This window comes from Aquarana catesbeiana, linkage group LG04 (genome assembly GCF_042186555.1).
Source record: "Aquarana catesbeiana isolate 2022-GZ linkage group LG04, ASM4218655v1, whole genome shotgun sequence".
Classification (NCBI taxonomy): domain Eukaryota; kingdom Metazoa; phylum Chordata; class Amphibia; order Anura; family Ranidae; genus Aquarana; species Aquarana catesbeiana.
The window spans coordinates 197,457,569-197,601,747 of NC_133327.1; the positions used below are offsets into that span (position 1 = coordinate 197,457,569).

Consider the following 144,179-nt stretch of genomic DNA (forward strand, 5'->3'; position numbering starts at 1 on the left):
TAAAGATTTTAGTAGCTCATGGTACTTTGTACCATATGGAATTTTAATGTCTCTGGTAGAAGGGCTTCTTCTGTCTTCTAAGTTTAAGGTGGCAATGTATCCAATCACATTCTGTCAGTGATTCAAAGTGATTGTAAACCCTGTTACACCACTTTTACCTACAGGTACGCCTATAGTAAGGCTTACCTGTAGGTACCGTGGATATATCCTAAACTTGCACAGTTTAGGAGATATTCGCTGTATCCGCATGTGCCGATCATGGGGAGGGATTACTTTGAGGCAGTTGGCCAACTTGGTCACACCCCTTTAGCACCTGATGCGTTATGTGTAAAGCTATTTGGATTTGAGCACAGATATACAGTATCTTACTGCTTCCATGGGTTGGATGCAAATTCCTCATTTTAATTTAGTTGTCCCAGCAAATTTCTATGTACATTTGTCTGGAAGACCAATGCATTGCATGGCCTTTGAACTATGGCCAGAAGACTTACTAGGGCCAATAAACGGGCTTTTGGATAAGCCACAACCCTTACAGGGCAGCCATAGTTTGAGTGTATTGAAAGTAGCAATAGAAAAAGGATAGGGAAAGCTAGATTACTGCATAGGGAGAGACGTACAGTAGGTCAGTTAGGAAACTGTACTTTAATTGTGATTGCAGGCTTTTTGGACAATCAACTTTTTTGTTTGTTGCCTTTTTAATCATTAGGGTATTTTTGTCTTTAATTTCATTATTTTTTTTTAATTATTATCATTCAGGATTTATATAGCACCAAGAGTTTATGCAGCACTTTAAAAAAATGGAGACATTGCAGTCCAATTGATTGCAAGATCAGAGGGATCAGAAGGCCCTGCCCATGAGAATTTACAATCTAAGGTCAGCAACCTGTAGATCATGATCTACCTGTAGATAGCGGCCAGGTGACTGGTAGATCGCAGTCTGGGCTTGGTGACCCTCCATCCCAGAGCATCAAACCAAATGCAATGCAGAGGGACTACTTGTAAAGTTGAAGATGTAGTGGGGAGCAAGAGCTGCATACGCTGATGCCTCCTCTGTGGCTCCTGTCCCATGCAGAGTGATACCAACTGCAGTCCACCTCTCATCCTAACTAGCAGTCTCCAGAGTGGTGCCAGCAGCAGGAAAGAAGAAATATTCAGGTCAGTGTGAAGCAATACACTGGGAATAATAGTAAAGGGCTGCTTTCACAGTGATGAGCTGCAGTTTACCCACACTGTGTTTCCTGTGGGTTTTTTGCATTGAGCCATAGCCCGGTGATCTTTGACTACTCCCATGTTGTTCAGGTAGATCGCCACTTCTTTAAGGTTGCCTACCCCTGATCTAAGGGATGGTCAAGTTATAACAAAGGTAGTAAATGTGAGGTATGAGCTGTAGGAGAACGTAAAAATACAGTTTATTAGGTGAAGTCAGGATAGACCTCCCTGAAGAGATGAGTTTTCAGGGATTACCTATAGATGGACAGAGTAAGAGATAGCTGGACATATTAAGGTAAAAATTTCCAGTGGCTAGGAGAGACTCTGGAGAAATCCTAGAGACAAGCATGGGGGGGGGGGTAGAGGACTTGGCAAGAGCAAAGAGAGTAGCCTGAATGATACTTTGAGATGAGGTTGGTGATGTAGCTCAGAGTAAAGCTGTTGATAACTTTGTTGTTAAAATTTTTAATTGTATTAATTGGGTGAGTGGAGGCCAATGGAGGGATTGGTATAGATGGATAGCTGACACTGAGTGGTTGGTAAAGTGAATGATTCTGGCAACAGTATTCATGACAGAGATAACCAGCGAGTGAATAAGTAGCTTTATGGTGTTGGTTAAGAAGGGGCATTTTGTGGAGATGATACTGAGGTTAAGGTGGCTAAATATGGAGATTGGATGTGGGGCCGAAAGGAGAGGTCAGAGTCCAAACACTCTGGTATGAAGACTGATAATTGTTGCTTTGATCAGGTCAGGGGTGGGGGTACTGGCAAGAGGAAATATTATCAGCTCAGGTTTGGAGAGACTGAGTTTGATGAAGTGGTGTGACTTCCATATTGATATGTTAGTTAGTAAATTAGTTATGCAAGAGAAAACTGAAGGAGTGAGTTGAGGAATAGAGAGTAAGATTTAGAGTCGTCGGTATAGAAATGGTATTGAAAGCCATGGGATGCTGACCCTAGGAGGAGGGGTAGATAGATAATAGAAGAGGTCCGAAGATGAAACCTTGGGGGACCCCTGTGGAAAGAGGTAGAAGAGAGGAGAAAATAAAGTTTTAAGTGATACTCAAGGTGCAGTGAGATAAGTAAGAGCCCTTGCACACTGGGGCGGGGGGCGGCGTCGGCGGTAAAACGCCGCTATTATTAGCGGCGTTTTACCGTCGGTATGCGGCCGCTAGCGGGGCGGTTTTACCCCCCGCTAGCGGCCGAGAAAGGGTTAAATACCACCGCAAAGCGCCTCTGCAGAGACGCTTTGCCGGCGGTATAGCCGCGCCGTCCCATTGATTTCAATGGGCAGGAGCGGTAAAGGAGCGGTATACACACCGCTCCTTCACCGCTCCGAAGATGCTGCTAGCAGGACTTTTTTTACCGTCCTGCCAGCGCATCGCTCCAGTGTGCAAGCCCTCGGGGCTTGCACACTGGAATGAAAGTAGCGGCACTTTCGGGGCGGTTTGCAGGCGCTATTATTAGCGCAATAGCGCCTGCAAACCGCCCCAGTGTGCAAGGGCTCTAAGAAGAGAACCCGCAAAAAAAATAGTCATGGAGGCCAAGGGAGTGGAGTTTTTTGAGAGATGGGCGGTCAACTGTATAAAAAAGCAATAGAGAGTTCTAAGAGTAAAGCCTAGTACACACAAGGAGAAAATCGGACGAAAAATACAGCTTTCGGAGCGATTTTTTTATAATCGGATCGTTAGTACACAGCTTTCGAGAAACAATTACAACAGTTAATGCAAAAATATCCAAAGGGACAAGCACGAACATTTTTCTCTTACGATAACAGAACGTCCGATTTTCGTATAGTCAGTATTCGTCTGTACAAATCGGAAGACCAAGACCACGCATGCTTGGACATGAAAGAATACATAACAATACAATAGAATACATTACATTACTTCTGAAGTTGAATTCTTTCATATGGGAATTTTTGTAACTTTAGTAACCTATTGGTTTTCAAAATGAGACTAGCATGCACGATTCTTATCGTGTGTATGAGGCTTAATAGTATGGAGTACTGAACATTGGTTTTAGCAGATAGTAAATCGCTAGTGAGTTTTAGGAAGGCAGTCTCTGTGGAGTGTTGCAGGTAAAATCCAGACTGAAAGAGGTCAAGAAGGTTGAGATGGTAGCTTGGGCTGTGAGGATGGAATTTAGAGCAGTGGTTCTCAACCACAGTCCTCAAGTACCCCCAACAGGCCATGTTTTGGGAATTTCTCTTAGATAAAATATCTGTCCAAAATACTCAGCCATCGACTATGATTTAAAGCACCTGATAAAGGAAAGATAAAGGAAAACCTGCAAACATGGCCTGTTGAGGGTACTTGAAGATTGAGGTTAAGAACCACTGATTTAGAGCATGTAGAATAGAGGGTGACTATAGTAGTTGGGAACAGAGTCCAGAGGGCAGGTTTTAAAGTGGGTGTTAGAAAAGAGTTTAGTAACCCACTCTATGGAAACAGAGTTAAAAGAGGGATGTACTGAACATGGAGGTGGGCATAGCATGTTCAGTGGGGGAGATAGCTAGACAGCAGAGATCTCTTATTGAATTTCTTCAACCGCTTGCCGACCAGCTGGCGTCATTATACTGCGGCAGGTCGGCACGTTCCCGCAAGCTGTCATAGCTGTACATCAGCCCTTTAAGCAGGGATAGCAGGCACGCGCGATCGAGAGCCAGAGCAGGAACGTATGTGTGTAAATACACAAATCCCTGTTCTGTGAGGAGAAGAGACACAGATCATGTGTTCCTACTAGCTAGGAACAACAATCTGTCTCCTCCTCTAGTAAGTTCCTTCCCCCTACAATTAGAACACACACTGAGGGAACACAGTTAACCCCTTGATCGCACCCCCTAGTGTTAACCCCTTCCCTGCCAGTGACATTTACACAGTAATCAGTGCATTTTTATAGCAGTGATCGCTGTATAAATGTCAATGGTCCCAAAAATGTGTCAAAAGTGTCCGATCTGTCTGCCATCATGTCGCAGTCTTGATAAAAATCGCAGATCACCGCCATTACTAGTAAAAAAACAAGGAAAAAAATGCCATAAAAATGCCATAAATCTTTCCGATAGTTTGTAGACACTATAACTTTTGCGCAAACCAATCAATATACTTAAAAAATATGTAGAAGAATAAATATTGGCCAAAGCTGATGAAGAAATTTGATTTTTAAAAACATTTTTGGGGATATTTATTTTAGCAAAAAGTAAAAAATATTGTTTTTTTGTTTACAGCGCAAATAATAAAAACTGCAGAGGTGATCAAATACCCCCAAAAGAAAGCTCTAGTTGTGGGAAAAAAAGGATGTCACTTTTGTTTGGGTACAGGGTCGCATGACCACGCAATGGTCAGTTTAAGCGTCGCGGTGCCGTATTGCAAAAAAATGGCCTGGTCATTAAGCAGGCAAATCTTCCGGTCTGTAAGTGGTTAATCTTGTTTTTGAAATGATTGGCAACCTTCTGGGCAGTGAGTGAGTCAGTGGGTGGAGGTAGTAAAAGATGGAGTAGGTGTATATAGCATGGATGGAGGTCAGTATTTGTGTATGTTTTTATTAAATACAAAGAAGCTGCTGCAGCACTTCCTGTACATTGCAGAGATGTGCCCTTTACAGGCAGGATTAGGGTACCCCCGGGCATGTTATTTCAAGGAATTGGGCATTTTTAATGTTCTCCTTTGAGCATTTAAAAAAATCACCGCTCCTGGCTGAATACATTTTTATATATTTGCATTGGTACATGTTCCCCAGGGCAATGCCCACCCCATGCTATTTTTTTACACTTTGTTGCCTATTAGCCCAGAAACAGGACATTTTCAATTGGACAGACTTGACTACCATTGATTTCACTAGGGTTTGAGTTTGACTTCTCTGAAGCCTGCTCGAACTGAACCCAGGGCAGTTCACCTGATCACTATACATGAGATTCATAATAAAAATGTATAGTCTACTTATTTAGCCCACATGCCAAATATCTAGCTACAAGGTCGTTTTCAACAAATAATTTGCTATGGGTTACATTAAGCTGGTAAATCTACAATCAAAGGAGATAACTGATTTGCCTGCCGACATTGTGATTGCTATGTTACTAAACCAGACATTTTTTGGTATGTCTCACATGATGTTTACTTGCTGCACACCTATTCCCTATTCTTTCTGAGTTTCTCTTTTTTCTGATCATCCAAATTCAATGCGCTGGCATCTTTGTTCTTATGTTCCCATTGACACCTTTGCTGAAGTATTATATTAAATAGAAGGATTAATGGTTTTGTGACCAACTTTTAAACTGGCACCAGTTATTTGATGGAATTTGTTAGGTGATTTGCAAGGCCATATTTACATAACTGAAACGTGCAGCTGAAAAGCTGCATTATGAATTAATTTAAATGTTATCCAGGTTGCAGACCTTCTTTGGCAGACAACCTCTTCTTGCTTTGCTAAGCTTTCTGAACTGCAAAATATTTTGCTGTCATAGCCATTTGAACTTTTTTCTCTTTTTGATAAGGTGTAAAAATTTTTAAGTGGAACTTCAACTAAAAAGGAAAGTTCCACTTTTCCTCTTCCTACTCCCCTGCCCCCCTCCTCTGCCTCTATTGGAGGTTTTTTTTTTCAGGGAGTGGGTACCTAGTTTTACCTGCTCCCACTTCCACTTGGATCGCCTACGCAATCCAAGTGGAAGTTCGGCCCCCCTCCCTGCCTGCAACCTCCTGGGACACGTCAAAGGCTTTGGGCCCATTAAGAAAGCACAGCTACTTGAGCATGTGCAGAGGGAAGCCGGCTGTGAAGCCACAGGGAGTCACAGCTGATCTCCCACATCCAAAATGGCGATGCCGGGGACCCAAAGACAGGCGAAGAACAGGCTCGGGTGAGGACAGCGCTGGATCCCTGGACTGGTAAGTACATGTTTATTAACCGCTTGCCGACCAGCCACCGTCATTTTACTGCAGCAGGTCGGCACGATCCCGCGAACCGTCATAGCTATACGTTGGCTCGCGGGATCGGGATAGCAGGCACGCACCCACTGCACTGCACGACGGTCGCGATGACCGCCAGCCACGAGCGATCGTGAGCACGAGGGTCAGAACACGGAAGTGTGTGTGTAAACACACAAATCCCTGTTCTGTTCTGAGAGGAGTGACAGATCGTGTGTTCCTATTAGCTAGGAACTACAATCCGTCACTTCCTCTAGTCAGTCCCCTCCCCCTCCAGTTACAATCACCTCCCAGGGAACACAGTTAACCCCGTGATCGCCCCCTAGTGTTAACCCCTTCCTTGCCAGTGACATTTTTACAGTAATCAGTGCATTTTTATAGCACTGATCTCTGTATAAATGCCAGTGGTCCCAAAATGGTGTCAAAAGTGTCCGATGTATCCGCAATAATGTCGCAGTACCAATAAAAATCAAAGATCGCTGCCATTACTAGTAAAAAAAAAAAATAATAATAAAAATGCTATAAATCTATCCCCTATTTTGTAGACGCTATAACTTTTGCGCAAAGCAATCAATATACGCTTATTGCGATTTTTTTTTTTTTTTTTTTTTTACCAAAAATATGTAGAAGAATACATATCGGCCTAAAATGAGAAAAAAATTGCTTTTTTTAAAAAAATGGGGATATTTATTATAGCAAAAAGTACAAACTATTGTGTTTTTTTCAAAATTTTCGCTTTTTTTGTTTATAGCGCAAAAATAAAAACCGCAGAGGCAATCAAATACCACCAAAAGAAAGCTCTATTTGTGGAAAAAAAAAGGATGCCAATTTTGGGTACAACGTCGCACAACTGTGCAATTGTCAGTTAAAGCGACGCAGTGCCAAATCGCAAAAAATGGCCCGGTCATTCAGCAGCCAAATTTACCAGGGCTGAAGTGGTTAAAAGCCAGCAGCTACAGTATTAGTAGATGTTGACTTTTATTTATTTTTTTTTTACAGTGAAGTTTCTCTTTAAAGTGTAACAGAACCCAAAAACAAAAATGTAACATATTGCAACTTCTTTTTTCTGGCTTTGTCTCTTTTTCACTTGGTAATCCTGAGATTAACACACTTTCAAGCCTGGCTGGCTACGCTAACTCCTCCACTGTATCTATGGCGGAAGACAAGGTTCCCACCCAGGCTGGAGTTCAAATGTCCACATTCTTTCATTTCTGTGACACGTGGACTAATAGGATTCGTATTATAGACAAAGAGATAACATTGATTTTGCTTCCAGTTCATCTAACAGAAAGTGAGAAAAACACTACATTTCTGACAAAACCAACAGATGTTTTTTTGTACTTGATAAAACTGTTCTTAACCTGAAAAATGAAAAATAAGATGACCTCTAAGGTCATTGCTGTATGTGTAATCAGAAATGTAGATTCTATTGTCACCACAGTTGAGAGGAAGAGTTGCAGCTTGATTGACACGAGGGAACAATCATATGCAAAAGTACGGGAAGAGAATGCAGGGGAATGATGTGATGTGATGTGATGCAACATTCCCATATTCATTTACGGTCTCTGGGAAGCAGAGCTTTCTAGCAGGTGACAATGCTGGAGGAATATTTGCAGAGCCTGCTTTGGGGTTGTCACCAGACTGCAGGAAGTTGATTAACCCTGGGTTTGCTGGCAGGATCAACAGGGCAACATTGAAATATAACAGAATGCGCACAATTAAAATGACAGAATTACATTACATTTGTATGTGGAAACATGTCATCTTTTTATTTTTGATAATAGATACAGTTTAATGTGAATTGTGCAGGAAAAAGTGCTTAAGAAAATAGTGACCAATGCAATAGTGGAATGCATAACATACTGCTCTTAAAGTTCACACAATTAGCTAAAGAATTCACCTTTGCCAGATATGAAAACTGTCTTTATAATTTGTGTATGTAGTGTGTATTCGGTTTAATGTTTTTAGTCTCATTATATGTTTCTATTGCTCTAGCATAAATTCATACCTCCCATGTTTAAAATATTAAGAATATCCTTACAGCTGCCTTGTGGAGCCATGTCTGAAGCTGACTCATTCCATTTTGTTTTAACACAGGGATCAGCTCCCCATTCCTTCAGCGTTTTAACCACAGCAGTATGGCCTCTCTCTACAGCCAGGTGCAATGCAGTCTTTCCCAGCCAGTCTTTGGCATGTAGGTTGGCTCCATGTTGAAGAAGATACACACATACCACATTGTGACCATGGTAGGCTGCATGGTGTAAAGGTGTTAGGTTCAACAAGTCAGCACTGTTCACTTCAGCTCTTTCTATCAGCAGCAGTTTCACTGTGTCAGTGTGGCCTCGACCTGCAGCCCGATGTAATGGGGTGAGATGGTTTTCATCCAGCGTCTGCAAGGTGGCACCTTTTCTCAGAAGGAACTCTGCTATCTGGAACAAGAGTGGGAAAAGCATTACAACCTATAATATACAATCTCTGCTTAAGACATTCTTAAATCGCCACATCAGCCTGACAAGTATATGTCACACCACATTTCTTAGGAAGTGATGATTATTTAGGAAACATGTTATTTGGTATCTAACAAAATCAACCTGTCAGAACTTGTTTACATTGGCGTTGCCCTGTTCAGAGGATGATGCAGTGGATCACTTTTCAGAGGGTGTTTGACAGGAGGTGGGGAGGCCCTATGTCACTTCCTCAATGCCTATTTTAGCCCCTAAAAACCCGCACCAGATGCAGTAGGTGGCAACGTGACGGGGGTGCAGGAGTGGGCAAACTATGGCCAAAATATCGTGACTATGGCATATGAACATCCCTGTCTGCTATCTTTGCAGCTTAAAGGGGTGTGGTTGGCAGAGGTAAAAGTGCATCTAATTGGAGTGCTTTTACTTCTCCCCAACCACAAGTGTAAACAAGGCCTTAATAAAGTCAAAGCCCCCTTGGAATTGATGATTTCTTTGTCTTACTATTACACAATTGCTTTACCATTCTGAAGTTCCGCAAAGTAGAAATGGAATTTAGTCACTCCTGAGTGTAAACACGACCTGCATGCAGACACGTTTGTTGAGCAAACCACCCTAGTAGTCCAGCAAAACTTCACTAGATGTGAGTAAATCTACTACCATTACTTCTCTTCATTTCTTTCCCTCACACTCATTATATATCACAATATTACACCAGAAGGGCTCTCTCTCTCGCTCTCCTTTTTTCTCTGCAAGCCTCTCATTTGCCTCACATTGAGAGATAGACAGATCTAAGCTGATCAAAATAAAAATTTTTGGTTTCCAGTCTATGCATAATTATTATTATTATTATACAGGATTTATACAGCGCCAACAATTTGCGCAGAGCTTTACAACATGGGGGTAGACAGTACAGTTACAATACAATTCAATACAGAAGGGATCAGAGGGCCCTGCTCATTAGAGCTTACAATCTAGGAATATTTGTCATTTTATGGAGTCAAACAAATAGAAAATAATCTGCGTTCCGAATCACTTTGCGCATGTAGCAGCTCATGCTTGCGTACAGCCGCCTACAGCCATACATATTTATGGGGAACTGTACACAACACCAGGGGCTCCTGAGCACCAAATACACAGTGGGTTTACACTGTAAGGAAGAATGCCCCCATGTGCATGAACCCTTGTATATAATGGGATACAGGGAATGCATTGCCTTTTCAGTATTCTTAGATCTATATATAAAAGAGATCAGTTTGATGTAACTTCTTAGTATTTTTTAAAAATCTTGTTTTTCTGTATAGTTTATAAATGTGTATGTAGCTGGGCACCTGGCAGGACTGGGAGGTGCAGTTGTGGATACACTAATTTCCCCCACCCGCCACTGTCTGGGCTGCCACAGAGCAGTCTTTGTGTTCCCCAGCCTGTTTTTCTTCCCCTCCACTGCTGCTGCACTGAGATCAGAGACAAATGCATGTTCATGACAAAGCTCACTGGATACCAGGACTCATGAGCAGTTGTAGCTATACGTACTACACCACTGTTAGCAGTTCAGTACAACAGGAGACAGCCCATTTGCGTAACAAATTCCAATGCAGATTAAAAGGGAAGATAAAGTGCACCACCATACAGTTTGGGCCCCACTGTTAGCCAGCTGAAGTCTGAAAACAAGGCACCAAACACTATACAATTAGCTACCATTGGTACCCCTTTTAGGAACTATACATACACCTACATTCAGGGGGATATACACAGAGTGCACTCTGGGACTTTTTTCTTATGCTTCGTACACGCGATTGGACATTCCGACAACAAAATCCAAGTTTTTTTTTCTAACAGAAGTTGGCTCAAACTTGTCTTGCATACACACGGTCACACAAAGTTGATCGGAAATTCCGAACGTCAAGAATGCGGTGACAGACAACACGTATGACGAGCTGAGAAAAATGAAGTTCAATAGCCAGTGCTGCTCTTCTGCTTGATTCCGAGCATTGCATGGCACTTTGTGCGTTGGAATTGTGTACACACAATCAGAACTTACGTAAACGGATTTTGTCGGAAAGTTTGAGAACCAGATCTCAAATTTTGTGCGACGGAAATTCTGATGGAAACTGTCCAATGGAGCCTACACACGGTCGGAATTTCCGACAAAAGGCTCCTATCAGACATTTTACGTAGGAAAATCCAACCGTGTGTACAGGCCATAACTGTTTATGCTGTTCATTGTTTAAATGGTTCAATGTTTATGCTGCCCTTTACCAGTGCTGCCGATATTAGGTGAGTTTTCTTAGTACCACAGTGATCTCGCTAAGCTGCCAGATTATAGTTTAGTGTTCTGGTCAGCTAGTTTATTGCATTTAAAAGGCCTCCTTTACTTGTTCTTTGGCTTCTGAGTATCATCATTAACTTTGCATGGTGAGAATATACTTATCTTATTTACTACTACATAGCTTGGTGTTTATTTCCTACATTCTGGCACAGTTGTGGGTAGTATTACTGATAACTGAGTTAATAGGTGTTTTCAGCATCTTAATACATAACCCGGTGTATCAGAGGGGCCAAAGCAATTCTCAGAGTCCTGGCAAAGAACAGAGAACCCACGTTAACAAGTGGCTCCTCTGGGGGTAAGCGCTACATGTACTGTATGTTGAAGCAGTCATAGTTGCTTATTATGTGCTGATTTCTAAGTCAATTGCCTGAAACAAGTAAGAAAATCAGGAGATATTTTTTCACTTGCTGGTCCGTAACTCAGAAACAAGACGGAGGACAGAATAACAGCCGGGCAACTAGTATTTTCAGAAAGAGGTAATTAATGAAAGCCCCCATCTCACAGGTTTCCTTGGAAGCTGATTACAGAAAAATACAGAGTTCCTTTAGGGCCTGTGGATCAAATGGCAGGTTAATGCACATTTAGTGGGATTGTCCTAGAATTTGTGGATATTGGACTCAAGTTTACCAATTAGTCCAAACCACATCAGCAAAGGACATATGTAAAATTCCTTATGAAGCCCTTCTCAGTCTGCATCAAAAAACACCTCCTAACTAACTCCTAAAATTAATTTATACAGTACAAAGGATGGCAAATCTTGGCGGTTTGGCACTTCTACAAACTAACAGTTCAAGCAGAAGATGACTTGGTATATGATAAATAAGAAACTCACAGCTTTCCCTCACAACAGTGTCTAAATTCAAAAAGACCAAGACCTCATGGGCTCTACATTATCTTCATAAAGACTTGAATGATCCTTTATGGACCAAACTGTATAACTGTCACGTACCTGGTAGGTTGTGAGCCTGGAGTGCAGGAAAAGACCTCCCTTACAGCTCCCACTCCCGTTCCCCTGAAATGGAGACAGAGGGCCAGGAGTGAAGAGTGGTATGGGTGCCTGGCAGGATCAACAATTGCTGAAAGTCCAGTAGTGGTGGCACCCTCTGGAGTCAGTAGTCTGGGGTGTAGACTGAGGATAGAGACTGGAATGCAGGACTGGAACCAGGAACAACAGCAGGTAATAGCAGACTGGAGGCTGGACTGGAACCAGGAACAACAGCAGGTAATAGCAGACTGGAAGCTGGACTGGAACCAGGAACAACAGCAGGTAATAGCAGACTGGAAGCTGAACTGGAACCAGGAACAACAGCAGGTAATAGCCTGGACGCTGGACTGGAACAACAGCAGAAGATAGCCTGGAACACTGGACTGGAACCAGGAACAACAGCAGGTAATAGCCTGGAACGCTGGACTGGAATACAGCAGAAGGTAGCCTGGAACGCTGGACTGGAACCAGGAACAACAGCAGGTAATAGCCTGGAACGCTGGACTGGAACCAGGAACAACAGCAGGTAATAGCCTGGAACGCTGGACTGGAACACAGCAGAAGATAGCCTGGAACGCTGGGCTGGAACACAGCAGAAGGTAGCCTGGAACGCTGGACTGGAACCAGGAAAAACAGCAGGTAATAACAGACTGGAAGCTGATGAACACAGCGGAGGGTCAACAAGCCGGTGGTCAGTAACGTTCGGACAGCAGAGGTACCAGGGGTAATGCAGAGGGATGGTCAGGCAAGCCAAGAGGGTCTGGTGCAGGCAGATAGCAGGATCGTCAAACAGGAAGCCGGGTCAGATAACAGGAAACACAGATCAGATCAGGTAACACTCACAGAACGCTGTAGAGCAGACAGCGGAGATGGTGTGTGATAGACCGGTTTAAATAGCCCGCCTGATAGCGGGAGTGCGAGCGCGCGTGCCCGTGCATGACCGCACCCGTGAACGCGCGCGCATGCGCAGTGGAACCCGTGGCCGTGTTCCCGGACGCCTGGATCGCCGGTTACTGGCAGGATCTTCATGACAATAACACTTGTGTGAATCTCTGGGAGGTCTAGCTCCAGGAGTGTTGTTGGTCTACAAACGATCGGGGCTAGAGCCCATAGTAGTGAAGTAAAGAAAGTCATACACTTGGACGGGCATACATATGTATATAATATACGTGTGTGTGTATAGTATATACAGTATATATAAAATATCGTTACAAATCTGAGTGCGGATCCCATGTTTTTTTATTATTGATTGGGTCCCCAGAGCCCTCCTTGTTACATTAGGATCCCTAGAGAGCCCCCCTCATTACATCAGGGTCCCCAGAAAGCCCCCCCCTTACATTAGGGTCGCTAGAGAACCTCCCTACTTACATATGGGTCCCCAAAGAGCCCTTCCTTACATAAGGGTCCCCAGAGAACCTCCCATTACATCAGGGTCCCCTAAGAGCCTCCCCTTACATCAGGGTCCCCAAAGAGCCCCCCTTACTTCAGAGTCCCCAGAGAGCCAACCCCCCTTACATCAGGGTCCCCAGAGTGGCTCCTCCTCTAACATTAAATATAAGACTCTTAAAGGACATGTGGAATGGCTGTGGACATGGTACAGGAGATGACATAGGCTGTGGACATGGTACAGGAGATCATGGGCTGTGAACATGGTACAGGAGATCATGGGCTGCGGACATGGTACTGAGCTGCGGACATGGTACGGGAGATCATGGGCTTTGGACATGGTATTGGAGATCATGGGCTTTGGACATGGTATTGGAGATCATGGGCTTTGGACATGGTACTGGAGATCATGGGCTTTGGACATGGTACTGGAGATCATGGGCTTTGGACATGGTATTCAAAATGTCCATAGCAGGTACGAAAAGCGGTAGTAGCAGGTAATAGCCTGGACGCTGGACTGGAACAACAGCAGAAGATAGCCTGGAACACTGGACTGGAACCAGGAACAACAGCAGGTAATAGCCTGGAACGGTGGACTGGAATACAGCAGAAGGTAGCCTGGAACGCTGGACTGGAACCAGGAACAACAGCAGGTAATAGCCTGGAACGCTGGACTGGAACACAGCAGAAGATAGCCTGGAACGCTGGGCTGGAACACAGCAGAAGGTAGCCTGGAACGCTGGACTGGAACCAGGAACAACAGCAGGTAATAGCAGACTGGAAGCTGATGAACACAGCGGAGGGTCAACAAGCCGGTGGTCAGAAACGTTCAGACAGCAGAGGTACCAGGGGTAATGCAGAGGGATGGTCAGGCAAGCCAAAAGGGTCTGGTGCAGGCAGATAGCAGGATCGTCAAACAGGAAGCCGGGTCAGATAACAGGAAACACAGATCAGATCAGGTAACACTCACAGAACGCTGTAGAGCAGACAGCGGAGATGGTGTGTGATAGACCGGTTTAAATAGCCCGCCTGATAGCGGGAGTGCGAGCGCGCGTGCCCGTGCGTGACCGCACCCGTGAACGCGCGCGCATGCGCAGTGGAACCCATGGCCGTGTTCCCGGACGCCTGGATCGCATGGGCTTTGGACATGGTATTGGAGATCATGGGCTTTGGACATGGTACTGGAGATCATGGGCTTTGGACATGGTACTGGAGATCATGGGCTTTGGACATGGTACTGGAGATCTGGTCTTTGGACATGGTACTGGAGATCATGGGCTTTGGACACGGTACTGGAGATCATGGGCTGTGGATACGGTATTGGAGATCATGGGCTGTGGACATGGTACAGGAGATCATGGGCTGTGGAGAGAGAGTGAGAAGCATGCCTCGTTTCTTTTACTAGCTAGCAGGTGCCTACTTACTGCAGCTGGTGAAGCACAGTGTGTCTGTGTAAGGCTCAGCAGTGGCTGCAGGCAGGGATTAGTTCACTTCTTCAGCCCTCAGTTCGCCCGCGCTAGATAGCCCCACCCTCTGAGTCCGGGCACGGCACTCCAAAGCATATCACTCCACCAGGCACCAGTTCTAATGGAGTGAGCGGTGCCGCCGCTCTTGTGAAAAAAAAAAGAAAATCCCAGAGCGCACCTCTGTACCCAGTAAGAGACTCGGGGCTATGGACCCCAGATTCGGGTTTATAGCTCCATAACCCTTCCTTTCCTTCCCCTCCTATTTCTCTTTTCTGCAATCCTCCATCTATTCCCCCCCCCCAAATTCCAGTCATTCTTCTCTCCATTTCTTCCCCCCTTCTGTTTTATCAGCTGGCAGACCTGGAGGAGGTAATATTCCAACAGGATACCCCCTTGCCTGGTCCAAACAACACTAGGGGGAGCCTTCTCATTTGACCCTTCCACTGCTATCTCCTATGTCCCATTTCTTGTTAACAACATATATTTTTTCAGAGGGCATTTGACAGGTGGTAAGGAGGAATTATGTCGCCTTCTCACTGCCTGTTTTAACTCCTAAAAACCCACACATTGTGCTTCAACCACATGCAATATGCTGTGGATGTGATGAGGGTTTTTTTTTTTGTTGCACCATGGCCATGGCATGTGTCCTCACCCTTCCGTGTCCTTAGCAGCTTAAGGGGGGGGGGGGGAGTTTTGGGATTTTGAAAACTCAGCTCGACTACATATTTTTACTGCCCTCTAACTGCAAGTGTAAAAACAGCCTCTCACTATTATCAATCCTATTTAATACATTTTATTTCCATTATTACAGTGTATTATTAAGTCCCACGGGAGCCTCCAATTACTGGGATTAACTTAAACCAAACTTTACTTTTTATACATCTTTATTTCAATAAGCAGGTAGATAATTTGTACTACATATATGTCAATGCCTTATATATTGCAATATGCGACGACTCCTTTGTTTTTTTCCTGCTTATTTTTGCTACTTTTAAAATTCCTTCAATAGAAATTGTTGAAACAAGAATACAGAGCTCCCAATCATTTGTGGACCTGACTGTAGCTTGTTTTGGGCCAGCTTGGCCAAATTAAAATATTTAAAGCCAAATTAAACATTGAATTTCATTTTAAGCCTAGGTTTAACTAGTGCTGCTGCAAAATTATGCATTTTTTTGGTGCATTTTTGTAGCAGGTTTTTTGAAAATGTTTATATGCTTGTTTGATGCATTTTCAAGCTTCATGCATTTTTTTGTGGAGGAGTCAAACCCCAAACCCTGCCAAAAACACAGCAAAAATGTATGTACATGCGTTTTCCATGGGCAACGATTGAAGAATATTGGGCCAAAAACACATTATGCTGCACCAAAAGAGGCACCTGCACCTTTGCATTGCACAATGTCGCATTGATGTGAACAGGCACCATAGAAAATAATGTGATTTACATTGTCATGCATTGCAGCGTGATGGCAGACAGAGAAAAAATCATTAAAAAAAAAAAAACTTGCATGTTTTCACCACAAAACTGCTACATTCTAAATAACCTACCCAATACTACTATTTGTAGCAGATAAGCCACCAAAGAGGTCCCTGGATTTCCCCCTGCCTCACCACTGTGTATAGAAATGCAGACAGAGAAATATTACTGTATGTAGCTAATGCTACAGAGTTTAAAATCTGTCTGCTCTGGAAAGAGGTTGTGGATCCACTGCCTGTGCTGCTTTTTTTATTGCTGCTGTAAAGAGTACCCGTAAAAAAACTTTGTTGTATGTGTACAATGACAATAAAGTATATCTATTACCAAACTGGGACATCTGTAAGAATACCACTCTTCTTACCGGAAAACTCTTTATAGATACATAAATAACATTCCAGATATGTTTTAGTATGATTTATATATATATTTTGGTTTGTCGGATTATTGTGTTAGTTATCAATGTATTATACTTGATGTATTACCACTTCTAACCACAAGATGGTGCTGCTTTCCCGGTTTATTCGCCTTATTATAGCAACAGTTTTTTAAACTAATATTGTCCCACATGCTCTTCATGCACACCTTGTTCGTTTCATTTCAAATCCATTGTGGTGGTTTATAGAGCCAAAAAGACTAGAATTGTGTCGATGTCCCAATATTTATGGACCTGACTGTAAATAAATGGCCATTGTGAGTGCTACAATATGCTGTAGTAGCATTAGTTACATACAGTAGGTGTATCTTCTGGCAGCAGTATAGGTGACCTTCCATCCGCTGCTGGAGTGAAATAGACTCCGGCTGAATACTTCCCTGCCATTCAGGAGAAGCAATGTATTTTTTATCAATGAATACAAGGCTTCCGTGGAAGCACTGTGGAAATTGTGACCTCATCTGCCAGTCTCTCCACCTCAGCCAATTAGAGGAAGCCTTGTATTGGTTGATAAATATACAAGGCTTCTCCTGAATGGCATTGAAGTACTTACTTTGAAATGATCTAAAAAAAGTGAAGATTTCCTGTTTTAGGAAACTTTCAGAAATGTTAATTGAGCCGAAGCATTAGCCTGAAAAAATGTTCCATTTCTCCTGAAGAATAGCAGTTGATTTCCTGACATAAGACTGTGCCTAGGCACTCCTGTTCTGTATTCTGGATAGCTGGTTATGTGCAGTGTAAAGGCATCTAAGGCACGGCTGCCTCTGACTGACAGTCTCACAAGATACGGAGTGAGATCTACAAATGCCATTACTGTGTGCTCACTGTTTTGGAGAGAAATGTTGGTATCTGTTTGTAGCCTTCCAATGCCGCTTACTGCGATAGCCAGCTATAAATGAGGGTGGTGGCAAGTTTTTTGAGATCATGTTGGTGTGTGTATTGGTCCAGCAAGGCACCAACACCTTTGCTGCCATTGTGCTACCTGCTGGGTGTTTGGTGTGCTCCTGTACCTTTAAGAAGGGGTGGCTCCCCTTCAGTCCACCTGCCCTCATTTATCCATCACAATGCATGTGCCTCCACTGTGGGGACACTCATATTTTAGTGTTAGGGCCACAGATACCAGGGTGCCGTGATGAGGCTCTGTGGCTTATGCATGCGTTTGCAAATGCGTGTGGACTAAACCCCTGTTTTTAACGCGTACTGTTAGACAGGTTAATTGGTTGTCTGCGAGCTGGTGATAAGTAGGCTTGGATTTTTTCCTAGGCATTCCCCAGGCTTTATTGGTATCTGTTATGGAGAGAAAGCTGTATCTTAGGACCTGCATTGCAAGAATCTCCCTTCTTTTTAATGGTCATTAATTAAAACAGCCCATAAGCAAAAAACAATTGTTTTTTCAACACCACTTTTCCTTTATACTGGGCTTTCAAAATGCAGTTATTTAGAGGTTGCTTATAAAAAAAATTTAGTCATTCAGTGTAGTTTAACACTTTTAGTAATTAAATTATATGTTTTTTTTATATATTTTTTGATACATCAGACCAAAACAATTGACAAAAGAGGGACAGAGGCATTTGGTTCCAAAATGAAGACAATCTCTTCAGTTAGAGCTATGACCACTATGCAGTGGCACAGTGTGTAGCAAGGAAAGGTAAGTCAGTAATGGGGAAATGATGAGCTGCAAAAGGTACAGAGGTAATATTGGCAACTAGCCCTTTGCCTGCCGCTTGTCAATTTTTAGCACACATTTTTTTACAGTCTTTATTGATATACAGTATATCACATAGTTTAATAGAAAATTAGATTTAGGATACATGACTGAAAAATGTATAAAAAAGTGTTTAATGGGTGCTTATTTTACTGTAATTTGTAAAATATCAACAGGACTTATTTCCTTATTTACATTTTTAATGTCTTGTCCTATTATGGGCTTTCACAAGCTAACTCATATGTCTTTCCTTGTTTTCATGTTTACATAAACCTATTTCCTCCTCCATTCCATCAACTATATGAAAGTATTTTTTTTTAAACAACAAAAAAGATTTTTATTGATGAAAAAGTAAGGCACTACAAGGTATAATTGCACAGGTATACAATCAATGCACAGCAGTGTTTGGTATATACTAAGCAATCTATAGTAATTTGAAAATGCATATCCCTCTTGTGACTACCATATCATAGAAGTCATTGTATGATACCCAGCGCTCTCTCAGCACCTGTAACCGAAGGGGGTGCAACAACCAAAAAGAACGGTGAAAAGAATAAAGAGAAACAGAACATAATATAAAATAAAATAACTCTCTCGAATCTCACTGGTAATGTGTGTGTCAATACTAACATGAAGTTACTAGTAGACCTCCTTCAATAGGCCACCTGATCTGCCTTTTATTTCCCAGGAGTTCCTGCGTCAAAGCTGCTATCCCATTAGCAGTCTGTCTAATGCCAGTTGTGGTGGTGCTACATCTGGTGAGTTCAACCAACTCTGCCATATACCATAGAATTTTTTTGGTGAATTCCTATGATGATACGTATTTTTTTCTTGAATAAGAGTGGTATTAACCTGTTGGATCCATTGTGTTATTTTAGGTGCATTTGCCGAAAGCCAAAGACGGGCAATCAGTTTTCTGGCTATATGTAGGAGTCTCGTGAGTCTCGTGAGTGCAATGTACACCAAGGGGGTGTACAGTTCCTCATTAAGGCTCCCCAATAGGCATGTCAGTGGGTCCATTTCCAGTGCTATTGATCTTGGCTACAATGGAGCTCCAGTACCTCACCATTTTAGGACATCTCCAAAGCATATGGATAAGATCTCCTGATTAGGCTTGGCACTTCGGACAGATAGGGGTGTCCCTTCTGCCCCATTTGTGCAACTGCACCGGCGTGCGATACACACGATGCAATATGAACAGATGGGATAGTCTCTGTGCTGCGGACACTGATACCAACAGTCCCACCTCCAAAATCTACTCCCATCGTTCTTCATCAATAGGGCCGACGTCTCTCTCCCACTTCTCCCTGCATGGTAAAAGGTCAGGGGCTTGTATATGTGATAATAAATGGGTATAGATTCTTGAGATATTGAAAGTGGTGGCCTCTGAGCACAGGGAATTCCTCTAGCAATTGAGGATATGGCTTTAGTATGGAGCCATTCTATCTATCTGTCTGTCTGTCTGTCTGTCTGTCTGTCTGTCTATCTATCTATATTTTTTTTCTGTTTTGCCATTAGAAGAATTCTAGTTTAGATTGTTACCTTTACGTAAGAATAAGAACTACATTCATGTTTATGGTAGTATGCTGCCACCTGGTGGCCCTTTTGTTAGTTACCTAGATATCTCCATAATGAATTTATCATTTATGTTGACAGGCACTATTTGACTAGGACAATGCAATATAACTTAGTGACGGGACACTATGTGCATGATAATAACATATTGTGCACTTTTCATCTGCAGGTACATTACCAAATGTTCCCAGTCCGTAAGCATTTGTCAACTGACGCTGAGATGTTTCTGATGTTCAAGTCTACAAATAGAAGGATTGATAGCTTTTCTGACACACTGTTAGTTTAACCATATAAATATTCTGTAATGCTAAACATAAGCTGGAAAACTAAAAGTTGAGAAGGCAATATACTGTGTAATAAAGGTATAGCTTATAGATTGTAAGCTCTAAGGAGCTAAATATGTCTATTAGGTTTAGTTATTTTTCTACTTTTAGGAGTAGAGTACCACCACCAAGTTTGTTGTGGTGAGGAGTGTGGATCTATATCACTTGTCAAAAACACTTTTGTATTTTTTTTCTTTAAAAATTTCTTAGGAGGTATCCTTTGGGAAATGTTTCCTCTATCCCTCCTTTCTGCTAGACAACTAGTGTTTGGTTTCAAGTAAAGCTTTTTTAGTGTTTTTTTTCCTAACAGCTCAGACACCTATAAAGTTCTATCGTTCTATACCAGCTAGATTGTTCTATTGAAAGTAGGAATGAGGGTCTGGACATTCTATTGGCCCAGATTTCATGCATGCTTTGTGTTATTCTGCCATATACCTGTATATCTAGTTTACTTTTTCTTTCAATGGGGATTTTTTTTTTGTAATATAGTTAGGCTATTGCCCCTGGTGGTCATTTTGTAAACCGGTCATTAGATATCCATGCGGTCCTTCTGTGTGCTCATTGGCTGTCCTTGTCAATGTCCTGGGGCCCCTGAATTTAAGGAAATGGTATTCATTTTAGAACAAAAGAAGGAGAGTTTCCCCACATTGGGGTTTTTAGGCAGCACAATAACAGATATAGTCAAAGTTGAAAAAAGTATAACAATTTTATTGAATAATAATAAACCATCAAAGTTAAAAACAATGAGCTTCAGTGGGAATTATTTAAAAGAATAATAAGCTGAACATACATATACAGACATTTGTTCATAACAGTACTTTATACCATGAACATTAAAGCTGACGCGTTTCAACCCCTATACTTGGGGTCTTCTTCAGAGGATCAGTCTGCTAGGGAGAACACGAAAGTAGAGTTGATATACATATACATGTTCCATTCATATAGATATAGTATAAACTACATTGATTATATAATACATCAATACAGTATAGTTACCAAGTAAAGGTATGTCCAACAAAAAACACAGATTCCCACATGGAGATCCCTTTAAAAGATATATTGCTTTGTCCCCTTCTCCAGTGGAGGATTCCAACCTCCTCTACCGCCGCCACAACCCAGACCAGGATGGTGAGAAGCAACGTGGCTTACGAGAGGTCACACTTTTGAGCGCCGCCCGCCAATGTAGACGACCGGCCGGGAAGCACCAAATCACCTACGATGAAGATTTGCAAGGAATAATAAATGAAAGCCCATATTGGGATAGTCAGATTTAATCTGTGGGCTAAGAAAGCCACTAAAGGATCAAGGGCATTGTAAATATGATATATATGGCCCAAACCAAAGGGGGTTCTGAACCATATTCATCTGGTGTATATTTAAAAAGAAATACCATATACGGAGCAAAACTGCAAAGATATTAATACATATTCTGTCTGTGCTAAAGAGAAGTGGTGGTGACGGAGTGAAAAGAAGTGAAAGAGAAGAAGTGAGGGGGTGAGAAGAAGCATGCAATCTAGATGTGATGGAATGTAAAAGAACATGAGGAGTGCAAGTGAGTGCCAGTGAGGGGGGGGGGAGGGGGGAAGGGAATAGGGGGAGGGGGAGGGGGAGGGGGAAAAAAGGGGGGAAAAAGAAAAGGGGAAAAAGGGAAAGGGGGACCGTTGGGGAGTGATAGTGTGAAAAAACAAGATATTATTATTACCTTAGAGTGTGCTAAATAGCGCATGTGGATGCATCAGGTTGTCCCATATAACTAGACTGTTGCTTGTTAGCCAACCCGGGATTGGTCATAAGCTGTATAAGACTCAGGTGGTGGTATCCAAAACTGAGTCAGCCAGTCTAAGAATAAACAAAGTATATAATTGTAAAGTATGTGACCACATATATTATCAGTGGTCAAAAAGCATATTAGCAATCATAGGGGTCAGTAAACCCCGACTGTTTGGGGCAAAACGATGCTATAACAACACATGGCTTAGAGAGTGTACTTACTATGTAATGGCCAAAAATCACAGCAGGAGTGATGACAGACAGCAGGATGTGTTTGCAGTTCACCAGATAGGAGGAGATTGAGAACATACATCAAGTATAGGTTTTTATACCCATAATTAAGGAGGTGTGTATACCTTGCATTTATCCATCAGGTGTGCGCAATCCGCCGATGATCCCACGATGGGCGGCAAGGCGCCCATCGTGGCAGCCAAGTGTGGTCTCCCCGGCGTTCCGGAAGAGCGAGGCTCCAAAATCTCGTCATCCTCGCCGAAATCTCGCGATGTCTATGACGTCACGTCGCTCGCGCGGGGCCCCGCGCAAGCGCAGTGACGGAGGGCATCCGAGGATGTTCCGGAATGCCGCCGGCAAGGAGGGGAAGATCCCCAACGCGGCGCCCGGTGGCCAACCGAGCGCCCAATGGGGAAACATGGGGGGGGAGGAGCCGCCAAACACGGGCAGGTCCGTCCCCCCCCCCACCTTGCCGGGAAGACACGTCACAGGTCGCTCCCGCCCCGGGGATGACAGCAGAGAGAGTGCTAGAGCTCCCCCAGTGGGGGGGGAAAAAAAAAAGCAAATTCAAAAAGGGGGAAAAAAAAAAAAAAAACAAACAAATACAGATTGTGAGGATGACATTTCCTCACAATTCAAAGTTAACACCATTGTTGCATATCTTAAATATATCTAACCATGTAAAGAGCTTCAGTAAAAAATAAGAAAAAATCAGTCACATGCATGGATATCTTCACACCATCAATTTTAAGAATAGAAAGGAACAGCAATATCAAAAACGATAGAATATGGTAGAAGGTGCAATTGGATCAGCACGGGGGGGGGGAGAGGAGAGAGGGGAGGGATTGAAAGAAAAGGGGGGGGGGACGGGACATGGTCAATAGTGCCAATTGTTTTTATTATTTTGGACTGTATTGTATTATAGTCAATCCAACGAGGGACAAGACTATTGTGTTTTGCCAGAGACAAAGCCTTTTAAGAATGGAGCAAACTTCCTGGATGTGCAGTTGAGACGTACCCCTGAGGATCTCATCTCTAGCACCTTATTTCGGAAAAATACCGCAGGAAATACCATCCTCCATGCGGATAGTTTTCATCCTACATTTTTGAAGAGATCTATCCCATATGGACAGTACCTGCGTTTACGCAGGAACTGCTCTGATGAGGTTCTCTTCAAACAGGAAGCACAGAAATTACAAACCAGATTACTAGCACGGGGTTACAGTCGCTCAACTCTACGCAAAGCATACAATCGCGCAGCTGCACAATCCAGACACACGTTGTTGTTTGGGGAAAGGGCCAAGGGCAACCCTGGCATGGATCCCACCAGGGTGATCCTGCGCTTCTCCAGACAACATAACGAGATCAGAAACATTATCCGTAAGCACTGGCCCATACTTCGAGATGACCCAAAAGTTAGTAGGTTCATTGCTGATACCCCCTCAATCAACTTTAGACGAGCAACCTCACTAAAGGATAAATTAGTTCAGAGTGAGTTCAAAACTGCACAAAAACGACATAGGCATTGTTCTATCCTGGGATCCTTCCCTTGTGGACACTGCTCCTGCTGCCCATATATAAGACGTGAAAAGATTTTTACCCTCCCCAATGGGACAACCTTTAAACCGTCACATTTTACCAACTGTCAAACACGTGGCGTAGTGTACCTCATGTCATGCGAATGTGGAGCACACTACGTCGGAAAGACCAAACAAGAGTTTCACCAGCGCATATCTAAACATATTTACCATATGCAAATTGGTAACCCATATGTGCCACTTGGGCGACATGTGATGGAAATTCACAACTATAGAATGCCCACAGTATCCTTCGTCGCACTCGATCGAATTCATATACCAGTGCGAGGCGGAGACTGGAACAAAATTCTATTGCAGCATGAGCAGAGGTGGATATTCAAATTAAATTCCACCTTGTTCCCAGGATTAAACGAGGCCATTTCGTTTGCTCCATTCTTAAAAGGCTTTGTCTCTGACAAAACACAATAGTCTTGTCCCTCGTTGGATTGACTATAATACAATACAGTCCAAAATAATAAAAACAATTGGCACTATTGACCATGTCCCGTCCCCCCCCCCTTTTCTTTCAATCCCTCCCCTCTCTCCTCTCCCCCGCCTGTGCTGATCCAATTGCACCTTCTACCATATTCTATCGTTTTTGATATTGCTGTTCCTTTCTATTCTTAAAATTGATGGTGTGAAGATATCCATGCATGTGACTGATTTTTTCTTATTTTTTACTGAAGCTCTTTACATGGTTAGATATATTTAAGATATGCAACAATGATGTTAACTTTGAATTGTGAGGAAATGTCATCCTCACAATCTGTATTTGTTTGTTTTTTTTTTTTTTTTCCCTTTTTGAATTTGCTTTTTTTTTTTTTTCCCCCACTGGGGGAGCTCTAGCACTCTCTCTGCTGTCATCCCCGGGGCGGGAGCGACCTGTGACGTGTCTTCCCGGCAAGGTGGGGGGGGGACGGACCTGCCCGTGTTTGGCGGCTCCCCCCCCCCCATGTTTCCCCATGGGGCGCTCGGTTGGCCACCGGGCGCCGCGTTGGGGATCTTCCCCTCCTTGCCGGCGGCATTCCGGAACATCCTCGGATGCCTTCCGTCACTGCGCTTGCGCGGTGCCCCACGCGAGCGACGTGACGTCATAGACATCACGAGATTTCGGCGAGGATGACGAGATTTCGGAGCCTCGCTCTTCCGGAACGCCGGGGAGACCACACTTGGCTGCCATGATGGCCGCCTTGCCGCCCATCGTAGGATCATCGGCGGATTGCGCACACCTGATGGATAAATGCAAGGTATACACACCTCCTTAATTATGGGTATAAAAACCTATACTTGATGTATGTTCTCAATCTTCTCCTATCTGGTGAACTGCAAACACATCCTGCTGTCTGTCATCACTCCTGCTGTGACTTTTGGCCATTACATAGTAAGTACACTCTCTAAGCCATGTGTTGTTATAGCATCGTTTTGCCCCAAACAGTCGGGGTTTACTGACCCCTATGATTGCTAATATGCTTTTTGACCACTGATAATATATGTGGTCACATACTTTACAATTATATACTTTGTTTATTCTTAGACTGGCTGACTCAGTTTTGGATACCACCACCTGAGTCTTATACAGCTTATGACCAATCCCGGGTTGGCTAACAAGCAACAGTCTAGTTATATGGGACAACCTGATGCATCCACATGCGCTATTTAGCACACTCTGAGGTAATAATAATATCTTGTTTTTTCACACTATCCCTACCCAACGGTCCCCTTTTCCCTTTTTCCCCTTTTCTTTTTCCCCCCTCCCCCTCCCCCTATTCCCCCCCCCCCCCCCCCCCTCACTGGCACTCACTTGCACTCATCATGTTCTTTTACATTCCATCACATCTAGATTGCATGCTTCTTCTCACCCCCTCACTTCTTCTCTTTCACTTCTTTTCACTCCGTCACCATCACTTCTCTTTAGCACAGACAGAATATGTATTAATATCTTTGCAGTTTTGCTCCGTATATGGTATTTCTTTTTAAATATACACCAGATGAATATGGTTCAGAACCCCCTTTGGTTTGGGCCATATATATCATATTTACAATGCCCTTGATCCTTTAGTGGCTTTCTTAGCCCACAGATTAAATCTGACTATCCCAATATGGGCTTTTATTTATTATTCCTTGCAAATCTTCATCGTAGGTGATTTGGTGCTTCCCGGCCGGTCGTCTACATTGGCGGGCGGCGCTCAAAAGTGTGACCTCTCGTAAGCCACGTTGCTTCTCACCATCCTGGTCTGGGTTGTGGTGGCGGTAGAGGAGGTTGGAATCCTCCACTGGAGAAGGGGACAAAGCAATATATCTTTTAAAGGGATCTCCATGTGGGAATCTGTGTTTTTTGTTGGACATACCTTTACTTGGTAACTATACTGTATTGATGTATTATATAATCAATGTAGTTTATACTATATCTATATGAATGGAACATGTATATGTATATCAACTCTACTTTCGTGTTCTCCCTAGCAGACTGATCCTCTGAAGAAGACCCCAAGTATAGGGGTTGAAACGCGTCAGGTTTAATGTTCATGGTATAAAGTACTGTTATGAACAAATATCTGTATATGTATGTTCAGCTTATTATTCTTTTAAATAATTCCCACTGAAGCTCATTGTTTTTAACTTTGATGGTTTATTATTATTCAATAAAATTGTTATACTTTTTTCAACTTTGACTATATCTGTTATTGTGCTGCCTAAAAACCCCAATGTGGGGAAACTTTCCTTCTTTTGTTCTAATTTTTAAGGGGTGAGCAGCAATCCTCTTTTCTTCTCCTTAGTGTCCCCTCCATTTTTATGGTATTCATTTTAAAATGTTCTGACCCATGTTTTATGGTGACATAAGAAGATGAAGATGTAAGTGTACCGTATATGGGTTGTTATTATCATTATACGCGTTATGAGGGCATATGTATAAATAATCTTGATATCGTTTTTCATGTTATGTTATACACTTCCTCCATAGATAAAAAAAACGCCCTTCCTATGAAGAAAATTTGTATGGAGTAAATTGAAATGTGTTGGGTTCCCTGGTGAAGGGCACTTGATTAAAAAATTATGTTGGTTGATATTGTATATGGTTTACCCTGCCAGTGGTTACTGTATATGAGTATTGTGATAATTCAGTGTCACTTTTGTTGGAAGGATGTATCATGATGTCAGAACAGTTGTCTTTTTATGTAAAGATTTTTCTTTTTTAGTCTTTGTATAAATAAAACATATACTGTTTTATAAAACACGTAAATATCACAAAGTGTAGCACAGCTCATAAAAATACCTAAATCATTGATGCACAAATCTCTCCACTGTCTAAATGTCCAATCACTATGGTGACGCGTGTAATTAAGTGTTCTTGCATAGCAAGACCACTTACTGTTATCTCACATATATATTATTATTCTTATTATAGCAAAATTTACCACCCTAACTACTCCCACAATTTTTACACTACATAGACAAGAAATATACCGAAACGTGCGGATGGTTCCAGAATGGTGTGCTATTACTTTGTGGAATGTTTCGCCAAATGGTTCACGAAATATCGTCGTTTTTGCGGCAAAATTAGTCCCATAGGAATGAATGGCGAAATGTTCAATGTCATTTAATTGGTGTGCTATTACCTTGTGGAAATTTGTGAAAAGCTGAAAAATACCAGTGTGAATCCGGAATCAATGTCATTTAATTGGTGTGCTATTACTTTGTGGAACGTTTCACCGAATGGTTCACAAAATATCGTCGTTTTTGCGGCGAAATTGGTCCCATAGGAATGAATGGCGAAATGTTCAAAACTAGAGTGGGAGGTGACAAAAGCTGACAACCCCACGATCAGCCAAAACATTATGACCACCCCATGATCAGCCAAAACATTATGACCGCCCCATGAAAAAAAAATTTATTTTTGAAAAAAAAAAAAAATAATTTTTGAAAAAAAAAATAATAATTTTTGAAAAAAAAAAATCATTTTTGAAAAAAAAAAAAAAAATCATTTTTGGAAAAAAAAATCATTTTTGAAAAAAAAATTCATTTAAAAAAAAAAAAATCATTTTTGAAAAAAGAAAAATCATTTTTGAAAAAAGAAAAATCATTTTTGAAAAAAAAATCATTTTTGAAAAAAAAAAATCATTTTTGAAAAAAAAAAAATCATTTTTGAAAACAAAAACAAAATCATTTTTGAAAAAAATGTTCAGCTCTTTCAGCTAATGATGGGACTTCAACTGTTTTACTACTATTTATACTTTTTAAAATATTAAGCTTTTTAACACTTTTCACAGTTACTCCAGCCACTCCACCCCACCCAGTTACTCCGCCCACTCCATTTGTAGAGGCAAGAACACTTTTCACAATTTCCCCAGAAATTGTAGCTTTTCTAGTATCTTTCTGCTCTTCTATCCACAGTGAAAAACGTGTCATCCACTACAAGGATTAATAAATGTTCATCTCTGTATTTGATCTCAAATGAAAACTCAAGGTTAAATAGTGCTTTATATTTCCCCTTTTCCTTGGACTACTACAGGGACAGGGAACTGTACTCTTCCTCTGGATTCCCCCACTCTTTAGGACCTCTGAACCAGCTCAAGTAAATATGGTTATGCACAAAAGATAAAGAGGTCTCTGTATAACTTCAATCATCCACACAATGGATTAAAAACACTCAAACATATAAAAACCCCTACACGTGCTAAAACAGCATTTCACAATCTCTAATGGCAATGTCAGCATGTACCAATCTCACCATCCAGCTATTTAAGATGGCCACAGAAGCGACATCATCAACAAGGCTTCACCCACCCATAAGCGTTACGTCCAGGGCTGGACTTCGTCAATCCTTCCTCCTATGTGGTATAAATAGATTGTAATTTCCACTTTCACTGCTGGAGGATTCTGCTACCAGGGCTGAAATGGGGACAATTATAAACAGTTTTGCAACTTTCTTTCCAGTAGCATTATGAAAAATGATGCCAAATAAACGTAATTTTTTTATTACTTTTGCAACTTTTTTCTTTGAATGCTGTGTCAGTTCACCATTTGCAGCCAACTGGTAATTCATTATGATTAGATGCATTGTTTTTGTAAACTTCCCCCATGCTGCAACAGACTATTGGGAACAAAAATGAAACACAGAGATGCTGCTCAAGCAAAAGTTTTCCTGAGTGCTTCTTTATAAAGGTACATAGACAATGCACCTTTCTGCTGCTGATCATTCAATATTGCTCCTCTCCTTTTCATCACCTCCCCCTTTGCATCTATTATGCTCAATGGTAGTGCACCAAAAATGTACCATGTGTTTTTTTAACAAATTTTTTTGACCATTGTCCATTCTTTCCAGGTGACCAGGGAGGAAAATGCACGCAAAACACATATTAAACTCATTATGCGTGTAGGCAGGTAGTGGTTAATGCTGCCCCAGCCAGGAAGGTTAGGGTTAATTGTGTTTCCCGGTTCTTGTCTTGGCTGGCTTGTCTTGGTCTGACCCACTGGTTCTGTGCCTTTATAAAAGGGACAGTGGTCAGTACCGAAGGGGGCAGAAGGGGCTCAGAGCTAGAGAGATGTATTGCTTGTCACCATGGCCGGAGTCTGGATCAACACTGCCATGCTGAAATCAGAGTTCCTGCTATTAGGGGAAATTTCTGGAGTTGCAGTCCTCCCTGAAGTAACCTTCTATGGACTCTACCAAGTATGGACTTTCATGCTAAGCAGGTATTCTGTGGCAGCCACAAGCCTGAAGTTAGGGACTAGGGATGTTAGGAAAAGACTGTACTTTATGTTGGACTGTTGTCTGTGTATTCCATTATGCTATCAATTTATTTAGGTAAAACTTGGAAACCTTGTCCTTGCCTGGTCTGAAGTCACTAAAAGGGTTTAATGCAAGTAACTGGCACATATAGTCTGCAGTTTGGGTCAACTAAATCACATAGAGGTATAAAGGTACAAGAATTAATACAGTGTGAAGATGCAAGTGGTTACCAAGGGTAACAAAGGTTTCTCTAGCTTCTAGCAGGAGGAGTTCTCGTCAGCACTCTCCCTGTGAGCAGGTCCATCTCCCATAGCAATGGGAGCAGATCACCACTGCAAAGGTCCCTAGCCTATACACAGGTAGGGAAGAGAAAGAGTTAAAGCGGAGTTCCGCTTAAAAAAAAAAATTAAAATTCAGCAGCTACAAATACTGCAGCTGCTGACTTTTAATAATCAGACACTTACCTGTCCCAGGGTCCAGCGATGCGGGGGATCGAAGCCCTGCTTGTCTCCCCCTCTGCTCTGCGGCGCCGGCATTGTAACTGTGGGCGCCCGGCTGTGGCTTCACAGCCGGGCACCCAGTGCGCATGCGCGAGCCGCGCCGCACGCCGTGGCCGGCCGCGCAATCATCTGGGACCTGTGACATGTCCCAGATGATTTTTATGACTGTCATCAGCACTGAGGCCAGGTAGGAGGTGAGACAGCCTCTGTGACGGCCGCAAGGCTTCACTTCCAGATTCCCTTACCGAAGATGGTGGTGCCTCCACCTGAGAGCCGAGGGACAGATCGGTTTCGGGTGCTGACATCATGGGCGCCCTGGACAGGTAAGTGTCCATATTTTAAAAGTCAGCAGCTGCAGTATTTGTAGCTGCTGACTTTAAAAAAAAAAAACAAATTCGGTGGAACTCCACTTTAAAGTTATCATTAGGAGACCAATAAAGCTTCAAGCACATTGGGCGTCTAAAATACTGCTTTTAAGGGTGCTTGATGTTTTTTTTTGTTTTCCTTATTTTTTTCTGCCTCTAAATGCCCCTCCATGTTAGCGTATGATTCCAAGCACCCATATGTGTTTACAGGCGTTTAAAGGTAGAAAAAAATCCCCATCACTTGCGTATTCAAGGACGAGCATTTCAGCAGAAAATAATGTGTGATGCGCCTAAACTCAAGGCGCAATTCATTTAGCACTTGAATGATCATGGACAGAATAAATTAATATTCTGAGCAATGGAATGAATGAATGCCCAAATGTTTGACACCTTTAAAAGCTTTTACAAAATGCGGCTTTAGGTGTGTTTTTTTACTCTGTTCTTCTCCTGCCAGTAGAAAAGGTGTTCAAGGTGTTCTAAAGTAGTTTTCAGGTTTTTAAAAGCATATATCCACTATTCAGCCTGTGTGCGATTAGTGTTTTTCCATAGTACATATCCCCTTACCTCACAGTAACCGTTTTCTGCAGCTAGATGTAGAGCTGTTGTTCCTTTTGCATCTTTTACATTTACATCATGTTTTTTTTTTAGTATGTAGTTGGTAATTTGTATGTTTCTGGCCAATACAGACAGATGGAGCATGTCCATGCCTTTGTTACTTTCATTTTCAAGGGAAAGTCCAAGAGAGACCAGGTAATCCAGCACATCTATGTGATCATTGACTGAGCACCACTGCAGTGCAGTCCACTTATTGTTGTCTCTGATGGTGGGAGAAGCTTTATATTTTAGCAGGGTTTGAACACATTGTAGGTTTCCATTTGCTGCAGCCAAATGAAATGGTGATTCTCCTGAAGAGGTCTGCATATCAGGCAAGGCCCCGCACTGTAAGAGCAGTTCTGCTATTTGTGTATGTCCGTTCCATGCAGCACGATGAAGTGGGGTGTAGTTCCACAAATCCTTGATGTTTACAGATGCACCTTTTTGTAGAAGGTAGTTCACTAGATCAAGATGTCCACAGCATGAAGCTATGTGTAGTGGGGACCATCCACTGCGATTTCTGTCAAATACAAAGATATACAGATATAAAACATAACAAAATAGATGCAATTGCAAGCATAGACAGACGTCTATACATAAATTCTCTTTTAAAATAATTAACCAAACCTATAAACACATATAATAATTTACTGTTCATGATATTACAAATGTGATGCCTGTATAGTGTCAGTGTTTTGAGTAATTCTGTAACTAAAATCCACCCTTTAACTACTTAAAGCGGAGTTCCACCCATAATTTCACCTTTATATAACAACATTCGGGCAAAATTATTTTTTTCCTTATTGTATCTGTTTTGTTGCCATGGGGTTGCTTGTAATCTGCCATTTCCAGGCAGCGGCAATGTACGTCATATCCTGAGGCGCCTGTTCTCCTGGGAAATGTGTGTCATCGCTTCCTAGGAGTCAGTGGGCATCGCTGAAGGATTGCATTGCGTTAATGCGTGTAGAATGCGCATGCATGAGATTGGGATCCTGGAAGAGAGTCCTAGTGGGCTTCACATGCCCACAATCAAGATGGAAGCGCTCAGGAAGACAAAAACGAAGGTAAGTAAATTCTAAAAAAGATGTACTCGAAACGGGATTGAATTATAGACATGATTTAATGTATAATATGTATACAAGGGGATGCTGAAAAAAAAAATATGTTTATGCCGATATCAGGCACAAATTTATGCCTGATTCGTTCCTGAAATGGGGAACAGGGACGCACCGGACCCCTGTTGTGAGCCACATCCGAAGACGATGTGAACCCAGCCTTAAGCGGTATTAAAGCCCGCTTTGTGATTTTTACCTACAGGTAAGGCTATAATAAAGCTTACCTGTAGGTAAAATTAATATCTCCTAAACGTGCACCGTTTAGGGAATATTCACCCTGCATGCAGCCAGTGACTCCACCAGTGCTTGTGCTCTGAAGGTCTGGCATACCATGCAGGATCTTCAGAGCTTTGTGCCAGACATGACAGCTCCTGCGCACATGCGTGGGAGTGACGTCATTGCGGCTCTGGCCACTCACAGCGCCGGAAGAAAATGTCTGCCCACTCAGCCGTAACAGCGTGTCGCTGGAGGGCTTCGTTCTAAGGTAAGTATTTCATAATATGCTAGTATGTAATTCATACTAGCACATTATGCCATTGTCTTACAGGTGTTTTTTTTTTTTTTTTAACTCTGCTTCAGTTTACTACCGCTTTAGGACCAGGCCTTTTTCTGCCACTTCTCATACATGTAAAAATCTGTATTCTTTGCTATACAATTACTTAGAACCCTCAAACATTATATATATTTTTCTAAAGCAGAGGCCCTAGAGAATAAAATGGTGAGTGTTGCAATTTTTTATGTCATGTGGTATTTGCGCACATTAAAATTGCATACGGCTGTGGAACGCGACAAACTATTATGAAGTACATACATTAGGTTTTCTATAGGCGACAGTTCAAAAGCCTTCAAAAGACAGGTTACCACTTTAGATTTACACAGGAGATCTAAACTAGAATTATTGCTCTTGATCTGATGTTCATGGTGATAACTCACATGTGTGGTGCAATCACTGTTTACGTAATAACGCGTGACCAATCGTGCGTTTGCCTTTGCGCATGAGCACAGGGGGACTGGGGCGCTTTAAATTTTAGTTCATTTTATTATTTATTTTTATTTTTTTATCACTTTTACTGTTATCACAAGGAAAGTAAACATCCCTTGTGATCATTATAGGCAGTGACAGGTACTCTTTACTGAGACATATGGGGCTTACGCACCATGTTTCCTCCTGGCATAGCTGGGGCTCACCAGTATACCATGTAGCTTTATACTGGAAATCTGGAATGTGACAATTACATTTGCAGGTTACATTGATTCAACTATTACATTCTGCCTCACCCTGCACACAGATGTTCTGATTCCTGGAGAGGTTGTTACATAAATAACACACCCAGCCAAAAAAATCCGAGGGGGGATGCCAACTATCCTAAGTATATCCAGACTGTATACGGTGCCTTGAAAAAGTATTCATAACCCTTGATATTATTCCATATTTTGTCATGTTACAACCAAAAACGTAAATGTATTTTATTGGGATTTTATGTGATAGACCAACACAAAGTGGCACATAATTGTGAAGTGAAAGGAAAATGATAAATGGTTTTCAATTTTTTTTTTGTAAATAAATATCTGAAAAGTGTGACGTGCATTTCTATTCACCCCCTTTACTCTGATACTCCTAACTAAAATCTGACCAAATTGCCTTCAGAAGTCACCTAATTAGTAAATAGTCCACCTGTGTGTAATTTAATCTCAGTATAAATACAGCTGTTCTGTGAAGCCCGTGGAGGTTTGTTAGAGAACCTAAGGAAAACAAACAGAATCACAAAAGCCAAAAAACACACTAGACGGGTCAGGGATAAAGTAGGGGAGAAGTTTAAAGCAGGGTTAGGTTATCAATCCATCATCCAAAAATGGAAAAAGTATGGCACAATTGCAAACCTACCCAGACATGGCCATCTACCTAAACTGACAGCCCGGGCAAGGATAGCATTAATCAGAGAAGCAGCCATGAGGTCCATGGTAACTCTGGAGGAGCTGCAGAGATCCACAGCTCAGATGGGAGAATCTGTCCACAGGACAACCATTAGTCGTTCATGCCACAAATCTGGTCTTTATGGAAGAGTGGCAAGAAGAAAGCCATTGTTAAAAAGTCATAAAAAGTCCAGTTTGCGAGAAGCCATGTGGGGGACAAAGCAAACATGTTGAAGAAGAAGAAGAAGAAGAAGAAGGTGTTCTGCTCAGATGAGACCAAAATGTACTTTTTAGCCTAAAAGCGAAAAGCAACCATGTGACTGAAATCTAACACTGCACAACACCCTGAACACCACACTCCCCACAAACATGGTGGTGGCAGCATCATGTTATGGGGATGCTTTTCTTCAGCAGGGACAGGGAAGCTGGTCAGAGTTGACGGCAAGATGGATGGAGCCAAATACAGGGCAATCTTATGCCGCATACACATGGCTGGACTTCCCAACAGAAAAAGTCCGATGGGAGCTTTCGGTCAGACATTCCAACCGTGTGCATGCCCCATCGGACTTTGTCGGCATTTCCGACAGACTCACATATACAACATGTTCTAAATCTTTCCGTCGGAAATGCCGACGGAGTTTAGCCCGTTGGCAAGTCTGGCCGTGTGTATGCGGCATTAGAAGAAAACCTTTTAGAGTCTGAAAAAGACTTGAGACTGGGGTGGAGGTTCACCTTTTAGCAGGACAACAACCCTATACATTCAGCCAGAGCTACAATGGAATGGTTTAGATCAAAGCATATTCATGTGTTAAAATGGTCCAGTCAAAGTCCAGACCTAAATCCAATTGAGAATCTGTGGCAAGACTTTAAAATTGCTGTTCACATACGCTCTCCATCCAATCTGACAGAGCATCAGCTATTTTGCAAAGAAGCATGGGCAAAAATCTCACTCTCTAGATGTGCAAAGCTGGTAGAGACATACCCAAAAAGACAGTTGTAATGGCTGAAAAAGGTGGTTCTTTAAAGTATTGACTCTGGGGGCTGAATACAAACGCACTCCACATTTTTCATATATTTGTAAAAAAAATTAAAAACCATTTATCATTTTCCTTCTACTTCACAATTATGCGCCACTTTGTGTTGGTCTATCACATAAAATCCCAATAAATTACATTTACGTTTTTTGTTGTAACAAGACAAAATGTGGAAAATTTCAGGGAGTATGAATACTTTTTGAAGGCACTGTATGTATGTGACAAGGTTTCACAATGCTACAACCACCATATTATTAATTACAATTCTATAGAAAACAAATATGGTTTAGATGTTATGTATGTCTCTCTTAGGTAGTTTAATGTGTTTCATCAGCCTCGTGGACCTTTTCATATTTTCTTGTTTGGTGACCACCTGATTGTTATCTTTCTACATATTCCTGGAACCACTTGTTATGAAGTTAACCCCAGTTACAGCAAAAGTTATGGGTCATGAACTGGAAATGAGAGCTTGAGATGTATGGAAGTTCAGTTTTAGTTCAAGAACTAGACTCGCAGATGTGTATTGCTGATTAGACAATTTACAGGAGGTCACTTACCACATGCCTCATTATTAGTGTTCTTCAGATCCTCATAGCAGAGGTTTTATGACATCTCTGCATCCATTCTTATATGGCCTGTGTTATATCAAATGTGTCTTAGGCTAGACTGTTTTCTTTTGTCAAATGTTTCATCTTAGAAGAATGCCTAAGACCATAAGTGTGAGCAGCCTATTGCATTATGGTGTGGATCCAAAGCTCAAACACGCGTGTGTGTGTATATATATATATATATATATATATATATATATAGAGAGAGAGAGAGAGAGAGAGAGAGATCTATATATATATATATATATAGATATATATCTCAAGGTCCCAGGCCTCCTTCGGTCTAATGAGAACCTCCAGGGCCAGAGATAGCTGACATCCTTCTGTATATGGTGGGTTGTGAGGCATGGTGGGTGCAAGGTAATTAAAGTTATTGGGCGCCTGGTACTTCTTGAATGCAAAAGAGAGTTTATTTCTCTTAAACTTTTTGGTGGAGAGAGGGTTAGGGCCAGGACACCCTTAGGTAGTTGCAAGTTCAATTGGCAGACTTTGAGACTTCAACAGGAGGACAGCCATGCAAGGAAAAGGCATCCAGCAAAATACCATATCTGCATGTGCAGGAATGCTATCTCCTATGGCAACAGTCTTTAACAGTTCCTAACACAAAGGGCAACAGTTCTTTCACTTCCACTACAATTATTTCTTGTAGTTCTTCAGCCCACTGAGCTCCCAGTCTCTCATTAGACCCGCTGATTCACTGCCACTGAATCTCCTGAGCTCCTCCAATCTTCACAGTGGTATCTTCCTCAAATGTCACCCCCGCCTCTCTGCTGGGTCCCTAGCTTGGAACTCAAGATATCTCACAAGCTTTGCCCCACTGGCCTGCTCGGTCCCATCAACTGTGTGTACTCTTTTTAAATCATAATGGCAACAGAAACTACAAAATGACCCTGATCAAAAGTTTACATACCCTGGTGATTTTGGCCTAATAACATGCACACAAGTTGACACAAAGGGGTTTGAATGGCTATTAAAGGTTACCATCCTCACCTGTGATCTGTGTGCTTGTAATTAGTGTGACTGTATAAAAGGTCAATAAGTTTCTGGACTCCTGACAGACCCTTGCATCCTTTATCCAGTGCTGTACTGACGTTTCTGGATTCTGAGTCATGGGGAAAGCAAAAGAATTGTCAAAGGATCTGTGGGAAAAGGTAATTGAACTGTGTAAAACAGGAACGGGATATAAAAAGATATCCAAGGAATTGAGAATGCCAATCAGCAGTGTTCAAACTCTAATCAAGAAGTGGAAAATGAGGGGTTCTGTGGAAACCAAATCACGGTCGGGTAGACCAACTAAATTTTCAGCCACAGCTGCCAATAAAATTGTTTGGAATGCAAAAAAAAACACAAATAATTTCAGGTGAAATACAGGACTCTCTGAAAACATGTGGTGTGGCTGTTTCAAGATGCACAATAAGGAGGCACTTGAAGAAAGATGGGCTGCATGGTCGAGTCGCCAAAAGAAAGCCATTACTACGCAAATGCCACAAAGTATCCCACTTACACTATACCAAACAGCACAGAGACAGGCCTTAAACCTTCTGGCACAAAGGCATTTGGAATGATGAGACCAAAATTAAGCTTTTTGGCCACAACCACATTTGGAGAGGAGTCAAGAAGGCCTATGATGAAAGGTACGGAGGTGGATCGCTGATGTTTTGGGGATGTATGAGCTACAAAGGCATAGGAAATTTGGTCAAAATTGATGGCAAGATGAATGCAGTATGTTATCAAAAAATACTGGCAAAACAATTGCATTCATCAGCCAGGAAGCTACGTTTGGGACGTACTTGGACATTACAACATGACAATGATCTAAAACACAAGGCCAAGTCGACCTGTCATTAGCTACAACAGAATAAAGTGAAGGCCATCTCAGTCTCCTGACCTCAATATCATTGAGCCACTCTGGGGAGATCTCAAACGTGCAGTTCATGCAAGACAGCCAAAGAATTTACAGGAACTGGAGGCTTTTGCCAAGAGGAATGAGCAGCTTTACCATCTGAAAAGATGAAGAGCCTCATCCACAAATACCACAAAAGACTTCAGGCTGTCATTGATGTTAAAGGGGGTAATACACGGTATTAAGAACTGGGGTATGTAAACTTTTGATCAGGGTCATTTGGGTAGTTTCTGTTGCCACTATGATTTAAAAAGAGTAAACACAGTTGATTGATAATAAATGGCTTCAACCAAACACTAACCACGAGTGAAAGAAAAGTTTTGGTGTTATCATTCATATTTTCTGAAAAATGGCCAAGAAATCATAAATTCTGCCAGGGTATGTAAACTTATGAGCACAACTGTAAGTCCGAGGAGCACATGGGCTTGGAGTACCAGTTCAGCCCACCTCTGATGAGAGAGGTTCAGGTGGGGAGGAGGCTCTCCCCAGCGTGGAAGGCCATGCGACCTCAGATTGCAGATCTGAGGGCCTGAAACCTGCAAGCTACAACCCAGGGTTCCTGTGCAAGCTGACTGAGGGAAAAAGTCTATGGATCTGGTTCTAGTGTTTTTCTCTGGTATAGAGTGTCACTTGGAAGTTGGAAGGAGACTACCAGCTGTCCCTGGACATTTTGTTAGTACAGACCCTGAAGGGATCATTGAGACTGTGTGTGTTGCTAAAATCTCCCTCTGGTTCTAGAAGTCAGCATACTGGGTGTGTTAGCTAAAGGAGACACTGGCTAGTGTCTTGAAGACTTGAGTCTAATGACAAAGTACACTGAGTCTTTTCTGCTATAGAGAGACTTATTCTTCCATACAGACCCTGTATGGTTCAGCAGATCATCTGCTTCCACAGTTCTACAGAGAGAGCTGTCCTCACCTGTGAATAGTTAATTTGGAGTATCCTACTAATTCCCTTCTCCTATCCAAGTTCTCCAAATAAAACATAAAGACAAATCCCCTAGACTGGTCATTGGAGACAATGAACGGAAGAGCATGTGCACCTGGCTGTGTGTAACTGGCTGCAGGAAAATCAGTGGGAAGCCCAGGGGATAAGTATTCCAGCAGTTCCTTTGGAAGCAGTGCTACATTTGGGTACAGTGTTGTAAGACTTAGAATTGTCATTCAAATTGTGACACCACTAAAAATGGCTTGGGCAGGAAGAGGGTGAAAGTATCCAGGAATTGAGGTGGTTAAATTGCTGGCAAATGACAGCTTTGGCTGATTTACTTCTGTTTTTAAACAAACCACTGGGCATTCCTTTCATCTATACCTGACCCATATACTAGATGAGGGTCTAGTATAGATGTTAATTGGAATATTGAACCCCCTTTAACAATAAGTAAGCCCCCAGGTACTGCCCCTCCATGTGAATAAGTAAGAGGTAATAAAAGAAAAACCCATCACGCAGATTGTTTAGTGATGCAGATCCAAATTAATCACAATGAACGAGACCCACTGACCTGTCAAACAAAAAAAAACTCTCAACTGCCAATAAATCTGATCCAATTGCTACACTTGGTCCAAATAACATCTCCCTGTGATCTCTCTGAAGTGAGGGAACATATGTTGACAGTCAGAAGGTTTTTTCTTTTGCTGGGTTGTCATTCATCATGATTGACGTGGACCTGCATTGATGGATGATGTAATTGACAGTGGAATTACATTGTGGGACTTTTTTTTTAATTAAAGGACTTTTCATTTTTTTTTTGTGAATGTGTACTTGTACTATGTATTAACAGGGGTTTACGGCAGTATTTATGAAAAGACTTGTCAGAAATTGTGTGTGCGTGTTTATTTGCTTTTCAGCATTTTTTTGTGAATGCGTAGGAGTACTATATATTCTTATGGTTGCATACGGTTCTCCCTTAAATCCATTCCAGACCTAAATGCTAATGTATCATTTTATAGATTTATACATGCAATCAATTTCTTTGTGTTCTAGAAGGAAGCTACGTTATCACATATGCCTGCACATACTTTGTGTGCTCTTTGCTGCATATCTCTTTAGTGGGGATTACCTTATATGACTTCTTATATCAGCCTACATTTTTTTAAGTCATCAAGATCTTAATTAATCTTTCCATGATCCATCAGGAAACATTCCTCTATAAAAAGAAACACTTTAATAACGGCTCTGAAATTACTACCAGATGGCTGAAGGTACAGATCTTATAAATTTACCCCAAGTTGGGGACATGTTTCGGTCAGCACACTGATTCACATTTATAGTCTAATAGTGTCAGCAGAATGCTACAAAAGCTTTTCTTGTTTAATGCAGCATATATTATAACCAAAATGTACTTCATATCTCCTTGCTGCTGGATAATCGCACAATACATTTCTATATTGAAACTGAAGCCACATTTGTAAAGTGAATGCCACTTTAGATGATAATCTATGACACCTCTTGGCACTAATAGAATTGGCAATGTTCAGTCATTTTTATCTAATATTCTTTTTTTAACAAGCAGCTTTGAACCTCTCATAATAGTGACACTCCTAATGGGCCATGCGGAAATAGTGCAATCACAGATTTTAGCCATCACTTCCTGTACTATGAAAAAAAAACCATATACCATAGTTCACTCGTGTATCATCTTGTAGCCACTAGTCTACCTGAAGATTCACTGAGGCACGTCGCTGACGTCATTTTTGCTATTGTCCCCACGCCACTTCTAGGATTTAGAGCGTACCCTGGCTTGGTGGTTACGAGCAGCGCATGCCTGGGTACTAAGTGAGAGTGGTTTGTTGAGGTGCCTCTTAGGCGCCCTGAAAATTTAAGTGCAATACATCTGTTTAAAGATTTGGTCCATTTTAATAAAAACTTGCTGCACTATGGGGATTGTTTTTTCTTTGGATTCTTTGTGTTGGGTAAAATTGAGAGTGGATTAGCATTGGACAAATTAGGTACTGAGTTCATCATATCCATCCCATCAGGGGCGGCCCATCCATTAGTAGCGCAGGGGCGCCACCACCCTATCCATGCGTACAGCCCCCTGATCCACATTCGGGGCACCGGATGCATGGATTCCAATGGGGGGTATTTTTTTTCTACGCCTGTGGTTAGAGCCAGAGGCTCTAATAGGCTTAAAAAAAGGGTGGGCTCTGAGCTCACCCAATTGTGTGATAATAGCGAATTAATATTCGCTATCGTCACACTGAATCTCCTCCTCCTCATCAGTGTAGCCTCATTAGTGCCCATCAGTGCAGCCTTTTCAGTGCCCATCAGTGCAGTCTCATTAGCGCACATTAGTGTGCAACTGTCATTCAAAGTGGGACAGCACTGACAGCTGAAAATTGGCTGGGAGGGGGTAAAAGTGGCCAGTATTGAAGTGGTTATTGGAGTGATGCAAAGGCATAGCTTGAAGCTTGTCGATCCCAATGCAAAATTTCACCTGGGGCCCCCCACTACCACCCGCTGTTTCCACCACGTACCAAGATACTCCAAGTGGCTAAAGAGTTATTTTAGATCTTTATTTACATATTGAGAGGATTCACATTTTCAGATACTTCTCTAATTCTTTTGAATACCTATACACAGAGTTTGCAGAGGTAAGAAACCTTAAGGAGGTGGAGATCTACCTGAACAACATGGGAGAAGTCAAAGATCACTGGTAGTGTCAATCGTTCTGCCCAATATGATGCCTGATTTATACCTCTATTTGCTGTACTACTGCGCCTCAATCTCCTGTTCAAGTAAATGGGGCCATTCTGCAAGCACCCAGCAACTATGGGCTCCAAGGGGTTAAAGCAGGTGGTGAGGAGGCGATACAATGCCTACTCACTGCTTGCTTTAACATCTTGGTCACTGTACTGTACAAAGTTGCAGGGCGCTTGCAGAGTTGAATTCACTTGAATGGGACATGCTTAGCAGGCGCTACACCCGCCAAGCATGACAATGCATATAAATTCTACTGCGGCCGCAACATGTGTACACCCCTGCCCACTGCAGTTAAAGGGGGGTGCAGTAAAAACACGGCTCAACTATGGGGCTTTACTACTACTATGCCCAGTTCAGTATTGCTTGTGTAAGGCACACTGACCTGAAGAACTTATTACAGGAGAGAAGAATCCACTTTCAGTGCAATACAGAGCTTTTCTTCTTGTCTTGCAGCTGCTGCTGGCACCGTTCCAGATCCTACTAGCAGGGATAAGATACGGAGTGCAGTTAATATCACTGGGACTGCAGCTGGCACTACAGAGGAGGTATTGGCCTATGTGGCTGCTCTCTGCTCCCTCTGCAGCCGGCGCTGGCTCAACCGCAATACAGATATGGTCCCACTGCTTATATAGCACTGAGCACTGACTGCACTGTGTTAGATATTCTGCAGACGAGGGGTCGACCAACTGAGGGCGTGATCTACCATTTAACTGGTAGATCACTCCTATTGATTGGTAGATCAAGATCAATCGGTTGCCAACCCCCGACCTAATGTGACAGGGAGGTGCATGAGCCCCATGAAGCATTTGCAGGCTCACATTATGGAGCGTTGGCTGTAGCTTTAAACAAGCTTTTAGTACAACTTCAGATTGTGCTGACTCAGGTTGACTTTTTCAGAGTTTTTTTTTTTTTCTTTTAGCGCTTTGGGTATAAATAGTTTATGATGATCATTTACCTCTTGTGCTTGGCAAAGTGCATGATGACTATTAAAATTTTGCAAAATTCACAGGTTATTTCTGTGCAACATTATATCCTTTTATAAATAAACAGATTTTACCAGTGCTCATTGATGACTTGTAAGTATATTTTATTTTCTTGGTATCAAATTTCCCCCAAAAAAGTTGAATACTTTGGTTGCCTAGTAAACTGTTCCATGCGGATGAACTCCCACTCTTGTCTCTTAGGGATATGTATTTGCTTTGAGTTAAATGATCTATTCTTATCCAGCTGAAGAAAAGATATGTGATGCTGTTTTACTTGCGTTCTTCCTGCTCTTCTTGGTGTTATCAGATTGCACACGGTTCCCTAAAGTAATTAAGTGGATGTATCTGTCGTGTTCCCCTTTGTAATTAACTCTGTGCCTGAGGGTTCACAGTGGTACTCACTGTCTGATGCTCAGTAAACTTCCAATTAGTGATATAAAAATATACATAAAAATAAAATGAAAAAAAGGTTAACAAATAAAGGTTAGTTACATCAAATAAGGGTTTTATAGGTTGTTTAGCAAACATTAGTAAAAGCAGATGTTTTTTATTTGTTTTGGACTAAGAAAGTATTAAAAGGTCTACCTTAATGTAACATCTGAGCAGTGTGTCAGGCATCACAGACATAGAGAACCCGGGTGGTTTACATCATGCCACAGGCCACAATTTAAAGAACCCTCATTATTAAATGATATCAATAGTCTCTGTATCTCTGTGTCTCACAAAATGTATGTTTTCATCAAGTGTAAACATAATGGTGGGAGAAGTCCTTTATTAAAAACTGCCTTATACTACACATATAACGATACTTCTCGCATAAAATATAGAAAATAGTAATTAGTAAGCTCTTATCCTCTTTATAAACTCTTACAGTATAAAGTTTAGTGGCAGGTATGTAGGCAGGTGCAGCTAGCTAGTCTGCTACTAGGTGGTGTCTGGTTACAAAATGGTGTCCTGTTACAGCAGACAGTGTCATCAGGTGCTAGGCCCCTTTTAGTTAGAACCCTCCTGCAGTGATGTCATGGGTGAGTCAGTGCCCACATATAAGCAGGTTGGGAGGAACCCTAGTGCAGTTGGGGAATTTGAGCCAAACACCCCACACCAGTACAGATAGATGTAACCAGCACTTGGAGGTCCTGGACAAGGCTAGAGGCTGGGGAGGAGTAGACCTGCACCCAGGAGAGCCAGTTGTAGATTTCCTAACCCCTACAGAGGTGGGGACTAGGGCATTTGCGAAAGACCTTTTAGGCCAGGCCAAGAGTTCCCTGAGTAAGGCTATTCAACAGAAGGGTCCTGGGAGAAGTGTACCAATGGGGGAGGAGTCCACAGAGATCCCAGTTCTGTAAGTAATAGTGACCCCAGGTGGAAGGAGAGACTGTTAGAGGGAGATGGCTGCTTAAAGTGCTGCATAAGCTTTCACAAGTGACTACTGCAGAGAATGATTATGATTATGACATATGATTGACTATATCATGTCAAGTGACTTCAAAATGTATGTCGATGTGATGTGAATATTGTGCCATTTCCTGAGTACCATCAGTAAAAGTGCGGTGATTCTATTCATGTGTGTGGACATTTCTTCTTTGGGATATAAAGGTCAATGGCCAGGAATGTTGAGTAAAGGTCTATGGCATGGAGTGGGACACAATATGGCGGAGGGTTTGGCTTCAGCAGGAGGAGCAGTGTTCTAGCAGGGCAGGAGCAGAAGCAGAAACTTGTGCTCATGGCGCCATTACTAGCAAATTGCAAAGCCCCTCTTACAGATAAGTTACAGTCCACATACACCAGCATGGAGTTTCCAGAGCCAGGGCCTTGGCGAGGCCACCTTATGCCTAACACTATTAAACTGCAGCAGAGTTTAGTGTCAACCCAATCTTAAAGAGGTCTCACCGTCTTAAGACCCAAACCTTTCCCTTTATGAATAATTGATGGGCCACAAGGTCCATTGCAATTACATTACAATGTACCTCACTGCAGGCTGATAGGTCTTCCCTTACTTCTCCTTCTTAGACCCATATATCCATCAACAAAAAAAAGGAGAAACAAAGATGCTTGCACAGAGCACAGCAATTATTATTTTATTAATTACTATATATCCTGCTCCACCTGTAATTTAATCCACTGCTCTCTCCGATTGCCAAATGTTTAATCCTCTTGTTGAATTATTAAAAAGTAGTCTGGAGTATACTTCCTAATCAGGTGCTATCCCAATAAGAAAGTATCGTGCTTACTCAGTGATGTCGTACAGAGGATATACATTGCCTTAAAAAGTATTTATACCCTTTAAAATTTTCCAGATTTTGTCATGTTACAATCAAAACATAAATGCATTTTATTGGGATTTTATGTGCCAGACAAACACAAAGTGGGACATAATTGTGAAGTGGAAGAAAAATGATAAATGTTTTTCATTTTTTTTTTTTACAAATAAATATCTGAAAAGTGTGGCGTGTATTTGTATTCAGCCCCCTTTACTCTGATACCCCTAACTAAAATCTAGTGGAACCAATTGCCTTCAGAAGTCACCTAATTAGTAAATAGAGTCCACCTGTGTGTAATTTAATCTCAATATAAATACAGCTGTTCTGTGAAGCCCTCAGAGGTTTGTTAGAAAGCCTTAGTGAACAAACAGCATCATGAAGGCCAAGGAACACACCAGACAGGTCAGTGATAAGGTTTTAGAGAAGTTTAAAGCAGGGTTAGATTATAAAAAAAATATTAATCAGAGAAGCAGCCAAGAGGCCCATGGTAACTAGAGGACCTGCAGAAATCCACAGCTCAGGTGGGAGAATCTGTTCACAGGATAACTATTAGTCATGCACTCCACAAATCTGGGCTTTATGGAAGAGTGGCAAGAAGAAAGCCATTGTTGAAAGAAAGCCATAAGAAGTCCCATTTGCAGTTTGCGAGAAGCCATGTGGGGGACACAGCAAACATGTGTAAGAAGGTGCTCTGGTCAGATGAGACCAAAATGTAACTTTTTGACCTAAAAGCAAAACACTATGTGTGGGGGAAAACTAACACTGAACATCACCCTGAACACACCATCCCCATGGTGAAACATGGTGGTGGCAGCATCATGTTGTGGGGATTCTTTTCTTCAGCAGGGACAGGGAAGTTGGTCAGAGTTGATTGGAAGATGGATGGAGCCAAATACAGGGCAATCTTAGAAGAAAACCTGTTAGAGTCTGCAAAAGACTTGAGACTGGGGTGGAGGTTCAACTTCCAGAATGAAAATGACTCTAAACATACAGCCAGAGCTACAATGGAATGTGTTAGATCAAAGCATATTCATGTGTTAGAATGGCCCAGTCAAAGTTTAGACCTAAATCCAATTTAGAATCTGTGGCAAGACTAGAAAATTGCTGTTCAGAGACGCTCTCAACCCAATCTGACAGAGCTTGAGCTATTTTGCAAAAAAGAATGGGCAAAAATTTTGAATAACGAATAAGCTAAGAAGCCGCTCGGCTGTTATCCCAAGCAGCAGGAGGGGACGTCTCCGCCTTCCGCCACCTTCTGCGGCTCGCCAGGACTCTCCCGTCTCACCAGGAGGCCCGAGCGACCAGCCACCACGTTTGCTGGCTAGCCAGAGACCCAAAACAAAGCCATAATTGGCTTTGATCGGGTCTCGGATCTAGTAACCCGGAAGCCATGTCATGACATCACTTCCGGTTTACAGAATACTTAACCAGTTGCCGACCGCCGCACGACTATATACGTCGACAGAGCGGCACGGGCAGGCAAAAGGACGTATATGTACGTCCTTGCCTGCCCGCGGGTGGGGGGTCCGATCGGACCCCCCCCCGGTGCCTGCGGCGGTCGGCAAATCTCCCCCGGCGATCGGAGGTGAGGGGGAGGCCATCCATTCGTGGCCCCCCCCTCGCGATCGCTCTCAGCCAATGGGATCATTTCCCTGCCTCTGTATTGTACACAGAGGCAGAGGAAATGATGTCATCTCTCCTCGGCTCGGTATTTTCCGTTCCGGGCCGAGGAGAGAAGACTGCAATGTAAGTGCACCAACACACTACACACAGTAGAACATGCCAGGCACACTAAACACCCCGATCCCCCCCCCGATCGCCCCCCGATCCCCCCCCAATCACCCCCCCGTCACAAACTGACACCAAGCAGGTTTTTTTTTTTTTTTTTTTTCTGATTACTGTATTGGTGTCAGTTTGTGACAGTTACAGTGTCAGGGCAGTGAGTGTTAGGCCCCCTGTAGGTCTAGGGTACCCCCCTAACCCCCCCTAATAAAGTTTTAACCCCTTGATCACCCCCTGTCACCAGTGTCGCTAAGCGATCATTTTTCTGATCGCTGTATTAGTGTCGCTGGTGACGCTAGTTAGGGACGTAAATATTTAGGTTCGCCGTCAGCGTTTTATAGCGACAGGGACCCCCATATACTACCTAATAAATGTTTTAACCCCTTGATTGCCCCCTAGTTAACCCTTTCACCACTGATCACTGTATAACCGTTACGGGTGACGCTGGTTAGTTTGTTTATTTTTTATAGTGTCAGGGCACCCGCCGTTTATTACCGAATAAAGATTTAGCCCCCTGATCACCCGACGGTGATATGCGTCGCCCCAGGCAGCGTCAGATTAGCGCCAGTACCGCTAACACCCACGCACGCAGCATACGCCTCCCTTAGTGGTATAGTATCTGTACAGATCAATATCTGATCCGATCAGATCTATACTAGCGTCTCCAGCAGTTTAGGGTTCCCAAAAACACAGTGTTAGCGGGATCAGCCCAGATACCTGCTAGCACCTGCATTTTGCCCCTCCGCCCAGCTCGGCCCAGCCCACCCAAGTGCAGTATCGATCGATCACTGTCACTTACAAAACACTAAACGCATAACTGCAGCGTTCGCAGAGTCAGGCCTGATCCCTGCAATCGCTAACAGTTTTTTTGGTAGCATTTTGGTGAAATGGCAAGCACCAGCCCCAGGCAGCGTCAGGTTAGTCCCAGTACCGCTAACACCCACGCACCGTACACCTCCCTTAGTGGTATAGTATCTGAACGCATCAATATCTGATCCGATCAGATCTATACTAGCGTCCCCAGCAGTTTAGGGTTCCCAAAAACGCAGTGTTAGCGGGATCAACCCAGATACCTGCTAGCAACTGCGTTTTACCCCTCCGCCCGGCCCAGCCCAGCCCACCCAAGTGCAGTATCGATCGATCACTGTCACTTACAAAACACTAAACGCATAACTGCAGCGTTCGCAGAGTCAGGCCTGATCCCTGCGATCGCTAACAGTTTTTTTTGTAGCGTTTTGGTGAACTGGCAAGCACCAGCCCCAGGCAGCGTCAGGTTAGTGCCAGTAGCGCTAACACCCACGCACGCACCGTACACCTCCCTTAGTGGTATAGTATCTGAACTGATCAATATCTGATCCGATCAGATCTATACTGGCGTCCACAGCAGTTTAGGGTTCCCAAAAACGCAGTGTTAGCGGGATCAGCCCAGATACCTGCTAGCACCTGCGTTTTGCCCCTCCGCCCAGCCCAGCCCACCCAAGTGCAGTATCGATCGATCACTGTCACTTACAAAACACTAAATGCATAACTGCAGCGTTCGCAGAGTCAGGCCTGATCCCTGCGATCGTTAACAGTTTTTTTGGTAGCGTTTTGGTGAAGTGGCAAGCGCCAGCGGCCTAGTACACCCCGGTCGTAGTCAAACCAGCACTGCAGTAACACTTGGTGACGTGGCGAGTCCCATAAGTGCAGTTCAAGCTGGTGAGGTGGCAAGCACAAATAGTGTCCCGCTGCCACCAAGAAGACAAACACAGGCCCGTCATGCCCATAGTGCCCTTCCTGCTGCATTCGCCAATCCTAATTGGGAACCCACCACTTCTGCAGCGCCCGTACTTCCCCCATTCACATCCCCAACCAAATGCAGTCGGCTGCATGAGAGGCATTTTTATGTCCTCCCGAGTACCCCTACCCAACGAACCCCCCCCAAAAAAGATGTTGTGTCTGCAGCAAGCGCGGATATAGGCGTGACACCCGCTATTATTGTCCCTCCTGTCCTGACAATCCTGGTCTTTGCATTGGTGAATGTTTTGAACGCTACCATTCACTAGTTGAGTATTAGCGTAGGGTACAGCATTGCACAGACTAGGACACACTTTCACAGGGTCTCCCAAGATGCCATCGCATTTTGAGAGACCCGAACCTGGAACCGGTTACAGTTATAAAAGTTACAGTTACAAAAAAAGTGTAAAAAAAAAAAAAAAAAAAACACAAACAAAAATATAAAATAAAAAATAATAGTTGTCGTTTTATTGTTCTCTCTCTATTCTCTCTCTCTCTATTCTCTCTATTGTTCTGCTCTTTTTTTACTGTATTCTATTCTGCAATGTTTTATTGTTATTATGTTTTATCATGTTTGCTTTTCAGGTCTGCAATTTTTTATACTTTACCGTTTACTGTGCTTTATTGTTAACCATATTTTTGTCTTCAGGTACAGCATTCACGACTTTGAGTGGTTATACCAGAATGATGCTTGCAGGTTTAGGTATCATCTTGGTATCATTCTTTTCAGCCAGCGGTCGGCTTTCATGTAAAAGCAATCCTAGCTGCTAATTAGCCTCTAGACTGCTTTTACAAGCAGTGGGAGAGAATGCCCCCCCCCCCACCGTCTTCCGTGTTTTTCTCTGGCTCTCCTGTCTCAACAGGGAACCTGAGAATGCAGCCGGTGATTCAGCCAGCTGACCATAGAGCTGATCAGAGACCAGAGTGGCTCCAAACATCTCTATGGCCTAAGAAACCGGAAGCTACGAGCATTTTATGACTTAGATTTCGCCGGATGTAAATAGCGCCATTGGGAAATTGGGAAAGCATTTTATCATACCGATCTTGGTGTGGTCAGATGCTTTGAGGGCAGAGGAGAAATCTAGGGTCTAATAGACCCCAATTTTTTCAAAAAAGAGTACCTGTCACTACCTATTGCTATCATAGGGGATATTTACATTCCCTGAGATAACAATAAAAATGATTAAAAAAAAAAAAAAAAATGAAAGGAACAGTTTTAAAATAAGATAAAAAAAAAAAAAAATAATAAAGAAAAAAAAAAAAAAAAAAAAAAAAAAAAAAGCACCCCTGTCCCCCCTGCTCTCGCGCTAAGGCGAACGCAAGCGTCGGTCTGGCGTCAAATGTAAACAGCAATTGCACCATGCATGTGAGGTATCACCGCGACGGTCAGATCGAGGGCAGTAATTTTAGCAGTAGACCTCCTCTGTAAATCTAAAGTGGTAACCTGTAAAGGCTTTTAAAGGCTTTTAAAAATGTATTTATTTTGTTGTCACTGCACGTTTGTGCGCAATTGTAAAGCATGTCATGTTTGGTATCCATGTACTCGGCCTAAGATCATCTTTTTTATTTCATCAAACATTTGGGCAATATAGTGTGTTTTAGTGCATTAAAATGTAAAAAAGTGTGTTTTTTCCCCAAAAAATGCGTTTGAAAAATCGCTGCGCAAATACTGTGTGAAAAAAAAAATTAAACACCCACCATTTTAATCTGTAGGGCATTTGCTTTAAAAAAATATAAAATGTGTGGGGGTTCAAAGTAATTTTCTTGCAAAAAAAAATAATTTTTTCATGTAATCAAAAAGTGTCAGAAAGGGCTTTGTCTTCAAGTGGTTAGAAGAGTGGGTGATGTGTGACATAAGCTTCTAAATGTTGTGCATAAAATGCCAGGACAGTTCAAACCCCTCCAAATGACCCCATTTTGGAAAGTAGACACCCCAAGCTATTTGCTGAGAGGCATGTCGAGTCCATGGAATATTTTATATTGTGACACAAGTTGCGGGAAAGAGACAAATTATTATTATTATTTTTTTTTTTTGCACAAAGTTGTCACTAAATGATATATTGCTCAAACATGCCATGGGAATATGTGAAATTACACCCCAAAATACATTCTGTTGCTTCTCCTGAGTACGGGGATACCACATGTGTGAGACTTTTTGGGAGCCTAGCCACGTATGGGACCCCGAAAACCAAGCACCGCCTTCAGGCTTTCTAAGGGCGTAAATTTTTGATTTCACTCTTCACTGCCTATCACAGTCTCGGAGGCCATGGAATGCCCAGGTGGCACAAACCCCCCCCAAATGACCCCATTTTGGAAAGTAGACACCCCAAGCTATTTGCTGAGAGGTATAGTGAGTATTTTGCAGACCTCACTTTTTGTCACAAAGTTTTGAAAATTAAAAAAAGAAAAAAAAAATTTTTTTTTTTGTCTTTCTTCATTTTCAAAAACAAATGAGAGCTGCAAAATACTCACCATGCCTCCCAGCAAATAGCTTGGGGTGTCTACTTTCCAAAATGGGGTCATTTGGGGGGGGGTTTGTGCCACCTGGGCATTCCATGGCCTCCGAAACTGTGATAGGCAGTGAAGAGTGAAATCAAAAATGTACACCCTTAGAAATCCTGAAGGCGGTGATTGGTTTTCGGGGTCCCGTACGCGGCTAGGCTCCTAAAAAGTCCCACACATGTGGTATCCCCGTACTCAAGAGAAGCAGCAGAATGTATTTTGGGGTGCAATTCCACATATGCCCATGACCTGTGTGAGCAATATATCATTTAGTGACAACTTTGTGCAAAAAAAAAAAAATAAATAAATAAATTGTCACTTTCCCGCAACTTGTGTCAAAATATAAAATATTCCATGGACTCAACATGCCTCTCAGCAAATAGCTTGGGGTGTCTACTTTCCAAAATGGGGTCATTTGGGGGGGGGTTGTGCCATCTGGGCATTTTATGGCCTTCAAAACTGTGATAGGTAGTGAGGAGTAAAATCAAAAATGTACGCCCTTAGAAATCCTGAAGGCAGTGATTGGTTTTCGGGGCCCCGTATGCGGCTAGGCTCCCAAAAAGTCCCACACATGTGGTATCCCCATACTCAGGAGAAGCAGCTAAATGTATTTTGGGGTGCAATTCCACATATGCCCATGGCCTGTGTGAGCAATATATAATTTAGTGACAACTTTTTGTAATTTTTTTTTTTTTTTTTTTTTTTCATTATTCAATCACTTGGGACAAAAAAAATGAATATTCAATGGGCTCAACATGCCTCTCAGCAATTTCCTTGGGGTGTCTACTTTCCAAAATGGGGTCATTTGTGGGGGTTTTGTACTGCCCTGTCATTTTAGCACCTCAAGAAATGACATAGGCAGTCATAAATTAAAGACTGTGTAAATTCCAGAAAATGTACCCTAGTTTGTAGGCGCTATAACTTTTGCGCAAACCAATAAATATACACTTATTGACATTTTTTTTACCAAAGACATGTGGCCAAATACATTTTGGCCTAAATGTATGACTAAAATTGAGTTTATTGGATTTTTTTTAGAACAAAAAGTAGAAAATATCATTTTTTTTCAAAATTTTCGGTCTTTTTCCGTGTATAGCGCAAAAAATAAAAACGGCAGAGGTGATCAAATACCATCAAAAGAAAGCTCTATTTGTGGGAAGAAAAGGACGCAAATTTCGTTTGGTTACAGCATTGCATGACCGCGCAATTAGCAGTTAAAGCGACGCAGTGCCAAATTGTAAAAAGTGCTCTGGTCAGGAAGGGGGTAAATCCTTCCGGGGCTGAAGTGGTTAAAGGCATTACATTTTAAAAAATTTCAGTATTCAAAACAGCCAAAGATCGCGGAGGAGCAGGCTTGCCAGATTTTGAGGCTACTATAAAGCAGTGATATTTTCTCATGTTTTGGACTGGTTTCATCATTCCGTTGATAAACAATGGGTACAATTAGAAATAGGTTCTTCTCTATTGAATCCTAAAGCTGCTCTATGGCTTTGTTTTAAGGATATAGGTTCACGTTCCTCTTGGCCTTTACTTACCTATATGGATTTGGAGTGTTGGCATCATTATTTAAAAATATTTCCTCTGTCTTCCATCCCAGCTCCACTTACTCCTTTAATAGATAATCCCTCTCTTCCTATTGGTATGTATTCAAATGCTATCTTAAGCTGGGACAAATCTTACTGGCCCCAGATTAGACATACGATTTTGGAGGGTATCCTTATGCCTTTCGTAAATTTTCAAACTTTACATGATCAGAGGAAAGGTATATGGTTTGTTTACTTGCAACTGAGAAGCTTTTACTCCTCTTTGACCCCGAAACACTCTATCCATCGACCGCTTACAGATTTTAAGCAGTTATGTTTATCTTTAGATCCACCAACACACACTATATCTAAGATATATACGCTACTATCTACTCTCAAGTCACCGGGTTTACCACCATATGCGATCAAATGGGAGCTGAAATTGAGCCGGTCAATACAAGAGGAAGAATGGGATCAAATTTTTAAAAATACTCATAAATTTTCAATAGCTTGTGATACCGAAGAGCACAATTTTAAATTGCTTTCTAGATGGTATCGCACTCCGGTCAATTTAAACCGAATGTTCCCAGCGCAATCAGATCGATGTTGGCGTTGTAATGTCGCTATAGGTAATTTGTCCCATTTATGGTGGGCCTGCCCTCCTATTTATAAACTATGGGATCAAATAATTAATCTATATAATACCATTGTGGGTGAATTGATTAATAATTCTGATGAATTGACTCTTTTTTCTTTTCTACCTCAACTGTTACCTAAAGCCAAAAAATCCCTTCTTTGTTTTTTCTTATCAGCAGTTAGACAATTAATACCAAGATATTGGAAATCCCCTATAGTTCCTACAATCCCAGAGTGGCTTAATAGTTAATAGACTCTTAATAGTTTTATGCATATGGAGAAACTGGTAGCTGAAAATAAGGATACTATACAGAAGTTTGATGGGGTGTGGCAGACCTGGATAACATTTAAAAACTCATTTGGAAATTTATCAATTTCAAAAATTTAGCGCTGTTGGAGTATACATACTCTACTTGATTAAAACAACTTCAAAGTTTGAAAAGAGATACTATGATTTCATATGAGACACCACTTATTATGTTTTTTGTTTATATATATTTATTTTTTTCTTTATGTTTATGATTTAGTAACTATAACTTTAATAAATATCAAGGTCAAATATGTACTCTGAATGACTTTATTTAATTTGTGTATGTATATGTGTTTTGTTGTTTGTGTAAAGTATACTAAAATGAATAAAAATATGTTGGACACAAAACAACCAAACTTGGCATTTTGAATGCTTTTAAGGATTTGGGGTCCCAGATCCCTCCATGAAGAGTACCTGTCATTGCCTATTACTGCCACAAGGGATGTTAAAATTCCTTCTGACAGCAATAAAAGTGATCAGAATTTTTTCCCCCAAAGGGACAGTGTAAAAAAATAAATAAATAAATAAAATAAATGAGAAAAATAAAATAAACATTTAAAGCACCCCATCCCTCTCGGAAGGGGGGGGGACTGTGTAATATGCGGGGGGTGGGGGGGCTGTGTAATGTAAAGAGGGCCATAGGTGCGGGGACTGTGTAATGTTATCTTCATTTATTAGCAGGTGAATACGGCCCTCCATGCATTCACATACATTGAATCCAGACCTTAAGTGGAAAAAGGTTGCTGACCCCTGCTTTACAGTGTGACTAAGCCCACAATAGTAAAATCAGTTTGTATATGCAGTAAAGCATGCTTGTTATTCTCACTATGGAACCTAAGGGTTTAATCCTCTGCAGGGTGTAAAAAGGCCATTTGATGCTGTATGCACAGAACCCCCCCTTCTTGCATTGCTCCTCAAAACATGTCCGGGTAAGACAGAGTTAGTGGAGTCAGTCTGCACATGCTCAGTTTGGTGTGTATTGCTAGAGAGTTTTTTTTTTTCCTTGAGAGAGTGCATGTGATCAGCTCAGGGCCAATCAGCACTGTCCAGACAGAGGATCAGGGGTCCTGCATCCTGATAGGACAGCCAATGCAGTATAACTGGAGTACAGTATATAACTACTCCAACAAGCTTTATCACGCACTGATAGATGTCACAAGACTGCTATATACTGCTGATGAGAAAATCTATTTAGCAGTTTATATTTAATAAAATAATTGCATGTCCATGTTATGTATACTGTGGGAGACCAGATATAGTGAATGCAGGGTCCTGTGTTTAGTAACACTTTAAGGTTGTCATTTGTCTCCATTTGCCAAGGTCCAGGGACAGTCCCTGTTTTAAGAAGTCTGTCCCCATCAAAAAAGCATCCCCAGTGGGTGGCCTGAGTCTCCATGCTGTGACTACCCATGTTTTTTTTCTTAAATGTGAATTATGGTGTGCTGTCCTGTAGTCTGATCGCTACTTCTCCATCTGCCAACAGCTGGTCACGAGGAATGCCACAGTGCCATTAATTATTGCTGGATCACGCATGCTACTAAATGTGACTGGGACTGAAATTGTGACTACCTTTATACATGATTACATTTATTAGTAACAGCAAGATCTTTTACTTGGTAGGAATTATTGATCAGATATCATCAGTGGGGGACAAAGAGGATTTGTTATCTCTGTGCAATGAATGGATTTTCAGTTTCCTTAACTGCTGTGGTGTGTTTTTATGGAAATTGAAGACATGAGGCAATTGGGGGTAACACTAATGCAGGCCATACATGGGTCGAATTCCAAACTAATTTTCTTTAGAAAATCAGAAATTTCCTATGTTTTGTGATTGGATGGTGCCACCATTGATTTCGAAATTCAACCAACCAAGCCTTCAATTTCACCTCATGTTGCTACAGAAAAGAAATTTCATGGCTGAGAATCTTTTCTTTCCAGGTCACAGCTCATGTGCATTTCTTTTTCCATTATATTTCTCGCATAATTCTCTCATCATTGATTAGAAATTCGCCTGTTTTTCAAAAAATAGCCCAGTCATTTAAATTCTATGGTCACACAAAAATCGGCCATTGATGCAGCCCACTAATGATGTGAAATTTGAAGGAAAATTCTTAGTTACGATTTTCGAAAGGAAATTTTGGAATTCGACCAGTGGCACCAGTCTACAGGGGGCGCAGCCCCCTCAGCTCGCACGATCTGTGTGGCCGTGCACTGTGCGGGGTGCTGGACCAATAGGTCTCTACCTGGTTTGTCACCCCCTCACAAACACATGACCACAGCCTGAGGCCCAATTGGCCAGTTTTATGTTGTCCTTGGGGCGCAGAGCGCTGCGCCCCGAGTCCTCCCACCCTGCGATACCAGCCAATCAGCATCGGCTTCTGGCTTCCTGCCCCGGCCAAACAGGACAGGAGGCTGAAGACCATGTCAACGCAGAAGCCGCGGCGCCGGGCACCAGGGGAGCCGTGACTGCTGGAGGGCTCCACACATAGGATGAGTGTAGAGTCCGGGTGATCCAGTTCTAACCCAGCCTGCTGCTCGCCATTGTTGGAGCAATTTGTGGGCAGAAACAGGACCCACTCCCAGTCTCTCCCCTGCTGGCTGCAGGACTATGTCACAGGAGACACGAAATCCAAGATGGCTGTCGCACAAGACACACACACAGGTACTGCAGCTGTCCTACTTCTGCCGCGCCCCCCAAAAATCCCCCAGCACCAGCCGCCACTGAATTCGACCCATGTATGGCCAGCTAAAGACCATCTGTGAGGGATCTACCATTTCTTGAGGGAATAGTCATTAGATGATTGATGGCATAGGGTAATGTGTGAGTGAAGTCTGGACGAGAGGGGAGTGTTTTTGATGACATGGTTGCCATTTTTATGGGTGAAGGATATGCAGATGCTGTTATATTAATTTGTTGTTTTTATCATTTTTTTTTTTTAAACAATGTATAATAAAGAAAACTTTTTGAACCACACTTGGCCCTAAGTTTACCATTTTGTAGTCATCTTGCTTGGTGGTATTAATATGGATAAGTTTTATTCAACCATAGCCCTTTAAACCCTTTTCAATGGTAGCGTGTGTGCAGGACGGAGGTGACAGGATGGAGGTGTGTGTGTGTTTGACAGCCATCCCCACGATATATAGACCCCAAATGGTTGCTGCTCACTCCCCCTCCAAACAAAAAACACAGAGAGAGAACCCAGCCATCATAATCTTTCCCCCTAGAGATGTAGATGCAGAGGGAGCCCACACTGCAGCACTAAACATACCTCTGGTCTGGTTCACTCCTGCCCCACACGTGTTGTAGTTCAAGGCTCAAGGCAGGCTGGCATATTCATGATCATCCCTTTAAGGCTGGCCACACCATTTCCCTGAGTCCCACCCAATCACTGAGAGGCAAGCTCCACCTGACCTCCTCACCTCAGTGAGTGAGAGTCCTGAATACTGGAGCCACCTGAGCAGCTCAGCTGCTGCTGGGGAAGGAGGTAGGTTCGGGGGAAGGTGTCCCCAGCAGTGTGTGCTACATTATCTGATGTTAGTTCTGAGTGCAGCCAGCCCCTTTAAATGCACAGTTCACAGCTGCATAGTTGCCAACATTGTAAAAAAACTTATAGGAACACTTTTTTTGTCTGTAGGGGGGTCTTATTAGAATTCGGGGGCAGGGCATTCTTTTGTAGGTGTGACGCAGCGGGGGAAAATAAAAAGCATGCCGTGGCGAAAAATGGGCGTAACTTAAGTTAAATATTGGGCGTGGCTTAAAGGGGGCGTGACTCAAAGGGGGTGTAGTTAGAGTCTGAGATGAACGAGGAGGGATGGAGGGGGAAACAAAGGGAGAAAGAGAGAGGAATAGAGAGAGAGAGAAGGAAGAAAAGAAAGGAGGGACAGCAGGCCCAGATCCTACACCACAATAGAAATATGTGTATTTCAGAAAGTTTAACAATCAGCAGATAAACATGCTCCAAACACCTGGTGTTAGCGCTTCAATCATCACGGCACCATGGTTGTTATGGTTATAGCACATTATTACTATTATTACATTGTAATACAAAATGAAATAGTTCAACTCACCATAATGCAGAATCATTGGGAGTCCTGAGTGTGTCATTTGCCACATCGCCTGCCACCAGATGCCATCAGGTGTCCCCAGCAGAGTCCCTCCTTACACCAAGCGCTCCCAGCAGAGTCTGTCCTTACACCAGGCATTCCCAGCGGAGTCCCTCCTTACACCAGGTGTCCCCAGCGGAGTCCCTCTTTACATCAGGCATTCCCAGTAGAGTCCCCCTTACATCAGGTATCCCCGCAGCGGTGTGCCCCTTACATCAGGTATCACCGCAGAGGTTTCCCCCTTACATCAGGTATCCCCGCAGCGGTGTCCCCTTTACATCAGGTGTCCCCACAGCGGTGTCCCCCTTACATCAGGTATCCCCCCAGCGGTGTCCCCCTTACATCAGGTATTCCCCCAGCGGTGTCCTCCTTACATCAGGTATCCCCCCAGCGGTGTCCCCCTTACATCAGGTATCCCCCCTACATCAGGTATCCCCGTAGCAGTGTCCCCCTTACATCAGGTGTCCCCCTTATATCAGGTATCCTCCCTACATCAGGTATCCCTGCAGCAGTGTCCCCCTTACATCAGGTGTCCTTGCAGCAGTGTCCCCCTTACATCAGGTATCCCCCTTACATCAGGTGTCCCCCCCAGCGGTGTCTCCGCAACCATTACAGAATTGCAGAAGTAACAGAGGCCGAGGGGGAACAAAATAGAGGTGGCGCCGGCTGGGTGGCTACAATAGAAATTGAGCTGCGGCGCCACCAACCCCCCCTTTCCACAACAGGTCGAAGACAGACTGGCAGTGGGGCGGGGGGGGGGGAAAGTCTCCATCAGCCATGGACCTCTAGCGGTGGGAGGCAGCAAAAAATTGGGAAAAAAATTATTTCCCAGGAAACGCTAAAATCGGGAAAAAGGTCTAAATCCCGGGAAAGTATGCAGCTGTCTATGGCAGATGGTGGTTTTCTGGGATTCAGCCCAGGACAAGGAAATCTTGCAACAGCTGTTAAGAATTTGTGAGTGTCCCGGGCGATTTGGGACTGTTGGCAACTATGCACTCTCATGTCTACTGACTCCTCCTGTGGTGATGTAATGGGTGAGTCAGTGAGCACTTATAAGCCAGGTTGGGAGGAGCTTTAGTGCAATTGGGCCATGGGAACCAGATCTTCAGGCAGATGTAGTCAGCTAGTAGACAGTGAGAGGTACACCTGCACCCAGAAGAGCTGGCTGTAGACACCCTGGCTCTTAAGATTGAGGAGATTAGAGAGGGTTGTAAAAGGCCTTTTGGGCCAGACTAAGTGTTTCCTGAAGTGAGGCTATCCCCTTAGGAGGACCTGGGAGAAATGTACCCAAGTCAGAGGTTACTGCGGTGATCCTGTCTCAGAAAAACTACCTGCAAGTGAGCTGGATACAGGCAGCTTAAGGGAAACCAGGGTCCTCTGAGCGAGTGCTGATGACTCCGGGAGGAGAGATACAGTAGGGAAGAAGGCTTACTAAAATGTACTTTGTGCTGCTTTCACATGTGACTGCTGCGGTGTGTCTACTATATGTTTTTGACAAAATGCTGTCAAGTGACCATGACTAGTATGTTTATGCGATGTGACTATAATGTCATCTTAAAGTAACATCAGTAAAGTGCAGCAATCCTAACTTTTTGCGTGGACATTCCTTCCTTGGGATATAAAGGTCAATGGCTGGGAATGTCATGAGAAGGCCTCTGATAAGGAGATGGGCAAAGATGGAGGAGGGTTAACACCTCCAACAGGTGGATTGGTGTTCTGGTAGGAGAGGAAGAGGGGCAGGGACTTGTGCTCTTGTTGTCATTACTAGCCATTCACAAAGCCACTTACACCTATATGGCTATGACCATACCTTTTAATGATTTTGTTGCCAATTATACAAAGATCAGTATCCACCATTTGAGTGCCAAAAGATTAACTGTCCCCACTGTCAAATCATCCACGCTCTTCTTCTGCACGTAATTCCTGCTGTCATATCTTCCACAACTCTCTCTTGCACATACTGCAGCCTGTCAAACCTCCAGACTCAGTGGCGACCCATGCATTGTAGGCGCATGGGGGTCGCCCCCCCTAACACCTCCTCCACCCTCCCTATCCATGTGCCAGGGACCTTTCAGGACGCCGGACACATAAATTACTATGGTGAGGATAGGCGGGGGGTGTATTTTGAAGCACGTGATTAGAGCCAGAGGCTCTAATAGGCTTCAAAATAGGGTGGGCTCGGGGCGCTGTTGTGTGACCATAGCAAATTAATTTTCGCTATTTTCACACTAACGATCCTCTCCGCCAATCAGAAGGCAGGTCGCATCAGATCTGTTTCCTGATCCTATTGGATGCCTAGTGTATAGGAAGAGGAAACACGCTGAGGAGCAGAGGAGACACGCGCTGGAGGAATGGACACCTCCACCGCCGCTGCTGCCTGCTGCCCGCACTCTGGAGGAGACACAGCCCGGTAAGTGCTGGACCTCCTGCGGGGGGTGGGGGGAGATGTGCAGGGGTGTGTGCCTTCAAAGCCTCGAGGCAGGGGGGTGCTCCCTCAGCTTTCAGTGCCACGAGCCCCTGGTTGCCCCTGATGAGCTGTATACTCTGATCTGAGGCTGAGCTGTATACCCTGATCTGAGGCTGAGCTGTATACTTTGATCTGAGGCTGAGCTGTATACCCTGATCTGAGGCTGAGCTGTATACTCTGATCTGAGGCTGAGCTGTACACCCAGATGTGAGGCTGAGCTGTATACTTTGATCTGAGGCTGAGCTGTATACTTTGATCTGAGGCTGAGCTGCATACCCTGACCTGAGGCTGAGCTGTATACTCTGATCTGAGGTTGAGCTGTATACCCAGATGTGAGGCTGAGCTGTATACTTTGATCTGAGGCTGAGATGTGTACTCTGATCTGAGGCTGAGATGTGTACTCTGATCTGAGGCTGAGCTGTATACCCTAATCTGAGGCTGAGCTGTATACCCTGATCTGAGGCTGAGCTGTATACCCTGATCTGAGGCTGAGTTATATACCCTGATCTGTGAGGCTGTATACCCTGATCTGTGAGGTGGAGCTATATACCCTGAGCTGAGAGGCTGAGCTATATACCCTGATCTGTGAGGCTGAGCTATATACCCTGATCTGTGAGGCTGAGCTATATACCCAGATCTGTGAGACTGAGCTATATACTCTGTCCTGGGATGTTGGGGCTGTATACTCTGTCCTTTATGAGAAGTGGGAGGGGTCAAAAAAGGAAGGGCGGCGTCTGGCACTAAAATTTCATCAGCCGCCACTGTCCAGACTTCTCTCCTGTAATGTTCTCTGCACTCTTCTGCTGTACAGAATTCACTCTTGCACAAATTGTCTACTGCCATACACTACACACTCTCCTTCTGTATATACTGCCCCCTGGCATACCCTCTGCATTCCTCTCCTGCACATATTGCTTCCATTCATACAATCCCCAAGCCTTTTCTCTACATACTGCCACTGTCATATACTCTGTACTCCTCTCCTGCACATACTACCTGCTTTCATACCCTTCCTACTCCTCTCCAGCACATACATTACTGGTGGGAGTGTGGCATAGCATTTCCTTACCTGGCCACTAGGTGTTGCTTCTTCAAAACTATACAAAAGTAGTGAGCGTGAGCATAAGGGGTAGAGTAGGAGTAAGCAAAAAAAGAGGTAGCAGCTTCTGGCTGTGTCGGCACGCATGGGACTGGTCAAGGCCTGTACCACCATCATGTAACCTCACCAGTGGGAGGCTGGTTCCCTTACTTGGGAATACCTACAAGGGCCTGTGGCCCAAAAGGGAAGGAACAGGACAAGAGTGGTGTGCCCTGTACAATAGGAAGTGCTGAGCAGCCATCAGTGAACTGCCTCTATGTTCTAGAATGTTGGCCTGCTAAGAGTTCTTAACTGGTATTACTACTTCAATGAAGTTATCAAGTATCAAGTTGGTGTCTCCTTTCTCCAAGGCCTATCCAGAAAGAACCTGGTTCTGCTGGGAGTACAGTAGACAAGCATGATGTGGTACATCTGAACTGTAAGTTAATATACTTCCTACAGGAGTGGGGTCCATGTAGACATGGGAACCTGAGCGTTGGCTGGTCTGTGGTGCCTGGTGAGGTCACGCTGTGCCCATGTCAGGTTGCGCCTACTAACATATTCTCCTGCATATACTATTTACTAGGTTACTTCTTTTGATTTGTTTGTTTTATTCCCAGCCTGGAATGGACACACTTTTGCTAATATTAATTATCATAAAATAATCAAAGTAATCATCAATGAGATTCACAAAAGATATAAGTTTCCCACATTTGCTGCTTTCATATTTTTAGACTTGAGTGGGTAGAAGACATCTGGTTCATTATACTTCTTCAGCTTAATCCTATTTCTCTGCCATTCTCTTAAATTGTATTTGTTATTCTAATATAACATGTTTCCAGTTATTGTCAGCAGTTTCCAAGAATATCCCTTCTTGTTTTGCTTTTTTATCTGCGGTTTATAATCTCTGATCTTCTTTAACTGGCCACAAAACCATGGAAGTGGTTGAAAAGAACACAAAAAACAAATATACATGCTATTTAAAGGTTAGCTGTTACAATGTTAAAAAAAAAAAAAAGTACGCAAAAAATATTTTAGCTTTCAGATTGATCATTTATTTCTCCAGTACTATCTATATACAGCATATATATATATATATATATATATATATATATGAAGGTGCAGAGCCATGGGCATCTAAAGTTCTCATCTATACATTTCAGAATGCATATCTAACACGGAGGAAACTTCGAATTTTAGTTCTCAGAGGGAGGAAACTGCAATTCCAGTTCCTTCTGGGATTTGTAGATCCTGGATTGGGTTATGGACCCCGGATACTTTGTAGAGACTTGGGAGGGACAAAACCTCCAACCCTAGTCCATATTTTGCCGCAAACCAGCATACTCACTGTACAGGTGTGTGCAGGGTTTTTGTAAGGATGCTGACTAAAGTTCAGTACCCCACCCAAGAGATAGGAGGCCTCTCCCCAGAAATAGGGTAAAAGGTCAGTGCAGTATAAAGCTGTGGGGTGTAAGGGTATGCAGGTGAGCACTGTGTTTTTTGATACTGTGTGGAGGAGCACAGAAGAGTCTGAAGCATGAGGCCAGAGAAGCAGTGTTGCAAAGTGGAGGTCAGAAGGCTGAAAACCCTGTGAGGGTAAGCTTTCTCTTATTCTGAGAGCACTAACAAGCCAGTCTTTTCCACTCAGAAATAATACTCTAGAGCGGGGGCTGGAAACCCATCGATTGTGATCTACCTAATGATCACGGGCAGGTGACAGGTAGACTGCAATCCTTCCTTGCCAACCCCAAGAACTTGGACAGAAGAGGCATCGGGAACAGAATTTACTGGTACCGATCCCTTACACAGGCATTCAGCAGGTGCAGGAGGAAAGGGGATCAATTACAGTAAATACCACCCCCGCTGCCCCTTCTATCCCTGTTTCTCTTCTTTAGGCTGCCTGGCCCCTGTGTGCTCCCCTGGTCCCCCCTTCCCCCTGCAGCGTTCCCGGCTTCCCTCTTCTCCTCAGAGGATGCTGTGGAGGATGTTTCAGGATGAAGAGCGGTAACGATCGCTCACTGGGTACTTTCATAACTGTGTTTACTGAGCTTCAATTTGTGAATGAACAGAAAGCCGCTCAGCACAGAGTGCTTCCCATTCATTCACTGTCCAGTGTAGCTAAGGCTGCAGAGAAAGAGACTGGGAAATCTCCGTCCTCAATCCCATTCTCTGTCTCAAAAGTGAGACATAAGGGGTCTGTTTAGACCCCTGATATTCCACTAAAGCCAAAGGGGATCCTAAAAAATGTAATAATAATAAAAAATAATATTGTAAAAAGCAATAAAAATAAAAAATGACTGACACCGTCCATTGCCCTACTGACACCAACCTCTGCTCTACTGACAAAGGCCACTGCCCTACTGACATTGTCCACTGCTCTACTGACACTGTACTCTGCCCAACTGACAAAGGCCACTGCCCTACTGACACCATCCACTTTCCTACTGACACCAACCTCTGCCCTTGTGACAGATCTACTGCTCTACTGACACTGTCCACTGCCCTACTGACATCGTCCTCTGCCCCACTGACACCGTCCACTGCTCTACTGATGCCATCCTCTGCCCTACTGACACAGTCCACACACTGTTCACTGCCCTACCGGCAACGGCTACACACTGTCCACTGCTCGACTGACTGATACTGTCAACTTTTAAGGTAGTGAAAATTTATATTTTTTACAGTGACATTTTTTTTTTTTATATTTGTCTAAGTTTTTCTTACTATTTAGTTAGGCATTTGTAGGTAATATCTAAAAAAAATAAATAAATAAAGAATAAAAAGCGCTGAATCCCTGTGATCTTTGATCTCCTTCATGTTGTTCAGGTAGATCTCCACCTTTCAAAGGATGCCTACCCCTGCTCTAGAGTGTGGCGTGTAGCACTCTGCCTTAATGCGAATCCTGAATTACGAAGTGACCGTGAGCTTCTAGCAGAAGATGGAATGCTAGATCTGTAGCCTGGCAGCAAAAAAGTTAAGAACGCCATTACTAAACAGAACCACCTCACTCCAGAGGTGTGCTGCAATCGCTCCAAATGCTTAATGGCAGTAACATGGACCTTGTTTGCAGTTTGCATGCTGCTTTAAAGCATGGGATGAAGAGACAGTCTGGAAGCACCTTTGACACCCTGCAGGGAGGCCTTATTAAAGTATATGTAAACACTCACCTTGTAAAACAACCCATTCTGTTTAAAATTGAATTTACAGTAAATGCAAAACATTTGTGTATATATTTAAAAACATTATAAATACTTTTCCCCTCTTTTTATGAGTGATCATATACCCTCTGTTTTTGGGTGTATAAAGAGCTCAGAGAGGTGGGGAGGAGAGAAACAGCAACTCACTGGTCTTCCCAGTGAATGGCTATGGGGGGGGTGTTGGGACAAGTCTGATCATCGGAGGAAAGCAGCTGAGTTCTTAACACAGCTAGAGAACTGACCACACTGTGCTCTCATGCCTAGTGTGGCCAGTGAGACTAGCAGGAGCACCAGGGATTTCACACAAAGGAAGCATACAAAGAAAACAGGATACTTTTTCATACCATACAAGTACATGGTACAGCAGGCACATATCAAGAATATGAAATATTGGGTTTACATATTCTTTAAAGATCAGTTCATGCACACACGTCCTGTTGTGGTCCAGCAGCTTGTCATGGAGCAAGAATCCAAAACAGCAGATCAATCATGATCTTTTGACAGATACATTTTGTAGTTAGTAATATGAACTTTGACCTGTTTGTTTAACCTTTGGTTATTGAGTAATTTGGCAGTTTTTATTGGCTAAACTGCACACAGTCCTGGGGAACACATCTGGTCACTTGCTGATAATTTTTTTCAGATTTTTAAGTTTGGCTTGGGAGTCCAACTTTAAGCTTGACTATGATGCAAACACAACAGGACACACAGTTGCAGGAAAAAATGTGCAAACTCTTATGAATAGTTTGGATGATTTCTATGTGAATAGCTTTTACAACATAGCAAAATAATAGATAACACATAATAAATTTACTAATAACACACAGCTGTCTTTATTTAATACATTGCTTATATGACACCATTCAAGATGGAGAAAAAAATTATCAAAGTTTTTCGAATTTAGTATTGGTAGAACTTGACTGGCTGGCAGAAATCGACACCAAATATTTCCTGTAGGTGCTGATTAGATCTGTACGATAGGAAAATTTTTAGTCCATTCCTTCTTAAGAAAAACACTGTCACCAAACCTGCCTTTTATTATTAAGCCTTTAAAAATTTATTCTTAGTACTACTTAAAAGAGAAGTGTGGGATACTAAAAAAACAAACATACATACTCACCTAGATGGCTGCAACATCGATCAGCTTTACACTGATTGATCAAAGATAGCTGATCAATCGGTTCTCAGGTCCGCTCTGAGCACAGAGCGATGACTGTTACTTACCTCACTGGAGTGCTGGACTGTGGAGGGGGTAGTGATGGTTTGCTAAGGGTCTCAGAGATGCTCTGAGAGCCTGAGTCAGCTACAGATCGGGCACCTGGGCAGATACCAACATTATTGTCAGGATCCCTGTAGAGCCTGGACAAGCTCTGTGACATCAGCTGACAGCAGATTGTAGCCCGCTGTTGGCTCAATCTGGGTAACAGAAGCGCAGAACTAAGTGCACTCCCATGAACCACAGGAGAAGTATGGCCAAAAGAGCTTTGGCCATACTTCTCATTTAAGCTGGCCATAAACAGTAAGGTTTTTGTTAGAACATTTGTAGAAAATCATTTGCCACCACTGAGTCAATTCATTTAGTTCGAAAGCCCTTAACATTTCAACCAGACCTGCTATTTGAATGGAATCCCAGACATAATAGACATGTTTCATTACAATATGTATGATTTTTTTTTTTAGCTGAAAACCACATTCATAGTTAGAATTTTTTTCATTTAAGAAAAATTTTCCATCCTGCGCCTTCGAATTTTCTTGTGACTACAATTTAAAATTAAGTGGTTGTAAAGGCTCAAGGTTCTTTACCTTCATGCATTCTATGCATGAAGGTAAAAAACCTTTTGTGTACAGCAGCCCCCCCAGCCCCCTCCCCTAATACTTACCTGAGATCGATCCCAATCTAGCTATGTGCATGAGAGCCTTGGCTCTCCCGGATCTCTCCCTCCTCATTGGCTGAGACAACAGCGGTAGCCATTGGCTTTCGCTGCTCTCAATCACAGCCAGTGAGCCAATGAGGACAGAGGCAGGAGGGAGGGGCCAGGAGCGCGGGGGGGGGGGAGCCTGAGAAAAGGAGAATTGGGGCTGCTCTGTGCAAAAACACTGCATAGAGCAGATAAGTATGACATGTTTGTTATTTTTAAACAAAAAAAATCTGCCTTTAATATCCCTTTAATGTCAAATTGACCCAATTAACCATGAGCAAATCGAACAAACGTTCCAAAAACTATGAACAAAATAATACTGGTAAATGACCAACTTTACAGGTTTCTCATAGAAATATGTGTAATTCCAAAGTGTTCCCAAACCTTATTTGCAACTATATGGCCTACAATGACTTCTATATGTAACCTCAGTGCACTTGAATTCAGAATGTCATTTAATAATAATATTTGAAGAATAATAAATTGTGAAACAAAAGAACAACCCTGCTATCCCAAGGTTATCTCTCTCAAAATCAAAGGAATTGGACAGACTATACCCAAAGGTAGAGTACATGATACAATGCACTTATTGTGTTCATAGTAGAGCTGTAATTATGTGAACCGGTCACTAGTTAAGATTTCGAGCAGAGAAGGAACACATTTTTAATACTACTGTACTGACCTTAAAGCATAAAGTGGGTGATAATGGGTGACAGTGGAGGACCAGGAAAATCTTTCCAATAGAGATCAAAATGGTCGCTGCATTTTTTATTTTTATTTTAGTCTGTGCTCCCCTGCTGCAATGACCCCTACTCCCCTGATATTCTTTTCCTGATGTCCCAATGGTATAAATTGAGGGATATCTACAAAATGGGTTAACAGAGAGCAATAACAAAAGTCGTAACATTCCCTGTCCTGTTTAAAAAAAAAAAAAAAAAAAGTTGTGCCTGGCACTGTACTATTAATGTTAATAGCACAGATAAGTACTTAGGTAACAATCCAATAAAAGCGGAGAAAAGAAAATTAGAATAAAAGTGGAGTTGTTCCTAACTGCAACCAATCAGATTTCACCTTTTATTTTAAGGAAAATGAAAAACAACGATTTGACTGGTTAATTTTGATAACAGTTGCTGTATATTTGGTTTTATAGTCTAAGTTTACTAATAATAATAATAATATAGAATAAGCCCAAGGGATATTACTTACCTTCAGTGAGATGTCCTCCTCAATGCCCCCCCCCACCCCTACTGCTGTAATTCTCCTGTGCAGTAGGGATTATTAGAAAGGTAAGAGCTATCACAGGCACTCATCAAGAGCACCAGATTATTCCTTCTTGCTCAGCTCCTCCATAATTAGAAGCAGGCAGGGGCATAGCTATAGGGCCCCCATGCTCTAAGGGGCCCGTGCGGCTCCCTTGTGCACCTGGATAGGAGGGGTGGTGGGGGTGACAGTTCCTCTGTATGTCACCCCTGCCACCCCTCCTATCCAGATCCTGCTGTCAGGTCTGTGTGCGATGTCTAGCTCGCCATACCCCTGCCTCAGGAACTCTTGCACCACCTCCCCACCTGGAGGGGGTGGGGCGGGGGGCAGAGAGGGAGATACGACAGTCCCATAATGCAGGAGAGGAGCAGACAGCACATGAACCTTTCACTGGCCAGTGGGAAGGGTAAAGAGGACCTGTCATTGGGGAAGGGATTTTAAGATTGGTAACCCTACCCCCGTCACTGAGTCAGCCATGCCTTCCTGTTCCTGAGCCATACACCAGTCAGTGGGAGGGGGCATAGGACTTGTCATGGGGGAAGGGGATCCAGAGAAGGCCGAACTACAAGTCCCAGAAGAGGGGGGAGGGGCAGAGGAGCCAATGAGGGTTAACAAAGTATTAATTACACTCAACCACCTACTATGACTGACCTAGGTCCTGCTACCCCTAGATAAAATAACAAAAATAAAAACTACTCACACCAGTGGCAGAACTGCCAGGGCAGGAAAGTTCGCCCTTGTGACTGGGCCCTGGTCTTCTGCCACTGTAGGGCAGGCCTGAGACAGCAAGAAGGGAGCCCACTGCAGAAAATGTGAAAGGGTCCCACTACGGGACTGTAATAAAGGGCCCAGCGACAGGAGTAAAGGGCCTCAGGATCAGTGGGAAGGGCCCCAGCTGGGGGTCAGGGGGGCCCTTCATGGTTTCTTGCACCGGGGCTCTGAAGGTTCTAGTTACGCCTCTGGAAGCAGGTATTACAGCTTATATGAATAAAACAGGATCTATAAATGGAGGATAAAAAGAGAGAAAGTTTGGTCGGCGGGACTTTAAATGAGGCCAATCACTGTATAGAGTAAGTATGTGGGATATAAAAGACACTATTGCATTTACGGGATCCAACAAAAAGGGGGGAGTTTTTAGGGACTTTGAACGAGAGATGTGTACCAAAGAGCAGTCTTGGCAAAGAACATTTTATTATACCTTATATTTTATATAAATGGAGGATGAATGGATGATTGAAAAGTCTACTGCTTCCACTTATCAATCATTTTTCATTTATTATTAAAGAAATCACTAAAGAAATACAAAGCTGAGACTAGGAGATGATAGCTTCAATGTTAAGTCAGTATGGGGATACAATGTTAGTGAAATGTTCATAGACCCTATTGGTGACAAGTTTTCTTTTGCAGCAGAGAACAGTCAAAACCATGACTATGCTGTGAAGTATTATACTATTTCTGGGCCATGGATGTAACATTCAACAAATATTTAGTGCAGTGCTAGTGCATGTGTTTTAACCACTTAAAGACCAGCCTCGTTTTGGATTTTAGGTGTTTACATGTTTAAAACAGTTTTTTTTGCAAGAAAATTACTTAGAACCCCCAAACATTATATATAGTTTTTCTTCTAACACCCTAGAGAATAAAATGACGGTTGTTGCAATACTTTTTTTTGCACCGTATTTGCGCAGCGGTCTTAAAAGCGCACTTTTTTTGGAAAAAATTCACTTTTTTGAATAAAAAAATAAGACAATAGTAAAGTTAGCCCAGTTTTTTTTATACTGTGAAATATAATGTTACGCCAAGTAAATTGATACCCAACGTGTCACGCTTCAAAATTGCGCCCGCTCGTGGAATGGTGTCAAATTTTTACCCTCAAAAATCTCCATAGGCCATGTTTAAAAAATTCTACAGGTTGCATATTTTGCGGTACAGAGGAGGTCTAGGGCTAGAATTATTGCTCTCGCTCTACCGGTCGCGGCGATACCTCACATGTGTGGTTTGACCACCATTTTCATATGCGGACGCTACTCACGTATGCGTTTTTTTATTTTTATTATTTATTTTACATTATTTTATTTATTTTTACACTGTTTAAAAAAAAAAATTGTGTCACTTTTATTCCTATTACAAGGAATGTAAACATTCCTTGTAATAGAAAAAAGCATGACAGGACCTCTTAAATATGAGATCTGGCGTCAAAAAGACCTCAGATCTCACATTTACACTAAAATGCAATAAAAAAAAAGTCATTTAAAAAAAATGACATTGAAAAAAATGTGCCTTTAAGAGGCATGGATGGAAGTGCATAGCTGCCAACTGTCCCGGATTTCCCGGGACATTCCTGGGACTTGGACTTCATTCCCGGATTTGTGGTGTCCCGGGAAATGTCCCGAAAAATCCGGTTCCCGTTTTCGAAACTGCCGCCGCCGCCGCCGCCGCCGCTAGAGGCTATTTTGTGGAAGTTCAGGAAGACGGCTGGGGGGGGCTAGATGAAGCTTCTGCGTCGCCGCCCACCCCCTGCCCCACTCCGCCTCGGCCCGCCCCGCTCCGCCTCGCCCCGCTCCGCCTCGCCCCGCTCCGCCTCGGCCCGCCTACCCCCCGCCCCGCTGCCAGTCTGATATGGAAAGGGGCGGGGGTTCTAGCCATGCTGCGGACACACCTCTGAGGTGGGGGGGAGCGCGTGCACCGCTGTGGGACACCTGATGTGAGTGGGGGGGCACTGGGGACACCTGATGTGAGTGGGGGGGCACTGGGGACACCTGATGTGAGTGGGGGGGGGCACTGGGGACACCTGATGTGAGTGGGGGGGGCACTGGGGACACCTGATGTGAGTGGGGGGGGCACTGGGGACACCTGATGTGAGTGGGGGGGGCACTGGGGACACCTGATGTGAGTGGGGGGGCACTGGGGACACCTGATGTGAGGGGGGGGCACTGGGGACACCTGATGTGAGGGGGGCTCCGCCGGGGACTCCTGATGTGAGGGGGGACTCCTGATTGTGAGGGGGAGCTCCGCCGGGGACTCCTGATGTGAGGGGGGGGCACTGGGGACACCTGATGCGAGTGGGGGGGGCACTGGGGACACCTGATGTGAGTGGGGGGGGCACTGGGGACACCTGATGTGAGTGGGGGGGGCACTGGGGACACCTGATGTGAGTGGGGGGGGCACTGGGGACACCTGATGTGAGTGGGGGGGGCACTGGGGACACCTGATGTGAGTGGGGGGGGGCACTGGGGACACCTGATGTGAGGGGGGGCACTGGGGACACCTGATGTGAGGGGGGGCACTGGGGACTCCTAATGTGAGGGGGAGCTCCGCCGGGGACACCTGATGTGAGGGGGGGCTCCGCCGGGGACTCCTGATGTGAGGGGGAGCTCTGCTGGGGACACCTGATGTGAGGGGGGCTCCGCCGGGGACTCCTGATGTGAGGGGGGGCTCTGCCGGGGACACCTGATGTGAGGGGGGCTCCGCCAGGGAATCCTGATGTGAGGGGGGACTCCTGATTGTGAGGGGGAGCTCCGCCGGGGACTCCTGATGTGAGGGGGGGCACTGGGGACACCTGATGTGAGTGGGGGGGGCACTGGGGACACCTGATGTGAGTGGGGGGGGCACTGGGGACACCTGATGTGAGTGGGGGGGGCACTGGGGACACCTGATGTGAGTGGGGGGGCACTGGGGACACCTGATGTGAGTGGGGGGGGGCACTGGGGACACCTGATGTGAGTGGGGGGGGCACTGGGGACACCTGATGTGAGGGGGGGGGCACTGGGGACACCTGATGTGAGGGGGGGCACTGGGGACTCCTAATGTGAGGGGGAGCTCCGCCGGGGACACCTGATGTGAGGGGGGGCTCCGCCGGGGACTCCTGATGTGAGGGGGAGCTCTGCTGGGGACACCTGATGTGAGGGGGGCTCCGCCGGGGACTCCTGATGTGAGGGGGGGCTCTGCCGGGGACACCTGATGTGAGGGGGGCTCCGCCGGGGACTCCTGATGTGAGGGGGGACTCCTGATTGTGAGGGGGAGCTCCGCCGGGGACTCCTGATGTGAGGGGGAGCTCCACCGGGGACTCCTGATGTGAGCGGGGGCTCCGCCGGAGACTCCTGATGTGAGGGGGAGCTCCGCCGGGGACTTCTGATTGTGAGGGGGGCTCCGCCGGGGACTCCTGATGTGAGGGGGGGCTCCGCCGGGGACTCCTGATGTGAGGGGGAGTTCCGCCGGGGACACCTGATGTGAGGGGGAGCTCCTCCGGGGACTCCTGATGTGAGGGGGGCTCCGCCGGGGACTCCTGATGTGAGGGGGAGCTCCGCCGGGGACACCTGATGTGAGGGGGGGCTCCGCCGGGGACTCCTGATGTGAGGGGGGGCTCCGCCGGGGACTCCTGATGTGAGGGGGAGCTCCGCCGGGGACACCTGATGTGAGGGGGGGCTCCGCCGGGGACCCCTGATGTGAGGGGGGGCTCCGCCGGGGACCCCTGATGTGAGGGGGGCTCCGCCGGGGACTCCTGATGTGAGGGGGGGCTCCGCCGGGGACCCCTGATGTGAGGGGGGGCTCCGCCGGGGACTCCTGATGTGAGGGGGGGCTCCGCCGGGGACTCCTGGTGTGAGGGGGGGCTCCGCCGGGGACTCCTGGTGTGAGGGGGGGCTCCGCTGGGGACATCTGATGCAAGGACGGACTGTGCTCGGACATCTGAAGCAAGGACGGACGGCTGGTGGCAGGCGACGTGGCTGGTGACACGCTCAGGGATCCCACTGATTCTGCATTATGGTGAGTTGAATGATTTCATTTTATATTACAATATAATAATAGAAATAATGCGCTTCAATCATCCTGACACCATAACAACCATGGTGCCGGGATGATTGAAGTGCTAACACCAGGTGTTTGGAGTATCTTTATCTGCTGATTGTTAAACTTTCTAGAATACACATATTTTTATTGTGTAGGATCTGGGGCTGCTGTCCCGTCATTTCCCTCTCTCTCCCCCTCTCTCCCCCTCTCCATCCCTCATTCATTTCAGACTCTAACCACACCGTCTAGAGCCACGCCCATTTAAGCCCCACCCACAACTTCGCATAAACCACGCCCATTTTTCATCGTGGCTTGTCTATTTTTGCTAGGCCACGCCTGCTGATGAATGCCCCGCCCCCTAATTATTGGCCCGCTCCGCCTACAGCCACAAAAGTGTCCCACATTTTTTTTTTACAATGTTGGCAACTATGGAAGTGACATTTTGACGTTGATGGTGAGACCAGAGGCTTTGGAGCTGGGATCGGAGTGGGAGAGAGCAGGTGCCCACTGTACTGAAAGCCAGCGGATGTTGATCCCAGCTGGGCAGGACCAGGCCTAAAGCGTTAGTAAAGTCTTTTTTTTTTTTATTAAAAAGCTGGACCCCCTGCAGGTTTAACCGCTTACCTACTGGGCACTTTCAACCTCTTCCTGCCCAGGCTAATGTTCAGCTTTCAGAGCTCTCACACTTTGAATGACAATTGCGCGGTCATGCAGCACTGTATCCATATGACATTTTTATTTGCAAACAGGTATTTTTTCGCTTTTAGAGCCCTTTCACACTGGGGCGGGGGGCGACGTCGGCGGTAAAACGGCGCTATTATTAGCGGCGTTTTACCGTCGGTATGCGGCTGCTAGCGGGGCGGTTTTACCCCCCGCTAGCGGCCGAGAAAGGGTTAAATACCACCGCAAAGCGCCTCTGCAGAGGCGATTTGCCGGCGGTATAGCCGCGCCGTCCCATTGATTTCAATGGGCAGGAGCGGTAAAGGAGCGGTATACACACCGCTCCTTCACCGCTCCGAAGATGCTGCTGGCAGGACTTTTTTTACCGTCCTGCCAGCGCATCGTTCCAGTGTGAAAGCCCTCGGGGCTTTCACACTGGATACACAGCAGCGGCACTTTCGGGTCGGTTTGCAGGCGCTATTATTAGCGCAATAGCGCCTGCAAACCGCCCCAGTGTGAAAGGGCTCTTACTGATGGGCCGCACTGATCAGGACACTAATGATTAGTGCCCTGATCAGTGCAGATGTCCCCTTTCACACAAGCCGGTTACTGGCTCTATCCTCTCCTCGCGCTTTGACAGTGTGAGGAAAGGAATGCCGATAACTGGCAAGTGAGTTTACACCATGATCAGTTGTGATTGGACACAGCTGATCACGTCACGTGGTAAAAAGCTGCTGGCTCTTTACCCCAATCTGTGATCAGCTGTGTCATAGAGTGAGCTGGGTGTGCACCGCAGTGGGCATGCCCCGACAAATTGCCCGCAAAAAATTGCTTACTTATCACCCCCCCCCGTGCCTGCAAAAAGGTTGGTGACCGCTGCTATGGGCTCTAGCCCCAGATCTTTTGCAGACCTAGCAACGCCCCTGCCTAGAGTACATTGTTTATTTAGCCAAGAGAACATGTGTTCACTTTGAACACCTGATCAAATCTATACAAAATAAAAAAGGGTGGTTCTTTTGCTCATGATTGGGTGATTAATGTGAATACAGCTTCAGTAACCTGAAAAATGCACCCCCCTAGTAAACCAACTCCTTTGGCCCATTATGCATTTGATTTATTCACATTTTGGACTAAAGTTTAGTCCTGAACTTTTGCCAGCATTGACGGAAAAAAAAAAAACGTCCAAGCGGTGGACGTTTTTTTTTTCTTACCTGCAAGGCATAATGTGTTAGTGTGCATACTAGCACACTATGTGAAACTTACCTGAAAACAAAGCCTTCCAGCGATGCAATGTCATCGCTGGAGACAGCTTCCATCTTCACCCATCTTGCTTCAGGGTTTGCGGACTCCAGCCCTGTGACTGGCCGGAGCTGCGATGACATCACTCGTCGGTCACGGCACAGGGCTCTGAAGGAATGGCACGGGTGGCTGTTCCTTTAGAGCGCATGCGCCAGTGATGTCACCGGCTGCATGTACATTAAATATCTCCTAAACTGTGCACATTTAGGAGATTTTTACACTACCTATAGGTAAGACGCATATGCATCCATGACTTGTGTTTATGATCATTTATTTTCCGCCTTTGTTTAGACTTGATTGACATGCTTACAAACGCATATACATGTTCTTAGACGCAGATTTTTGGATCTGAAAGCAGCTCATGTTTACCCACCTGTTTGAATGGCTCCATTGAAAACAATGCAGCTGCATTCAGATCTATAATTAAAATACATTTGAATATGTGTTTTTTACAGCTGTGTGAATGACGTATAAGGCGCTTTTCACACCAGTGGGCCGATCAGGTCCGCCTGTCCGTTTTTCAGGCGGACCTGATCGGATCACCCAATTACTCTTACCGGTCCGCTAAAAAACTGACGGATGGGATCAGTTCCCCATCCTGACGGCGGATCGGATCAGATGACAGCTGGAAGGAAACAGACAAACAGTCCATTTCCATTCGACCGCCCCATAGAAAACAGCAGGCTGTGTCTGCTCTGCATAGCGGAGCGGACATGGACCTGTCATCCGATCTGCCTGCTCAGTGGGGATCAGCGGAGAGATCCCCCCGCTGAGCAGGCAGATCCGCTAGACAGAGTCCGCTTCATCTAAAAGGGATCTAAGGCTTTATTCACATGGTCGTAAAAATGTTGTTATGACACATGTGTTTTTTAGAAGAAAATTTCTGGTGTATTGATCAGTAAAATAGATGTGTATAAATGTATAAAGACCCATTAAGATGTTTATGTGTACATAACTTGTTTTTATGATAATTTATTTTTCCCCTTTTTTTTTGCTTTATTTATGTGCATACAAATGTGTACACATGTGTTTATACGCGTAAGGCATAAATCGCATGTTCTTAGATGCAGATTTTTGGATTCTTTATTATGGATCAAAAAGCAACTCATGTTTAAGCACCTGTGTGAATGGCTCCATTAAAAACAATGCAGCTTTATTCAGATCTGTAATTAAAGTGGTAGTAAACACTGTCTGGACACTTGTATCTACTGGTAAGCCTATAAAAAAGCTTGCCTGCAGGTACAAGGAATATCTTATAAACGTGCACCATTTTGGAGATATTTACTGTTTCTGCAGCCGGTGACGGTGCACATGTGCACTGAAGGGACGATATACTCATGTCATCTCTTCAGAGCTCTGTGCCGCAACCGTGACTCCTGTGCACAAGCGCGGCAGTGACGTCATCGCGGCTCAGCCATTCAATGGACCAGAGCCTGTGATTCCCCTATATAGATCTTTAGTGAGCCCTCATTTAGAATACTGTGTCCAGTTCTGGAGACCTCACTTACAGAAAGATATTGATAAGACAGAATGAGTCCATAGACGGGTTACAAAAATGGTGAAAGGTGTGGGATGAAACATATCAAGAGCGACTTCAGGAACTTAGTATGTACAGTCTGGTGGATAGAAGAGAAAGGGGAGACATGATTGAAACCTTTAAATACATCAAGGGGTTGAATAAGGTTCAGGAAGGCAGTCTTTTCAATATGAAACCAAAATCAAGAACACAGGGACATGACCTCAAACTAACCTCAGACCTCAAACTAACTTTAGGAAAGTTCAAAATGAATCTTAGAAAGTATTATTTTACTGAAAGGGTAGTTAAGGATTGGAATAAACTGATTGACACAGTCTACAGTAAATGGCTTCAAACATGCTTGGGATAAACATAGATCTATAGTCAAACAAGGTTAATAAAGAAAAAAAACAAAAAAAACCCCAAAAAACAAAATAATAAATAAATAAATAAAATGGGCAGACTCGATGGACTACTCAGTCTTTTTCTGCTGTCGCTTTTCTATGTTTCTATGAAAACCAGATGAGGATGGAAGAGGTGACAACGCGCCACTGGAGGGCTTTGTCTTAAGGTAAGTTTCTCATAATGTGCTAATATGCGATGCATTAATGCAAGACTTTACTACAGCTTTAAAAAACACTTGAATTTGCATTTTTTTACGGCCACGTGAATGAAGCTTAATAAACATATTTTTCTCGTAGATGTATTCTTATGAAATCCTGATGCCATTAACATGTTTGCATTGTAAACTTTCCATCATGTTCTATTGTGTGATTATTTTCTATATAACTTAACAGCCTTTTCATTTCTGAAGTACTGGGTACAATGTGTTATAGTAATCCAAACAAATCGGTATTTGCTATGCTATGAACACAGCTCAAGATACAATAATGTTACCATGTATTACTTTAGTGTTTGTTTACAGAGCTGAAATCACAGGTCCTGAGCACAAAGAGCCTTTTAAACCTGGGAGGACTGATAGAGTGCATGAACTTAATCAGGGCTACGTGAAGATAAGTAATGGCAACAGTAAAAACCACCATTGGTCTGTGACCGCTATTCAAGTATACTTAGCAATACGATCCACCTATTATTTGTAATATATTGCTATAACATAACACAATGCGTTGGCGTTAACATAAAACCATTCTACATAATAACGTCAAAATGTACTCTGTTGTTTTTATGACATCCTAAACAAGAAATAATGCACGGTTTGTATGACTCCAGACAGTATTGCATGCAAGAGACAATAAATGTGATTGTAGAATAACATCAGACACACTGACAGATTTGGTAATTCTATGGCAACATTAATCTTTCCGTTTGAGGTCTGACTGGTTTTCTGTGAAAGTTGTTTCTGCCCCACGCCAGGGGTTTTGACCTTCATACACAAATGACTCATTTTTGTACAATAATTCTGTGCAGCAATTTAGGTAGATCTCATATGTATAGTCTCTCAATCAAACTGTATCTATAAATCCTGTGTCTATAAAATGACACACTGTATATGTATTTAGAGTGTGACGTCAGTTTGCAAAAAGATAACCTAAAATTTTAATAACGAAAAACCTAACAAGTTGGTTATACAGATGATTATAGAAAGGACATGAAAGGTGTATTATCTGCAACAACTGAAAGAATAATAATAATAATAATAATATTAATAATAATTTGTATTCCAATCTGTTCTGATCTGTTTTTTTTTTATTTTATATTCCAACCTGTATTCCAATCTGTATTGAATTAAAGTCATGTAAAGAAAAACAAAAGGTGATTTTTTTGAAAAATTATTATTAAAAGTAGAATTTTAGATTTTTTTTTCTGTAGGGGTGGACACATAGTAAGGAGTAAGGATAATATTTGTTACATTATCATTATGAGCTTTTTTAGGTATAGTAGTGTCCCTGAAAACAGAAAACAAATAGCATTGGGAATTATTAAGCCTTGAATATAGAAACTGCTTTGACTTTCCTCAACAGACCTGATTGACTACATATACTGCTGGTCTACCTACAACTCCTATTTTAGCTGTGTGATTAAACAACTTGGGGGTGATTTACTAAAGCTGGGACACTTAGAATCCGGAGCAGCTGTGCATATTAACCATTCAGTTTTTAACTTCAGCTTGTTCAATTAAGCTTTTTACAATAAAATCTAGAAGCTGACTGGTTATTATTCTGCACCAGATTCTGTGTGCACCGGTTTTAGTAAATCTCCTCCAACTTGTGTCTCCTTATATCTATTGAGGACTCCTGTGACACATCCTCCCTGCCACAGCATATGACTGTGATTTGTTTTAGCTATTACAGCGCCAAGTATGAGAGTTCTGTATTTTTCTCCTAATATAAAAAATGGTGAACCCGGTGCTAAGAACGTGAAACTCAGTGGATTGTGGAAGGGTGACAGAACCACAATCTCTGCCCTCGGAGTGCTTTAAGAATATAAAAAACTCCTGCTATCTGTAAGATTATTCAAGACATATAGTTCATCTTAAAAATTGATTCTATATTATTTATTTCTTTTATCCAGATTAAAATAAATAATTTAATCCAGACCCATTGAGCAGAAACTAAAAAAGGAATGTTTCTCTTTAATATTGAACTCGTGAGCTTGTTTAATGCCCAAGCATGTGCAGGAACATGTAGAAATAGAATTTTCCTTTGCCGCTTTACTAAGCCAAGTAAAAAATATAATAATAAATCAGTATTGATTATCTTAAAAGCTACTTTTGCATAAAGCCAGAAAGACTAGTCCCTAATCATTGATTTTTTAAAATAAATTAATTACATGTTTTGGTTTATATAGCATATCCCCAGGAATGTTATTTACTTCATAGTCTTTCAATTTAAAGTGTACCTTATCCCTTAAAAATAAATTCTCCCTGCAAGTTAAGGGCATAATATGCAAGTATGTATTGCATACTAGTACATTATGAAAGGCTTACCTTAAAAACGAAGCCTTCCATCAGCGCGCTGTCACTGCTGACAGGACTTCCATTTCACCGGGTCTTCTATATAGGACCGCTTTAATGGCCAAGCTGCGATAATGTGCACGGGAGTCACGGTCAAGGCACAGGGCTCTGAAGGAGCAGCATGATTATGTCGTTCCTTCAGATCGCATGTGTTGGTGATGTTACTGGCTGCAGTAACAGTGAGTATCTCCTAAATGGTGCACGTTTAGGAGATATTTTTTGTACCTATAAGTAAGATTTATTGTAAGTTTACCTGTAGGTACAAGTGCCCAAGCAGTGTTTACTACAGCTCTAACATTAAACAAATTCTGCCTGGTAATGGTATTATGTCCTTCTCGCCATTTGTTTCTCATGCACCTTTTTAAATGAAATTTAAATGAACTTACTGGCAGTTCACGGATATCCCAAAGTTGAGTAATGTGTTCACTTGGTCCATGTCACCTCTCCAGGCAGCCTCATACAATAAGGTCTTTTTGTGTTCCAGTGAGTTGGTCATTAATGAATTTAAGTGTGGACATCTATCCAGCTGCCATTGCTTCAATCCCCCCGTCCTTCGAACTTGTCTCTCGGTCTTGGAAAGTGAGATGGAGTCATGTAAATCAAGGAGTTTCCATGCAATTTCCATTTGCTCAGCCATAGATATAATTATTTTACTTCTTAGCTTGAAAGAAGCTAAAAGCAAGGTACAGTCACTGCATTCAAGTCTAAGAGTACAGTCTCACATTCCAGAGCTGTCAGATTACTGCTGAGCCTATTCCTGTTTTGCTGTTGTCATGGGCAGCACAATTTGACACTTGGTGTACTAAGGCTTTGCTCAAGGTCATTGGAATTAACTTGTAATTTATTCCAACATTCTGTCCTTTGTAACATGATGGATGTAAACATTAGAGTGTGGTATTGAAACAATAAACAATGCTTTGCGTGCTGATGATTATCCAGAAAGCTATTTGTCCGAATTGATATACTGTAGTATTGAATAAAAACATTACCTCTAAGTCAGATTTCATATTCACATCTAATTATTCCAGCATTTCACAACACAAAGTTGCAGCATGCTTTAAAAAGAATGCAAAGTCTCAAGGTACACCAGTCTAAAATGTAAAAATTGTAAATGGTACTTACCAAAGGGAAACCTGAGCCTGTATCAGTGCACACAACTTACCATCACGTCAGAAGCCCCCTTTCACATCAGAAATCCCCCTTTTACAACAAAGCCCTCCCCCCATCACGTCAGAAATTTCTCTCTTCACATCAGAGTCCCCCCCCATGCATCAGAGACTCCAATCAAAGAGTCTCCCCATCACATCAGAGTTGCCCCATCACAACAGTCCCCAAATCATACAGTCCCCCATTACAAAGCCCCCCCCCCCCCCCCCCCAGTTACCAGGCCCCTTTATTACAGAGCCCACAATCACACAAAATATTAATATTCCATAAAAGTAAAAAAAAAAAAAAAAAAACTTTGGCTATACATACCCAATAAAATGCATGCAAACCCTAACAATGAACATCTCAATTTATTCCCTTTTGGTCTGGTAAATACTGTATAGTATTTTATTATATCTGTGCTAAAAAATCCTGATTGTTCCTGCCAGAATGTACTGTGCCTGTATTAACTTAAACAGTCTTTACCCTCATAGAGAAAGTCCCCCTTTAGACAGTCATTGGAACCAGTGTCCCCATTGAAACATTTCCCCTCTATTCCTGTTTAGGGATGAGCTTGGGTTCAGTCCAATCTAGGCTCAGTACAAACCCGCAAGTTAGCTTTCACTGCTTGGTCAGTGAGCTGCGGATGGGAGATTATCCATGCCACAACTGCACGTATACAATGGCCGGGGATGCCCCTGACATCATGGGCCTAATATGACCACTTTGATATATTAGGTCTATGACACTGACCTAATATGGGCATCTGCCCATATTAGCTCAATGATGTCACAAACATCCCCACCCTTCAGCTGATGTACAAAAAAGGGTAGGGATGCTTGAACATCATTGACCTAATATAGCCACATGTCACAAGCATTCCCACCCCTTTGTGTACGTCAGCTGCGGGGCAGGGAATCATATAACTGCAGCTCATTGGCCCAGCAATGAAAGTTAACTTCTGAGCCTGGACGAACTTGGGTCTACACTGAAACCCAAGGTCAGCACTTTCTAATTAAGAATGTGATTTTCCACCACTTTCAGTCCTGGTGAAAAATAATTGGTGAATCTCCCCAGTGGAGACACATACTGCAGTAAAAAAAACCGAAAGAGATTCCAAACCCCTACTACAATTTTGTACTTAACCACTTGCCAACAGTGCATCGTAGTAATAATGCTACAGTGCGGGTCGTATATATATACACGATTTTCCAGGTAGGGCGTGTGCGCCCGCCCACCTGCCTGTGCTGTCACTGGCTCCTGCACATGCCGATCACTGGGTCCCAGCCAATGATTTATTGTCAGGACCCACCGATTGGTGGAGCGAGTGACAGGAGAGAGCTCTGTGTATGTAAACTCTCTACTGACAGCGGCGAAAGCAGGGAATAAAAACCAGCACATCCACTAGTAAAAGCACCACACAGTAAACACTTTACACATTACTAGGCACACAGATAAAGTAGAATTAAAGGCAAAACTTTTCTTTTTTCATTTTGAATAGAGCAAAATGTCAATTTTTTCCCCGCCATCTGTGTCCCATTATGGAGATTTCCCTTCACTTCCTATCCCATAGCCAAACAGAAAGTGAGAGGAAATCACTGTAAATTAAGGGAATTCCTTGGGGACCTTCAGGTCACCAGAACTAGTGTCCACATTGGATGATTTCTCCTCTATTACTTGTCTGGGAACAACCCAAAATTCGGGATTTTCCTTTACTTTAATTTTCAAAGATAATGATAAACAGATACAATAGAGAGGGGGCTCTCCTTAACGGGGGCACAGGCATTTTAATCCCCCTCCACTCTATCCAAAACTAAAAAAAAGTTTTGCCTTTAGTTATACTTTAACCCTTTGATTACCCCAGTAGTTAACACCTTCGCCAGTGTCATTAGTACAATGTTGGTATATATTATTAGCATTAATCACTGTATTAGTGTCACTGTAAATGTCAGTGTCAGTTAGTCAATTCCTCCCAGCGTCAGTTAGTGTCAGATTACCTGTCGCACTATTACAGTCCCTGATCACCGCCATTACTAGTATATAAAAAAAAAAAATTCCATAAATATATACCACAGTTTGTAGCCGCATTACCTTTCATCAGACCAATTGATATACACTACTGGATTTTTTTTTTAACCAAAACTATGTAGCAGAATATTTTTTGGCCTAAATTTATGAAGAAATTTGATTTAAAATTTTTTTAGTGGATATGTTTTATAGCAGAATGTAAAAAAAAAAATTTTTTTCAAAATTTATAAAAAATAAAAAAAAAATTAGTGATCAAATACCACCTAAAGAAAGCTCTATTTGTGGGAAAAAATGATATACATTTTGTTTAAGTACAGTGTTGCATGACCACACAATTACCAGTTAAAGTAGCGCAGTGCCGCATTGCAAAAAATGGCCTGGTCGTAAAGAGGGTTGAATCTTCTGGAGGTCAAGTGGTTAAGATATATTTTAATGTCAATAGATGACAGTCTTCTGATCTGACCATTCGTATGTCTGCAGTGTGAGGCACTTGAACACACTGCCAGCCAAATAAATTCTGTAGAACAGCAATCAGAGAGTTTAGATAACCTTTAAAGCCCAACTCTGGGCAAATAAAAAACTATCCTTTTCAGTGGGGCTGTGTGAAAGAAAAAGAGAAAGAGGGAAAAAATACACTTTTTTGAATTAAAAAATAAGACAACAGTAAAGTATAAGTATAAGTATAATATTTTTATATTGTGAAAGATAATGTTACGCCGAGTAAATTGATACCCAACATGTCATGCTTCAAAATTGCGCCCGCTCGAGGAATGGTGACAAACTTTTACCCTTAAAAATCTCCATAGGCGACGTTTAAAAAATTCTACAGGTTGCATGTTTTGAGCTACAGAGGAGGTCTAGGGCTAGAATTATTGCTCTCGCTCTACCGATCGCGGCATGTGTAGCAAAAATAAAAGGTCTGCAGTCACCAGTGATACACCTCCATCCCTATATACATATAGGGATGGAGAGAGTCGCCCTGGGACTTTAAATGAGTTGGTCACAGTTAGCCACTAAGTAACAAGAGTAATAGCAGTATAAATGTTTATTAAAATGAATGTACATACATGGATAATATAGCATATTAGCTCAGCCAATGGATTTGCACATAATGAAGAGAATAAATAAAGTTGATACAAACGTTATACAATGCAGTATATACAATTCATCATCAGAAAACACAATTCATCATCATCAGAAAAAAAAGCATCAGAAAACCCGACGCGCGTTTTGCGAGATCATTGCTCGCTCATCAGGGGTGGATGTGGATGAGATGTATCTAAATAAACAAAAAGATGTGTCACAGTGGTAAAAGTAAGAACAATGGCAGAATGGGCCAGAGCAAAACGGCCCAATACTTACCAATGAACGAAACCTGAGTTTCCATCGCTGAACCCCCAAATGGACGGTAGCAGCCAGAGTATAGCATGGGAGCTGACGGGGAGAAGACGGACACGGGTACCCCCAGGGGGATGCCAGGCGGCAGACATGGCATAGGTGAAGGTGAATGGTCCTAATTGTCTCAGTATGTAACTTGATAGATATCAGCTGTAAACATAGATGTATATGTCTCAATGATTTGCCAAATTCAGTAAGATGAACATCAAGTTATATAATGTAATAATATTTTTGTATGAGAGCATGTGCACTCTAGCATAAGTATATATGTCAAGCCTTACTAAATAAGCAGAGTAGACAAAAGTTGTACAATTATTTGTATAGAAACATATGTGGACTAACCTGATCCAATAATGGAGCAGACATAGAGACCATTGGTAAAAAAGTAAATCCTGAAAAAATGTGTTTGTCTGGGAAAGAAAAGAGGAAAAGGTTGTGTGAAAAGTGGTGTTATAAATGAAACAAAAAAGTGCAGGGAATGCAGATGAAGCACCAGGTGAGTGCTAGGGTGGGGAGAGTGTATTTACCTTGATATACAAACAGCTGAACAGCAATGGAAATCTCTGTGGTGTGCATAGTATTGGTGAGTGAAGGAAGTGATCTCAGCCATGTCTCACCCCTGACTTATATCCCCGAAGGGGTCCGGTCTGCTCCGCCCCCAACGCCATGCGAGGATGAATTGGTGCGCCGATGCCAGGGCGTCAGCTGGCAATGGGAGTACGCATGCGCATTGGACTCCGTCCATCCAAGATGACAAACTGCACTGCCACTGGGAGACAGTGCGACCGCAGAAGCCAGCCAATGGGTGTAGGAGCATGGCGCTGATATGCCGTTGGCCCCTCCACAATATCCATAGGACGAGGGGGTGGGGGAACAGCAGGAGACAAAAATCTCCCATGCCAGACAAAAAAACTCCAACCGCCAGAGGAGACAGCAAAGGACACAAAGGCCACAGAACACCACCACTGTTGGAGGCAAGGTCAAAGGCTAAAACATGTATATGAAATATATTTTGTGAAACACAGTGGCTGGTGATGACAGCAGGCTGGTTTTTGGCCCGGGTTCAACAGAAGCAAAAATAAAAGGTCTGCAGTCACCAGTGATACACATCCATCCCTATATACATATACAAAAAAGGAGAGAATTGCTCTGGGACTTTAAATGAGGTCATCGCAGTTAGCCACTGAGTAACAAGAGTAATAACAGTGTAAATGTTTATTAAAATTAATGTACATACACGGATAATATAGCATATTAGCTCAGCCAATGGATTTGCACATAATACCTCACATGTGTGGTTTGAACACCGTTTTCATATGTGGGCGCTACTCATGTATGTGTTCGCTTCTGCACGCGAGCTCGGAGGGATGGGGCGTGCTTAAAATTTTTTTTTTCTTCTAATTTATTTTTTATTTTTACACTGATTTAACCTCCCTGGCGGTATGATTATTTCAGATTTTTGCGTCTCAATGCGGTACAATTATTTTGCATAGAAATTTGGCGTTTTATATTGTAGGTCTGTAATAACACACTTAGATCTGTCCACCAAGAGTCTAGTAGATATCCCGGGTATGATGAAGTTTGAAACACAAAATCATAATTATAATATAATAAATAAATATAAATAATTAAAAAATATATATAATATAATAATAATAAAATAAATTTCCCCACGATTCACTATCGCTCAATTCTGCAAGTGTTCTAATTTACTATCATTGTTTTCTAGCTGGTCTAAAGCCACTTTTGACGTAAAGGGACACTTTTTGGTTGCTATGGACAATCTCAAGTTTCCAGGCAGAAAGAACAGTATATATGATATAAAACTGCATGCAGAGCATGGGCCAAAGCACTGGGGACAAAAGGGATGTGAAATGATTTCATACAGTACTGTAATCTGTAAGATTACAGTACTGTATGTATTATGATTTCTACATTTTTTGAATTTGCCGCCAGGCTCCGCCCCCATGCGTTGCGCCGCTCGCAGGGAACGGAGCCTGGCACAGAGAGGCTTCGGGCAGAGGACGGAGCCTACGGACACCGCGGGGGGACATTGCAGGATCCTGGGGACAAGGTAAGTAACCTGCACCAGGATCCTGAGATGTAATCCCGAGTGTGGCTCGGGGTTACCGCTAATGGTGCTGAAATTTAACCCCGAGCCACACTCGGGAATACTGTCAGGGAGGCTAAAAAAAAATTGTGTCACCTTTATTCCTATTACAAGGACTGTAAACATCCCTTGTAATAGAAAAAAAGCATGACAGGACCTCTTAAATATGAGATCTGGGGTCAAAAAGACCTCAGATCCAATATTTACGTTAAAATGCAATAAAAAAAAAAATTGTCATGTAAAAAAATGATTTAAAAAAAATGGCCCTTTAAGAGCTATGGGCGGAAGTGATGTTTTGACATCACTTCCGCCCTGCAATGTCATGGAGACGGGTGGGGGCCATCTTACCCTCGCTTACCCTTGTCTAGCCAGGAGAAGGACCGGATTGCCTCCGCCGCTGCCAACAGCTCCGGTAAGCAGCGGAGGGCACCGGAGCGTGGCGAGAGGGGTGCCCTCTCCCGCCGCCGATAAAAGTGATCTTGCGGCGATTCCGCCGCAGAGACCACTTTTATCTTGTAGCATTCCACCGGCTGAACACGAGGATACCGGGGTTAAGGCAGCTAGCCATATGAAGCCTGGCTGGATGTGTCCAACCTGTGAGCACTGATAGGATTCTATAGGATCACACAGCTGACTATGATGGAGTACATAGGATGAGGACATCAGATCTATAATGGATCTGACATCTAGGGGCCCCAGGCTAGGTCAGAGTCCAATGTATCGGACTGCGGAGACTTGTAGTTCCACAGCTGCTGGTGGTAGAGAGAGAGATCTGGGTTTCATGGAAGTGACTGCCTCTGCTACACTTTGTTCTTTGCAGTGAGAGATTCTAGTACTTTTCAGGCATGTGTCTTTGCTCACCTTGATTACTACCTCATCTTCTTCCACAGGAGCTTCATGCCACCAGACGACCAGTAACAGAGCACCCATTGGCTAGGATGCTGTGCAGCTGGTCTACTGTTACTTCCTCAGCCAGTAGCTGGCTGAAGTTTTCGGTTACATTCCTCCCTCTTCCTCCATGGCCCAGTCCCTACTGCCAGCCCACCCAGTTTACTAGCACCTTAGCTAACCATCCGGCCATGTGCCACATGGAGCCTAGAGTGCAGAAGGGGGACCCCAGAAGAGGAGGTTTAGGGCCACTCTGTGCAATATCAATGAAGCAGGTAAAATAACATGTTTGTATTTTAGAAAAAAAGTATAGCCTTTACAACTGCTTTAAGAAAAATGTAAATGGTAACCATTTAGATCAACTTATACCTAGAATAGGTAAGATGCCTTTGAGCAGGCACAGAGCAATCCAATACAAAAGGGTTGATTTACTAAAGGTAAATAGACTGCAGATGCACTAATTTTCCCCAGATCTTAGTAATGAATAAAGAATACCCAATCAGGTGCAAGGAAAGTAAAAACAACAGCATGTTTGCTTGCAAATAATTGGGTGATGGAAATCAGCAGAGCTTTACCACATTTACTAAGCTCTGGAGAAAATGAGTGCAGCTGCACCTGCAAAGTGCACAGTCTTGCTTTTAGTAAATCAACCCCAAAGAGTTCAACTTTACACTTCAAGTGGGAGTAAACTCCCATCCCTGACTTTTACCTATAGGTAAGCCTATAATAAGGCTTACCTAAAGGTAACTGTAAATATCTCCTAAACGTGCACTGTTTAGGAGATATTTACTGTACATCAGGAGGGCGGGCCTGATGAGGGAACCTGACGGATGCAGCTGCTGCTGATGACCTGAGAATCCTGCGAACCTCCCCTGGCACGAGAGAGTGAGGAATGGACATCCTCTCCGCTCTCTGTTCCTGTCTTCTCCCCCCCTCTTTAGTTGCCTGGTGATTGGATGAGTAACTGAATGCAGGACGCAATGGAGCGCTCCCAGAGTATCTGCAGGAATGCCAGCAAGAACGTGTGCTGATGGTGAGAGCACACAGCGGTTCTCTGGGGCTCGTACACAGAGAGACAGTGTACTAGGCGCTCACCAGACACTCGGGTCCGCCGCGTGGTGGCGGCGTCCTGGCTGAGAGGACAGGAGGCTGAGAGGAGACGTGCTGCTGCTAAAGTGGACGGCGGGTCGGACTGAAGGATAGGAGAGGTCCGCAGCGACCCCTCCCCCTCAGGACCTCATATTCTGCTAACCTGGTACTCCCTTCAGAAACTTCCAGGAGTGAGCCAACAGAGTGGTGAGTGATCTGCTTTGTATTTGTTCATAATATATCTATGCTGAAGTACTACTGGATGGATAAAAAATAAGGATATAGAGAGACTCTCCCACTGGTACAAGGACTAAAACTGTGAAAGGGATTAAGTTCCTTAAAACCGGTTCCTGGGTCTTATGTTAGACTGGTCTGTGTTCACAGGGGTGTTATATACAACAGTAAAAGTATGGGAAGCAAATAAGCAAGGCAATCCAGTTGAATAAAGGAGGATCTTGGATAATTAGTGGAAGCAGAGACTAACTGGAAAGGTCTGGTGATAAGAGAGTTCCGGGAGAGCAGGGATGGTGGGACCCTCCCCTCACCAGCATACACAAGTTTTACAGCCCACTCTTACACCTGTCTCTAACAAAGGAAAAGTGTCTGAATTGAATATATTAGAACTGTAAGATAATAAGCACTGTGTTATTCATTTAATAGCAGTGAATTGTTGAATTACAGTTAAGAACACCTGTATCAATCAGAAACAAACAGTGTGACAGCGGGAAGGTGAATAAGGTTAGATATTAACTAAGCAGTCACCTAACTTCCCCCTCCACCTCACCGGATCCGTTTGTGGACAGTAGCTGATCTCTTCAAAAATTATCGGGAAACAGTCAGGAGAGCAGGGATGGTGGGATCCTCTCCTCACTAACATATACGAGCTTCTCAGCCCATTCCTATACTTGTCTCTAACAAAGTAAAAGTGTCTGAATTCACTATATTAGCACTGTAATAAGCATTGCGCTGTTCATCGGATAGTATTGAATCATTGAATTACCGTCAAGAACACCCTGTACCAATCAGTATCAACCTGTGTGACAGCGGGTAGGTGGAAAAGGTTACACACTAACCAAGCAGCTACTCAACCTCCCCCCCCCCACCTCACCGGACCCATTGGTGGCCAGCAGCAGATTTATTTTTTTTATAAACTTACTATATCGAACTTATACCCAAAATATAAATAAAGGAGATATTTACTGTACATGCAGCCGGCTACATCACTTGCTCATGCGCTCTAAAGGAACGGCCACCCAGGCCGTTCCTTCAGAGACCTGTGTCGTAAATGCATTAGCGGGAGTGACATCATCGCGGCTCCGTCCAGTCACACAATCAGGGACCGCGGATCCGGGGGGAAGACTGGGTGAAGATCGAAATGCCTGCAGTGGTGACAGCTCGGCGCTGGAAGGCTACGTTTTCAGGTATTTTAAAATATACGATGCATACTAGCACATTATAACATTACCTTTCAGGTTAGAAAAATAAATAAATAAACCCCGAGCAGTTTACTACCACTTTAACAGCTAGTCGGCACAAACACAAAGGACTTAATTTACTAAAGGCAAATAGGTTGTTCACTGTGCAAATGAAGTTGCACTTTGCAAGGAAATTTGCCCCATAGTTTAGTGAATGGGGTGAGGTTTCACTTTATAAAGAATACCCACTAACGCGCATGGAAAAAACAAAAAAAAAAAAACATCAGTAAAATCAGTAAAGCTTCTCCCCATTCACCAAGCTCTGGGAAAAAATCCCTTGCAAAGTGAACAACCTTGTTTGATCATTATTGTTTGCCACCCGACTGAGACCGGGGCCTAAACACGGCCATTCATAATTTCATAATTAGGGAAGCTCTGCGTGAAAAAGCAGATCCGACTGACGTGCTGTCCACCTACGAGGTTTGTACCTTCATACTGTATAAAATTCACTTTAAACTAAAATTCATCAATCATTTCCCTTAATCTGCATTCTTTTTATGTGTATAACTTTCACATATTGGACTAATGCAAACAGTATTATGATAAAGATGCTTTTAAGCTTGTTCTCAATTTAGTTTTTATTTTGATCATATTGTACATGAGAACAGCTGTATTTCCTCATCACATACCGTGCATTCTGCGTAACAGTGTAGCACAGCGAGGGTTCTTTGCTGCCTCTCAGTGAAGGATTATGGATAGAACTCTGTTGGCAGACTTTTACTGAATGTAGTTCAAAGTCAGTGTACTCGGCAGGTAGCTAATTTCCTCACAGCAGTTATTTCCCAAGGATACATCTGCCATACAGGGAGCTTCCACATTTTTGTATATGCCATATTATCACAAACGTGGCAAAGACCATGTTAACATGTGAAATTGTGAATGGATTTTATGTCTCAGTGAAGATAAACTCATATCTAAAACATAAACCTCCTAAACATCTCCACAGGTACATAAAGCCTCAAACAGAAGAAAAAAAATTGACATTAGAAAACAATCCAACAAGACAAGACAAACAAGGTTTTTGCTGAACAATAAATTTGGTTGTCATGTATTATAACATACCATGAGTATTTGTATTGTATATTTGTAGCTAAAATGAATAACATACATTTAATATATTGCACCTTACCAATTGTAAGATGTGGTTAGCTGAATTTGTTTTTTTTTTTGTTTTCTTTTCCTTTATTTCCACCTGGTGATCCTGCCAGTTTCACACTTCCTTTTCTTTAGTGACAAAAATTACAATGTAAGCAGGAGTTACTACCCCTTTTAGTAAGGTCCTTCTTTTGGCTAGAGTATGGTGGAGTATGGTGTACCTATATAAGCTGGTGTGGGGGAAATCTTTGGCGGAGGAGTAATGGGAACAGGCTACCCCAGATATACGATATGTAAGTCTGTAGCCTGGGAAGGAGAGAACCCTTCGGGGTAGGCCATAGACTGAGACTCTGACGGAGAACTCACTGGTTGAGGACCTACATTGAGGAGAGTGGAAGAGCTGGCCCGACATTCTGGGTGAGATTTATTAAAGCTGGTGCACACAGAATCTCATGCAGCTGTGCATAGTAACCAATCAGCTTTTAGGTTTTATTGTCAAAGCTTAATTGAACAAGCTGAAGTTAGAAGCTGATTGCAGACTATGCACAGTTGCACCAGATTGTGTGCACCAGCTTTAGTAAATCCCCCTCTCTGTGTCCAAGTACCTAAATCTGACATTGAATTGTGTTCTGCACGTGGAGCTATGAATTTGAGGATTGCGATGTAAAGATTAGAGATATGCTGCTACCACAGTAAAATTGTTAAAAGGCTGCTCATGTGGACATTCCTTAAGGCCTGGTTCACACTTATGCATTTTAAGTCCTTTTTGCATTTTGCACATTTGCACTACAGAATGTGTTCCATAGGAAACCATGTTAAATGGACAGCAGTGCAAATCTGCAAAATGCAAAGGGGACTAAAAATGCATACGTGTGAACCAGGCCTTATTATCGGAGGTGGACACCAGGCCTGGAGAATGCTAGCAGCTAAGATGGCAGAGTTTCTCCCCATACAGATGTGTGTGTACCCTAATACATCTCTGAGCATGAAGGAGATGGGAGGCCCTGGCTTTGCAGGAGATGATGGCAAATCAGGTACACATTTAACCATACTGTATCTATAAAGGAGCAGTAAAGACCCCCCCCTCCCAATGCTATAACATAGGGCAGAGTTCTGTTCTGTACCCCTTACTTATTCACATGGGGGGAGCAATATCAGGTTTCCTCCTTATTGCTAAATGGAGTTTCTATATTCCAAAAAGACCTCTACAACCATGGGGCCATGGTTGTGGGGAAGAGGCAATTTTCCTCATCAACATGTGGGCAAGGTGCTTTGCAAGATACCCACCATGTTGAAGGCAAATGGCCCGGTATGGTTGAGGAGGAAAGGGGGCTGCACACTCATATCTTCCCTTTACTGGCCTGCCTCACTTTCTTATCCTGATTTATGTGTGGGGATCCCCCTCCAAACTCACAGCAAACCCATAAGAGGGGGAGCATTACGCCATGTTTTTTCTTTTTGCCTAGGGAGTACTACATTAACATCTATACCAGACCCTGATCTAGGATAAGTTTTTGTATGGATGAATGGAATCCCCAGCCATTTGTGTAAAAACAGAATGAAACAGCTGAGAGCTGTATTTTTCTTGTAATTTAAACATACCTGTTATTAGGTCATGTACATCACACAGGTGAGTTACTTCAGAGTTAGGCCCCTTTCACACGAGGCGGGCTCCGTTTCTACGGAGCCCGCCTCGGTCCGCCGGCTCAGCGGGAGATCTCTCCGTTGATCTCCGCTGAGCCGGCGGATGACAGGTCCCTCTCTGCTCACTGAGCGGGGAGGGGCTTGTCAGGCGCCGCTGCCGCCTATGGAGGGATCGGACGAAAACGGACAGCGTGTCCGTTTTCGTCAGATCTCACCCGATCCGATCCGCCAGCGACGGATCTGGACGTAGAGCCATACGTCTGCTTTTAGCGGATCGGACGGGGTCGGATGTCAGCGGACATGTCTCCGCTGACATCCGACGCTCCATAGGCTAACATGGATCGCCCGTTCAGGTCCGCCGTCAAAACTGACAGGCGGACCTGAACGGTCCGATCGTGTGAAAGGGGCCTTAGCCTCAGCCTCGGTTCACACCAGAGGTGGCACACTGCACACGACTGCCCGGGCGACTTGCAAAATGACTTCTGTATAGAAGTCTATGCAAGTCGCCCCAAGTCGCCCCCAAAGTCGTACAGGAACCTTTTTCTAAGTCGCAAGTCGCTCCGATTAGAACAGTTCCATTGTACTGAACGGGACGCTACTTGTCAGGCGACCTAGGTCGCCTGACAAGTCGTCCTAGTGTGAACCGAGCCTTAGGGTTTCCCCCAGGCATGTTATTTAATTATAGTTTTGCATTATTAATTTTTCACTTTAAGCATTGCTAAAATCACTGCTCCCAGCCAAATGCATTTTTTTACATTTTGTTTTGCCTTGGTACATATGCCCCAGAGCAGCGTCTCTCAGCCCCCCATGCCATTTATAGTGCTGGTTCACAATACACTGACCTGAAAGTCAGCACGACTTTGCCAGGCAACTTTGAGGCAACTTTGAGGCAACTTTGAGGCAACTTCAAGGCAACTTCGAAGCAACTTCAGGGAATTCCTGGGTAATCTTCCTGTAATGTCGGATCCAAATCACATCAATTAAGATAAGGATCCGACTTGGAGGCAACTTCCATTGAAATCTATGGGTACAAGTCAGCTAGTTGCCTTGAAGTAGTACAGGAACCTTTTCTGAAGTCGGAGCGAGTTCAGTAGTGTACATTAAGACAGCTCTCATTCACTTCAATGACATTTCTTATGTCCAGCGACTTGGGGCGACTTGAGGTCTGACAAGTCGGATCCCAAGTCGCCGTAGCGTGAACCGGCACTTTCCTATTAATCCAGAAAATGGCCAGAACTATTTTTTTAACATTCAGCTCCTATTAACTTTAACGGGAGGTTTTGATTCAACGTTCGAACTTTAGTAATGTTTGCTGAAACTGTCCTGAACCGAACCCAGTTATGTTCAGCTCACTAGAGTGTAATAGTCTGGAAGGGATTCTTCTGACAATAGTCAGCAAAGGCAGAAAGTGCAGAAGATTATCAGCTTAGGTGATTTTTGAAAAGGTTATTATTATTATTATTATTATTAATAATATTATTTTGCACTTATCAAACAGATATAACACATCCTGTTATGCTGATCTGATAGTTTTTAAATTTTCTGGATGACTAGCTAGGAACAAATATGCAGATCAGGACCTTTGACTTCACTTTCACTCTACTGAACAATATGTTTGGTCCAGGTGAGTGGCTCAGAAAGAATGAAAGCCGGAGACAGCCAAGCAACCAACATTTTAGGAGGCAGTCAGCAGTGACTGATCTATTTTTCTTCAAGTACAGTATCCCTTAAAATAATTGCATGTATGTTAAATTAGAATTGCTGCTGATGCCTGAAAGCAAACATTTGCTTGACCTCCTAGCAACAACTGATGGTATCTATGTTCATGTCAGTGAAAAGCCCCATCCTGCTATAACTATTTTTTGAACTATTCATAGCGCTCAGCAGTAATTATAGGTTTCTAATAGTCTTTCAAAAAGCACAACTGAAAAAGCACAGCCTGTAATTTTAGATGGGAGTGTGAATTGTTCTATTCACCTTGAAAGACAATTATTAACAACAAGGAAGTGTGTTTGTTTTCATAGAAATACTGAGGTTGTTCTAATAAAAACAAATCTCTAACTGCATTATTCCACCAAGCACAATTATTTCAAAAACAAGTTTAAGGTTCCGTTCACATTTGGTGTTTCGGGATCTTGTGAGAATTGCTGTGATTCTGCCTGCGATCTCAAATTACACTGCAATCGCAAAACACATGTTCAGGTGCCAGTTATTTTCAATGTCATCTAAACGTGTTGCAGTTTTAAATACATTTAAATTTAATAAATGATGTTAAATTTAAAAAACATCAGGTTAAGATTTTAAGATTTGTAATTTATCACAGATTACCAGATTTAATCAAATCTCTTGTTCTATTCCTTTAAATTACCAATGCTGCTGATTGCAACATTATGCAATCTTCTGCAATCGATCCACCTGTGCCTACCCTGTGACCCATTCTATAATGGACATAAAAGATTAAAAACTTGTAAAAAAATGCACTAAAGAATAATCTAACATAAAAAATATAAGCAGCAAGCCTCCTGTGAGACATATACACAGTGAAAAAACATAAAAAACATATAGGCTGCGCTAATCAATTTATATTATATAAATGAGAATGATTGAAATATTTGAAAACAGTCCACAAGTGATGTGATATGTTTAAATCCTGATGTCAATCTGCACCGTCCACCACCACAGTGATCATTAAAACATCAGTGCCTCCACCAACAGCTGAAAGGCACACTTACCAGCTCGAATTGATCCCTTATTACAAGGGATCATATGTGCTTGTGGCTTTAGCCCAGCCAAGGCCTTTCTCCGGGTCCGGATCGTCTCCTACACAGGTTCACCCCTTGGCACCGTATTAGATATAAGGATTTCATGTGACAGCAATGTAACAGCTCAACGTTCCCAAGTGATGTAATCGCTCTACAGTTTGGCTGGGCACCAGACCCAAGAAGCCACTTAATGCTGAGCAAAAAGTTTTGAACCATATCAGGTTCTTGTTAGAAGAAATTCCACTTCACTTTCCATGTGGAAGAAATCCATCCAAACCAGGACATAGCTCAAATGAGTAGAAACTACAAACCCACACCAGAAATTAAATTCTCAGGATAGATCAATGCTCTATCCAGGTAGAATGTGTCATTCAAAGGCCTCTTTAAGCACCTTGGTGCAATATATAAAAAACTTGACCACTTCCTACCTTAGCATGCAGTGTGTAATGATTGTGACGAAAATAAAACACCTTCTCATCTACACTAAGTAAAGATTATGACAATAAAGATTACCATACTCCAATAAACTTTTGAATGAACTACGAACATTTGTATGAAAATTTGTGCAAAAATTCTTAGATCACTTGATGGCTTGATGAGCCGAAGGACTTCCAACTTTTGTTTGCGTTTACCATTCGATTCTGGAACACATGAACTTTACCAAACAAAAACTGCATTCACTGTTACAAATTTGTTAATTTGAGGAAATTTTCCATCCTGCTTCTCCAACTTTTCTCATCACTACAGTTAAAGTGGAGGGCCACCCTAGGAAAAGAAAAAAAAACATTAACATTCTTAAAAAAATATACAAAAAAAACATTTGAAAGAAAAAAAAAATTACTCACCAGAAACCCCTGTTGCTAGGCAGTCTTCCTAATCTGCCTCTTCCTATTCCGCGGCGCTGTTTCTTCAATTCCTCCTCCTCTGCGAGCCGCCCCATTGTCTCCAGGGACATGTGTGTATCCCAGGAAAAAACGTGGCCATTCACAAAACGCCACGCAACTTGCGCATGCGCAGTAGGAAACGGGCAGTGAAGCCGCAAGGCTCCACTGCCTGTTTCCCTTAGTTAGGATGGTGGCAACGGCAGCCGATCTGATGGACGGATCGGCCTCGGGGGGGCCGACATCGCAGGCTCGTTGGACAGGTAAGTGTCCTTATTAAAAGTCAGCAGCTACAGTGTTTGTAGCTGCTGACTTTTCAGAAAAAAAAAAAATGGCTGGAACACCCCTTTAAGAACAAATGTGCATTTGACCCCACTAATGATTAGAAAATTGAATGAATGCTCTTAAAATGAAAAATTTCAAAATAATTTCTACTAGCGTGTAGTCAGCTTTATAAAGGCTGCCTACCTTGGAGATTGACCCAAAGAAATAAAAGGAGGGATAGAAGGGGGCAGGCTAGTTCTTGATAGACGATGAACTCAAGTATCCGAATGTTTAAATGGAGTCAGCTATATTTTAACCTTAAGTTTTAAATCTAGTATAACTTTAAGTGACTTGGGGATTTTGGGGATTTTGCCACCCCCTTCCCACCACAAACACTGCTTTGTTGCAGATGTGACCCTAGTCACTACACCACTGTAGAAGGGGCAGGCTAGTTCTTGATAGATGATGAACTCAAGTATCTGAATGTTTAAATGGAGTCAAATATATTTTAGCCTCAAGTTTTTAATCTAGTATAACTTAAGTGACCTGGGGATTTTGCCACCTCCTACCCAGCAAGAACGCTGCTTTGCCAGGGAGGGGGTGGCACTACACCACTGTATAATATCTTCTTTACTAGGGAATTTTATCATCAACCAGATCCTAATGATTACCATCTTGAGAATAATATTTTAATTCTATTTCAGCAAGCTTGATAAATTATAACAATTACACTTGCTTCTCTTTAACCCACATAAAGCTTACATGTTAACAGTCTCTTGAGATCATATTAGTTTAATTTACAAAGCAAAGGAATAAAAGTCAAGTGATAGAAACAATGGTTTAATTATGTGTCAGATGCAATTTGCATACACATGGTAGTCAGGATAGCAGTCCTGTCACTCAGCAGTCTTGTCATGTGATATAAGTGAACAGAGTGCAGATTGAAAAGACTGCCATATCAGAGCTTCACATCATGCTGCAAGAGACACTAATATTTCCCATATGTGATTATTTTTATTCACTGTTGAACAAAGTAGACATTTATTACTTTCATTTTGATAAATTATAAATAAATCCCAACTAAATGATACACAGATGTCTCATAGACAGATCGTCGACATAGGACATTTTTTATAAGCTATTATTTTTTTATAGACAAAATTTGAATTTTATAAACCGTCTCTGACCTCCAAATCAGCGATATGAATTTCAAGGGTGATATAAGATACCAGAGGTAAAACATATGCACTTACATGTCTTTGTTATCAACATTGTGATTATTCAGGCCTTAAATCTGGACAATTGTTTAATAAAAGGTCATTTTAGGTTGGGTGAATAGTGATTTTGAACTTCGATTGTGCTCTAAAGAGTAAAAGCAGTAAAAGATTTCTTGTATAAATGGATAAAGTGTTTTTTTTTTTTTTTTCAGTGCATTAAACACACTTGCCATAATAAAATATCTGCTAAATATATGCTTTATTGGGCAAAATCCATACAACGAGTTATAGTTTGATGCAGAGGTCAAGTAAATGCCCTTTTTTTCTGCCCAGGGACGTGCACAGAATGTAGGCACACTGGCCTCCTTTTTTATGAATACTCAAAGCTGCAGAGGTTCAACCATGTCTTGATTTAATGCGTTGCTATTACCTAGCAGTACATACAAAGTATACAAATATATGTATAAAAGTTGTTAGTCTATATAGTTAAAAGAAAGGGCCACTTTCCCCAAGAATAAATTAACCTTTACAACTGCCACACAAACCATTTTGTATTTTTAATTATTAAAAATCATAGCTGAAATGGTGAAGTTATTTTCAACACTGACAAAGAGTCAAACAATGGCAACATTGGAGGTATTCTGTATTTTCATGTCTTTAAAATCTCCCCAGAAAGATCTTATTTCTACTGTTCTCATGTTATTGCGTTGCCGCTTTGTCCAGAAATCTGACATACATGACTCGCTCCATGTGAAAGCGCTGTCCCAATCACCAGCAAATTTAGACAAACATCAAAATAAAAAGTATAAATGACATTTTATTGAACATAGACAAAGTTTAAAAATTATGCTGGCTATGCATAATATAGAACCAACAGCGAAACATATCAACATAAAGAATGAAAGGTCACTCAGCACTATAGTCATGACATGTTTCGCCCGTTAGGGCTTCCTCAGGGGATTATGTGTTGAGGGACCAAGCTGGATATATCACTGCATAAAATAAAAAATACAATTAGAAGCCATCAAACTATTAGCCAAAAATGTGTATTTGAGGGAAAGGAAGATGTTAGCGACTGTCCAAAGCTAAATTGTTCAACTGCCAACTATTGGATAGTTACCTGCTGTAAAGATGAAACCAGATGTAGGGGAATGGACATTGCGCTGTACTGGAGAGAGTTGGCATGGGTGGGCCCAGGTGAGGGCTGTAGGACCAGTGTCTGCCACATGAAAGAATAATGTGAGTGGAATAGTGATGGAGAGGTTGGAAGGTGGAATAATAAGGGAATGGGGGGGGGGGGAGAGGGAAAGGGGGGGAAAGGGGGGAAGAATAAGGGGGTGGGAGGAGAGAAGATGAGAGGGGGAGAAGTATTCAGATTTCATGTTTGAGGTTTACAGCTACTTTTAGGAAAGGGGAGTATGTGCTGCTGAGGGAGGAAGTTAAAAATGAACTTGTTGCTTTCTATGTTCACCTCAACATATTTCTGCACTTTGGCCCCTGTTGTCTATGGGGTGTCTGCAATAATGAATTTGAAGTTACCATGTCCCATCAATTCGTCAAGTTATAAGGGGGCAATATAGGGTCAAAAATTAGATGTTTTACAAAATACACCATAGCGACACTACAGTATGAATTATGAACATCTGCGTCACAAAATAAGATTTTAGAAGGCAATGAAATCAAGTTTTTCTACGCTACCACATGTTACAGGAGCTAACTTATGGTGACGAGGACCCAGAGGACCCTCAGTAGGTTCTATGTCTGATCTCTATATTTGTTTTAGGATTTTGATTTTATCATAAATTGTGGGGTTTCCCCACTCTGCAGGAATTTTATTAAAACAGCCATAAATTAAGTCAGGTTACATGATGATAATGGAAAGGTAGTCCATGCAGAACGTGTCTATTTAAGCACATCTACAGTTAACTGAATCAACACTAAGTGGCAGTATCTTCCTGTAAATGGATTTCACTTTGTTCATTGAGCTTCACGTATGCATATGTAAAGTTGAACAGTCATGAGTAAGCTTATCCGTTCAGATGATTAATGACACTCAGACTGATTAAAGAACAGCAGACATCATTGAATATCTATTGGGCCTTGCATAGATTTTTTTCCTAAAGTGTGTCCTTCTTTTATATATATATATATATATATATATATATATATATATATATATATATATATATATACACACAGTCAGGTCCATAAGTATTGGGACATTGACACAATTCTAATCTTTTTGGCTCTATACACCACCACAATGGATTTGAAATGAAACAAACAAGATGTGCTTTAACTACAGACTTTCATCTTTAATTTGAGGGTATTTACATCCAAATCAGGTGAACGGTGTAGGAATTACAACAGTTTGTATATGTGCCTCCCACTTTTTAAGGGACCAAAAGTAATGGAACAATTGGCTGATCAGCTGTTCCATGACCAGGTGTGTGTTATTCCCTTATTATCTCATTTACAAGGAGCAGATAAAAGGTCCAGAGTTAATTTCAAGTGTGCTATTTGCATTTGAAATCTGTTGCTGTCAACTCTCAATATGAGATCCAAAGAGCTGTCACTATCAGTGAAGCAAGCCATCATTAGGCTGAAAAAACAAAACAAACCCATCAGAGAGATAGCAAAAACATTAGGTGTGGCCAAATCAACTGTTTGGAACATCCTTAAAAAGAAAGAATGCACCGGTGAGCTCAGCAACACCAAAAGACCCGGAAGACCACGGAAAACAACTGTGGTGGATAACTGAAGAATTCTTTCCCTGGTGAAGAAAACACCCTTCACAACAGTTGGCCAGATCAAGAACACTCTCCAGGAGGTAGGTGTACGTTTGCCAAAGTCAACAATTAAGAGAAGACTTCACCAGAGTGAATACAGATGGTTCAGGAACAACATCCTATGGACAGATGAGACCAAGATCAACTTGTACCAGAGTGATAGTTAGAGAAGAGTATGGAGAAGGAAAGGAACTGCTCATGATCCAAAGCATACCACCTTATCAGTGAAGCATGGTGGTGGTAGTGTAATGGCGTGGGCATGTATGGCTGCCAATGGAACTGGTTCTCTTGTATTTATTGATGATGTGACTGCTGACAAAAGCAGCAGGATCAATTCTGAAGTGTTTCGGGCAATACTATCTGCTCATATTCAGCAAAATGCTTCAGAACTCATTGGACGGAGCTTTACAGTGCAGATGGACAATGACCCGAAACATACTGCGAAAGCAACCAAAGATTTTTTTAAGGGAAAGAAGTGGAATGTTATGCAATGGCCAAGTCAATCACCTGACCTGAATCTGATTGAGCATGCATTTCACTTGCTGAAGACAAAACTGAAGGGAAAATGCCCCAAGAACAAGCAGGAACTGAAGACAGTTGCAGCAGAGGCCTGGCAGAGCATCACCAGGGATGAAACCCAGCGTCTGGTATTGTCTATGCGTTCCAGACTTCAGGCTATAATTGACTACAAAGGATTTGCAACCAAGTATTAAAAAGTGAAAGTTTGATGGATGATTGTTAATCTGTCCCATTACTTTTGGTCCCTTAAAAAGTAGGAGGCACATATACAAACTGTTGTAATTCCTACACCGTTCACCTGATTTTGATGTAAATACCCTCAAATTAAAGCTGAAAGTCTGCAGTTAAAGTACATCTTGTTTGTTTCATTTCAAATCCATTGTGGTAGTGTATAGAGCCAAAAAGATTAGAATTGTGTCAATGTTCCAATATTTATGGACCTGACTGTATATACCATATATATATATATATATATATATATATATATATATATATATATATACACACACACACACACACACACACACACAAGATGAGCACATCCCGCATTTAGGCTGGTATCTCCACAGTAAGACAAGAATGCTGAAAATAAAGTGTAAGTTTGACACAGAAGCATGACTTCCTCATTCTAAAAAAGTAGAAATTATTTTAAAAAAAGCCTAATGCCGCGTACACACGGTTGGACTTTCTGACTGGAAATGTTCGATGTGAGCTTGTTGTCGGAAAGTCCGACCATGTGTATGCTCCATCAAACATTTGCGGTCTGAATTTCTGGCCGCAAATGTTTGAGAGCAGGTTCTCAAATTTTCCGCCAACTTCACTTTGTTGCCGGAAATTCTGATCGTGTGTACACAAGTCCGTCGCACAAAAGTTCACGCATGCTCGGAATCAAGCAGAAGGAGCCGCACTGGCTATTGAACTTCATTTTTCTCGGCTCGCCGTACGTCTTGTACGTCACTGCGCTCTTACGTTCGGAATTATGGGCCAACATTTATGTGTATGCAAGACAAGTTTGAGCCAACATCCTTCGGAAAAAAACCCATGGTTTTGTTGTTGGAAAGTCAGATTGTGTGTACCGGGCATAAGAGTTGACCATAAATAGGATTATGCAGTTTCCAGCAACAGAATTAGCGAATCTCTCTGTAATTCACTATAGTACTGGAACTAAAGATTCTAGGACATTCCCATGTTCCAGTTCCACATTATGATTATGTAATATATGAAAATTCATTTAAAAAAATGTAATGAGTAAAAGCAGACAGGCTTGTTATCTTATTACATATAAATCAGTGAATAAATTAGCCCTGCTCTCTTCTGTCATAAACCCTTTTCTCTGCATGCCAGCATATATGTACACTGAACCGCACATGCGCAGCTCAGTGTATATTCACAGCACTGCTCTGTGCCATGATGTGACTCCCATGCGTCTGCTTGGGACTGATATCATCGCAGCCTAGCCAGTCAAGAAGCTAAAGAGCTTGAGCCTGGAAGGAAGACCAAGAGAAAATGAACAGTGCCCACTGCAGCTGGGAGCGCTGACAACGCAGAGCTCAAGGTGATCGATTGGCAGATAAGTTTGCCATAATGTGCTAATATACTGTGCATATAAGTACATTATGGCATTTTGCTTCCAGGGACAATTTTTAAAAATGTAATTATGAGGAGGCTTAATTTTACTTTTGTTAGTTTGTTAAAACACTAATGCCACGTACACACGGTCGGATTTTCCGACGGGAAATGTTGGATGTGAGCTTGTTGTCGGAAAGTCCGACCGTGTTTATGCTCCATCGAACATTTGTTGTTGGACTTTCCGCCAACAAATGTTTGCTAGCAGGTTCTCAAATTTTCCGCCAACAAAACTTTGTTGTCAGAAAGTCCGATCGTGTTCACACAAGTCCGTCGCACAAAAAATTCACGCATGCTCGGAATCAAGCAGAAAGAGCCGCACTGGCTATTGAACTTCCTTTTTCTCGGTTCGTCGTACGTCTTGTACATCACCGCGTTCGGAATTGTTGGCCAAAATTTGTGCGACTGTGTGTATGCAAGACAAGTTTGAGCCAACAACCTTCGAACAAAAATCCAAGGTTTGTCGATGATCCGTCCCTGATTTACAGTCGGAGGGGAACGGTGCGGCGGTGGGGGCAGTTACAGGCACTGATCTCCCTGTTCAGCCTTTAATGAAGCTGCTGACAGACGCTTCTCCTCCTCTCCCTCATGTGTATTTCAGCTGCTTAATTGATAGTGTAGCACCCTCTAGTGTGTGCTAGAAGTAGTGCAGTGTGTTTTAGACATAGAGTATGTAGGTAAATTTTAGTTTAGCTCAGGGCTAAGCCTGAGCTATGGAATCTGAGTCAGGGATTAGTGAAGTTCAGGGGTGGATGACTCATCCTGACAGCTCCTCTGGTGCCTCCCCTTGGTCGAGAAGGTTGGAGAATCTTCTAGAATTAGTGGGTGGAGGTTAGGCAGAGCTGTCTTGAATATTTATGAGGCCTCAGCCAATCCCCAGTAGTGGGCTGGCAGGGGGCAGAGCTTACCTCATAGACACAAGCCATGCCAGCAGTCAAGTACAAGATTGAGATACTGTGCTGAGGAGGCTGTCAGTGGCCCTCAGAGTGGACAGAGTGAGTGGGTCAGCACTGTTGAGTACTGAGTGGGGGGAGACTGCCACATGTGGCCAGCCTCCCTGAGGACAGCGGGGTGCTTGAGTCTTCATCCTTCCCTCGGAGATCTCCTGAGAGTCAGTTGGGTGGGCTGGTGTAGAGTCAGCCGGGAGGACTGGTGTAAGAGTTAGCCTGGAGGGCTAGTAAAAGGGGCAGCTGCAGCCAGGTCAGGCTAGCAGTGTCTGAAGAGGTGGTGCTGGGACCAGTCGCCACAGAGGAGAAGTGCAAGCTGTCTCACTACACTCTTGCTACACAACAAGGGGCTGCGAGTTCCTGCCTGTTTGGGGCTATTGCCAAAAATCTGACTGGGAGCCTTTCAGATTACTCTGCAGTAAATCAGCTGGAGCAAGAAAGTATGTGCAGGAGGAAAGTAAAGGAGATTGTATATAGACTGTATATAGGAAGATGTCCCTAAAGTTGTTGCTGAAGTTTTGCTGAAGTCAAGTGGGCATCCCATAAACTCCCTCCGTATCCAAGGTATTAACCCTAAATAAATAACAAAAAGAAAGTCACGGACTGTTCTCTGATTCTGGGGTGCTTGTGAAAATTAATTGTGCCTGGCTGTGCAGGAGTGAGGGATCCAAGTTCATCAGCAGTCCCTATGGGGGTGTGCTACAATAGCCATACAGGGAGATTGGTACCTGTAACTGCCCCCACCACCGCACCGATCACCCCCCGACTGTCCCCTGTGTCCTCCTCCGATCCCCCTGTGTCCTCCTCCGGCCTTCCTGTGTCCTTTTACTGTCCTCCTGTGTCCTCCCCGTCAGAGGCAGCTCTAGGCTTTGTGAGGCCTTAGGCAAAACTTATACATGAGGCCCCACTTACACCCAATTAACACCAACATATAAGAGGTCTTACTATACTCCATTTTTTAAAATCCAATACAGAGGTATATTATATTGAATATATTGAATCTGTTGCAGCATTAGACAGCATTAGCATTATAGACAATAACATTTCTGCTATTATGAACTACCTAAATTTGGCACACTTGTCTATATTTCTAATGAAAGTGTTCCCTGAATCTGACACCAGTATCCACACCACCAGTAATCTGTTAGAAATGCCTTATAGATCACCCAATATTTCCTTGGGAACTTCCCATTCCTGCAAGATCTTACTTGAAAATCTATTGCCATAAACATCAGAATCCAACGAACCTAAACAACAGAATTAATTATAAAAAAGCACAAGAGCAGACAAACCTCTGCATAATGCAAGACAAAGATGAGATGGCTAGACATAACAATGTGCCATCTGCAAGATTGTTAACCCCTCTATGACATGACTTGGCACAGACAGGAAGGGATGACAGGTAAGACAGGGTACCCGTGCCAAGCTTGGCTGATGAGTAGACTGCAGACTGTGAAGAGAACTGCGACACGAGTTTCAGGTCCCGCAGGTGCGGATGGGAGGGGAAGCTGAGCACTTGCCTTCCCACCTCTCACTGTTACACCTTAGACCCCTCCTTATCCCTTAGCGAGAAAGATCAGGCGTCCTCACCCTCCAAGTCCCGAAGCTGGGGCTGTGCCTGTGATCCATCCTCTTCCTGCCCTCCTCCAATCCAGTTCACTTTCTCTTCTACATGTTTCAGTTAATCCGCTCCTCCTCCTCCCCTCCACTCTTTTCTCTCATTTTTCCCATGGGCACGAAGCATGCCCCTCCATGATGTCAGGGAAGGAAGCACGGGAGTGCACAGTAGAGTGGTGTGAAGGCACATGCTACCAGCTGTACTCCGTGCAGGGGCTGAGTGGGCTGTTACAGGCTGTAAAATTAGACGTTTTCCTAATTAGAATTTGCCTAATTAAATCTGCTCCTCGTGCACTTCTGTGTCCTCTTCCAGCACTTCTGTGTCCTCCGGCCCCCGTGTGCTCCTCTGGCCCCCCTGTGCCCTCATCCTGCCCCCCCTCGTTCCTCCACAGCGCTGACGGATTCTCTCCTCTCCAGCCAGCTGCTGTGGGGATGTGTCAGGATGGAGAGCGGAGGAAGGGGCCAGTAAATATGTAATTTACTGGCTCCTTCCTTTTCTGAATGAGCCAGTGATCAATGTGTAAAAAAATAAAATAAAATAAATAAATTATAAAAAATAATTAAATAAAAATAAAAAATACATGACACTGTCTACTGGCCTTCCACCCTCTTCCCGGCAAACTTTGTCTTTCCTAAAATGCACAGCAGCTACAATCCTGCATAGATATTGCCTCACCCAAAATGGCCACCCCCAAGATTGAATACACTTCAAAGCTGGGCATTGTTAATAGTCTTCCCCAAAATGGTCACTGCGACGCAACATTGTAGGCAATTCGTGTAACCCCCTTTGTGTTACAGGTAAGGGGCAAAGCTTCCAAGTAGGGAAAATGTTTGTAACTGTAGAACTCCCTGTGTACAGTATGTAAATTTAGTTGGACTCCTGTTATAGCCAGAGGAGCCAGGGTTAATTTGTTTAGAGTTAGTCTGTCACCTCCCCCTGGCTTCTAGAACTGCAGGAGAGTTCTAGAACTTAGAGGGCGCAGGGTCAGAGATGAAGCCTGAATATTTATGAAGTCTCCTCCAATCACTGGGTGAAGGTGGCCCAGAAGGTGGAGAGACAGGCCATACATTTTCTTGATCCTGGCAATGTGGGAGCAGAGTCCAGTTGCCCGGAGGGGATCCCTATGCTGAGGTACTCTGCCCCTGGGCAGAAGAAAGGAGTCAGAGGAAGAGAGAGAGCATCAGAAGAAGTCTTAAATCCTTTCAGCCTCAGATAGGCTTAGCTGAGTCACCCTGGGAGCCATTGGGACCTGTCCAGCAGGGGGCCTGTTCAGAAGTCACAACATGAAAAACAGGATCTACCAAAGGGACCGAGTTAGGAGCTTCAACCACTACACCCCAGAGCCTATAGAGGAGAAGCAGCCAGGTGCAATACCCAGCTAGCTTTCTACAGAGGTACAACTTAGAGCCATTTAAAGTCAGCACAGCTACCCTACACCTCTTGCTTGGGGATCTATAGAGAAGCAAGATGCCTTGGCATTTTCTACAAAGGTAAATCACCTGCATTCAGTGTTTCAAATCCTTTCTTTAACCAGTGGAGCTTATCCATTTATCTTACGGGAGGACAGCCATGTGATGTTTTGTTGGTAGCAGACTGTTCAACTGTTCAAGTCCTGAAGTTACATTCAGCTACAGTTCTGGGCATCCCATACCTTCCCATCCCTATCCAAGTTTATCCCCTAATAAACCAAAAAACAAAACAAAGCACCCTGGACTGGTTTTTGACTACTGAGTAAATGCCAGAAAATCCAGCGGCCTTTACGGGAGTAGGGCCACATAATCACCAGCAAACCTGGTTACAGATATTACAGTAAAACTTGGATATTTTCCATTTAAATGGACTCTGGAGACACAGTGTACCTGCTGGGAGGCACTAACTGTTATCCTGTCACACATTCTCTGGCCCCTAGTTGTATTTCTACCTAGATTCCTATGGTGTCTATTAGTATACTCAATATCTAAATACAGGGGGTCCCCGACTTATGAACATCCGAGTTGCAAACAACTCCTACTTACGAACGGGGCCCGAATGACGTCACTGCTGGCCGAATATTCCTCTCCTTGCTGGAGTGAGCCTTTCCTCCGTTCCTGGCTTGGCTGCGGGCCCCCTTCATCATCCTGCCTGCCCATCCACAGGCCTGGTATGGTCCGGTGGCCTGCCAGGCCGCTAAAAATGCCCGTCGCGGCCGAGGCCTTGTCCGGCCTAGTGCGGCCTACGAAGCCTCCAGGATCCCCAGTCTTTCCTGCGCCGCTGCCCCGCCGAGGTGCACCGCGGCCAGCCGGCCAGACTGTCTGGACTCGGACTTTCACCATCCATCTCCCTGCTGCCATACAGTGTACCTCTCGCTGCCGCCATGAAAACAGTGAGAGAGAGGGGAGAGCTGTGCTCAGCTGTGCTCCTGGACTCCTGTTTTGGAGGTGACAGGGTCAATAAAGAGAACCTGTCACCTCCAATTGCTATCACACAGGGAATTGTTTTCTCCTGTGTGATAGCAATAAAGTTAAGTGAAAAAAAAATTGATAAAAAAAATTAAAATAAGAAATACAGTAATAATTAAATTAATAAAATAAAAAAAGTAATTAAAAACGTAAAGAATAAGAAAAATAATATTAAAAATAAGAAAATTATACAAAAATAAAAAAAAAAAGTAAAAGACAAGCTACAAATAAATAAAAATAAAAAAAAGTGATAAAGTAAAAAAATAAGAGAAACAAAACATATTTGAACTAACCATGCCGCCCCTGCCATCCGGCTGCCTTTCTCTGTTGATTTGGGTTTACATCTTGTCTCTGAGACTAGATTTGCACTTAGAAAAGGTACTGTTCCGACTTACAAACAAACTCGACTTAAGAACAAACCTACAGTCCCTATCTTGTTCGTAACCCAGGGACCTCCTGTAGCCCTGAATCTATGGTGATAAAAATGCAGGCTTTTCCTATCCTGGTGCTGACCGGATGTCTGCACCTCTGACCTCCTCTCTGCACTGCCTCTCCCTCACACCACTCTGACCAATCACCTGTGAGCTCAAGTTAACTTCAGGAAATAATTTAACCCTCACTGGCCCAGCCTACATGGTCCCATTTCATGTAGCCCTGCCCTTATTCCTTTTTTTATTTTTCTGTGGGCTTTTCTTGAAAAGGTAACCTCTAGGTATACTGTCTTATATTTTACCACTAATACCCATAACTTTTGACCCATATTGTAGCCCCTTATTATTGCTACTAAAAATAGTCTGACACCAAAGGTTGGGATAAAACTGGCCGTTTACGGCCCCTTTATTAAATAAAATAATTAACAATATAAAATAAAACAAAGCATAAACTTTTTGGTTGCCGATCCTTGGAGGCACTACGTATCCAACTCTTTACCTTATATCTGCTTAACCATTTATGGTCCCTGTCGCTTTGCATCCAACTCGGGGACGAACCACCTTAAGCAGATAACCATAAACTCCCAGTTAACCACGTAACTGGCATTCACCGGGGACCAGTGGCGGCTGGTGAAGTTTTAGGATGGGGGGGCGCCAGACCCCGCCCTTCCTTTTTGACCCCTCCCACTTGGTAAAAATGGGCGTGGTTTCAGCTAAATAGTGGGCGTGGCTCTAAGGTGGTGTGGTTAGCGTCTGATGAACGAGGGATGGAGGGAGAGGGAGAGAGGGACAGCAGGCCTAGATCGTGCACAATAGAAATGTGTATTCTACAAAGTTTAACAATCATCAGATAAAGATACTCCAAACACCTGGTGTTAGCGCTTCAATCATCCCGGCACCATGGTTGTTATGGTGTCAGGATGATTGAAGCGCATTGTTTCTATTGTTACATTGTAATATAAAATGAAATCATTCAACTCACCATAATGCAGAATCAGTGGGAGCCCCGAGTGTGTCACTTGCCATGTCGCCTACAACCAGATGCCATCAGGTGTCCCCAGCAGTCTATCCTTACATGCAGCCTCTGTCACATAAAATGCATCCTCTGTCACATAAAATGCAGCCTCTGTCCCCCCAAATGCAGCCTCTGCCCCCCCCAAATACAGCCTCTGTCACATAAAATGCATCCTCTGTCACATAAAATGCAGCCTCTGTCACATAAAATGCAGCCTCTGTCCCCCCAAATGCAGCCTCTGTCCCCCCCCAAATACAGCCTCTGTCCCATAAAATGCAGCCTCTGTCACATAAGATGCATCCTCTGTCCCCCCAAATACAGCCTCTGTCCCCTTACATCAGAGTTGCCATCAGTGTCCCCCACAGCAGGTGTCCCCCATCAGAGCCCCCAAAAGCAGGTGTCCCCCATCAGAGCCCCCAACAGCAGGTGTCCCCTTTAGAGCCCCCCACAGCAGGTGTCCCCCACAGCAGGGTGTCTCCATCAGAGTCCCCCCACAGCAGGTGTCCCCACCAGAGTTCCCCCACAGCAGGTGTCCCCACCAGAGTCCCCCCACAGCAGGTGTCCCCATCAAAGTCCCCCCACAGCAGGTGTCCCCCATCAGAGTCCCCCATCAGAGCCCCCCACCAGAGCCCCCCACAGCAGGTGTCCCCTATCAAAGACCCCCACAGCAGGTGTTCCCCATCAGAGCCCCCCCACAGCAGGTGTCCCCCATCAGAGTCCCTCCACAGCAGGTGTCCCCCATCAGAGTCCCCCCACAGCAGGTGTCCCCCATCAAAGTCCCCCCACAGCAGGTGTCCCCCATCAGAGTCCCCCCACAGCAGGTGTCCCCCATCAGAGTCCCCCCACAGCAGGTGTTCCCCATCAAAGCCCCCCACAGCAGGTGTCCCCATCAGAGTCCCCCCAAAACAGGAGTCCCCCATCAGAGCCCCCCACAGCAGGTGTCCCCATCAGAGTCCCCCCACAGCAGGTGTCCCCATCAGAGTCCCCCCACAGCAGGTGTCCCCATCAGTGTCCCCCCACAGCAGGTGTCCCCATCCGAGTCCCCCCACAGCAGGTGTCCCCATCAGAACCCCCCACAGCAGGTGTCCCCTATCAAAGCCCCCCACAGCAGGTGTCCCCCATCAGAGTCCCCCCACAGCAGGTGTCCCCATCAGAGTCCCCCCACAGCAGGTGTCCCCCATCAGAGTCCCCCCACAGCAGGTGTCCCCATCAGAGTCCCCCCACAGCAGGTGTCCCCATCAGAGACCCCACAGCAGGTGTCCCCATCAGAACCCCCCACAGCAGGTGTCCCCATCAGAACCCCCCACAGCAGGTGTCCCCTATCAAAGCCCCCACAGCAGGTGTCCCCCATCAGAGTCCCGCCACAGCAGGTGTCCCCCATCAGAGCCCCCCAAGAGCAGGTGTCCCCCAAAGCAGGTGTCTCAATCAGAGTCCCTCCACTATGGACGGGCCGCCACTGCCGGGGACCCATACCTCAGATGTATCCCAAACCTTTAATTCCGTCAGTTTAATTCCAAATGCCTCCAAAGACTCAACCACCACAGCGCAAAGTGTGAAGCCTCACACCTTTGTGCCCCACCAACAATGAAGTGCATGCTGTATTCCCTCCTGTAAACCTAAGGACCACAGGTCTGTACCCACCTCATTAAAGTGAACTCCATCTCCATGGAGATATCTCCATGTCTCGAACTCAAGCTCCTTATGCCTGACCACAAGACCCTCATTCCTGGCAATGAACCTCCCAACCTCTTTATTGGCCTTAACTCAGGCCCTGTTAATCTTAGCCACCGACCGGGCAAGAAGCCAGGTGGTGCGGGCCACCACCTCCTACCATAACACTATCATGTGTGGGAAAGCTGCTTGTTGTTGCAGCACATCAAATTTTTTGTCCCTTATCATTTGCCAAGTGGATCTAACCCCCAGGTCATTACCCCGTGCATGTATGACCAATACATCCAGGGGCCTATCCCATCTGGAGGTCCTGTTAACCTCTGGCACAACCCTGCTCCATAAAATCCCCGAAATTCTAATACACCAGATGCTGACTTCTGCTTGTAGGAAACCCAATTGTCGGCCATTAGGCCTGACATCAGCCCTCATTGCCCCCCAATGAACAAAAGAATGGCCCAGGATCCAAAACGAGGCAAGTATGATCTGAAAGAAAAAGTGAAACATAGCACACACACCCATCACCATCTTACCACCACTACTACTCAACAGATCATGGAAATAAACACAAAACAAAAAGGGGACACATAACCCCCACCTTCCTTTTTTTTTCCTTTTTTAAATCAACCAAACCAAACCCAAATGGGGGCGAACGTAAATTTTGAATCTGTCAGATTCCCACCTACCAATACGCCTAACTACTGCACTGTCAAGACCGCACCGGGCAGCCTCAGTGGCTGCCCCAATCCTAAATGAATGCGATGAAAACTTACTGGCCTCGACATCGGCACCCGAAAGGCAGCGCTGCAGTATCAAAAAAATTGAAACTTAGATAAAGCCAAACCATCATAATGGATCAGAAAAGAACCAGCCACTGCTGGGCGAAGCCGTAAGTAAGCCATCACTGTCTTCACAGGGCATGTAAAGGAACCCTGTATTTGGTGTAAGCCCCCCTGCCGGCTTGATCCGTCTTTGAATGGCAGATCAAAAGCCTGATCACCGAGTTGTCACAGCAGACATCATCCGCTGACAAGCCCCGTGTGCCACCTTGGAAGGGCTGACCAGTTCCCTCACCCTGAGGGCTCCATAAAATGCCAATGCAAATGCCACCCAGGATAAGTACCGTCTTAAACGCAGATGAACAAACTGTAGCCGTCTGTAGAAACAAAGCATGCAATATATCAAAGGTGATAGGCCACCGAGCACCCCTTCTATAACCTCTCAATGCCTGTTTTACCATAAAATCCTTGGTAAAATCAGGCATGCCTCTCATTTTGAACCAGAAAGCCATGCCAGCCAATTTTCTTTACATTGCTGAAATGGATATCCCTTCTGCAAAACACTTGCATATAAAGTATATAAGTTACTGGCTCGTTTCCCCGCTATCACTCCCACAGCCTGACTGCCGAGTTAAAGCCTCCCAGTCCTCCCAGACCTTAGAATAGAACGACCATGTCGACTCACTCAAGGAGTTTTGAATCAGACCGGAGGCGATTCCAATGCAACCCGCCATAAATAAGGAGGACAAGGGGTTCTGTGCTGCTCCGCCCTGGCACCAACTCCCGGAACCTGTCCAACTGAAAACAAGAAAGAGCGCCAGCCACTGTATTCTCCACTCCAGGAATATGCACAGCATATAAGAAAATGTTTTGCCGTAAACAACACAAAACCAAGTACTGCAACAAACGTATGACTGGAGGGGAGGATCCTGACAGCGAGTTAAGAACCTGCACTACCCCCAGGTTGTCACAATGCAGCCGTACCTTCTTGTTGCATAGGACTTCTCCCCAAAGTGCAAAGGCAACCAAAACTGGAAAAATGTTCCAGCAGCACCAAATTCTTTAACTATCCCGCCTCCTGCCATTCTTTGGGCCAAAGCGCCGCACTCCACCGACCCCCCAAAAATGCCCCATACCCGGTAGAACCAGCCGCATCGTAAAGAGTTCCAAATCATGGTTGCTGACCTGCCCCTCCATCCAGATTGACCGCCCATTGAACTCATCCAGAAATGCCCGCCAAACCTGCAGGTCATCCCTATGCTCCCTATTCAGTCTGATAAAATGCCTGGGTGAACTGACCCCAGCTGTGGCTGCCGACAGCCATCTACAAAAAATTCTGCCCATGGACATAATACGGCATGCAAAATTGAGCTTGCCGAGTAAAGACTGTAGGTCCCGCAGTTGAATCTTGCGTTTCCCTACGACTAAGCGAACCTCTTCCTGTAAGGCAGGGATATGCAATTAGTGGACCTCCAGCTGTTGCAAAACTACAAGTCCCATCATGCCTCTGCCTCTGGGTGTCATGCTTGTGGCTGTCAGTGTCTTGCTATGCTTCATGGGACTTGTAGTTCTGCAACAGCTGAAGGTCCGCTAATTGCATATCCCTGCTGTAAAGGCATGCAACTTATCGTCAGGCAGACGACATTCCATAGCCCTAGAATCAATCTCAATCCTCAGGAATTTGATCACCTCCGCTGGGCTTTCCGTCTTATCAGCCACAAGGGGTACACCAAAACACTCCGCTATGTGCTGCACTGTAGCCAGCAGCACTCCACATAACCTAGAAGCTCGGGGGCCTACGCAGAGAAAGTCATCCAGGTAATGAATGACAGAATTGACACCCGCCACATCCCATACTACCCACTCCAAAAAGGAACTAAAAGTCTCAAAGAAAGCGCATGAGATGGAACAACACATAGGCAGGCAACATAGAGATCAACGTAATAGGTCCCCAACCATTTACATCCCAGGAGATGAAAACTGCATGGGTGAATGGGGAGTAAGCGAAAGGCCGCTTCTATATCCGTTTTGGCCATAAGGGCCCCCTTGCCGTTTTGCCGAACCCAACCCACAGCAGCATCGAACGAAGTATACGACACTGCACATACCTCAGGGTCAAAGGCATCGTTAACAGAACCACCCTTTGGAAACGATAGGTGGTGCATCAAACGGAACTTATTGGGCTCCTTCTTTGGAACTAAACCCAACGGTGACACCACTAAATTCTCCAAAGGGGGAGTGGAAAAGGGCTTCCCATGCGGCCCAAGGACACTTCTTTAGCAAGCTTCTCAGAAACCACTTCAGAGTGTTCCTTAGCAGATCTCAGGTTGTCTGCTACAGGGGGAATCTGCGTAAGGGAGCACAGAATAACAAAACCCTCAGTGAAACCCTCTCTTAGTAACCGAGCTGCCTGCCAGTCCGGATATTTATTTAGAAAGGGGGACATCCTGTCCACCCTCACCGGCGTCCGGCCTCTTACCTGCAGTATCACGGTACGGGGTTTCCCGGCCTTAAAACAGCAGGACAAGGGTTGAGCCCCTCCGCAGTGTGAGCATTCATGTTTGTATCAGCAGTTGGCGGCAAACCTACAAGAAGCCTCGTTGAATTGCCAGCACTGACCCCACTTTTTTGCGGCCAGGTGTCCAGGGGTGTTTGGACTCCCAGCCCCCGCTTGAAAAAATGCCATAGAGGCTCGTGGAAAGGACATAAGTTTCATCAACAAACTGATGTCCTTATGGTCCCAACGCAGGGAAAGGCGTATTGCTTTGCGCTGACGGAATTGTTCGTCATATCGCAGCCAAGCCCCACCACCGTACACCCTCTGGGCTTCGCCAATGGAGTCCAGATAGCAAAACAATGGCGAGCAATTCTCCGGCGCTTTTTCGCCAATGACACTAGCCAAAATGGCGAACGCCTGCAACCAATTACTAAACGTTTGCGGAATCAACCAAGGCTTCTCCTCGTCTTCCTTTTTTGATTCCTCCGGCTTAACCCTGGCCAGGTTAAACTTTTCCAGGGGGAGCAATGTGAAGATCTCCACATACTCCCCTCAGCTTTGAGATGAGCCCCCAGGGGGCCTTCAAAGCAGACGTACACTTCGCACTTGGCCAAATCGGCCATCCGCACCGAGCTCAGTATTCTTGTTAACCTCCTTTGCAGGAACTGTAGGGGAAGGGGCGCTCGACTCCTGAACCACCGAATACCACCGCTTCTAACCCCTGCCCCGTCCCCTGTACCTGACCCACTACTGATGGGGCCCCTGCTTGACCTGCATCCAAAACCCAGGCTGACACCGGCGGAGATCGCGCCAGTGTGCCTGCATCAGAACGCTGCACCAATGACTGTAGCCCCACCAATAGGTCCTGCATGGCCATGGCTTCCCCAGATGTGACTGACCCCATGCCTGACGACCGAGGGGGGGGCGAGAGACCCCACTCCCTGATGCTGAATGGACATGGTCTCCCAGGGCCCTCCTACCTCTGGACCCGGACACAGGGACAGCAGAAGACTGAAAAGAAGCATCAACATTAGGCATGGATTTACCGGGCCGACCAGGACGTGGTCCCAGAGCCGTCAATCCAGAATCCACCGCAGCCGACCTCCTCGGGGCGACGACCTCCTCACCACTGGACAGCTCACCTTCCGAACGGGATGACTCTTGGAGACCGCCTGGAGATTGCACTGGCGAGGAATTGCCGGCTGCAGAAGGCCCTGGCAGCTCATCCTCTGTTCTGCACCTTTGGCCCACGGGACTACTGTCCCGTCTGCGGTGGTGTGTGACCTCTTCACCCCCCCGGAGGTGGAAGGGGCCTTGCTTCTCCTACCTTCCACTGTGGCCCTTGGATCCCGGCTGGATCCGGGTGCATGGGTGACACCGGCCGCCCTGGTGGTTGGGCCTGTTCCCGTGCGACTCCTCCCCTGCTGAGCCGCCATCTCTGATGAAACATCCACCAGGGATGGTGCCGCACTCCCCCTGGTCTGTGTGTGGATGTAAGCCGGGGGTGGGGATGTGCTGCGCCGTCGTCCCATCTGGCCCCGCCCCCACCAAGGCATCCTCCCGGCACCATCCCCGGTCCCGCCGATGGCAGCAGAGCCGGCGGTGTCTGAGGGTGAAAATCCGAGCCTCCAGAGCCACACTGAGCTTGAGGGGACCCGGATGGGTTGTAGTGCTCCGGCAGGCATGCTGCCGAGCACGCCGAGTCTGCAACCCGCTGGGGACCGCAGTGGCTGTCCCCTGCATGGCTGCGAGCTGGCTCTGCAGCCATGCCGTGCCCATAGTCTCTGTCATTACCCTGAGTTGCTCAGCCACCCTGCCAGCTTCAGCCATCGGTCTGCAGAGGAGAGCAGGGACAGACACGTCAGCACACTAGCTTTTCCTATCCTCGTGTGCTGACCGGATGTCTGCACCACTGACCTCCTCTCTGCACTGTCTCCCCCTTACACCGCTCTGACCAATCACCTATGAGCTCAAGTTAACTTCAGGAAATAATTTAACCCTCACTGGCCCAGTCTACAGGGTCCCATTTCATGTAGCCCTGTGCTTATTTCTTCTTTTCTTTTGCTGCAGGCTTTTCTATAACACAATAATGGGTGTTTTTTTAAAGTACTGTATTGCATCAATGTATCTCCATTCATACTACTTTTAAAGGCATCCTTATGGTCTTTTGTGCCTTTGAAATCAAGTGTTTTGTTCATGCAGTGTAACGTTCAGTGTTCATGCAACATAGGTTGGAACATAGATTTTACATTATTTAGATACACCTAAACTTAAAAAAAATGCATTATATATGGGTCTTTACAAATGTACCATAAAATCGGAATGGACCTCATTAACACCTGTAAATGCATGAATATGCTGTACTATGTCAAGACAATTGGTAGGCAGAGGAAGCCCCCACCTTTGGTGTGTCAGTTCAACCAGAGCCAGATTATTAATCACTGAGAGTTTACTACTATATAGTAAGTACAAAAACAATTGTCTCAGATGTTAAACATTACAAAAAGTTAAAGTGGAACTTCACACTCTCAATCAACATTGACTATTTTTAATCCTTATGCTAATACTTATGCATTAGTGAATTGATAGGAACGTATATCATATTTGCTTGTTTTAGACTTTTTTTTTTACATTTCTTCAGTTACTTCCTGGTTTCTATGCCTAGGCATTATGTCATACATCATTCAGGAGGGAAGGAGGGGCTTCCTCAAGCTAAGCCCACCCTCTCCTGCTTGCATGCCTGAGCTAAGGGCAGGTGGATTCCAGGAAGTAAATGCTACATGAATCATCTGCCCTTACTCAAAATGGCCGCAGCCAGAAATGCTAGGGGGTGTTATTTAAAGTAATTTCTCAACAAAAACAAGCATGGAGATATAGATGGATGGGTGAGTTTGCTTTGAATATTTAATAGCATTTTTGGTTTTTGGTGCTTAGATGAAGTGTAGTTCCACTTTATTGACCTTATTGTGTTTGGATTGTCCTCTTTCATTAGTCCTTCATTCTATATTTCCTTTAGTGGTCCCAGAGCTCCACTGAGTAATCACTGTCATAATGGATAAATCAAGGTGTCTTATTTGATTTGTGCTCTATTTTTTCCTCTATGCTTCATCCCATCTGATTTTTCACCGAGCCATCACTGTGTATCCACAACATTCAAAGCTTAGTAGCTGGCCAATATGCACTGTCTAGGTCAGTGGCTATCAACATAGAGGTATAAAGGGCCTCCACTGTAGCCCCTGAAGCACCAAAAGGCTGCACATAATATTCAGTGCATACTACAGGTGCTGCTGGTCTTGGGCGCAATGGTTTATTGCAGGGATGTGTGTGCCCTGACCCTAACACTAAGGTCAGGGGGGGTGCAGTTTGGCATCTTTGCCCTGGATGCTGGATGGCCTTGTTGCTGGAGACTGAAAACCTGCTGAAAACCTGCTGTGGAAGACAGGCAGAGACTGGGGTCATGTTATGTGAAAAAGTTGGAGATTAGTGTAATTTGCAAATCATTGCTTCCACACTCTCTCTGCTGCACAAGTATCAAAGGGCCACAGGTTGGGTACCAGGGCTTTAGGTAATTGCTTATTGCCAGCCTGGTTCCCTGACAATCTGTTTTTACACCTGACCTTCTGTGTTATGTCTATCTGTTTGGCTCTGCCACCTTACATATAACAAGGGCAACTGTGCTTTGAGGTAAATTTTTTGTAGGTATAAAAAAGGTATAACAAGCAGAGAGATTTTTCATGCTGGATTTTAGGCACATTCAGGCATAGTACAGATTATAGGTACTGATTGTAGAAAGCTAAAGTCAAAGACCATGCCCAAAAACATTCACAAACCTGTACATATTCTCATTAGTTGACATCTGAAACATGCTGAGCACAGTCCACCTCAGCCCTCCTAGAGTCTCAAGTTTGATCTGGTTCTGATAGTTCTTGACAGGGCAGTGTGTGAGGGTAAGGGTGTACTTTGGCAAGCCTTGATTGTCAGAGGTCCCTTGTGCCAGAATTGACACAGATGTGAATAAGCCATGAAAGCATTTGTACTTCAGCTTTGGATATGTTATAGGGACTGCTTCAATCAGGGGCGTGCCTAGAGCATTTGGCACCCGGAGCGAGTCCTATATCTGGCACCCTGCCCCCCCCCCCCCCCCAGACGGGCAGTCGGCACACTGCACGTCGACATGCTGACGTTGACGTTAAGTGACATCACGTGTAGCGCCTCCATGCATTGCGGCCTGGAACCTGGAAGAATCCTCCTCCCTTTGCGGCCAGGCCCCTCCTCCTCCTCTGCAAAAATGGCACCGACGAACTGAGGGTTGTCATCAGGCAGCCCGTGCCAGATAGGAATACATGTAACTGGCAGTGGCACACTTACTATGTGCCATGCTTCATTATATATTGTATATAATGACAATTATTGTTTATACATCCGTGATTATTAATTAATTATCTTTTTGCAGTGTTTTTTGAGCAAAGTTTGAAAAAAGGAATTTTTAAACCCACCACTAACTATAACGTTTCTTTTAGTTTTCCTCATATTGGGAAAGAGAACCACAGTCTCTCTCCAATGAGGTTACAAGACCCAATTCACTAAACTATAATGAATATTATTTGATTTAACGTTCTTTATTTTCAGCAAGAGAGACATAATAAAGCTAAAACACACAGCTGAATGCCTGAAAATAAAAGTCATTAAAATATATAACACATGCATTATAGCTCAGTGAATTGATCCTTAAAACAATGATAAAACTTGGCAGAAATTCTAACATTTCCATATTCTTCCTGAAAAAGAAGTGTTTTTTCCACATGTGTTTTATTTAAAAAAAATTTGCCCTTTACTTCCTGATGCTACTGGTCACTTAGAGAAGACAGGTAAAATCTTCCCTCTGGGGGCACACAAAATAACATCAGCTTGGCAGAGGTTCTAACCTCTCTTCTCTACTCTAGGCCACATTCACAATGGCACTGTCAAACCTGCATGTATATGTGTTTACAGGACATTTCTAAACAAATATAAGGCTCAATGCACACTAGCTTAAAAAAATGTTCCTAGTAGCAGCTTTTGAGCTTTTTTTCTGCTTCTAGAAGCAAATAGCGTTATCCTATGTGTCCATGCACACTATTTTAGTCTAGAAGCATTTTTGACACTTCAACTTCTAGGAGCAGAAAAAAACTATTTTTTGCATTTCTGGGAGCGATTTGCCAGCAGAAAAAAAACACTGTATGCTCCTAACTACTGCTAAAGGCAGGCACAAAAATGTTATTATGAGCGATTTTCATTTAGCATTTTTCTGCCATTTTTTTTAACTTATAGCGTGCATGAGGCCCTAATGTATGTAAGGATTTTTCAGTGGTGCCATTCACACTATGGGGTTGATTTACTAAAAGCAAATAGACTGTTCACTGTGCAAGGGAACTTTCTCCAGGGCATAGTAATGGGGGTGATGTTCTGCTGGCTTCCAACATTCAGGCCCGGTTCACACTGCCACGACTTTAAAGTCGCACGACTTTAAAGCCGACATCCCAGCATGACTTCAGCATGACTTGCAGAAAACTTCTTTAACAGAAGTCAATGCAAGTCAAGATGCTCCTATTAGAACGGTTCCATTGCAATTAATGGGGCGCGACTTGTCATGCGACTTGTGCTCTCAAAGTTGGGGCGCATAACGCACCAGTGTGAACTGGGTGCCTCAATCATGAGCAAGTAAAAATATAGTTTTTTATATTCTGTGCACTAGATTGTGTATTTTTTTGGACAGTGAAATTTCACCACATTCACTAAGCTCTGGGGAAAATTCCTTTGCAAAAGCAACAGTCTTTTTGCCTTTAGTAAATAACCACTGTGTGTTTTCCTGTGTTTAAGAATTGTCATGTGAGGGATTTACTAAAATTAGAGTGTGCTAAATCTGGTGCAGCTCTGCATAGAAACCAATCACCCCATACCGCTCCCCTAATCCATGTGCCCGGCCCCTAAACTACATGCAGGGCGCCGGACGCATGGATTCCAATGTTTTTTTTATTAGAAGCACATGATTAGAGCCTGAAGCTCTAATTGGCTCCCAAAAAGGGTGAGCTCGAGCGCAGTGCCCACCCAATTGTTTGACAATAAACACTTGAGACCGTCATCCGAATGGCCGAGAGGAGAAGCGATCTTATTGGCCGTCTAGGAGGAGGAGGAGGGAGGACACGTACAGCAGAAGCCACTGTGTTACCGAGGAGGAGACGCAGGGGAAGCCGCTGTCCGCTGCACAGAGGAAGCGCTGCCCGCAACCTAGATGGGGTAAGTGAGGGGCTGGTGACCGACCGGGGGGGTGCAGATAACCTGACAGACTGGGGGGTGGGGGGGTGGCTGTGGGTGCATTGTTGCCGCCCCCCCCTGGCCCAGAAAAATATACCAACAGCCACCACGGCAATCAGCTTCCAAGTTTTATTGTCAAAGCTTAATTGAACAAGCTGAAGTTAGAAGCTGATTGGCTACCATGCATAGCTACACCAGATTCTGAGTGTTCCAGTTTTAGTAAATCTCTCCCTATGTGTCCAGGATCTGACTAGACATTCTTAACGTGGTTAAACACAGATAAAAGCACCAAAAGCAAGAATATCTAAAGGCTTGAAAAAGTAATCAGGGAGGAATTATTGTTCATACTACCCAAATGACTTTCCCTGCATTTAGAAAAGCTTAACTCAGGAGTGCCAGTGTGACTGAGCCCTGAAGCCACTTGCACAAGGAGCATTTAGCTGTTGTGTGTGCAATTCTGGCATTTTAGTGCACCCAGAAGGCACAGGTGCAGCGTCCACCCCTGCTGCTTGTCAGAGTCTATGGCAGGCTGATATACAGTATACAGCACCCAAAGTGCTAATTCAAACTGGCAGTACTGCGTTTAGCTTTTCTAAGTTTAGAAGTCATCTGGGATGTATAAACAATTGATACATCTAGACATCCTCTGTGCAATGGTCCCAATGGTGTTTTTCCTGCAGTTAGATACAACATTTTTTTTTCAGTTTGAAAATGTTTAATTTGAGCGAAGCAGGAGGCGGAGCCTAGCAGAGCAGACATGCATTGTTAGAGCTCCACAGCGCTGAGGAGAGAAGAGAAGGACAAAGCGGAGCCTGCAGGCTCAAAAGGTATCCATTTGAACCTTTTTGCCCCTGGGAACAAACTGTGAAAGTTTGGGAAGTAAATATGGTACTGGGAGGAAACCGTGGCAGAAATAAAAATCACCTCACAAAGAGCTCACAGGCACTCACTGCAGCTGAGGCAGCTCCAGTCACCTCACAAGATACAGTATCAGGGCGCTCTCACAGACAGAAAATGTCACAGCAAGACTCTCCATTTGAGTCAGATACAGAACAAATCCTCTCACAAACTTCTCCACAAGCCTCCTCAGTATCCCCAGTAATATTATTACAATTTGAAAAGATGCTTCATAAGGCTTTAAAACAAACCTCAGACCAAATAACAAAAAGCCTAACCAAAGAAATAAGAGAGCTGGGAAACCGCACCGCAGCCTTAGAAATAAAAATGGATGAAATTGAAATTACAACCCAAGAAAATATAACAGAATTGGAACAATTAAAAAAAGACAATTTAATACTTCAAACTAAGCTCGAAGATTACGAAAATAGAGCCAGACGTTCAAACTTACGCATAAGGGGAATACCTGAAACTGTGACAGACCTGCAATCTACTATTACTGCTCTATTACAAGAACTAAAGCCAGATATCCCTATTGAACGTTTAGAACTGGACAGAGTACACAGAGCCCTCACAGCCAAAAAGAAAGATGGACCCCCACGTGATATAATCACAAAATTTCATTATTACAGAACGAAAGAACAAATACTAATTGCTGCAAGAGAAAAAAAGGAACTTAATTTTCAAGGACACAATTATCACATTTTTGCTGACCTATCCCAACTTACTATTACTAAAAGACGATCCATGAAACCCCAACTAATGGAACTGCAACGCCACAACATTATGTATCAATGGGGCTTCCCCTTTTCAGTCAGATTTAACTACCAAGGTACAATTTACAGAAGCAGATCAGCAGATGAACTACAACAAACCCTTTTAAAATTAAATCTGACAGAACCCACAAGCAGCAACTCTCCCACACGCAGAAGAATGGCATCATCTTCACCTTCAGGCAGCACCCAGAAAATTTCAGAACAAAATGGGAATCATCATTCTCACAAAAGAGGCCGTTATGCCACATCATCCATGGACCAAGAAGATTCAATGGACTGACATCCTAATTCCTGATATCTCTTCATTTATTATACTAAGAGATGGTTCTCTATAAAAAACCTATATTTATAACTGAATGTAACTGCATTCTGATAGTCACACACTGTGTGGGATCATGTTACATTCCAGTTATATTTCTTATTACTTCTGATTCATATAGCCTTAGAATATATAAGTGAAATAAGGAAATTCTTGTTCAGTTATATATTATCAGGTAATAACAATAGATTTATTACTTTTTAGGACAAATATGTTCAATAATCCAGAAGTAATGGAAGCTTTTTCTTTCTTTTCTTAAAACAAATATAGTATTACCTAACTAGTTCCTAGAATTATGTTTTTGTTTATTCTAATCTGAAGCAATACAACCTCAATTTTATGAGTTAACATATCTAAATAGTTACGTATGAATAAAATATGTAATTGTTTACTCTAAAAGGGTTAAAATCCCAAAATAATTCAAACTATCTTCATCAATACCAAAGTTATTAACAGTACCTTTCTAACTGAATTATTTAGCCTAGGGCAAGACTAACCATATACAACCACCCTGGAATAAATAATTTCAACAAAAACTATATTCTGCACTCCAATTAATGAAACATCATTTTGATGTCTTTTGACATAGCACTTCTTTCCTGTAAGCGGAAGATCTGTGTACCCCCATTAGCCCTCCTCATTCTCCCAACCATATTATGTGGGAGTGTGACGAAGGCACTTATTCCCCTGAGAGAGATATTTATTCTCTTTCACGGGTAAATTGTGATTACTTGCAAAAAATAATTTATACAATGTATCATCTAATCTCATATGTTTTTTGTTTACTCTTTACTCCAGAATTCACTGGTTTCTTTTCTATCTATTCATCTCTTCAGTCCACACAGGTTGATCTGCGCAGTCAGCTCTGCAGAACAAAAAGTAAGTCAAAACTATTTGATCTATTGCCATGGCACCACTGAATATACTTTCCCTGAATGTTCAGGGAATAAATGTCCCACAAAAAAGGACCAAAGCCTTCCGTACTTTCCATAACAAGAAGGCTCACATAGTATGCCTCCAAGAAACACACTTCACCAAAGATTCTACTCCAAAATATATTTCTCCTTTTTATCAACAAATTTACACGGCTTCTGCCTGTACCAAGCAAAGGGGAACTCTAATTGCATTTCACCGATCCACACCATTCACCTTATCATCAGAAATTAAAGACCCAGAAGGTAGATACCTGATACTCATGGGTTATATAATGGATACAGCAATCACAGTGATTTCCTACTACGCTCCTAACAAACAACCTACACCATTCCTCTCACATATATTACAAGTGATTAATACACACAAAATAGGAACAGTGATAATGTGTGGGGATTCGAACCAGGTCCTCCTCCCATTTCTAGATAAATCACCTTTTACACCATCCAAAATAACCTCTAGATTACCTTTTTCTCAACTTCTTTCCAAATACAATCTGGTAGATTCATGGAGAGAAAGTAACCCAATGAAAAAGAAATTCACTTATTTCTCGCATCCTCATCAAACCTTCACCAGAATAGATCATATTTTTCTAACAATAGGAATGATACCAGAAATTATTGCATCAGATATAATTCCGATTCCGTGGTCTGACCATAATGCAGTATACACTACTATAGCCTCAGCCATACCAAAAGCACATGACCCAACGTGGTACTTACCGGACATAATGCTCAAACACCCACTACATCAGATGGCCATTGAACAAGCTTTAAAGGAATACATATCAATTAATAATACAACAGACATCTCCCCAATAACACTGTGGGAAGCTCATAAGCCTGTCTTGCGTGGTACAATACAAAGACAAATGGCACTATTTAAACGGGAACGCAAAAATCTAGCAAAAAAACTAGAACTCAATTTTAATGCAGCCTACATATCATTTCAAGATAATCCATCTCAGAGTACAAAATCTCATCTGGAAAAATCTAGATTGGAATACGATCTATTTCTCAGTTGATAAATCCCTCAAACGCTCCAAACACAATTTCTACATGAATACAAACAAACCAGGTACATATTTGGCTCGGGCATTAAATTCAACTAACAAATCTTTCAAACCAATACGTTTGAAATTATCAAAAAATGTTTACACTTGTAATCCAGTTAAAATAGTCCATAAATTTCACTCACATCTCGCAACTTTATACAAGACAAACAATGAATTTAATCCTACAGAGGCTGAATCCTTCTTCTCAAAAATAACCTTACCTGAGTTATCTCAGAATCAAAAAAGCAGTTTGGATGAGCCTATAACTATAGATGAAGTTGCTAACGCCATAAAAGACCTAAAACTTAACAAAAGACCAGGCCCAGACGGCTACTCGGCTTTATACTATAAAACATTCTCAGAAATACTCTCTCCCATTCTCACTGAAACTTTTAACAAACTTCTAGATGGACATTCTTTTCGGCAAGAAACACTAATGGCAATTGTTTGTATGATCCCAAAACCCCTTTCTGATGATACTTCCTGTGTGAATTATCGGCCTATCTCTCTGTTAAACCTCGATATTAAATTATTAGCAAAAATAATAGCAAAACGCCTTAATAGCATTATAGGAAAATTAATACATAGAGATCAAGTAGGCTTCATGCCAAATAGACAGGCAGGCGATAATATACGCAGGGCAGTGTTATTGGCACATATTGCTAAAAAACGGAAAATCCCTTTATGTTTTCTATCTCTCGATATTAAGAGGGCATTTGACACAGTATCCTGGCAATATATGCAATATTCATTACAAAAATGGGGTTTTGGACCCCACTTTTTAACATGGATCAAAGCATTATATAATAAACCCAAAGCCTATATAAAATATGCTGGATACAAATCTGAAGCCTTTAATATCGAAAGAGGTACCCGACAGGGTTGCCCATTATCTCCCTTATTATTTGCCCTTATACTCGAACCCATGGCCCAATACATCAGAACAAACCAAACTATAACTGGCATTGAAGTAGGAGGTATTACACACAAATTATGTATATTTGCAGACGATATATTACTTTTTCTATCATCACCACAGGTCTCTGGTCCTAACTTAATACCAGCTCTTGATGGATTTGCAGCCCTATCCGGCCTTATGATTAATCCTAAGAAATGCCTAGTGCTTAATATTTCACTCACAAACATGGAATTGATCCCGGCTAGAGCTGCACTCCCATTCACATGGGCAGAAAAATCAATCCCATATCTTGGAATTCATTTAACAGCATCTCATTCTGACTTATTCTCAACCAATTATCCTCCTGTATTAAGACAGATCACAAATCTAATAAAACAATGGTCGCAACTTCCTTTATCCTGGATAGGGAAGATTAATGCAATCAAAATGACTATTCTACCCAAATTGCTTTATCTATTCAGAGTCCTCCCTATTCCAATTCCTTCCTATTTTTTGAGAATAGTACAAAAAAGAGCAACTTCGTTTATATGGGGCTCTTCTAAACCACGTATACCTATACACACACTACATCTTCCCAAAAATAAAGGAGGCCTGGGATACCCTAATTTTACTAACTACTACAGAGCAGCACATTTGGCCAGTCTGTCCAAATACCATGCAAAACAGGAAATCCCATTATGGGTATTTATAGAGGCTTCAGAAAATGACCCTCTATTAATATCAAATTTATTATGGCTTGATCCTAAAGACCGCTTTAAAATTCATAATCCCATAACTAAACACTTCTTATCTCTCTGGGATAAACTAAAAACCAAATATCAGTTACAATCTCCACACAATCCTCTCCTTTCTTTTATCAGAAATCCGGCCTTTTATCCGGCATGGATCTACCCAAATTCTTTTAAAGCTTGGACAACATCAGGCATTCAGACACTAAATGACTTCATAGCATCTAAATCATTCCTTTCATTCCCATCGCTTAGAGAAAAATATGATCTACCAAACTCTGAGATATTTAGATATCTCCAAATCAAAAATTTCTATACACCATTCCTAAAGGGGGATACACCATTATCCCAATTATCCATTTTTGAATCAATCTGTACACAAGATCCATTTGCTAAAGGTACAATTTCATCACTTTATAATCAATTATATGGAGTAGCAAATCTTAATAGACCCTCTTACGTTCAGAGGTGGGAGGAGGACCTGGGACGAACTTTAGAAGACACGGACTGGTCTAACATATGGCTCACATCTAAGTCATCTTCACCCAACATCTTAGCACTGGAGACAAATTATAAAGTCCTAACTCGCTGGTACCTTGTACCCGCTAGAGTGGCAAAATATTCACCTAATACCTCAGCTCTTTGTTTTCGAGGATGCCCAGAAATAGGCACATATTTACACATATGGTGGACGTGCCCAGTAATCCAAACCTTCTGGAAGGAAGTCTTCGTGATTGCATCTAAAATATTTAAAAAAATAATACAACCAGATCCATATTTAACTTTACTTAATCTAAAACCGGAATGGTTAACACTCTCTCAATTCAAACTTATGATCCAACTAATAACGGCTGCAAAACAAACAGTGGCCAAGGCATGGAAATCTCCTACATTGGTACTAGCAGAAACAATTCACAGAATGAATAATACAATGTCCCATGCTAAGATGGTAGCCATCGATCAAAATCAAATTCCAAAATTTGAAAAACTTTGGCATCCTTGGATAAAACAACAGTTCCTGTCAAACTTCAATGACTCTGTCCTGTTGCCATGGTAACAGATTAAATGACTTACAGAGACACCCATTCTAAGGCTTCAAAGAGAACTAAAAAGAATAATAAACTGACGAGCGGGACAACCTTGTGGACCATACCTCTACCTTTCAACCCTTTTTCTTCTTTCTCTTTCCTTTTCTCCACCTTACGATTAAAGCTCATTATCAGAATTTATTTGACCTATATACACTCTACTTGTAAACAATATGTATAGTAGGTATAAATCATTTAAATAACTACAAAAGTAACTAAGGAAATGATATATATCTTTAATTTAGGTTTACGTGAACCCAATGTTTAATATTTGAAATTTCATGATATTTACCTATATAAACCCTACTGTAAAACAATGAGCTTACTTTATAGATCCTTGTAAACTTACTTTATGTATCTTTATAACATTGTATACTCAATAAACTTCTTTTGACAAGGAAAATGTTTAATTTAAGTGTCTAAAGAACTGACATTTTCAATGTTTGTATCACTTAAACATTTGTGGGTTAAACTGAAATGCCGCTGCTGTATTATCCTTCTGCAGTGTAGACAGGGTTAAACTGAATTCAATAATGCAGAAGTGCAGCAGCCATCTTTAGGGGGACCACTTTGCAATTCTCATCTATGGAGTGTCTCCAGTGCAGGGGGCAGCCATCATGGCTGGCACAAAATAAATAGGAGTGAAAAGGTTACCTACATAAACAACTTGGCATGACACAGATCAATAATTTAATTTAACATTCATTTATTGATCTGTATCACATAGCCTTTGAAGGTAACCACTGTTTAGGTGTGACCTTTTCACTCCTATTTATTTTTGTGCTGTGTGTTTGAGTTACATGGGACTGCACACTTAAGCCTCGTACACACGATTGGATTTTCCGATCGGAATTGTGTGATGACAGGCTGTTGGCGGAAAATCCGACCGTTTGTACGGACAATTGTTGTCGGATTTTCCGCGGACAAATGTTGGATGGCAGGCTTTAAAATTTTCCGCGGACAAATGTCTGTTGTTGGATTTTCCGATTGTGTGTTCACAAGACCGTCAGACAAAAGTCCAAAGTACAAACACACATGCTCGGAAGCAAGGATGAGCTGGAAGCGGTCGGTCTTGTAAACTAGCGTTCGTAATAGTGAAATAACATTCGTGACATGGCAAATTATGAAATCTCGAAATGCAATGCACAATTCTCTTCTTCTTTATTTAATGGGATAATAATGAAGCTGCTTATTTTCTGGTGCTACTGGTGGAGTTATGGCAAATTAATTTTCAAATGCTTTTTTTTTTTCTAGAGATATCAAAAATATTATTATTATGCTTGTTATTTTTTTTTTTTTGGTGCAAGTTACCACAACACCATTATCCCGTAGTTTGCAAGATCAAAGATACAACTATGTTGGTGTCCCTTGTTAATATTACATTGTATTTTTTAAAATGTAACTGCCTACTCCCAAACTGTCATTTGAAGTAAAACACATAGCCAAGTATTATTCTCCACAATTTTTTATTGTGCATTAAAAAAAGAAAACAAATAAAATTGGACATGCTATCTGCCAATGGAACTTAACCAAAAAGTGCATTCTATGCATCCAAAAATATAGAAAATATACCAAATCAAATCATCAACCAAAAAATAAAATAAAAGCCTCATGCATGTGTTCTGCTTCTTAATATAGGGGTCAACAATGCCAAGAGTTGGTGAAAGCAGGGGTCCGTCATCCTGAGATAATCCTGAAAATCATCTGGATTATTTTCCTGGAGCTCCCGCAGCAAAGGCATATGACTTAATTGGTCACGATTATTAAAAGCAACCAATTTTTGGTCCAAGAAATCCTCCTCCTCCTGTTCCTGGGCTGGACTTGGGACAAAGCAATAACTCCAAGGCCAATAATAAATAACATGTTATCTCCTCCGATTCCGCAACATGGCTGGTTGACGAACGGCCGCTCAGAAACGAAATGAAAAGCGCAAAATGAAAAGCGCGAATCAACACTCACCAAACTTCTACTAACACGAAATTAGCAGATGGAGCCAAAAGGGTGGCGCTAAAGAGCTGAAAAACCACGTAGTATGTCACTACGTTCATGTTTGTTACATAATTACATAGTAGGTGAGGTCGAAAAAAGACAAAAGTCCATCAAGTCCAACCTATGTGTGTGATTATATGTCAGTATTACATTGTATATCCCTGTAGGTTGCGGTCGTTCAGGCGTTATCTAATAGTTTCTTGAAACTATCGATGCCCCCCACTGAGACCACCGCCTGTGGAAGGGAATTCAACATCCTTGCCGCTCTTACAGTAAAGAACCCTCTACGTAGTTTAAGGTTAAACCTCTTTTCTTCTAATTTTAACGAGTGGCCACAAGTCTTGTTAAACTCCCTTCCCCGAAAAAGTTTTATCCCTATTGTGGGGTCACCAGTATGGTATTGTATATTGAAATCATATCCCCTCTCAAGCGTCTCTTCTCCAGAGAGAATAAGTTCAGTGCTGGCAACCTTTCCTTATAACTAATATCCTCCAGACCCTTTATTAGCTTTGTTGCCCTTCTTTGTACTTGCTCCATTTCCAGTACATCCTTCCTGAGGACTGGTGCCCAGAACTGGACAGCATACTCTAGGTACGGCCGGACCAGAGTCTTGTAGAGTGGGAGAATTATCATTTTATCTCTGGAATTAATACCCTTTTTTAATGCATGCCAATATTCTGTTTGCTTTGTTAGCAGCAGCATGGCATTGCATGCCATTGCTGAGCCTATCATCTACTAGGACCCCCAGGTCCTTTTCCATCCTAGATGTCCCCAGAGGTTCCCCCCCTAGTGTATAGATTGCATTCATATTTTTGCCACCCAAATGCATTATTTTACATTTTTGTACATTGAACCTCATTTGCCATGTAGTTGCCTACCCCATTAATTTGTTCAGATCTTTTTGCAAGGTTTCCACATCCTGCGGAGAAGTTATTGCCCTGCTTAGCTTAGTACCGTCCGCAAATACAGAGATTGAACTGTTTACCCCATCCTCTAGGTCGTTTATGAACAAATTAAACAGGATTGTTGGCCGACAATTGTGTGTCTTTTGTATGCAAGACAAGTTTGGGGCCAACGCCCTTCGGACAAAAGTCAGAGGTTTTGTCTACGGTGTGTATGAGGCTTTCTTTAGTGTGAGTTATCAGACAGATAATCCATTGCTCTGTATTACCTTTTTTACTTTCTTTTTTTAAATATCTTGGCTGGGTCTGGATTGATCCTGGAGGACGGTGATTGGTTAATCCCACAAAGTAAGGAGGGTGTGTCTGGAGGCTGCTAAAAGGAGAGGGACAGTCAAAAAAGGGCTAGCGGGGTGTTGGAAAAAGACTGAGCTGCTAACTGAATGGAAGCCTGCCATAGCTGACCACAATTGGGTGGGATCTGGGAGAAGCAAAGAGACTGCTCATTACACAGGACCTTGCTTCAGAGACTGAGGACCTTCTCCCTGGGGGATGTGTGATCAGACTGTACTAGAGAGAGCATTCCCACCACTTGTAATGAAGGAAAAGTGGGACTTTCTCAGCAGGATTGAAAGAGAGAAAACACAGCAACTTTTTTCCTGTCTGAGGCCTTGTACTGAACCAGAGCACATGTCCATCAACATAGAAGAGTACACTCTGGGTTTGGTAAGATTGCACAAGTTCATCTGATGTCTGCTGGGAACTGTTGTGCTTTCTTCAAGGGTCCCAACTTTGCCAGCCAATGTTTTTTTCATCAATCACTGGCCAGTGGGATAAAACTGGGTCTGTTAAAACAAGCTAAGACTGCCTTTATATACTGTTGCTAGGTAAATGCAATTCAGTTCTGTTAATTACTGTTTACTGGTCAGAATACTGCGGGTGTTTAACCATACCTCTCAAAGTAACTTTATTATCTTTTTGATTGTTTATAAAAGTACACTTGCTAATCCTTTCTTCTTTTAGTCTATGCTTGGCCAAATAAATTCTTTGAAATACCTCAAGGTATGTCCAAGAAGCATTGGGTGCAAGAGTTGTGTCTTCAGGAATGCAGAGAAATCACAAAACAATTCAGCAGCTCCTTCTGGCTCCTGACTGTTTATCAGATGTTCTAAGAGTGCCACATGGACCAGAGCACTGGGTAAAGGTCAAACCATAATGAAGACAGACACTGAAGATGTAAATTAATGGCAAGATAGCAAGCACAAGTCTAGTCCTTTTTAGATTTGTTGTCACAATGTGAGTCACTAGTAGAGCAACTAAGAATTGTCTAAATAAAATGTAAATTAAGCTAGCGGTATCTGTTTTCTACAATCAAGCAGCACCATCTTGTATTAATTATGAGCTCTGTTTTTGTTTGGGCCTGTCTTATTAAAGACAACTGTCAAGAGAAGATTGGGGTATACACACATAGGAGTGGATTTACTAAAACTGGACAGTGCAAAATCTGGTGCAGCTCTGCATAGAAACCAGCTTCCAGGTTTTTTTTGTCAAAGCCTAAACAATCTGAAGTTAGAAGCTGATTGGCTACCAGATTTTGCCTGTTCCAGTTTTAGTAAATCAACCCCATAATTTTTTTTTAAGTTCAACTAGTAGGTTGAACGAAAAAACTTACAGATCCCCTCATCTACACAAGCAATGTGTCAGAATACACTGATCAGTGCTGCAGCCAATTGTTTTTCCAGCAGGACCGCTTGACAGAAGCCTGTCATTAGATTGGCTTCTGTTGAACAGAGAGTGGTACACACGTATCGAAATTTGTCTGGTTCCTGCTGAGCTGGGCATATTTTGGTATGTATATTCTCCTTACTGATTTTAGAATGACATCTACTGACTAGACTGACTGAATGACTACACCTCAAATAATGGACTTGAGTCAATAAATTTGTGACACAGTCTTCATAGCAAAGGTCAGTTTATTAGTCTGCTGGTAGCATGACGAAACCTATTTTCTTTATTGTACATTACAAGACACAGAGCACCATAATAATGACTATCTGGGTTATATGTTACCTTTAGGTGATTGGACACTGGCAACCAATAGTAAGAAAGTTCCTCCCATATAACCCTTCCCATACAGGAAGTACCTTTAGTTTTTGTCAGTGTCTTGAAGGTGATGGTCATGGCTGTGGAAGCTCTTCAAATTCCTCAATAATGTCCCAGTGAGGATGTTATAAATCGGATCCATTCAGATGGCATATTAAAGCTAAAGTGGATGGTACCCGAGCCTTGGTTCAAGAACAAGGTTTTTCCTGTAATGTGTCCTTTATGGCGCTGGACCCTTGTTATATGGTATTCCTGGTCTATCATCTGCCCAAGGAAACCAGAAGGGTGCTTTACAGGCCCAAGGGTGTGGACCCCGAGAAAAAGGGGGACCCGGTCCTTGAAGGTGCTCAGTGGCATTACCCGCGGTGATGGGGGAAGATTGGACCTGTTCCAGGCCCTGCAGCGAGGATCGGTGAGTACTCCCTCTGGAGGCCTAAACTGTATTACTGTGTTGCTATAACATGTGTTGTTTTTTGCCAAAATTCAGTGCCTCATGTTCCCGCTGTATGGAAGCAAAATGCACTTAGACGGGGTCTCCCGCATGGTGGTGTGGGAGCCGGGTGCGCGCATGGTGGTGTGTCGGGGATAGGTCCCGCATTCACGTGCACTACGGCGTGCGCGGTGCAGGGAGGCCGCTGCATGCATTGCAGCGTGGCTGTGTGGGTGCAGCGATGTTCCCCGCTGGCGTGCGCATGCGCAGTAAGATCCTGGGCGTGCGTGCGTCACGTGGCGGTGCGCGCATATGAGGGAAGTCAGCGTCCACGTGTGTCATTGCTGCTTGTCAGTATAGGCTCGCAAAAGAGCCAGGACTGGTGCGGTGGGACACAAAGATCTGGGCACGTGAGTTGGGCATTTGCAACACGTTGAAGGTTGAAGGCCGGGAGAGTTGCTATATGCTGGGCTCGGCTATATAGCACAAGAGAGAGTATATACATATATATTTTCCCTCAAACCCTGTAAGCAATGTCTTCCAGAAAACGTGGTACAGGGAGCAGGGCTAGTCCAGGGGTTAAAGGGACTCCTTCAAAAACAGGAGATCAACCTCAGGCTACTGCAGCATCAATCTCCCCTGAAAGACCTGCAGCATTTGGCTTGGCTGAGCCATTGCATTTGTCAGGCGTTGTGGCCACTACCAATATCCCTGCATCGGCTTATGTTACTAAGGATGATTTGGCATCAGCCCTAGCTGGCCTTCAGGGCAAAATAGCGGGTATGATTGCCTCATTAACGCAGGGAGGGAAGAAACGTCATAGATCTCCCTCTCCTGAGCCTGGTCCCAGTGGAGAATCACTAGAGCACCAGGACTCTCTTAGCCAGTTGGGTCCTTGTGATTTGGATCCAAAATTGGTAGAGGATTTGGAGGAGTCCTCGGCGGGGGATTCAGGTTCTGAGGAACCAATGTCGGCTTCCCAATCCCAAAAATTATTCATCCAGTCTTTGGCTGAAATGGTGAGAGCGGGGTTTAAGTTATCCCCAGTACAGGGACCGGGACTTTCCTGTTCTACGTTGGGATCCTTGAGGCCTCAGTAAGGTTCCCAGGCATTCCCTGTGCATCCATTATTGGAGCGGCTGATTTACACTGACTGGGACCACCCGGACAGGATATATTTGCCTCCAAAAAGGTTTTCCTTTTTATACCCTATGGAGGAAAAATTCAGAAAAAGGTGGGATACGCCTTTGGTTGATGCTGCCATTTCATCAGTAAATAAAAGCTTAACCTGTCCAGTGGATAATGCCCAAGGGTTTAAAGATCCAGCGGATAAAAAGCTGGAATCTTTACTAAAAGTCTCCTTTGCGGTGGCTGGGTCAGCAGTACAACCGGCAGTTGCAGCTATCGGTATTTGTCAGTCCTTGAAGGAAAGTTTTAAAAGATTGGTCAGGAACGTACCTGTTCAGGAGGAGTTTTCTGACGAATTTTCAGAACTTCCTCACGCTTTATGTTTTGCGGTAGACGCATTAAAGGACTCGATTCAGCAGATATCTAGTTTTGCGCTACTCTCAATCCATATGCGCAGGGTCTTGTGGCTAAAGAACTGGTCAGCCGAGATGCCATGCAAAAGGCTACTCGCGGCTTTTCCCTTTCATGGTGAGCGTTTGTTTGGAAAAGATCTCGATAAATATATCCAAAAGATCTCAGGAGGTAAGAGCTCCTTGCTTCCAGTTAAAAGAAGGAATAAGCAGCCTTCCTTTAAGATTCCCAACGCTCCCGGGCCAGGCGCCTCTTCTCCCAAGAAGTATCGACGGCCTCAACCGCCTACCTTTAAGAAACCTCAGGGTCAAAAAAGACCTTGGACCCATAAGCCAGCCAAAACCAATTCCAAGTCCTCCTTGTGAAGGGGTACCCCCACTCTTGCAAGTGGGGGGAAGGCTGCGGCGGTTTGCAGACGCTTGGGGGAAATTGGTTCAGGACAGGTGGGTCATTTCCACTGTAACACAAGGTTACAAAATAGAGTTCCGGGATTTTCCTCCGAATCGGTTTCTGATATCCAGAGTCCCATCGGACCCAGTAGAAAGGAAAATCCTAGAAAGGAAAACAGCTAGAAAGGCACAAGGTAATTATCGAGGTTCCACACAAAGAAAGATTCAAAGGATTCTATTCGAACCTATTCACAGTGCCCAAACCAAATGGGGAGGTAAGGCCCATTCTGGACCTCAAGTCTCTAAATTCCTTTCTAAACATCCAAACCTTCCGGAGTCGGTTCGTTCAGTAATTGCATCCTTGAGAAGAGAGGATTTTTTAGCATCCATAGACATCAAGGATGCGTACCTACATGTGCCAATTTTCAGTCCGCATCAAAGGTTTCTGCGCTTCGCAGTAGAGGGGCGTCATGTTCAATTTGTAGCACTTCCGTTCGGTCTAGCCACGGCCCCTCGAGTCTTCACAAAAGTTTTGGCTCCAGTACTGGCTTTTCTAAGGTCCCAAAAGATCTCGGTGGTAGGATATCTGGACGACCTTCAGTTAAGGGACCAGTCTTACTCCACCTTAGTGGAAAACGTTTCAACTACCGTTCGTTTCCTGAAGTTCCTAGGCTGGATCCTGAATACGGACAAATCAGCCCCTCGGCCAAGTCAGGTCTTGACATATCTAGGCCTAATCCTAGATACAACCCAGGAAAGGGTAATTTTTCCTCCCTTAAAGGTCAGGTTCATATTCGGCTGTGCATGAGGCTGCTGGGCAAGATGGTGGCGTCTTTCAGCGCAGTTCCTTATGCACAGTTTCACTCCAGGTTGTTCCAAAAGACTATCCTGGAAGCTTGGAACAAGCCTGTTCTAACCTTAGATCATCCCATGTCTCTATCCTTACAGGTAAAACAGGACCTCTCTTGGTGGTCAAAAGACAACAACTTGAAGGGCGGAAAATCCTTTCCGCCTGTGACCTGGAAGGTGGTGACTACGGACGCCAGCCGTCTCGGCTGGGGAGCAGTCCTGGAAGAGGACTCAGTACAGGGAATATGGTCCCAAGTAGAGAAGACCTTGCCCATCAATCTGCTGGAAATCCGGGCAGCTCATTTGGCTCTCCTATTCTGGACGTCCAGATTGTGGGGATTTCCGGTCAGAGTCCAATGTGACAACTCCACAGCGGTGGCATACATCAACCACCAAGGGGGCACCCCGAGCCGGGCAGCCCAAAGAGAAGTAAATCACATATTAATCTGGGCAGAAAGGTACGTGCCGTTTCTGGCGGCAGTCTTTATTCCAGGTGTGGACAATTGGCGGGCGGACTACCTAAGTCGTCAGCAATTGTTACCAGGAATAGTCCCTTCACCCCGAGGTTTTCCTTCAAATCTGCCAGCGTTGGGGGAGGCCAGAGGTGGATCTTCTGGCCTCCAGGTTCAACGCCAAGGTGGACAGCTTTGTATCCAGGACCAGGGATCCGCTTGCTGTAGGGACGGATGCATTGATGATTCCCTGGGATCGGTTTTCCCTAATTTACGCTTTTCCTCCAATCCAGCTGCTGCCGCACCTGTTATGCAGGATGCAGGAGGAACAGAAAACAGTAATTCTAGTGGCCCCAGGATGGCCAAGGAGGTCCTCATACTCAGAGATTGTGAGTATGGCGGTGGAGGACCCATGGTGCCTCCCATACCATCCAGACCTGCTGTGTCAAGGTCCCATATACCATCCTTCTTTACGGTCGCTGAATTTGATGGCATGGCTATTGAGACCAGGGTGCTGAAAGACCGTGGTATTAGAGGATCTGTTCTGTCTACTCTGATAAATGCTAGAAAGCCAGTTTGTAGAAGTATTTACCATAGGGTCTACCATACCGTCCAGACCTGCTGTCTCAAGGTCCTATATACCATCCTTCTTTACGGTCGCTGAATTTGATGGCATGGCTATTGAGACCAGGGTGCTGAAAGACAGTGGTATCAGAGGATCTGTTCTGTCTACTCTGATAAATGCTAGAAAGGCTTTCTAGAAGTATTTACCATAGGGTCTGGAAATCATACATTTCCTGGTGCGAGAGGAGAAGATGGCACCCTCGCAAGTATTCGATTAGAAGGGTCCTTGACTTTCTTCAGACAGGAATTGATTTAAACCTATCACTAGGGACCATTAAGGGACAAATTTCAGACTTATAGGTTTTTTCCAGAGGCCAATAACATCTCATTCTTTGGTACGAACCTTCATCAAGGGGGTGCTGCACTTAAGGCCGCTGGTTAAGCCGCCTTTATGCCCCTGGTATTTGAACTTAGTTCTATCAGCTCTACAGAGTCAACCCTTTGAACCTATTAGACATATTCCTTTGATCCTATTAACTAGGAAATTGGTCTTTTTGGTGGCCATAACCTCGGCTAGAAAGGTGTCAGAATTGGCCGCCCTTTCTTGTAAAAAACCCTTTCTGTTTGTAAATTAGGACAAGGTGGTAATGCGACCCCGCAAAGATTTTTTACCAATTTTCACTTAAATCAGGATATCATTTTACCATCCTTCTTTCCCAACCCTGGGTCTAAGAAGGAAAGGTCGCTTCACGCACTAGATGTGGTGAGAGCAGTCAAGGTTTACTTAGAGATGTCAGCTCCTTTTCGAAAGACTGACTCTCTTTTCATTCTGCCAAAGGGTCCTAAAAAGGGACAGGCAGCAACTAGTTCAACTATCTCTAGGTGGATTTCCAGGTCATTATCGAGGCTTATGAGTTGAAACACAAGGTTCCACCTCGATATCTCAAAGCTCACTCTACTAGAGGAGTTAGTACATCATGGGCAGTCCGCCAACAGGTGTCTATGGCTCAGGTTTGCAAAGCGGCCGCCTGGTCTTCGGTTCATACATTCACCAGGTTTTATCAACCCATCCACTTTAGCTTTAATATGCCATCTGAATGGATCCGATTATAACATCCTCACTGGGACATTATTGAGGAATTTGAAGAGCTTCCACAGCCATGACCATCACCTTCAAGACACTGACAAAAACTAAAGGTACTTCCTGTATGGGAGGGGTTATATGGGAGGAACTTTCTTACTATTGGTTGCCAGTGTTCAATCACCTAAAGGTAGCATATAACCCAGATAGTCATTATTATGGTGCTCTGTGTCCCGTGATGTACTCCAAGAAAAGGATTTTACAGGTAAGCTGTTTTAAAAATCCATTTTTCACACCTTTCATGGGCTGTTCATTTTCTAAGCAAATTCATGACTAGCCTCACGGTGCAGCTCTTGCTGGACTAGCATATGAACACTAGAGAGATTGATGGACTGACCAACTGTTATTTGTTAGCAGATATACCTCAGCCACACTTTGGCTGACTAGACCACCTCACGATCCCAAGTAAATTCTACACATATCTTTCAAAAAAAGGTAAAAACATTTTTACTGATTTAATTTTCCAACACATTTCAATATAATTCTTGGAAATGCATGTAATTGATAGAAAGTGATAGAAATTGAACTGATATACAGGAAAGTAATGTATTTCCTAACACTGGAATATTCATATTACATGGATGTCTTCTCTAATAATATGATATATAATGGATGTAAGGAGCCTTCGAAGAATTTTTGCAAGAGCATAAACTTTTCGTAAAAACAGATGTAACAAATGTGCGTGATGACAAATAATGCAATGAAAGGATCATATTATTTATGTCTATGTTTTTCTCATCCACAAGGCATTTCAACTATTCTACTAATACACACTACAATACGCCTTCCTGAAAACTACAGCATAAAAGCACAGGGGTTGTAATGGGAGAGCAGCCCCCAAGAATGTATTAATGTGTCCATTACTTTTCATCTTTCCCCGTTACCTTTCAAGTAATGAAATCAACATAGTTTCCAAAAGCTGTAAAACTAGAAGCATATGTCCTCCATAAGACACCACATACTTCTGTGGCATATAGGAGCCCCCCTGGCTGGCACACATATCTAAAATACATTTATTGACTTGCTGTGGTTACTCTTCTTAGGCTACTATACAAAGTGACCACAAGACAAAATGCTGTCTGTCCCAAAGCAATGCTTGAAGAACATAGGAAAGCAGCATTAAAAGTTCATTCAAAAACTGATATTTCAGTGTTGGATAGATGCCTGTCCATCTAATCACTGGCCAGTTTCCTACATTTTTTAATGGTTCCTACATTGTGATCTGTGCAGTAAAGTGTTTGAGTTTACTGACCTGCTACAGCCAGTATGATGTGTCATACCTTCTCTGTTGGATTTCCATATACTTTGCAATTTGGACAGTGTAGGAGGAGAATTTGTTGTTGAGAGGTAGGAGACAGAGATGAAAATGTCAGTGAGGCAATAATGGAGTACCTGGGACCTATTAGTACCCAGTGCATCATTTACTGTCACAAAGCATCCATAAAATGCTAAAGCTCAACGCTAGACAAACCTTTTTTTTTGTTTTGTAGAGAATAGAGAAGGCCTATTACTTCATCTGGGTTTTATTGCAGTGTCCCCATTTGGAAGATCTCCCCTCCCTTTCCATCAGGAGAAAAAGTCATGGCAAATCTCTCCAGAGAAGCAGTCTGCAACAAAAATAAAATTTTCACTACTGTAGGGGGAGGTTAGAACCTCTGTCAGGCCATTACTGTTCATGATGTTTTGCCAGATTTTTCCCTTAATTTCTTGTTCTGCTATCATAGAAACAGGAATTGGGGTGAAGTCTCTCCAGGGGGGTCATGGATTATTAATTGAAAAATCACATGCATACCAATTTCCATGTTTTTTTTGTTTGAATGCATGACAAAACAAGTAATTTTCCTCTTTTTATTTAACTATGAGGTGGCCAGGTCCTACCTCTATGGCTAAGCCCCGCTGGGCAGGATGAAACACGGGGCATGGTCATTAAAAAAGCATTGGCTGGGGCTTATAAGGCTTTTGACTTAGAAAGAACCAAAAAAGCAATTGGAAAAGGTTTTAACAACCTGTCCATTCACTATTCTATGGCTTCTTTAAAATCTATCCCAGTTTCCCCACTCTGGCCTCATACCATTGGTGGTTTAGTGGTGTAGTCCAGATCCCCATTCAGGCCTCATAACATTGGTGGTTCGGTGATTTGGTTCAGTTCTCACATTCAGGCCTTGTGAGATTGGTAATGTTCTGCATGAGAGAAGGAACTACAAAATGCTTATTCATTTTGCCTAGACAGCACAACACACTGTTTTCTTATCCCATGAGAATTCTCTAATTGTTGTTAAAGATTAACTACTGGAATGGAACCTTGTCGGACACATAGCACGAGTCTCATGTGTGTCCTAAGGTAACTGTTCTCTTCCCACACCTAGAGATCAGGCTTTGTATAGCCATAATGCTAGTCTGCTCCCGGTGACTGGAGGAGACAGTCAGCTAGGGAGGGAGTCAGAGCACCGATCCCCTCGCTACAAGAGAATCTGTCACCCAACCATGTACCATGTCAAACAACTGGTTGCTGTAGTTGTTCTTCCTTTCGGTTACCCATGCCAACGATCTCCTCTTCTTTGCCTTGTGAGTTACCCTTTTGTAGCACTGTTACACATACTCATAGTGCTTTTACAGATCCAGATTCTTTGGGAACACAAGAACCCAGCATGCTCCTCTTGAACAACTTCAGACCAGGCTCAAAGCAGTTGAACAACTTTTATTGAGAATTCCGCAAAACATGTAGAACAAGAATAAATGTTCTTCTCCTAACTACACCTAACTGTGGCTGCCCCTCCATACCTGCCAGTGGTCAAGTCCTTTTGGCAGAAGTCCAATATTGGGAGAACTTGAGTAGAGATGTCCATAGTCACTGATATCTGAAAGAGTCGGCGCTCCTGAGGTGGTCCACTCTCCTGGGACCCAAACCTCTTCCCTTTTGTACCACATTGGAGGAGAGCCCGGATTCCAGAAAAAGCCTGTGAACACGATTAGGGAAGGCACCAAGAAACTTTAACCCCGTCCCTCTGATCGGGGCAGCCAAGTGCTAATTAAACATACAATACAGTAGACAACCTGCCTACATGCTAACTACAAGTGGTTAAAAATAAATATTTATATGCATAATTTACAATTCATCTGATAGAAAAAAAATACATAACATTTTTTTTGTACTCCAGAACATAGTAGATAAATAATATACAAAAACACTAAACGTGACCTTTCACTTTTTTATTGTGCAGCAGCATACACATTTATTCTGGGCTATTTTACACTGACATCCCACAAAATGCATTTGACAGTTTACTTTCATGAGATGATCTTTATCTTCAGTTCTTTCTTAGAATGAAATGAAAGCCTAAATGGAAAATTTGCAGCGTATATTTAATGACAGTGAACGTGAATTTATTCTATAAATGACAGATGGTAAAGGATTCATAGAGGAAATTGCTCCCTGTACATCAATGAATCTCCAGCTTTCCTGTCCTGTGAGCTTTTGAATATCTCTAAATCTGACTTTGGGCAAACTGCCATTTATTCAGACCACTGCTAGTTCAGAAAGTGTTATCCTGAATTGTGTTGTGTATGGACATCATCATTTCAGAACCTCTAATGAAAAAGGATAAACCTGACATACTTTATCCTGCAGAGAGATACAACTCCACATCTCAACTCCCCACCGGGAACTCATTCATCAAATAGTAGTGACCACTTAGGACATTATTTTATGTATGGAAGAGGAATATTTCAGACCACTTCACAAATTTCAATATACTAGCCAGCTGGACCAATTATTTTTCGATGGTATTAAAAAAATAAATATTAGAGGTCAGGAAAAATAACCTCATCTTCCAAAGCTGTAAAAAAACAACACCAGATTCTGGTTCTGGCCATAGACAATGGATTGTGATTAGATGTGTGGTAGCGATTCCAGCAGTCTTAAGGATTGAGCAAGTGTGCATTCTGATGTCTATTAGGGAAAGGGCATTCAAAAATCCATGGAGAGCAATTTACTAAAAAATGTGGTCTGCCTGATTGCTGGATACAGTATGTTATATGGCCATCACACTTATGCCCTGTACACACGGTCGGACATTGATCGGACATTCCGACAACAAAATCCTAGGATTTTTTCCAACGGATATTGGCTCAAACTTGTCTTGCATACACACGGTCACACAAAGTTATCGGAAAATCCGATTGTTCTGAACGCGATGACGTAAAACACGTACGTCGGGACTATAAACGGGGCAGTAGCCAATAGCTTTCGTCTCTTAATTTATTCCGAGCATGTGTGGCACTTTGTGCGTCGGATTTGTGTACACACGATCAGAATTACCGACAATGGATTTTGTTGTCGGAAAATTTTATAGCAAGCTCTCAAACTTTGTGTGTCGGAAATTCCTATGGAAAAAATGTGATGGAGCCCACACACGGTCGGAATTTCCGACAACAAGGTCCTATCACACATTTTCCATCGGAAAATTCTATCGTGTGTACAGGGCATTACAGTATATGAGCTTATTGGACATCCCATTCGATAATTATGGGCATTAATTTATTATTAATATATATGGCATTGCCTACCCCCCTTCCCAACCTTGGTAAACTTTACCATTTTTGTTAACTTTGCATTCTTGATAGCTGCCAAAGCTTATAAGGCCCCATCATTGCAAACAGTAAAGATGTCAGTGAGAAAAATCAATAGCACCCATAGCTGTAGTCAGCACTCTTAATACAAAAACAGGACAGCTGGGCCTCACATATAGGACTGGGGTGTGCCAGTTTGTGGTGGCATACATTTACCGATAGACATGATCCATACCTCATCGCTATGCAATGCAGGATGCAGATAAATAGTGTTTTTTAATAATTTCAGATTGTAGAATAACTCTAAATTCTCTTCACTTCCCCAAACTCTATGCTATTATCTGTCTGCATTTTTATAATCCACGTGTTCTTTTCCTTTTTTTAAGCCACATGTTCTTTCCCCTTCTATAAGCCACATGTTCTTTGTTCTTTTGCATTGATAATAACTTTCTAAATGGCTGTTTCCTTTCCACTCTATCTCTCTTCTTGAAGAAATCTACATGTAAAAAGGCACACAGATTTTGCCATTGTTACTTGGATGTTTATAAAAGAATAAATGCTGCACTATTACGCGGATGTTACCATTGTCCAGAGGTAAGAGCTTCACTACTACATATAGGTTTTTAATATTGCCTGCTAGCAGTTTGCACATCTACACAGTCACTAATACTAGCCACACACTGTACAATTTTTAGGTATCATCAGCCTCCAACTACAGCAACTTATCCCCCTTGCAATGGAAATTTTACAAAACTAAAGGAAGGCCCGTTAAAAGTCATTTCTGTTTGATTTCAATGTCAATTGTAATCATCTGGTCACTTAAAACTATGAATTGATAACAATCATTGATGGCAGACTGCTTTGGTTAAGGATGGAAAGCTCCATAAATTGGAACAGAATTGCAGGATGTCTTTACTTTCCTGACACCTGTCACTACAGGACATACAAACTGGCCATAGAAACCACTGGAGGAGCCGGTGTTTAGAACACTTGGTCAGGGATCAGCAAAACTGCAGAGTTTTGAGATATGGTATGCTGGAAACTTAAATAATACAGCATATTCTTTGTACAGCATTGGTTTTGTTTAGTGTGGACCCTGTAATGAAACTAACAAAAATTTTATATTTTGCAGCTTACTCATCCTTAATTGTGGTGGCTGCATTCATTTTCGTTTTTTAGGCTATTTCCTTTATTTTCACCTGGTGACCTGGCCAGTAATACACACTTTGGGGTTGATTTACTAAAACTGGATAGTGTAGAATCGATGGTAGCCAATCCGCATCTAACTTCAGCTTGTTCAATTAAGCTTTGGCCAAAAAACCCGGAAACTGATTGGTTTCTATGCAGAGCTGCACCAAATTTTGCACTCTCCAGTTTTAGTAAGTCAACCCCTTTGTGCCAAAGGTTGTCTCCATTCTGGATAGGGGAGCGGTGAAGACACTTTTGGACAGCAGCATTGTCAGTCTGTGGAGATAGCAGTGTTAGGCCCCCTCCACATGGGGAGGACCAGGAGTCTGCCTGCTCAGCAGGGAATCTGTCTACTGATCCCCGCTGAGCAGGCAAATGGCTGGTCTGTGTCTGCTCTGCTTATGCAGAGCAGCCACAACCTGCTCTCCTCTGTGGGTAGTCAGAAGTAAACGGACCACCTGTCTGTTTACACCTGACTGCCATCGGATCTGATCTGCTAGACGGAATCCCTTCCCATCTGTTTTTAGCTGATCGGATTGGATGTCGGCAGGTGTAAACGGACACACGTCCATTTACATCTGCCGCTCCATAGAACATAATGGAGGGTCCAATCCAGTCCGCCTGAAAAACTGACTGATGGACCTGATCGGTCCACCCTTGCGAAAGGGACCTTAGATGCACTAGCAAATTTAGATGGACTATTAGACTATCAAATTAAAGCTAAACTCCAGCTAATGCTTTTTAAACAGTTACAGTAACAGTTTTTTTTTCCTTTTGGGATAAAGGTTTTACCCAAATAATAAAACCTGATCATTGTAAGCACCCTTGTCAAATAAATTGTCTTAACTGACACTTTTGCTGGAAAGCTTGGAAAGTTAAAAGGAAGTTAAGAAATAATAGAGTTATTGATCAGATCAACAGATGAAATTAAAATAAAATAAAGAAAACAAACGTAGCAACCCCATGTATGAAATGGTCGATCATAGGCATTGCCTATTGCATCAGGGTGTGCACCCCAAAGCTCAAGCACACATATGTGTATATATATATATATATATATACACACAGTATCTCACAAAAGTGAGTACACCCCTCACATTTTTTGTAAATATTTTATTTTATCTTTTCATGTGACAACACTGAAGAAATGACACTTTGCTACAATGTAAAGTAGTGAGTGTACAGCTTGTATAACAATGTAAATTTGCTGTCCCCTCAAAATAACTTAACACACAGCCATTAATGTCTAAACTGCTGGCAACAAAAGTGAGTACACCCCTAAATGAAAATGTCCAAATTGGGCCCAATTAGTAATTTTCCTTCCCCGGTGTCATGTGATTCGTTAGTGTTACAAGGTCTCAGGTGTGAATGTGAAGCAGGTGTGTTACATTTGGTGTTATCACTCTCACTCTCTCATACTGGTCACAGGAAGTTCAACATGGCACCTCATGGCAAAGAACTCTCTGAGGATCTGAAAAAAAGAATTTTTGCTCTACATAAAGATGGCCTAGGCTATAAGAAGATTGGCAAGACCCTGAAACTGAGCTGCAGCATGGTGGTCAAGACCATACAGTGGTTTAACAGGACAGGTTCAACTCAGAACAGGCCTCGCCATAGTCGACCAAAGAAGTTGAATGCATGTGCTCAGTGTCCTATCCAGAGGTTGTCTTTGGGAAATAGACATATGAGTGCTGCCAGCATTGCTGCAGAGGTTGAAGAGGTGGACGGTCACCCTGTCAGTGCTCAGACCATAAGACGCACACTGCATCAAATTGGTCTGCATGGCTGTCGTCCCAGAATGAAGCCTCTTCTAAAGATGATGCACAAGAAAGCCCACAAACAGTTTGCTGAAGACAAGCAGACTAAGGACATGGATTACTGGAACCATGTCCTTTGGTCTGATGAGACCAAGATAAACTTATTTGGTTCAGATGGTGTCAAGTGTGTGTGGCGGCAACCAGGTGAGGAGTACTGAAGCAGAGCATGCACCCCTCCCTTCGGAGACTGGGCCGCAGGGCAGTATTCCAACATGATAGTGACCCCAAACACACCTCCTAGACGACCACTGGCTTGCTAAAGAAGCTGAGGGTAAAGGTGATGGACTGGCCAAGCATGTCTCCAGACCTAAACCCTATTGAGCATCTGTGGGACATGCTCAAATGGAAGGTGGAGGAACGCAAGGTCTCTAAAATCCACCAGCTCCGTTATGTCATCATGGAGGAGTGGAAGAGGACTCCAGTGGCAACATGTGAAGCTCTGGTGAACTCCATGCCCAAGAAAGTTAAGGCAGTGCTGGAAAATAATGGTGGCCACACAAAATATTGACACTTTGGGCCCATTTTGGACATTTTCACTTAGGGGTGTACTCACTTTTGTTGCCAGCGGTTTAGACA

The 144,179-nt window shown here is 43.2% G+C and overlaps 1 protein-coding gene across 1 annotated transcript; it reads right to left on the reverse strand.

The window, feature by feature from the left end:
- Nucleotides 1-7,855: 7,855 nt before the first annotated feature.
- On the reverse strand, nt 7,856-79,159 carry LOC141141457 (uncharacterized). The gene is made up of 3 exons (XM_073629085.1): nt 78,729-79,159; nt 31,002-31,551; nt 7,856-8,557 (listed from the first exon to the last, which is right to left on the reverse strand). Exons 1-3 carry the CDS (start codon nt 78,977-78,979, stop codon nt 8,120-8,122), a joined length of 1,239 nt encoding a protein of 412 aa, XP_073485186.1. The 5' UTR covers nt 78,980-79,159; the 3' UTR covers nt 7,856-8,119.
- Nucleotides 79,160-144,179: the final 65,020 nt, after the last annotated feature.

Bases quoted from the DNA above. Each gene is read 5' to 3' on its own strand.
- LOC141141457 (XM_073629085.1), bottom strand. From the start codon at position 78,979: ATGGCTGAGCAAATGGAAATTGCATGGAAACTCCTTGATTTACATGAC. The intron at 31,552-78,728 runs GTAAGTTCATTT...TGTATTTGACAG, and splicing joins GGGATATCCGTGAACTGCCA to AAATCGCAGTGGATGGTCCC. The intron at 8,558-31,001 runs GTAAGGGGATAT...CTCTTGTTCCAG, and splicing joins CAGAAAACGGTTACTGTGAG to ATAGCAGAGTTCCTTCTGAG.